We start from the raw sequence: 140,377 nt of genomic DNA on the forward strand, positions 1-140,377 counted from the left end.
CTCTCGGATTGATGTCAAATGTATGTGTTCAAAGTGTCTCAATTGCGTTTCCACACTTAGGCTTCAGATCACGAAATCATGAGCTTGAGGATATTTAGGAAATAAGATATACTTGGCAGCCTGGACAACGCGCGGGTGCGGCACAGCATGCCCGTATTGCAACAGGAGACCTACTTGCGGGAGGAAGGACGCAAGCGACCAACTCAATTTTCATCGATGATTGGCTGGTCGTCTTGAAAGCAAGGTAGACCAACTCAACGACAACATTTTGACGAAGCACCACAGCCCCTCCTTTGAAGTTGGCTCATTCTCATTCAATACTATGGTAACCCGACAACCACGGGAGATTGAATGCAGGTGAGAACTTTCTGAAGGAGATCTTCAGAGATAACGAACCTGCTTGCAATGACAACTCATTCGCTCTCCTTAATCTCTTAGCCTCGGGCACTGTGGTATATCCATTTCCGGATCAGCAATAATTTCGAAGAGAAGTTGTCCTGCGTCTGGAACAACTTCTTGGAATTTCGAACCAGAAGACACGATCCAATTGCTCGCCTAGTCTTGCTTTTGGAATATATACAAGGTATTTTTTCAAGATTTCCAATTAGATAGGAGAAGAAATGGCTTGTGGCTTTCGGGGTCACGAAGAATTCTCCCCGCAACTTTCCCCATGATGGGATTCTCTTAATCTACGGCGCGATTCTATTTTGCTATGTCTGGGGAGGTCTGCATCATGATGTAAATTAAGCTCGTGGGACCGAGTCATTTATCGGGATCTACTATCGGACCTGGAGTGTATAACCGCTAGGTTGGACTGCGCCACGCTCGGCGTCCTGGCCACCTTCCACGCAAGGCTTGCCACTAAACTGGGCATGATGGCCTATCTCACTTTTGTGTTTACTGAGCACGTCAAAGAAAGCTTTGGATTTACCCGAACAATTGGCGGCGTCATCTAAAACTCGCTGCACGGTTGTGGAGTGCTCGAAATTGTGTAAGACAAGGCTGGGAGGCCTCTTTTCCAGCGCCAAGTCATAAGTATCCTGCGCCTTGTCAACAGCCCCTCAGATTGCGAGTTTAATTGAATAGAAAGGCTGATTGCAAAATTCACCAAGCCGAGAGCGCGTATTTTGGATTCTGACGAGCGGTAAGTGTTTCGCTATCTGTGTTGTGTCGGTGATGCGGGTTGAAGAACAAACCCGGCATGTTGGTCCGCCGATCGGGGGTCTTGGCACGGAGGCCTTTCTCATGTCTTATCATCATGGCCGAGAAGATGGTGAGGAATTATCAACCTTGGCCGATTGCGCGAACTCCACCTTTTAGATGCTTGAGGAATTCCTACAAGCATTTAGAGTTTGCACTGCCTCAAAATGTTCTTTGCCAATGTTCTGTAACGGTGCATTTCGCGCCCTCACTATGTGAGAGTGAGCGATTAGATTTATTGAGTCTTGGCAAAACATACGGATAGGTCAAATGAGAATGGCGAAAGGCACATGATGATCTTCTAAGCTCCAAGTTGTGCGTCTTGGTTAGGCAGGAGGCAATAGACAAGCTGGGTGGGCAAACTGTACCGCCCTGGGCATTCTGCACAGCCACGCTCGGCAAAGGGCGGAGGCCCGAAAAAACGTCACTAAGGCAAATAAACTACTCATAGGCCTCCAAGACATGCGAGCACAGAATGAATGAATAGGCGATGGTGCATTCATTTGGGCCGGATAAGGAAGCTCTGCCTTGGGAAGTCTGAAGACGTTGTTGATGCTGGTGCAAATTCCTCAGTACCGGGCGGACAGCTCCCGATCTTGAGTCGTGCTTCAAGGATACACCAACGATATTCTCCACCACATCCGGAAGGCGCAGTCTCTGGGCGCTGATGCGGAAAAGCTGATCGGGAGACTGCTGTGTGACGACGTGGTCGAGGCGGAGTCCTGTTCAAACGCCCCATCCTCCCAACATTCACCGGTATATGAGATTCGGTCTGCTTGGGGAGCCACCTGACTTCAGACATCGTGAGGAGAGCTGCTTCTGGCGATACGGCTACATAGAGGCTTCTACTATACTAACGAGAGCTTTCTCTGCTCCCAACCGATGAAAACCACAACTCATCCAACATGGCGAACAATAGTCTAGCACCTCCCACATTATGGGTCGACACCCGTGCGAAAACACCGGGGGGAGATTCAGATGAATCTATCACACCTTCTGGACAATCAACAATATCAAATCCATTTTTAACGCCAGTCCCAACAAGTACAGCAACGAGCATTCTCAGCCAGGACCCGGAGGATGCTCTGAAACCAGATCCAGGCACAGAGGCTGATTTTGTAGTGGAGCAAAACCCTTTCGCCTTCAGCCCGGGTCAACTCAACAAGCTGCTGAATCCGAAATCTCTTCACGCATATGTGTCTCTCGGTGGAATCCGAGGAATCGAAAAAGGGTTGCAAACGGATTTGAGTGCTGGACTAAGCATAGACGAATCATCAGCAAGATCGAGAGTGACTTTCGAAGACGCCACTGGCCGTGCTGCTGTCAAGTATTCGACAGCCTCATCCAGTCAGCCTAGCTATTCACATCAAGCGGATGGCGACAGCTTTGTTGACAGAATACGAGTCTACGGCAAGAATATATTGCCCGCGAAAAAGGCAACTCCCATATGGAAGCTGATGTGGAACGCCTACAATGACAAAGTTCTCCTTCTCCTCACAGCAGCAGCCATAATATCCCTTGCGTTAGGACTTTATGAGACCTTTGGCGTCGAACATAAGCCTGGTGATCCTGCCCCTGTCGACTGGGTTGAAGGTTTGGCGATATGCGTTGCCATTATCATCGTAACGGCTGTTGGGTCTCTCAACGACTGGCAGAAAGAGCGCGCTTTCATGAAGTTGAATCAAAAGAAGGAAGATAGAGAGATCAAAGTCATACGCTCTGGCAAGTCCTACATGATCAACGTTCATGAAATTCTTGTCGGAGATGTTCTGCATCTTGAACCGGGCGATCTCGTTCCCGTTGATGGCGTTTACATCAGTGGCCACGATATGAAGTGCGACGAGTCGTCGGCAACTGGAGAATCAGATGCAATCAAGAAGACACCAGGAGAGCAGGTATCAAGGTTGTTGGAATCCGGCCATGACACCAAGAAACTCGATCCTTTCATCATCTCTGGTGCTAAGGTCTTGGAGGGTGTCGGCACATTCGTTGCTACCTCTGTCGGTACATACTCCAGCTTCGGCAAGATCATGATGTCTGTTCGAACAGAAATGGAGGCTACGCCATTGCAAAAGAAGCTTGAGCGTCTAGCAATCGCAATTGCGAAGCTGGGTGCCAGCGCTGCTGGTCTGTTATTTTTCGTTCTTCTCATTAGATTTCTAGCCAACCTCCCTGGCGACGAACGTACTGGACCAGAAAAGGGATCTGCTTTCATGGACATACTCATCGTTGCAATTACGATCATTGTTGTTGCGGTCCCTGAAGGCTTACCGCTGGCCGTGACTCTGGCATTAGCCTTCGCGACTACTCGGCTTCTCAAAGAGAACAATCTTGTCCGTGTTTTGAGGGCTTGCGAGACGATGGGAAATGCTACGACTATCTGTTCGGACAAGACCGGAACATTGACCACGAACAAAATGACAGTGGTTGCTGGAACTTTCGGCACGGCAAGCTTCTCGAAGTCTGACACCGAGAAGTCTGGTCCAACTCAGATGGTACAATCCTTTGGTCCTGCTACGAAAGAATTGATTACACAATCCGTGGCCGTGAACTCCACTGCCTTCGAAGGAGAGGAGAACGGCGTATCTACGTATATCGGATCGAAAACCGAAACTGCTTTGCTGCAATTCGCCAAGGACCACATCGGCATGCAGTCTCTTTCTGAGACGCGCGCTAACGAGGAGGTGGTGCAGATGATGCCTTTTGATTCGGGCAAGAAGTGTATGGGCGCGGTGATTAAGTTACCGTCTGGCCGAGGCTATAGGCTTCTCATTAAGGGCGCGTCGGAGATTCTTTTGGGCTTTTCGACAATGAAGGTTGATGTCGAAACTCTTACAGACAGTCCACTTTCGGAGTCTGATGCCCAGAGCCTCAAACAGACTATCAACGACTACGCGAAGCAATCCCTGAGAACCATAGCCCTTGTTTATCGAGATTATCCGTCTTGGCCGCCATCCAACGTCGAGGCAAAGGATGGTCATGTTGACCTCAGCGCTGTTCTCAATGACCTGGTCTTTCTGGGAGTCGTTGGAATTCAAGATCCCGTCCGGCCCGGTGTTCCAGAAGCTGTTGCCAAGGCAAAGCATGCTGGCGTTGTCGTACGCATGGTAACCGGCGACAATGCTGTCACTGCGCAGGCTATTGCAACCGAGTGCGGTATATATACCGATGGCATCGTCATGGAGGGACCAGCATTCCGCAAACTCTCTGACCAGGAAATGACCGAGAAATTGCCTCGCCTGCAGGTTCTAGCTCGCTCTTCACCCGAAGACAAGAGAATCCTTGTCACAAAGCTCAAAGCAATGGGAGAGACCGTCGCTGTGACTGGAGATGGAACAAACGATGCACCAGCACTGAAAGCTGCTGACGTTGGCTTCTCAATGGGAATCTCGGGCACTGAGGTTGCCAAGGAAGCCTCCGCAATTGTGCTAATGGACGACAACTTCACCTCGATAGTGACTGCTCTGAAATGGGGCAGAGCTGTCAACGATGCAGTTCAGAAGTTCCTCCAGGTAAGTACTGATCAAGGATGCTGTAGTAACTCATGGTTCTAACATAATGGTTTAGTTCCAAATCACTGTCAATATCACCGCAGTCCTTCTTGCCTTTGTCACCGCTGTATCCAATGCCGAGATGAAGTCAGTCCTCACAGCAGTCCAACTCCTGTGGGTCAATCTCATCATGGATACATTCGCTGCACTTGCATTGGCCACCGACCCTCCTACTGAGCGCATCCTCGACCGTCAACCACAACCTAAGCGTGCCTCTCTCATTACCACCAACATGTGGAAGATGATCATCGGACAAGCGATTTTCCAATTGATCGTGACTTTCGTGTTGCATTTCGCGGGACCAGCGATCTTTCATATCAAAGCGGATGACGAGACAGGGCACTTGGAGCTTGATACCATGGTGTTTAATACCTTCGTCTGGATGCAAATCTTCAACGAGTTCAATAACCGCCGACTTGATAACAAGTTTAACATATTTGAAGGTGTTCACCGCAACAAATTCTTCATTTTCATCAACTGTATCATGGTTGGCGCTCAGATTGCTATCATTTTCGTTGGTGGGCGGGCTTTCTCAATCACACACATCGATGGAACTCAATGGGCTATCTGTGTTGTACTTGCTCTTCTCTCCTTGCCAATGGCCGTTCTTGTGCGGCTGTTTCCTGACGCTTGGTTTGCGGCAATTGCAAAGACTGTTGGCGGACCTGTGGTGGTTGTCTATAAGGCCCTTGGCAGGTTTTTCTCGAAGATCGGACGAATGTTCCGTCGCAAGAAGGCAAACGGGAAGGAGGTGGATGACAATGAGCAAAATGACAACACGCCAGAGATTTTGGTCTCTTCGTCTGCACCGGAAATCAACGTACAAGATGTGGAGAAAGGGATGTGATATATTTTAGGAAGGTGTTGTGTGTTTATGCGGGACGATTCCTTCTGTCCATTGCATAGCGAAGCGAGTGCCAGGCGCAAGGGTTGCTTTGGTGCTGCTAGGCTTACGACCTTTCGTTGCCCTAAAATGATTATGAATTCAGTATAGAACGAAATACCTCAGGGATTATGAAATTTATGGCTTATATCAGTTTTCGAGGATCTTTGACCTGACCTGCAGTGACTATGGAATTTTCTTTATGATGTGTTCGAGCCCTCCAGGCTAATCCGAACTCTAGCCAACGAGATAGATCAAAAGGTCTATCAGAAGCCCCGAAGTGGTGGGGGTTAGAGTCCCATTCCTGTAGTGTCAGCAAGCAGATACACATTTGGAAGTTATGCTCGGAGTAATGACCTTAGCATGAGATAGCGCGGCCATATCCTCATGCTTCTTATTCTCACGCTCTTAATTACGAAAACACAAGAAAATACAAAACTGATACTATCAATATTTTCTCAATACTTTAGAGCCTACGTTTTACATCTTCATTGAGAATCCGCATTTGCCAGTCTTTGGGGCGCTCAGATACCAGTCCCTAATATTTGGGGTAATTGACTGTTCTGACTCCTTCTCCAGGTTTTCGCCCATGACGGTTACTGACTCTAATCAATAATCCAACTTAGACGAATATTTTTCAATAAATACAGACGAGAATAAATCACGAGAAAGCAGCGAAAGACTCCCTTCCGTTCCTTCCCAAACACCAAAATTTAGCATCCTTTCACCCTTCACCCAATATCTGCAACGCGGGGGATATACAAACCTCTCACCCTATTTCAACCCACTCTCATCCTACAATAATTCCTGTGGTATTACATTTTCATCTCGAGCAATATCGTTGTCAGATATGGCTACCTTGGAGGTTCCCGTGGAGACAGTCAAGATCGCACTGTGGGAAGGGGCTACTTCTCAGCAACGCTACAACCAAGGTGTTGATGCATGGGTCGTGCAAAGCAAGGCAGAAATTCACAAGCGCTATCGAATTTGGATGAAGTCATGGTTGCTGGATCACCTTCAGAAAAACGAGCCACGAATGCTGGAGGATGTTGATATTGTTAACATCAAGTATGGTGGATTCGTGAAGGGAAAAGCCCTAAAAGCAATTTCTTTGCCAATCAAGACGTGTGGAAGAGCCTTGCGTCCGAAAAAGCTATATCGTGCGGTCCACAAGGCAAGCGCAAACAACGGCGTCAAGCTCGGGAGCATGGACTTGTGAAAGTCAGTCCCCTCTTCTTTCAGAATCAGCTGCAGCGCCATCTAAATTGGCAATGTCGTGACCCGAGTCCTTTCATGTCAGCAACGAGCAGCCAGGAGAAGGTGTGGGATGTCTGCACCATGTACGAGGCACGTGGTTTTGAAGACATCGAGATATTGACTATTACTCTACACGGCCCACTATGGGACCATGAAAAGTCGCGACTTTGGCATCTCGAAACTCGTTTAGCCGACATTCCTCGACTGAATGAACGGTACCGGTCTTATCATGCGCATGAATATCTTATCCAGGACTCTATTCCCCTATCTTGCGTTGAGAGATCAAAGTAGGAAAGCATCAAACACCAACATGAGGGGATTCGAGCGAAACGCCAATGCGAGTGGAAGTTCATGCAGAATGCGCAGACACCTGAAAGTAAGGAGCCAAGAAAAGAATGCTATGCTCTCAAGCGAGCGTTGACTACAGCCGAAGATTCGAACGAAGGACGACTGCGCAGCGCTAAGCAATCTAAAGGACTTCGACCGGCAGTCAAATTGATCGGAAGGACCACATAGGTTTTCCAACAAGAAAGACGATATCGTCATTATTCTACCATTAATATAACCTTTGCGACTTTTTTTTTTTGGCATGAATTGCTATAAAAGAATTGATGCTAAACGAACATGGCTGATCAAATGGCGAGAGTTGGTGAATACGTGGAGAGGTCAGAGGTCTTCCAGCCAGGTTGGAAATTCAATTCCAAATCAAATAGAGCTTGATTCATACGAAATTAAAAAGGGAATTGAAGAAAAGCGCTCCCAAGTTTCATCTCCATTGATCTTCATAGTTGATAGCTTATCAGTCTAGCGATCTCATTAATTATGGAATGCTTCAGTCGTTCATATTGAGTTGTTCCCCTTAAACCAGTGATCTTATAGCATCATGCTAATACTTATCACTCATTATCCATTCCTCCAAGAACTGTGGGGATATCCTTGTCGGCCATATCCCATTCCCGGGAAATAACGTCCTGAACCAACGAGTCCCTCGGTGTAAGGATCATCTTGAAAGGACCCGGATTTATTGTAAAGCCGTGTGTTCTCATTTCCATTGTATCCACCGGTAGTTCCTTTGACATCTTTTCGATGTTGAAAGCCCACAGCAGTCGTGCAACCTGTATCCAGATCCCATCCTCTGCCACATGCCTTCCAATACACACTCTGCGACCATAACCAAATGCTGGCGTAGGGAGTTCTCGCCGAATTGATGCCTTACTCCAATTTCTGCCTTTCTCATTGACTTGATCAAATTTAAGCCATCGCTCTGGTACGAAATCTTCTACCTTCTCCCCAAAAACACTCTCGTCGCGGGCAATAGCCCAAGAATTGGCAATAACAAATGACCCAGCGGGAATCCGGAACCCATCGTAAGTGTCTTCACCTTCTGCTGTATGAGGTACACCCGTCGGCGCTACTGGCCTCCATCGGAGCAGCTCGAGCATGATAGCGTCGATATATGGTAACTTCGACCGATCCGCAAAGGTTGGGAAACGCTCCCGTCCAACCACTGCATCAAGCGACTCCTGAGCACGTTTCACAAAATCGGTTTCTTGTCCTTTTGCTGCGAGAGCCGCAATGAACAGCCACATCAGCCCTCGTGGGGTTGTTTCCAAGCCGCCTTCACTATTTCCGCCGAGTGCATATGCCACATCGAATTCACTCATCCCTTCTGCCGCAGAGCTCGCCAGAATCTTCTTCGCCATGTTCCATCCAGGAGCTGACTTTGCAGCTTCAAAGTTCCGGACATGGAGGTCCGCCTCGATGTCGAAGAACTTGTGTGCGGCACGTTTCCAAGGTGATAACCAGGAGGGTAAACTCTTGAGAGCGGGCACGATGTCGACAAGATGAGTCGCCGTGACCATATCATTTAATTCAGTGTGGATCTCGAGCGTCCTCTTCATGACAGGGTCGTCCGTTGTAGGAATTCGATATCCGTAAGAGAGACCAAGGAGTAGGCTAGCCTGGACGCGTTGCAGATGAAGCAGCATTCTCTTGTCATCAATTGCAACGCCGCTTTTGACATCTGAAAGAAGGTCTCGCATGAATTGGATGGACTCAAGTTCTTGCAATTTGTGATAGCGATGTTCGACTGTGGTGCCTTCTACAGCAGAGAGCACACGTTTGTGTAGACGGAATGTGGCGTCATAAGGTCGTAGTAGAATAAATCTGGTAGATTCTCCTTCAGGTGCCTTTGTCATCAACTCAGACATTACTGAACGTGGGCGTCCACTGTAGTTAGCGGCACGCTTGTTCAACAATTCGTGAGCGGATTGGGCGTTGTTGAGGATGACCAGCGGCTGGCCTGCGAAGTCCATGGATATGACAGGCCCCAGGGCCTTGCTCCACGAGTGCCACTGAAGGAACTCATTCTCCTTTGGGGCATTGTGAAGATTGCCAATGACCGGTAATCGCGGAGGACCAGGAGGAAGAGCTTGCTGACGCCGTGCCTGGAAGACTTTCCTGCCGATCACGACAACCACCACTAGAAAGACAAGCGATAGTGTCGTGATGGACGGCGACTTAATCTCCTGTTGGATGACTGACTTATATCCCTCCATTTTCTTGCCGCACACTGCTCATCGAAGATTCTGGGACGAGAACCCGTTTATTTGAACATCAGAAAAGCCGGAAGCCTTCCCCTCCCTGAACAAGAGCGGGGAGGACGAAGGACCCAAGCAAGCATATCAGGCCAATTCCATGGCGGTCTGCAGTCTCCACAAGACTATCTCCAAACAGGGAGACTAAACGTACCGCTAGTTATGAAATGGCACGATTGACCGCTGTACACCTTGTGTTCCCCCACGTCCCGACGAGCCGGAGTCGACATTGGAATCAATCGGCCCGTCCCGTCACAGATGATTTCTAGAACTCATATTTAACAGTCTCCATTGTCTCAATGTTGGCGCGTTGGCTTGTCTGAATGCCTTCAGCTCCCCGGTGTTGTCCCTGGCGGAATGCCTGCTCGTTACTCATTGTCCGGACTTCCCTCTTGTGTGGGGTCAACATTAACACGTGGGTGCACAGTCGTTATATGCAAGGAGCTGGCCTAAATACTCGCTAATACCCGTTTGGATGCGAATTTCTGATTAGGATGTCGATCCGATAACGTTATGCAATCATCGCTTACGCTTTGGTCATAGCGTATTCGGTATTGCTTCGTAATGCAACGTAAAGCCGGCGTTCTCGTCTGCACTTAGATAGCCGCTTTTCGCGCGCCCACGGTGAGCAATCTTGACAGAACTTCTTATCAGGTTTTCTGACCGAATCAGGTGTAGCTTTCTGCGTGCCGGCGCAATGCCTTAAATCATCTATTATCGTCACGCTCAGGACTTGAGTCGGCATTGAAAGCGAGAAATGAATTGGCTTGGTGATAAGATCTACTCGAGGGACCCAAATGATGTGTTGTTCGATATGGATCTCATCATCGGTGACTAAGAGATCCCTTGCAATGTTCTCCACTACTTTGTCGACTTTGTAGCAGGATCGCTCTCTCTTTTTTCCCCCGGTACCTATCGCTTACGGACTCTGCATTGATGTCTTACATAGTGGTACGATGCAACTTAGTAGGAGTCTAGATTTATCACTATAATATTACAATTGGAAGATAGGAAATAGGCATTGAGAGCCATTCAGCTGGCTCTCTCCATGATTCTTAAATGATGTTAAGCTTCTTTATCAATTTGTCCTGTGGAATGATTGCTAGTGCAACTCGGTTTCCTTATGTCAATATCATTAACTGTCACTGCTCAACGTTTGTCACTCACCTTACTTCTCTATTACCTTTTTCAACAGCGATTTACATCTACCATATAGCAAGTATACTTAGAGCACTAACTAGATGCCTCAAGAACCACGCACATCCGCGATTCAATCCTCACTATGTCATGGAAGTTCTGGCTGCAATAGCCTTCTAGGTGTGAAATCATCACTCCTCTGTTACAATAATCCTATTATCCTCGTCATCGTCGACAATTTCCATGCCATCGGCTGGTGGTTGATCTTGTCTGGTATTCTGATGCGTACGAACCGGATCACGGCCGGCTGGTGTCATTAAAAGGCCTCCGGCGGCAGGGGCATCCCCATCTTCGTCCTCATGGTTATTCCGGCGTCGGTGACTATGATGGCGATGATGTTGATGTTTCTGTCGATGACTAACCTTGTTAGGTATGTTAGAACTCTGGTCAGGGAAACCATCTTACCGATCACTCCTGGATTCATTATGATTGCCACGAGGTTCCGGAGTTGGAGGGCTTTGAGGCTTTGGAGGGCTTCCGACGGGACTTCTGCTCTCACTGATGTATTCTTTTGCAAATATGCCTATTGAAGGTATACTGGACGTGGGAGTCGATGCAGGCTTAGACGGCGCCTCTTCACTCTCATAATCTCGTGCGAAAAGTCCCACAGGTGCAACCTCGGACTCGTGGTTCTTCATTTTTTGGGATTTGGATTTTCTTGTTCTCTTTTTGTCAAAACTGACTTGCGCCAAATCATCAAGAAAGCTCACTGATTTCTGAGATTTAGGTCTCGAGTTTGTCTTTGAGGACGACATTGTAAGTGATAAGTGTACGACCTTATAGTGGATATCATGAGATATTGAGAGGGCACAACTGTCAAATCAGTTCTGATGCTTTTATACACGATGCTTTCACGCTCCTGGAGCTTTTAAAGAGTCATTTTAATGTAGTAATCTTGATCCATCCTGAGCACACAGTCACATTATATGGGAGGAAAGCTGCCACGAATCTTCGCCTTGAGTATATTCCCGCAGTTCTAATGAAGTATGACAAAGATCATGGGGCTCCACAACCGCCATGTCACACTGAAAAGCAGAGCTTTGGGTTGACGTCGAACAGTTTGCTGACTTTGGCATCAGTCTCGGCGACAAACAAGACGCAGGCTCCCGCCAACTATGTCCCCACATCTTACCAAAGACTTTGCCATTATGGCCAATGGCCTCTAGTGTGGAGTGATCAAGCAAGCTGGAACTCTGACACTTGGCATACAAAACGCCCGGGCCAACGATGCAACCGGACAGATAATCATCTTATCCAACTACCTCATCCACTCATGACCAAGACGAATTTTACTGGATACAACACTATGGCAATCATGGGTGAATTTACCAATCAAGGCCACAATTTTGCATCAACATTGTTTGATAATGTAGATACGTATCACTATAGCAGGTGAATTCAGTAGTAATATAGGCCCTTCCAAGTTCCGATTCCGCGTAGAAGGGGGAAAGTATTCAATCTCTAATAGATATGCCCTCGTCACACAATCTATAGAATAAGCTTGAAAGATGGATTCCTATCATCATTGAATCCAGAATACTTGTCGTACTTCCCTGCAGCCTTGTCTTTGTTGACTTTCCAACAATACAGAACATTGAGCGCGACACTGGACGAAATTAGTACCACTTGCTCCACCAATTTGGACAGAAACGTTACCTTAACCAAGCATATATGAGACAACCCATAACTACGTTATGACTCTTGTAATACGTTGGTTTCTCCTTGTTCGGGTAGAGAAATGCGCTAACAATACCTCCCAAATTTGCCAGCACTAATTGCATAGCTCCGACAGTGGCACGCTTATAATGACCAGCGGTGTTATTCAGAAGCCATACCAAAATAGGCGGCACTGATGTGTAGATTCCAACCGCCATCAGAAATGTCATTCCGTATTTGACATTATCGCTGTCGACTCTTGCTATGACAGCATAGCCAATCACACCCAATGGAAGAGTGAAGAGGGTGAGAGTGCCACGAAGTCGCACCCGGTCCGACAAAAAGGCGTATAGTGTCGCGGTTAGCGCGCCAACTGCATATGGAGGAACCGTCATGAGCTGAGCCTTGTTTCCTGAGTAGCCGAGAGACACGATGATTGAGGGTAGGAAAAGACTGAAAGAGTAAAGGCCGCAGCAAATCGTGAAGTAAGCTGTGGCCGTGAACCACAGCATCGGTGAGAGAAGTCCACGGACTACTTCAGACCAGCTAAATTGCTCCTCTCCCACTGGGGCACCTGTGATACTATGTGATCTTTCCAGTCGTTCGCGAGCGTGTCTCTTTTCAGCAGGAGTAAGAAATGAGGCAGTGTCTACAGAATTGGGCAAGACAAAAGCCACGATGATTCCGATGACAATGGTGGCGACTCCTTCAATGATCATGATCTAATTTATATGTCAGTTTGCAAACAATAGGGGATTGTACCACTCGTACCCAGCGCCAACGGCTTTCAACAACGTGCGTCGTAGGGATCTGTGAGAGGCCTGTCGCGAGCAGCCCACCGAAAGCCCCGGACATTGAGGCAGACGAGTAGAAGATGCCCACCCGCAACGCCAGTTCCTCACGAGTATACATAGTTGACAGATACAATAGTGAACCAGGATACAGGCCACCCTCGAAAAGTCCAAGCAGGCAGCGAACGGCAATGAATTCACCGTAGTTTCTCACAAAACCCACACACATGACCGAAATTCCCCAAAGGAGGGCTAAAAGTGGAAGCCAAACCCTCGGCGTTGCCTTTTTCAGAACAAGGTTGGAGGGCACATCTGCCACAACATAAAAGACGTAGAATACGGCCAAGGCTATTGCGTAATCGTGATTGCTCAAGCCCAGATCGGCTTCAAGGCCCATGATTTTGGCATTGCCTACATTGGATCGATCGAAGAAGTTGCAAAGATAGATGATTGTAAGAGGAGGGAGGACCCTGAAGACATGAGTGACTTGTTATTTCTTACACTAGAGAGACATACCTAATGTCAAGTTTCCACAAAAGCTTTCGTGTCAGAGCTGCCTCATCTAAATCAAGCTCAAACGCGCTGGGGGTGGCGCCTGGCTCTGTTGCAATATCTTCAGCCTCTTTCCTGCCCATCTTGAAGTGCAACCACTAATTCGAAGAACTCGACTTGTTCTCGCGTGTGTCGGCGAGGTGAAATCACTTGCAGCTATTATGCACGGTCTTAAATACCCTGCAGGATTCAATTGCGCAATTGTCTCCATCGAAGTCGCCAATTGACCATTCGTCAATACAGACTGCACTAAATGGATTTATTATTCAAGCGGGTCTGCTCATTGTGGATTTTAATAGCAGGAGACTAGCCGACTGCTCCACGTATATTTCTATCTCTCGAAAAGATGCTGTAATCATTGATCCATGCGACTCTGCGGCCATTAGGAGGTCTGCAAGGTACGACACAGAATGTACATGGGCTTTGCTTTTCCTTTGCCGTCGTCTTAACTGCAATGTCGAATGGCATGTAAACATTTTAGTCTTATCTTAGAGGTCATCGGAGGCGGGCAGAGGAATTGGATCTCTTCCACTTGCAATGACATCGTCTAACATCTCAAGCCGATCTTGACCCCAGAAGACCTCGCCACGGTAAACATAGAATGGACCCCCAAAGACTCTTCGCGACACGGCCTCCTCAGTCAAGGCTGCTTCCTCGTTCGCTAGATTGTTCTCTTCCAGAGCTCTTTTCAAAAGGCGTCCACCCTCGAGCCCAGCTGCTTTCGCCACATCAACTATCGTGACAGGGTCAGCGATGTCACCCTCATTAGCCCAGACTGTCTCCAAACCGAGTCGAGCGAACTCCTGTACCGGCTGGCTGTCGTGGCCCAACTCTTCTATAGCCGCGAGCAGCACCCTGTGAGCGAGGGAAGGATCCGCCGGGTAATACTTGGGATGCTTCACCAGAGGCATATTGCGCAGCCTGCGCCAACGCTCCATTTCAACCAATCGGTATGCCTGCCTTTGTAGGGGACGCTGCTTCACAGGAAGGCCGCCTGACGTGGAAAAAATGTGTATGAGGTCCATGGGCTTGTAGATGATTTTAGCATTGCGTTCTCGCGCCAGCTGTTGCAAGCGCCGGCTGCCAATGTATGACCATAGAGAAATGAACGAGAAGAAGTATTCAATTACTGGCTGGCTGGCCATCTTCTTGAGCAGTGTAGCGACACCTTCCTAGCGGGCCGTTTTATGTAGGCGTGTCTAAATCCGAGTGCGCAGCTGGCTGTTACAAATTGCTGGGTTGCGGCGATACCCAGACGGCCGGATATAAATTGCCCATGGATGTGGGTTGGCCCATAGGCCGGCACGTTTCGGCGGCTCGGCAGGGACCAACATCAGGATTCAACGCAGACGATCAAAGATACTCCCATTCTATCAATTGTGCTATTCCTGTTAGCTACCAGAAATCCACAAAGCAAAGAACGCTGCGTGCGGGCTTTCGATTAGTGACTCCTTTTAGTGGCACTCTAAAAGTCCTGGCCCACCAGAGAGACTGTCACGTCTTCCGGCGCATCAATTGCGAAAAAGCCCCTCACTGCGATCCGGCCATGGTAGCTCGGCACAAGATGTCCGATAGACACTACTGAACTGCTGCCGTGACCAGTCCGACTCGCTGCCGGTCTATTCATGCAAGTCCCAACCGTGCTACTCTGTCTATCATTAAGAAACGACAGCTTGGGTTCTTGCGTAGAGTCAATGAGTGCATTCAACACCTGTGCCATGGTGTTGCGTTAGACAATCGGCATCATTTCCAACGCCTGATGCATTGAACACCCACAGTAGCCACCCAATACCGTGGGTCAAGTAAATACAGTGCTTAGCTCTTAGCAAAGTACCTCAAGCTTGTTCTAGTCTGCTAGACTAATGTCTCGGAAGCTACTGTACAGTGAAATTAGAGGACGTCAAGATTTCTCGCAGTGTATCGTGCCGCTAAAGTCGATTCAATCAAGTGAACCGCCAAAAATGACTCTGCTCGATGTCCCAAGTCGATATTGCCCCGTTTGCAAATTTTTTTGCCTGCTCGAGATGCTTAATGACGAAGCGCTACGATACATCTGCCCGTTTCCAATTGTCATTGAGAAAGCTGCTCATGGTCGCAGTTGATCGTTCACGTTTTACCGAAGCGATCTACAAACTTTCTAAAGTCAGACTTGAGTGACCTTAGAAAAGGGAATAGAAAATGTTAGAGGTATCATAGATAGTCTAAGACTAGGTTTCAATAGCTATAGTTAGACTCTTTTAAAATAAATGGAGAAGAATGGCAAACCGTCTACTTATAAGTATGATATCATTCAACACGACTAGTTCCTGCATTATTACCCCTGAGGAGTACATATGGGGAAGATTGGGGATTGCGGGGCACCACTGGTATTTAAAAGCCTGCAAAATAACGGCCATGCCTCATTCAACGTGCGGAGAGATGCGCGCCGAGATCATCTCGGCCCTTGGTCAAGTTATCTCAAACACCCGCTTCTCGGTTTTGGATTTCGCGAACCTACTCGCACTCGTTCCGAACAGGGGGTACAGGGCCGCCCTACCGGGAAAAGGTCTTTTGCCGCATAGTAAATGGGTAGAAACCATGGAAAATCTCGCATTCTCGGTCAAGGTACTCCGATTTTCTCCAATTCAGCTTCCGCAGTCAAGCTTTTGTCAAGCTTTTCCCAAGCCTATCACTCTGTCCGAACCGGGGAACGTTCTCACAATGGAGCTAAACAGATTTAGAGCTTGGTCCGGGGTTTAATATGCTCTTTTATAAAGGCCAGGTCTCGGCCTCGTAAAGCTCCATCGTGTTTGCTATGGTGGAGTGGAACAAAGTCCAGTTCTTAGAGTCTTGATTCATACTTCTGAAAATGGGGCGAAAAGCAATCCTCACTGTTGTCACTATCTTCTCAACTCTGGCGTGCGCGCAGCAGATCGGAAAGGCCGTTTCTGAACATCATCCCAGACTGCCAACATCTGTATGTACTGTGAAGGGAGGTTGTGTCAAGCAACAGACACAAGTGGTTCTCGACGCTTTCTCGCGAAATCTTCATAAAGTTGGCGATCCTTCAGTTAGCTGTGGGAACTCGGGCTACTTGGATCCTACTCTCTGCGGCAATGCAACGTCCTGTGCGGCAAACTGCGCTCTCGAAGGAATTGACTATACGGCTCACGGACTCCAAACCAAGGGTGATGCTCTCATCCTAAATCAATTCTTGAAAGGCGCAGATGGGAACTATAGCGTTGTAAGTCCTCGGGCCTACCTCTTGGACCCTGATGGGAAGGACTATGAGAGCTACAAGATGCTAGCGAAAGAGATGAGCTTTGACGTGGATGTATCGAAGCTAGTCTGTGGAATGAACGGTGCTTTATATCTTGCCGAGATGGATGAGACCGGTGGGCGAAGCAAGCTTAATCCTGCGGGTGCGGCGTACGGCACAGGCTATTGCGATGCCCAATGTCCCAAGCTTGCCTGGATTGATGGCGTGGTCAGTCGTCTCGTCAAACAGGATCAACCTAGAAGCATGGGCTAACAACAGTGTAGGCAAATGTGAATCAAACTTACGGTGCTTGCTGCAACGAAATGGACCTTTGGGAGGCCAATGCCGCAGCACAAGCCTTCACTCCACACGCCTGCAACATCACAGGCGTATACAAATGTAGCTCCGCAGATGAGTGTGGTCAAGATCATGGAGTTTGTGACGAATGGGGTTGTGGATATAATCCGTATAGCTATGGAGTCCACGATTATTATGGTCGCAACCTCACTGTCGACACAAACCGCAAGTTTACTGTCGTAACCCAGTTTCTCACCGACAACGGAAAGCCCAGCGGTACACTCAGCGAAATCCGACGAATTTATATCCAAGATGGCAGAGTGATCAAGAATGCCGCCGTCTCGGCAGCCGGACAGACTGTCGACTCTATTACCGATAGCTATTGTAATGCTACAGCATCGTGGTTTCAAGCACGAGGCGGTCTGGCAGATATGGGCGGCGCGCTCGAAAGGGGCATGGTTCTCATATTTAGTGTCTGGGCTGATAATGGAGGCTTCATGAATTGGTTGGATAGTGGAAGCTCTGGGCCTTGCAATGATACTGAGGGAAATCCTGTCTTGATTCAGCAACAGCACCCTGATGCCGCAGTCACATTCTCAAATATAAAATATGGTGAGATCAACTCGACTTACACGGCGAAGCACAAACAGGCCTAGTCGAGTTCGGCTATTTGAATAACATGGGAATTCAATAGCAGGAGCCCCAGTATAGCTTCAGATACAAGAATACATCAGAGCATGCAAGAAGTCATGTTTCCGGCCCTTCAAGCCGATGCTTGAGGGTCCTGTAACGGGTCAAAGATCGCAATCACCATGCCCAGTAAGAAGGGAGCCCAAACTGGAGGTAATCTGCTTTGTCAGGGACTCATTCGAGATAAGAATTGAAGTTTTTGTCTTGGTCAACCGGTGGCGGATTTTGGAAGGCTCCCACAGGCAAGAAGCCAATGGCATCTCCACACTATACGAGGCACTGGAGACCAACTACCATCACGGTTCATCACGATGCCTGACTGCCAAAGATGTTTATTGTTCAACCATGTCCAGGGGTTGAATAGCTCTGCTTTGGTCAACGTAATCGGGGCGCATCAATGCCAAGCTGGCTGTATGGCAAGGTTATAACGGAAATCAGAGCCTAGCTGGGCTAGGCTTGCCCCTGATAGCATCGCAATGCACATAGCTGAGTGAGTTCCCAGATGACTAAGGTGTCCATCTGCAATTACAAAAACGAATCATCACTGTCAGCCACTTATCGACGGCTGATAATTGATTAATAGGTGATCTCGATCTCTGAGTCAAGTTTCTCATTGGAGCTAATGGGACTGACTTACCGAGCTCGTCGTATATTGAATGGATTTCTTTCGTCAGGGACTAGAAACAATTTCTGTTCGAACACATTGTGGGAGGGGTCGCTTAAAATTTCCTGGCATAGCCTCACAGGGCTGATCTGTCCAGGCGAGAAAGTCAAGCGTACCCCAGACGTCTATATTTCCTTTCTAAGCACAATTACGGCTTTAGAATTTGAGACTTAGTCTGCATGAGGAAATTTGCCGATGCAGACCAACGAAACCGCATCCTCCTCAAGGCTAGATCGTGGGATCTACATAGATAAAGCATTGGAAAAAGAACCTAGGCACATTAGTACTGATATGTATGTGTATGAGGCGACCCGCAGAGAAGCGGCTCTGTAGGCGGAATTGCCGCGCAATTTACGTTGGATAACCAGAATGAGGCTCTTTACTTGTATCAGCGCCTTTTCCAAGAGCATGTGCTGACACTGTACCTCGGTCGGAAGGCAGTTTCAGGGCATGGGCGCGCTGTTACACAGGAAATTATCTGAATTGTTCGCTTAGTGTATGTCTAGTGATTTAAGTGACTATTGAGCCGGAATGACGATCCGTTGATAAGTTCTAGTATCATCGAATATCAAATGTAGTCGTAGCAAATCCAGCAGGTATGGAGATGTTCAGGGGCTGGATGATAAATGCTTGAGTTGGTCTATTCAGTAGTTCGATTTGGGGGCTATTTTTAGCATCCCGAGGCAATTGCCGTCCCAGCGCGGAAAATGACCAAGGTTCATTCAGTTATGCCCGTAGTCAATCGACTCGACTACAGACAGAGGACATCATTTGGAATAATTACGCTCTGCGGTGCTCAGATGGAACTAAAGCAGAAATCAGCATTGGCTACTCACATGACAGAAGTACAACGTCCTTGACGGTCATGTTCAGCCTTCATTCCATCTGTTATGCGGTCAGCCGTTTAAATCCAGCACGGCCAGTATTGCAACTCGGCCGCCACAATAGCCCTACGGAGGATCGCGATCTAATAAGCACAAAAAGCGCCAAACTACTAGTCTAAAATGAGCAGCTGGTCCGTTCTAGCTTGCATATTTCGCGTGATTAGTACAGCCCTAGCCGTTCATACAGCAAGACTTCAGGGGCCGAGTGGAGTGGATCTAGCTTAGCTAACTTTTTTAGTCAGCTAAGGACTGGGCGGCGACTTCAGTGGGACGGCGAGACTTGGAAGGTCTGATGATTCAGCGCCTCTCGAGAGACTCAATGAAACAGACAAAATAGTCGACCAAAGCAATTGAAATGGACCAGTTGCCCAGAGAGGCCGAGGTAAAAAGCCACTTGCAGAGTCCTGCATCACTTTGCTGTCTTCTTATGCCGTTTCTATGACAATGGGGGTTGAGATGGGGCTTGTCAGGCGTCCTAAGCAGCAGACACAGGAAGATGAAGACAATGCTTCCACTTATAGCACGGTTGCATTCGTCGATTGTTCCAACCCAAGAGGGCACAAATCGGCGGCGACCAAGCGTTTGATTCATCAACATGCTATGAAGGAAATTGGAAAGTCGCGCCGAAAGCCGAAGCCTGTAACAAGTGTCGAGCTGAACCTAGAACCTCTGGAGCGAGCCCAGCAGACTCAGCTCTCGTGGTGGTTGGGTGTACGTTGGTCTGGCCTCGGAAGCCTTGATCCATTCGTCAAGTTTCCAGTCGAGCTAGATGCTCGAGGGAAAGAGTTGATTGCGTTTGGTGAGGCTCCCTCCATTTTGTTTCCATGGCCGATTTCGTCAACGAAAGCGGCAGTCTTCAACCACTGACTGTGTATACTCTAACACCAATTCGTAGTTTTCCGTGACGACGATGGGCAACAAAGACCACTGCGAGATGCTTGGTTTACCGTTGGATTGCAAAGTAAAGCCGCTTTCCTACAAATACTATCTAATTCTGCATTACACCTAAATTCGGCACAGAAAGGAGGCGGAAAAGCGGCTGATTCGCCAGCCTCGATTCACTACCACTCACTGGCGATTGCTTGTATTCGAGACCAAATGAAAAGCAGTGATCTGAATGTCCTTGATGCAGTAATAGGTGCTGTCACCGGCTTGATGGCACATGCAGTTAGTCGTGCCGTAGAGACTTGGCATGCAATCCTCCACTGACGTGCGGCGCAGGACATCCGCGGCGCGGGCGAAGACTGGAAGACACATCACAGGGGACTTCAGGATTTAGTTACTTTGCGGGGTGGAATTGGCCAACTAGAGACAAACGAGGCTCTCAGGATCACTGTATCTTGGTAAGTGGCTGAGCATGGCTGTGATCTTCGTTGCTTTGCAGTGTATCTTGGACTAAGACTTCTCCAGGTGTGAACTCCGAGGCGCGTACTTATTAGACATGCAGCCATGCTTTCCTCTTCCGCGTCAGTGGAAGCCTTACGGCGTGCCTCCGCCGACCTCCGCACAAACAAAGAAGTGCATCGAATGGCTTCGCTACATATGGACTCGAGAGTTGCCGGATTATATCGAATGGCTAAATTTCTATGAGGACATGGCTAGCTTCTCCTTCCACACATTCGAAAGCCTTAGCTATAGGCCTCATTCTACTGTGGTCTCTTCTGATTTTGGTGCTTGGGCTAGTAATACCATTCACCAGCTTCTCACTTGGAGGCCACTTGGCTGCATAGATTCCCGGGCAGCAATCATTCAAGAGGCATGCCGACTTGGAACACTGATTTACCTAGTTCCAGTCTGGCGATTCTTCGGCGTAGCACCGGTTGTATCTGCATATTTGGTCTCCAAGCTCAAAAACTTTCTCGAAATGAACGATGTTCAATGGGGTGGGCTTTGGCCATTGCAGGCCTGGATCTTATACATGGCGGGGCTGGAGGCGCACGAGTGTCTGGAAGAAGCATGGTTTTATGATCAATTAGCTTGGGTCTTCGAGTATAACGGTATCTTGACCTGGGACGATGGTATGGCACATATCAAGAACGTTTTGTGGTTTGACTGTATGTTCGCCAGCAAGGATGAAGCAATGAGGACTGAGGTGGCAGCAATATTAGAAGCAAACATAGACACTTGATACACGGCTTATAAATGAATAAAAATGAAGTCACGTCCATAGTTCGAGTGTGAGGTGGAATCTGCGTGGTTTAATACGCTCCTAGATATGCATCTCACACTGTTGACGAGTATTGTTACCAGCGACGGGAGCCGGCATTAGTTTGCAGCGATCCAGCGCTAAGGTCTGTCAAATGAGAACCTACGCGCAGCCACCAGTTGCCGAACTGGGAAGTTGGACTCCCTGTAACTTGCATGGAGGCGTTACTTTACCGGTTCTACTGGTATCTGCTGATTAAGCATTATTCTCTTGGTCTCTGAATCATCATTATGGTCACTGACATGCTCCATGAGCTGATGTAACTTTTCAGAATATTGTAGAATCTTGCTCTTTAGAGGGACGCTGGGTGAATGACATATATAAGTAGTCGAGAAGGGCCTTGACATCTGCCCTTTCCGTCCTACCAACTGAGCTTGAAAAGGCGTTTCAAAAGATCACATTAGGCCGTATATTTCGTATCAGCATAAATCGAACCAGCAATCCTCAAACTGAAACACACCGTTCGTCAAAATGGAGTCTTTGCCTGCCGACTTTTTCGTCACTTCTATGCAATTCACAAAGCATGTCTACCGTGATCAATACCCGGCTATTGATCCTTCCTCCTCAGAGTTATCATTGGCCGGTAAAACGGTGATCATCACCGGTGCCAGCAGAGGTCTGGGAGCCAAGGTATGATGAGTCTTTGACAATTTATCATCTTGCAATGCTGGAAGCTGACCCTCTGCAGGGCTTGGTTCCATCGTTCGCCAGAGCTGGTGTTAAAGCAATGGTACTTGTCTCTCGAAATGCCGACGCGATGAATGCAGTGGCCGCAGAAGTTTCAAAGCTGAACTCAGGTATCAAAACATCCGTAATAGCCACGGATATCTCAAACGATGCCGCAGTGAAAGCCTTGTATGACAATATAACCGCTGAGTATGGACATGCGGACATTCTGGTTAACAATGCAGGCCTTCATAAGGCTCATGGAACTATACAAGAGATTGATCCGGCCTTGTGGTGGGATGACTTCGTGAGTTCTCGGACATTCATGGATGCTGCGTCCACAATACTAATGAGATCTAGTCACTGAACTCCAAAGGAACATTTTTGATGACCACGCACTTTCTTAAACAGCTACCCTCGACAGCGCACGGAACTATCATCAGCTTGACATCGGGCATGGCATACGGTGTTTACCCTGGCAACAGTGCCTATTCTTTGGGGAAGCTTATTAATTTGCAGATGGCAACATTGGTCGCCGCTGAGAGCCCGAATGTAACATCTGTGGCTCTGCATCCTGGAGTGGTTATGACCGACATGACAGCGCCGGAATTCCGCAAGTTTGCTCTGGATACACCAGAGCTTGTGGGAGGTGTCGCTGTTTGGTTAAGCACAGAGAAGGCCAGGTTCATGAACGGTAGATATATGAATAGTAACTGGAGCGTGGACGATCTTTACGAGAAAAGAGAGGAGATACAAAGCAGCAAGCTGTTGCAAATTGACCTTCAGGGTACATTTGGCGCAGAACATTTCACGAATTAGGAACGTATATAACTGATGCTGATGGACCAAAAATATTCAACATTTTCATTGTCATGGTTTAAACAAAACTCGTCTGGGCAAAGATATGTGAAGCCCCATGAGCTACATCCTGGGGACCTTTGTAACGGCAGTCCACAACAGTTTCACTTTCCCTCCCTCAACGATCACCACATCGATGCCATGCACTAAGTCAGGCGTGTTCTCTGGTCCAAACTTCCAATGAAGCATCCCCATGTTTTGAGTAGCTACCATATCTCCATCTGCTTGAAATTTGAATCCTGGGGCCTCATTTTGGATCTCCGCTGCTCTTGCGCTTAGTGCATCGTGGCCCTTGATGACACGGTCTGGTTCGTACCAGGTTATGTCTTCTGCATAAGTTTCCTTAACTGCTTTCATTCGTGCTGTCTCGTCTCTCTCATCGAACACGGAGAATAGATTCGCGTGGAGAGCGGCTTTGACAGCATCTGCGCTCTCGGTAGGGTTCGTGGTTACGTTGACAGACATGTTGCGGGACGGTTTAGAGCGCCTGATCAGTGGAATTCCTGGGGCTGGAGATAAGAATAGAGAATATTTACAGATGTCTAGGGGATGCCATGTATCTTATAACCAACAGAAAACTACCGTCTCTTATTCCTAAAAACCAAATGTAGTGGCTTGGACCAAGAGCTCGTGAGTAAGCATACTGCTTACTTAGCTCAAGCCTCTCGTAGGTAACTATTCCAGGCTAAGACGGCGGCCGGACTTAGCTACATCCTCGCAGCTTGGTCAGCAACGCAACACTGCCCAAATTCTCTTCGATCACTCTGCATAATGCTAGCCACAGCGATTGAACAAGTTGACGAATCTTGCCTTGTCACAAGCATTGAATTGACAGTGGTTTACCGTTGAAATCCACGGTGCTGGTTGTTCTTTATCACAATCGGCACTGCCATGGGAAAATTGAAAGGGCGCAGTGTAGATGCCTACTGTGACCATTCCGTACCCGAACCGCCAGAATGAACATCATCAAATGCGGCTACAATTCGCATCGCAGCCTCAGTAAAAATGCCTGAAACAGCTTCCTTTTTCAGCTCGTGCGACAGGGGACACCAGATCCAATCATGCATGAACAGAACCCCCCTGTTTCACAGCCCTACAGCGGGGCAAATTAAGGAAGGATGGACGCTAAGCAGAGAGATGATCTCGCATGCAGGTCCGTCTAGTCTACCCCCAACAAGCCCTCCAGGTGGCTTTTTCCATCGGGAAAGCTCGTCACTTTGGGATCCTAGGACAGGTGGTTCTGACTAAGGAGACTCTTGATAGTCCTCGAGATGGCGGACTCGAGGGCATCGCTTTGGAGACCGTCCTTTCGACTACATGAGAGCTCTGAGCGACTCGTTCATCAGCGCTCTACCGATATGGGACAACCCTCGGGATGGTCACACGAGTCTGACCTCGGAGACCGAGGAGCATACAGCGGCTTGAACACCGGCAGCACATCAAAGGCAGGTATCTATGAGCCTCCTTCATACGACGCTGGGAAATATGGCGACTTTCATCAGGAATCGCATCCTATCGACCCGCCTGTAAGCCCTCCAAATGCGACGCGATGGCGACCGCACGAGCACCGCGTCCTGCGCTTCTGGCGCTGGGAGGTCGTGTCCCTCACCATCGCAATCGGTCTGCTGGCTGCCATTATTTCAATCCTTAGTCATTATCATGGACAAAAGCTTCCAGAATGGCCGTTTAGCATCAACCTCAATACGCTCATTGCCTTGCTTTCCACGATCTTTCGCGCCTCGATGTTGGTAGTCGTGGCACAGATCTTGGGTCAAGCCAAATGGTCATGGTTTACACGTCATCCACGGCCATTGCACCATTTACAAGACTTTGACGAGGCAAGCCGCAGCGTATTGGGCTCGCTGAGGCTTCTTGGTGTGGTATTCGTCCGCGGCGGGACATCGGCTGGCGCAATCGCGCTGACGGGGGCGCTCATCACAATCATGAGCTTTGCGATCGGGCCTTTCACTCAGCAGGCTATCAAGAGCAGACCGTGCACTCAGGTGGTGGCCAAGGTCAACTCAACGCTGCCTGTTGCGAACTATGTGCCCGACACGAGCAATTTCTATCGAATTGCTGCCGGCGAGTGGGAGGTTGAGGTGGACATGAAGGGCACCATGATTAATGGCCTCACCAATCCTCAAGGCAACGACACAGCGGTGATTGCGTCCTGCCCCACAGGCAACTGTACGTTTCCAGACTACGGCACTGGGGTTACGCATGCAAGTATCGGCATGTGCAGCAAGTGCATCGATACAACCAGCCTCATATCCCCACCGAACGACGTCGGGAACATCTCCCTTCCTGATGGAACCACAATCAATTTCGGCTCCGACGCACCCTGGCTTACAGTGCGAATGAGCAATCTTAGCTACGCCCAAAGCATGTTCTCAGCTGACTTTGCGGAGGCAGCTCCCTCAGCTCTCGCCAATATCAGCATACTATCTGTGTCACAGTCAACATGCACAAACTCATCCAGTGGCTTGACCTGTCCTCACGATTGGAGCAACAACACGTACGCTGGTACAGCAGATGCGGTGGCCACCAGCTGCACCATCTATCCCTGCCTTCGGTCCTACTTTGGATCAGTTACCAGCGGTATTCTCGACGAGCGTGTCGTGTCCACCAAACCAGCACCATTTAACTTCTTCGAGACAAATGAGAGCTACAGCTACATCATATACAATTACACAGCTCTACGCTCGCCGTGCGTACTTGATGGGGCTGTCTATACTGACACCAATGTGTCAAATGCCCCCCATACTGCTGACCGACGATTCGTCACCATCAACATAGACGGGAGGAACATCACTGCGCCGGACGAGTGTCTCTACAAGCTGTACGGCGTGTACGGGCAGGCACTCCAGGCATTCATGTACACGCTGTTCAACGGGCGCTGCAACTACAACGCGCGACAAGGCGGCGAGCTGTGGTGTCCCAACTGGTGGTGGTTGAGTCCCCTGTACAGCGAGAGAAATGCGAGTTTTGCCTCGCTCTCCCGTCAGATTGATGACTTCGCGACGGCTATCACGAACAAGTTCCGCAGCACCGGCAGTGGCAACTACGTGCCAAGGGCGATTGACGCGCTTGCGGTTGTGGCGCAGGGACAGGTCTTTGAGACTACGGTGTGTACCTACTTGGACTGGAGGTGGCTATTGCTTCCGGGAGGACTGGTGATTGCGTCTGCACTGCTTCTGGTGTGGATGGTGATGAGGAACTATGGGGAACCGGGCCAGCCGGTCTGGAAAGGAAACGTACTGCCTCTGTTATTTTTCGGCTTGAGGAACGGGATTGGTGGGCCAGGGCCTCAGACACAGGCGTCACAACCCCGACTTATGGAGTTGGATGAGATTCAAGATCTAGCGAGGACAATGATTGTGAAGTATCATACAGGACCGCAGCCGGGTTTCGATGTCGGCCCTGGAGATGACGGTGGACAAGTTAGGAGAGACAGGGACATTGATATGGACTCTCTATTGGGTGATCGGTAGCGTCTTTCGGCAATCACTATACAAACCATTAGCCATCACAGCGCATCAGATATGAGTACACTCGTCACGATGAGGTCTTTACATATGGGAAAAGGGGGTGAAAGGCAGGCAGCCACAATGCAATGGCCACACCTGTGGCTAGAGGGCGCTAGGGCGATAACGATAAGGCGGTGGCGGCCCGCTAAAATTTCTGGAGCGTGCGAAGAAAATTGAGGTGTCGGGCATCATCACAGGCGGGAAGAACCCACAATTTTCAGCTTCAGTATGCTTAACTCTTCTTTTCACACCCTTCGAAAAGTCTGGAAGTGCCTCAAGTAACCAGCAGCAATTCCAAGATGGCACAGAACACGCCGGCAGCCTCAACGGCTCCCCACGAGCCTCCATACGCTTTTGACCGCAACCGCGGGTACGAGAACACAGAGCCTGTGCCCGCAGAGCTGGCAGGCGCTGCCCCGCGAAATGCCCCGCCTCAGAACGATGACGACGAGGATCTCGACGACATTTTCGACGACAACGAAGAGATAATAGAGGATGACGATGGCTGGGACCCCAGCTCGAGCGATCTCACAAAGTCTTACAACAGACAACGTCAGTTCCACGACAACACCGCCGGTCCCGCCGCCGCCTTGCCCCGCTCGAATGCGCAGAAACCCAGCGCAAACACATTTGCGAGCATCGACGACCAGATCTCGGCCCTCTCCAAGCATGCAGCCAAGATCAGGCTTGACGATGTCAAGCAGAACACAGAGAGGGACAAGGACAAGGCGGATCGCGCCACGAGTGAGCTGGTCCTGGACCAGCGGACGCGGATGATCTTGCTGCAGATGATCAACCGTGGTGTAGTGAGCGAGATCCACGGCGCGATCAGCACAGGAAAGGAAGCCAACGTCTATGGCGCTGTTCTGCACCCAGAAGGTGGGGCTGCTGCGATACAGCGGGCAATCAAAGTCTACAAAACGGCCATCTTGGTCTTCAAGGACCGAGAGAGGTACATTGCTGGAGAGCATAGGTTCAAGTCTGGAACGGACAAGGGTAACAACAGGAAGATGGTGAAGCTGTGGGCCGAGAAAGAGTTCAGGAATCTACGGAGGATACACGCGGCTGGCATTCTGTGCCCGGAACCGATCGCCCTGAAGCTGCACGTCCTCGTCATGGACTTCTTAGGAGACAAGCGAGGCTGGGCATATCCGAGACTTCGTGACGCACCGGTTAACACTGACGAGGAGTGGCGGAGTCTATACATCCAACTGCTTGGCATAATGAGGCGGCTGTACCAGGTTTGCAAGCTTGTACATGCGGATTTGAGCGAGTACAACATCCTATACAACGACAAGACGCTGTTCATCATCGATGTCTCCCAGAGTGTGGAGCACGATCACCCTAGGTCACTTGAATTTCTACGGATGGATATCAAGAATGTCGGCGACTTTTTCCGGAGACAAGGTGTCGACATATTAGCTGACAGGACCATTTTTAACTTCATCACAGCCCCGGAAGGTGCTGTCGAAGAGCCGGGCCTATCCCAAGCCGTTGAACATCTCTATGAGATCCGAATACCCGTTGAGGACAATCCGCAAGCCTTGGCTGACCTAGAGGTTGATAATGAAGTCTTCAGGAATCAATACATCCCTCAGACTCTGGAGCAGGTGTATGACATCGAGAAGGATGCCAAAGCACTGGGTGAAGGCCGAGGAGATGACCTCGTGTACCGCAACCTCATTGCCGACCAGGTTGTCCTACCAAATGACGAGACCGCCGAGAAGGATGACGAGGAAGGAGGATCCTCGGATGACGAGTCGGACAGTGGTGCACCGCTAGACAGTGATGAGAGTGGCGACGAGAGCCGATTCGACAAGGGCAGGCCAAGGGGTCGCAAGCACGAGGATAAGGATGAGAAGAAGGTATGCCAAATGCATTTCATTCCTTGATGAGATGAACAGCGTGCACTAACTCCAATGAAGCAACACAAGGCGGCCGTGAAGGAAGCAAAGCGAGAGAAGCGAAAAGAGAAGATGCCCAAGAGCCTGAAGAAACGGCTCGTATCTACGACGTCTAGGAAAAAGAAATAAATAAAAACGTCCTCGATGCGGCATCATTCAAGCCGCAAGCTACATTATCCATTCCCTGGATTATTTCCCTTTCCCGGCGTGATTATTCGTACGAGGCAATATCTCTTTGAACAATATTTTTTCCTGAAAACACATCAATAGGTAAAAAATATGTCATCTCCTACTGTTGAATTGAATTTCCTATCATCTGTCGAATGATGAAGCTCAATAAATGCGGTGTCTAGACTGCCTAGAAGCGTTTGGCGATCCAGCCGTAACATTCTCCGTGGTCTAGACAACGTTGTCTGAAGCCAATTTTGGCCCCTTGATGACCAAAGAGAGCACTGACGACATTTTACTTTCTATCATTACAACTACCCTCCTTGGAAAAGGAGCTTTTCTTACGTCCATTTAGCGCTTCTGATAAGATACATTCCTTTCAACAATTTGCATAAACTCCGTCGCGAGTTTGGCTACTGACTTTCAATGGCGATCAATCTACATTTCCCCACTTCTGAGTGCTTAAATCTCCCCTATTTTCTGCTGTCGAACATGTTAGGTCAAGATGAGCCTCTGTAGGTTCAACCTAAGTGTCCGTTGATAGGGAGAATGCGGGGGAGGTTGCGGGGAAAGGTGCTGGTTTTGCCCCTGGATGGAGATTGCCAGGGCTCCCAGCGCGGGCTACCCCAATCTTACCCTCGCCATCCGGCTGCCCAGTCTGCTCCTGCTGTTGGTGGGATTCGAAAGGTTCCGCCGCGAACTCGCCTAAATGATTAGTGCTTCTCTTCGTCATTTCAAAGGACGATCGTACTATCTTGCAAATCCAGTATTAGACTTCAGTTGGGAATTCTTATCATCATCATAATCGTTATTGCCCCTACGATGTAAATCCCGACGGTTGGATGGCCAGTGCATACCAAAACTTGCCTCTGGGCATCGAGTGATACTACCTATGTAGGTCTCTGGAACTTGTGCATGCCAGCAGTGTTGATCCAGCCGTATCTGTGCTGCCGAACTGGTTCTAGAGAGGCTAATTGTTTGCATACATGCTAGATCAGCGCTTGTGTACGACGATGTGGGCAACTGGCACTCCATCATTCGGCTTCGGTGCTGCTCCTGGCGACGATCGCGAAGTCAGCGATTGCAAACCATCCTTGTCACCACACACAGCCCCTGTTATACCCTCATCCCGCCACATTGGCCAGGGTAATATCATTCAGAGCTTCCTCTATTAAGCTATTGCTACTTTGATGACTGAAGCCAGTGAACTCGAGGATATAAAACCCGAGCAGCCAGAGGGTAGTCCTTCAAGATGATGGTTTACACAATGTATGAACTTCATCCAACCCCCATTGGGGCGGCAGGTTGGTCGACAATGGCGATGACCTCGTCCCATCACCTGAACAGGCTTCTTGTGGCGGCGATACTCCTTCTGGTACCCGTCACTATTGCTGCAGCGCCGAATTCTGCATCAGTGCCGTCCCGTCTCTGGGAGTCATCTGCAGGCACCTACTTCAACGATTCATACCTCATTGGCAATGGGCGTCTCGGCGCTGCCCTACCAGGCACAGCCCAAATGGAGAAGATATGGATTAACGAAGACTCCTTTTGGTCTGGCGGCCAGTTGCACCGTGTCAACCCCGACGCGCTGGACAACATGCCTGTCATGCAGGCTCAACTTGCCGATGGTAGGATTTCAGACGCGGCTACACTCGCCTCCTTTGCCTACGCAGGTACCCCGGTGTCCACTCGGCATTTCGAGCTGTTGGGGAAACCTTGAGCTGTCCATGAATAACAGCAGTACTGTGAAAGAGTATGAACGGTGGCTAGACGTAGCCGACAGCACTGCTGGGGTCTACTATGTCGTGAATGGCGTCACCTACACCCGCGAGTACATCGCTAGTGAGCCTACTGGGCTGATCGCGATTCGCATCAAAGCGGATAAGCCTGCAGCTGTTGATTTCAACATTCATTTGCGTAAAGGTCTATCCCTTAATCGCTGGGAAGATTACAGCCAGAAAGTTGGCTCCGACACGGTCATCATGGGCGGGGGCAGCGCAAGCGTACACACAATCGAATTTGCTGCTGGTGCGAAGATCGTTGCTTCAACTGGAAAAGTGTATACTATCGGCGACTATGTCAAGTGCGAGGGTGCGGATGAGGCGGTGGTGTACTTCACCGCGTGGACTTCCTTCCGAAAACCTGATCCCAAAGCTGCTGTACTTGGCGATCTAGAGGCCGTGACTGGCAACAGTTATAAAGTGATACGCTCGGAACATATCGACGACTATCAGAGCCTTGCGGGAAGGGTGTCGCTGAACCTAGGAACTTCATCGTTAGATCAGAAACAAGGAAGTACATCCGCTCGCATAGGTGCAGCCGGCAAAGTATTTGACCCAGAGCTTGCATCTCTATATTTCCAGTTCGGGCGATACCTGTTCATTTCGTCATCGAGGAGTGGCACATTGCCGCCAAACCTGCAAGGCATCTGGAATGGAGACATAGATCCCCAGTGGGGATCGAAGTACACCATCAACATCAATACCCAGATGAACTATTGGCCGGCCCTAGTCACCAATCTTGCAGACCTGAACGCGCCGCTGTTTGACCTCATTGAAAAGGTTCGTACGATGGGGCTCGACACAGTGAAGTCTATGTATGGAGCCCGAGGTGCGGTATGCCATCACAATACCGACCTTTGGGGAGACTCTGCTCCTCACGACAACTATGTGTCATCTACATTCTGGCCATCCGGTCTTGCGTGGCTGGCGACACACATCTTCGAACATTACCAATTCACCGGTGATGTCGATGTGTTGCGTGAACATTTCGATGCTCTTAGAGACTCCGTGCTATTCTTCCTGGACTTCATGACGGACTACAAAGGCTGGAAGGTGACAAATCGTTCGATCTCGCCAGAGAACAAATATTATCTCCCGAATTCGTCGAGCGCAGCCGCCATCACACTTGGCCCGACCATCGACAACTCAATTGTCTGGGCTCTGCTCGGTATGGTTCTTGAATCTCAAAGCATCTTAGGAATTGAGGATGAAGACCTTATTTCAAGTATTGAAGAGTTGAGAGCACGGCTCCCGCCACTCAGAGTCAACTCATTTGGTGGAATCATGGAGTGGATTGAGGATTATAAGGAGACTGAAATAAGCCATCGACACTGGTCGCCTCTCTTTGGACTCTATCCAGGCAGCGAGATTACCGCATCTAACAAGACAACGTTTGAAGCAGCGAAAGTGACAATGTCGAGGCGTCTTAGCAATGGCGGTGGCGACACAGGTTGGGCTCGTGCTTGGACGATCTCGCTCGCAGCTCGTACCTTCAACGCGTCTTTAGTAGACAGCAGCTTAACTACTCTACTCACAGATTACACTTATGGCAAATCACTTCTTGACACCGGGCCACCGGCTGCCTTTCAGATAGATGGCAATCTTGGCGGACCTGCAGGCATTGCGGAGGCTTTACTACAGAGCCACGAACAAATTTTGACGAAGTGTGCGTCAAAGAACAGTACAGCCTTGCGGCCCGCTTCCCTTGGGGATGATTATGAGAGAAAAGTTCCACTTGTACGACTGTTGCCAGCGCTTCCTTCCTCATGGGCTAGCAACGGCGGAGGCTCGGTCAGTGGACTTCTTGCGAGGGGCGGTTTTGAGGTCGATATTGCGTGGAGTGAAGACGGATCACTGAAGAAAGCTACAATAATGAGCAAACTGGGCGGTTAGGTCTGGCTGACCTTGGGTGGAACTCCCATCGGCGAGAAGGGGAATCAGGAGATCAGTATTGAGAGCCAAGGGAGCGGAGACTTTGTGTTACTCAAGACGCAAAAAGGAGAGCAGTATTCGGTCATGTCAGCTTGAACAATTCACTAGATCCATTCCAAGTGTGATACCATCTCCAGAGTATATGGGGCATTTCTTTATGTCCCACAGCTCAGCAACGCGTTTTCGGGCTCGGAAATCAGTTCTCATGCTCACCGAGCCAGGTCAAATAACACCGAAATTGTCTCAAGTTTTCCTTGATCAGTTGGATGTTGTTGACCGGAGGTCCGCGGGATTAAAAGCGCTATCGAATGCTATCGATCAGTCTAAACTAGCTGGCCAAGAGCCCAGGAGCCAGCCAAGCATTCCAGGGTTTTTTTCCTGTTTTCCTCGGTTTAGCCGGGGCGTGACACCGGATCTGATAACCTTAAGGAGAGTGGTGAGAAGATTACCAATTGCGGAGTAAGATCTGATAACACAAAAACTAGGTCATGACACAAGCGGCGCTAGGGACGATCTTGACAAGTATGTCTCCACACAGCACTAATACTCTCTTTTCTATTCAGGTTTAACTAGTTATACATTATTACAGTGGGTAGGCGAAGCCGAATTAAGATAGTTTCTTGTATCCTCCACCAGGCCTGAGCTGAACTGTCTTGGAACTAATTATGGTTTCTACTTGGCTGTGACTCTTACATGAGAAGAGCGGCGGTGATGGCGGAAGCCAGAGCGCCAAAGGCAATCGCCAGACCCTGCTTGGAGGCGCCAGAAACGGTGACAAGCGTGGAGGTCGCGCTCGCGGAAGACTGCAGCAGTGATTAGTGGTTTTCATAGTCATATCGTGCAATTCGTTGACTTACAACTGCAGAGCTAGTTCCGACACTGCCAGCGCTGGTGGTGGAGGGAACCTCAGAAGCAGCAGATGAGGCAGTAGAAGAGACGACGGCAGACTCAGTAGAGGCAACAGCGGTGGTCTCCTCGGGGGTGGAAGTTGTCTCAACCGCAGTCGTAGCAGCGGCCGTGGTGGTAGTCTCCTCAGCAGCGGTCGTAGTGGCAGCCGCAGCGCTGGTGGTGGTCTCGGCAGCCGCGGTAGAGGTGGCGGCAGAGCCAGAGGGAGATGGGTTGACAGCCAGGCCACAAGCCTCTGCGGCGGATGTCACACTGGTCCCGTAGTACTGCCAGATGTCATAGGTGTAGGCACACTCCATGCAGCCCTGGAACTCATCCTGCCAGGTCGCATCATCGCAGTAACCATCAGTACGGGCACCGACAATTACGTTTCCTTTAGATTGCTATGTCAGTATTCATGATTTTACTTGACAAATAGTCTATCAAGCTTTTTGCTCTGAGAATAGAGGTCCGGTCAACTTACCACAGTCAGAGTGGCACTCGTAGGCAGGAGTGCCAGGCGCCTGACGAGAGATCAAGACAGAGAAGTCCAGGAACTCAGGAAGAACAGCGCTGGCAGCAGCGAATGGGGCCAGAGCGGCGACGGCAACGGGAACGAATGAATGCATGATTAACTATTGTGGAACTTTGTAGTTCTAGACTAGACAGAACGAGTGTGTGTGGGAAAGCAGAGTGCAGGTGAGGAGTGTTGGCACTGGGCTTTACCGAGGGAGGTTGGGGGTGCTTTATACACCTGCTCCAAGAGCTCCCGAGCGGTTGGCTGCAGAAGGTGAGCTGCCTTGGCAAACTACTATATGCAGCCACACGTGGGATCGATGAGATTCCCCTGCTAGGCCGTCAATAACGCTTTGTGATGATGGAGTGCTCGGAGATGGCAACCGCCAGCGCGACACGTAAGCATGGAGCTGTGGAAGGCCCGACCATTGAGTCTTGGCACGCTATTGAGTAGCTGTTCTTGGGTCGTGGAGCCGGTGAAGAGAGGTTCTACAGAGTTCGGCCCCTGCATCGATCAGAATAGCATGTGTCAAGACAACTCAAAAAAGACAGGATCCATCAGCGAGCACAACCCGGAGTCCGGGAGACTAGAAGAATCTGCGCATGACGGTTCATGATGGGCTGGGAAAGACGGCCGATGTCGCTTTCAGGGTAGACATGGACACGAGGGAGCGAGCGTAGCGAGCGAAAGGGGCAAGGCCTGACAAAACGAGGCTGGGCTGCTGGGCAGCATGCTTCCCATCCGTCCCCCACATGGTGTGTAAGTCCCAAACTAAGCAGGTAAATAAGGTGAGCGAGCCAGGGTGTGTGAGAAACAAAAAAAAAAGAGAGGGAAAAATATGCATCGCTTAGCCCCCCTCGGTCATGCCATGCCGAGAGCGTCGGAGCCGGCTGGCGGATGGAGATCCTGGGAACCAATCAGTAATATTAATCTTATCAAATGATCTGATAAATTGTCTTGGCATGCGCCAGCGCCAATGCGCCAACGCTAACAGTCTTTTTGACTTTTTGAGTCCTCTCGTGATGGATGGAGGGCGGCCCAGTTAACAGCCATCCTCCCCAGCCAATACGATATGCCGGTCTCTGCCTCTGGGCGGGGCGGGCACCAATCACCGCCAGACCCAGAACATGGTCAATTTCGATAGATTAGCCAGAAAACTAGCAATAGAAGAGCAGCTCAACTGGCCTTCCCAAGAAGGCGACTCCACAACACTTCGCCGTAGTCACCTGTCAATGGCGCCGTCCTCGGTCTCCGACTTTTCCCACCTTGTGTGTATCTTGTTGGTGAGAGAGTGTAGCCATGGGTGGCCGGGGGCTCTTGGCAATGGTTTGCCATGAAATGCCCTCAACTCTATATGTATGTAGGGCGTGTCGCTTCTGCAGCCTCGAGCGTTTGAGGGAAATTACCTGCACAGCTGAACATGCTCTCCTGTTGGCTTGACCCCTTTCTTTCTGGACCAAGTTCCGTCTGTCGACTCAGTGAGTCACTGTAACTCTTTTCATCAACTCTCAACCGCAGACATGGCGTCAGAAATGGGCCCCGCCGCTTTCATGTGGCCCCCAGACAGAGAGTGGTCTGCCAACATGGACAACACTGCCCCGTGCGGATCGTCCCAGGGAGTCGGCAACAGGACAGAGTTTCCCCTTAGTGAGTTCCCACTGTCGATCCGCATTTTATTGGGAATGCGAAACAAAATATCGATGTTGGAAACTAACGCAGCGTTTTCTTCTTAGCCGGAGGAAAGATCGCTCTCGTTGATCAGGACGAGAGTTATGATGTTCAAGTCGGCATTGCATACCAAAATGGTACGCAAGCGTTCTCATTCCTGCCTTTTCAATTAACAACATCACTAACGTTATTTAGATCCCCAGTCTAACGCCGACTTCAATGTCCTGATCGCATCATCCAGCCTTAAGGAGTTGGCCGAGGGTCACACATGCGTCAGCATTGCCAACCCTCCCGACACCGTGTCTGCTGGCAGCAACGCGACTCTGCAGATCATCTACACTGCCGATTTTGACTCGCCGCAGAACCAGACCTTCTATGCCTGTGCCGACATTACCTATGTCTTGAACCAGGATTTCACCACCTCCATCCCCTGCTTCAACGCCACCATCGACGATGGTGAGAGCTCCCCGACTACCACCCACGGTAGCAGCTCTGCTACAGCATCTTCTACATCAGCTGCAACGACCTCGGCTGTTTCCAGCGGTGGTGGGAGCAAGGGCATCTCCGGGGGTGCAATTGCTGGTGCGGTTGTTGGTTCGATCGCCGGTGCGGCTATTCTCGGTGTTGCAGCAATCTGGCTATACCGTCGTCACCAGAAGAAGAACCGTGCTGCTCAGATCGAGCGTTCTGCTCGTAATGTCAAGTGGGATGTCCTGCATCCAGGAAGGGACAACGCGTCGCAGAACACAGAGAACATACCAATGTAATGGGTGAACACCTAAAGGAGCGCAAGGAAAGTTCTGTGAGCTGCATATTTAAGCGCTGCTTTCCAGTAATCTGGTCATGTAATGAGTCTATGCTACAAACATTTTGGAACATGTGTCCACTTGAACAGCGCACACTGCATGCTGTCACTCTAAGCAGAAAGATTGTGACCACCGCCACAAATTTAACTTTTTAGTCAAATCCAAGATTCAAAAGGTTTTCGACTTGCTAAGCCTTGCATTGCATTGATGCGCTCGATTTGCCAACTCTTCATATCCTATGTTCGCGCAGAGAATATAAGTTGTCAATACACCCTGATGCACAAACGACATCGCCTTTTGCACTGTAGCACCTATGTACAAATTCGCTTAGTATTTGTATACTTCCAACTAGGATTTAGGTAGCTTGACCCAGGGGACCTTCGACAACTCCCTCAGAAAGGCGTAAACCTGGTCGTGAATTGTAATAGATAGACATCGAGGTGGTTTTAGCAAGACAATAAACATTTCATAGATTGTCGCAATCATAGTTTGAAGCCACAGACATATACCCTGCGCATTGATACTGGCTTGCTGGTCTTTCAAGCTTGTCGAATCGGTTGGAAGTCCTTTCAATATTCGTCTCATCTCTGCAATATATTTCCGGACTTCCGACGAATGTTCAAGCCTCAAATTTAGAGCGGACAGTGCTTGCGTTCTCAACCCCATCCAACCGCAAGGCTGATCATGATGGGATGCAACAGGTAAAAGCGACATACGTCTCACTTCTTGCTCGAAAAACAAATGGGCTATGCTAAATAGACAAAATGCTGATCCAAGACGATGTAGGCGGCTTTCATAAGCTCTTCCATGAGATGGAAGCTTGCTGCTTAGCCTCCCTGGTGAGTGTGTGAGTTTAATGCGGAAAGACATTTCGCATTTAGTTCCGTATTTAGGAACCAACACGATGTGGAGCAAAGGAACCATCTGTAACGCTTCGAAGCAAACCAGCGGACTGGCCTGCAATTCAGGCTCGAGCCCCCTTTCCATAATCTCTAATACTCGATTCCAGTCAATTCCGTCGTTTATTGAGTATTCACCGGTGGGTGGTGGAGAAGGAGTTCTGCAGGTGACCTGCGTTGTAATCTCGCGAGCCGTCAAAACACCTGATGAGATCGATCTTTGAATTTGCGGATTGCGTCGTATATACTTTTCAATACGAGCCCACTCTATCTTTCTGTTGCGAATAATCACACGGGATGGCTTTCCTACTGCATCGCGTTGTTGCTTTAAATGCACAATATGAAGCACCTCTGATTCTTTGAGCTTTTTGTCGAGGCCCCAATTTTTAATCCGTGTTCTGTACATTCTCTTTCTGCATGTCGTGAGTTTTGCTTTCTGATCATTTCGGAACATATCTGTGCCAGTATATATCCAAACTTACTTGGCAAAGAATAGGTGCTCTTCTTCCATGATGCTCATGACTTCGTCGAGAGAGCGGTTCTCATCGGAGTACAATCGCGTGATTGTGTCACGGTGCGGCTCCCAGTCCATGTCTCGCGCATAAACATCTTGCATAGTGATGCCAATATCGAAGGCCGAAGAAACATAACCCGGCAGATGCAGAGACATTGGAATTCTTAAACACGTCACTACAATTCCTTTTAATACTTTGCTTCGATTGTAATGTAATGTTGGCAAAAGACTGTCTCAAATATCAAATATCTCAGAAACGGTGAATTGATCTCAGCCTCAATTTGTTCAAGACTTACGCGCCCTAACTTCAGTCCGAGGGGTTTGATTGGCCACACCAAAAGACTTCGCATGCCCAGGTGCCCTGCCTCAGGTATCTTTGCATACCTCTGCCAATCACTTCATCGCTCTTTAGATGGTTCAGATCACAAGAATAGACTCCACATGGCAAGTTCAAGATCACTAAATAACTATCCGACCACACAGTAAAATTAATTCCAGCATCCATTATTGCAGGCTCATATGAACCGCTTTAGTTTGAGTTAGATCGTATAGCTCGTGCAAGCTGTGTTCTCTGGCCATGCCTGATTGCTTATATCCACCAAATGGAATGCCGAGAAAGTGTGTGCTGCTTGTATTAACCCAGACGTATCCTGCTTCCATTTTCTTCACAGCCTTCTGCGCTGTGACCACGTTCGTTGTGAAGACCGACCCAGTTAGTCCGTATTCAACGGATTCACATCACTCCACAATATGTCCTCATCGGTCCATTTGAGAACGCTCATGACTGGCCCAAATATCTCCTCCTGGGCAATGCGCATGCTCTGTTTAACGTCCGCGAATATAGTAGGAGACCAGAAGAAGCCTTCTGACATTGGACCTGTCAACTCTGGGGCATGGCCTCCCGTAACCAACTTTGCTCCTTCACTCTTACCAATCTCAAAGTATTTTTTGACTCGATCCACCGCCTTCTGGTCAACAAGGGCACCCATAGTGGTCGAAGAGTCTAAAGGATTTCCAGGTGTATGATCGGTTTTGATCTTCTTGAGCACCAAGTCCAGGACCTTATCAGACAGGGGCTCGATACTCGACGGCATTTGTCCATCCAAAGAGAGCCCCGGGCCGGAAGCATAGTCAGTGTCAAGGACAGTATTGGCCGAGGCTCTTCTTGCTCTGTGCCTTCAGACACTCCCGGCATCGATGTTGGGGATGTCTGCGAGTCCGGAGAGGCCAATTGGCTAGCCCGACGAGCCGTGGTAGGTGATGGGCCAGAGTTCTCTCGTCTCGTCAGGCCTCCAGCGGCTTTGAGCATCTCGACGTGGTCGGCCAGATCGTTCAATGTTCTATGAAGTGGGAGTCAGCAACTGAAGAACGAGGATGGACTTTCATGCAGGATCAATGACGATGGAGTCGCATTACGTTCTCTTGCTCACGCGTTTGTATCGTGTATCAAACACGCATGGCCGGCTGAGCTCCGAGCACCGCCGGCATGGCTGGGTTCCGCCATTGGAGCCCCCGCAACGTAGCTAGATATTCATATGTCAGACAGGTAATTTATTTGGGCAGCGGGAAATGCACGCAGATGGTCTTCGACATGCAGTTGAGATGTAATAATGCGTACCTTCGATTGTCTACAATGTTGACGTGCAACTCGAGTGCGCTTCGTTGGCCGTCTGCTACCTTGGTCCCTCTCGTTCACGGCACCACCTCCAGTCTCAATGGTATCGGCCAATGTATCAAATGGGAAGCTGCCCCCTGGCGGCCGCGGGGCCAAGGGTCGATGTCCGGATGGATTACCGGTAAATTGGTCCAATGCCTGGGCGGCCAAGGCATAGAACCGCAAGCCGGCCCTGTACAGGCCTGCGCGCGCGCCGAGTGTGTTATGTAGCGGGTGCAGTATATTAAATACAGAGATGCCTTCATTGGATGAGACCCCAAAGCAACTGTCAATGTGCATTTCCACTCATCGCCTCGCATTACCGATCCCCAACTTTTACGACATAACTAGCCCAGCCACTAACCAAGGTAGTTGCTGGACTTACTTGTGGAGTTAACGCACGTGATATCCGGGGAAATCCATCGCCGTACTTGTACGTTAAGTGTTCAATATCATTCATCGCATCGCTACTGTCTCTTGGACGAAGCAAAACAGTATTGACATCACCGCTGGCAAACGTTTCTCTCTAGATAGAATTTAGAGCTTCTTGAGTTCGAGGAAAAGCCTCGCCAATGCAGTCTCGAAATTGAAGCCTCCTGGTCGCTGAATTCGATTGAGACTGGGGCTGTGAAGCGAAGGTACCTGGTAGTGCTTCCCCATAGGGGCTGATACGCCCGGACAAGCCGCTACAGCGGAGTTTTAAGTCAGCAATGCCCCTACGGTCATTGAAGGCCGACCGTGAAAAGCCGTGACTTTCCTTGAGCGAGTTGGAGTTTGGAGTTGGGATCAATGACTCTTCAGTTGCAGTTCCTTTGTTTCTCCTTGTCTTATTGGTCAATGCAGAGCTAAGAGCTGGGGATATTCACTGCGGTCGATGACAATGTCCGAATTTGGAAGCTCGACTGAATTGCATCAAATCCTCCATGTCCATCTTAGCCAATATTCTATTCTAGCCATAACATCCCACGCATTATGTGACGTCTATCTGCCTTGCTCGGCTTTGCTGGATACCTTTAGGCTTTTGGTGGGGGGACGTTAATTAGAGCGGGCTTTCTAGGCGGGCGACTGCGCCACGGTGCTCTTCAGCATTTACGCGGCGAAGGTGAGTCACCTGGCGGTGATGCACCCAATAGGCGACAGCGCCGGGCGATCAGGAGGCCTTCCCGTCAAGGTGGCTGTCGATGACTCCCTCGCTCTGGGGATGTGGCCAATCAGCGCATCCTCGGCGAGGTAGGCAGAGATGCCTGTATAAATCGATACTTCTCCTTTGTTCGAGGCCCTTCGCAACTTGAATGCTGAAGAGCTCACCAAAAGGAACCCCCCGTCTGTCTCAAGCTAGAGTGTGACAACCAGCGCATTGGCGCACCGGCAAGCTCGATTCGTCACACTTGTCATCAATTTGGCCGCAAGAGCGCAGTAGCATTCTGCAGAACAGAATAGAACAGATCATCACATCAAACAGACAAGACACTTCATTAGATTCACCATATAAAGACGGCATAATGGGTTTAGCACTTCACGACTCAGCTTCCGAGCTTGCACACCTCGCCGAGCACCGGCACCTGCCACCGGGCCCGGCCCATGAGAAACCCAGTTCCCGGCTTGAGAAAGACAAAGCGGACTTGTGGCGTCTGCGTTATGAGTCTGCCCAGATATTGAGCTATCCCAAGCCTCGCGAGCTGCGCCCATATCAACTCGCCGCCCTCGCAGCATATCACCGCTCAGCACCGGCTGGGAAGGACGCTCTTGTCCGCCGCTCCTACCTGCACAACCAGGCCCGCCGGGGATGGGAGGGCGAGGACGAGGAGGGCCGGGACTTAGCCCACAGTAGCGTCCCGCTCCCCAGTGATGGCCACAGGCGAAGGCCTCCGTCGCTGGAGCGCCAGGAGGCGTTCCGTGATGCGAGGACTGTCAAGAGACGCGTCACCATCGATGATGCTGAACTGTACCGTCTAGGTCTCCTGTATGACGACGAGCACGAGCGCGGTTCGGGGTTCAACCTCGACGCCATCGTCCATGACGAGCCGGCATACACTCTCAACATGAGGGCCACCAAGCGAGGCAGGAAGAGGAAGTCCGACCATGCCCACGGGCAGGCTCGCGACTTGCCCCTGAACCTGTCCTTCGCTGCGCTAGGGGACGACGAGGCCCTGGCGCGCTTTCTGATTTCCCCTGACGAGGAGGAACTCTACACCGCCAACGACACCGAGACACACGCTTTTGGATTAACAGCCGCTGACACAACAGCGACGCCCCTGCAGATTGTTTACGAGCTCGAGCATTCCCTTTTCTCTCCCGCTATTTCCTTGCATGATTTACACACACTTGACAACCAGGCACCTGATTTGATTTCTGATATTTCCGACGAGGATGACGACTGGGCATTTTTGAACCAGATATGCGACGATAATGACGCTCCCGAACGAGGAGCACGCGACGCAGCTTCCACCAGCACAGACGAGGAGGAGAGTGAGGAGGAGGAGAGGGGCAGGATCAGACGGCAGAACTCCGACGCCTGGATCGTGCTGGGCTGACGGCTCGTAGCAGATCCGCATATGAGGTCCCCGCGCGCCCTTTTGGACTTCAACCCTTTGCGATGCGATGCGAACCATGGCGCATCCGGATTGGTCTTCTCTTGCCCTGGCACAGGCGTCGGGGCTGCTTCATGTACTGGATGAACTTTACGATAGAGGAGGGACAGGTGTGTGCTCGTGCGGAGAGAAGCACTTGAGCTCGCTGTCTCTTGTATTATGGACTTTGGCTATACAGTTAGTGTATGGCGTGTCTAATGTATCATTTTGCTAGCATAGATGATACAGGCGGGAGCTGCATGGTTTGGAGTTGGATAAAGCATTTCATACCCTTATTTAGTTATTAACCTTCACTTTCCCCGGGATGTATAACTATCTAGTAGCCTAAGTTGTCTCAAGGACTTGATATGCCGACTTTTCCCCTGGAGATATATCAACCCGCTCTCCACTGTAAAATCATCTCCAAATATCAATTTAAAAGTTAGATATTATGCTTTGATAGTTGCTATCTAGTATTGATTTATGCGACTGAGATGTGAAATGTGGCGACTTCCATGTTTCAGCTGTCAACGTCCATATGGTAGGCAGCAGCTTTGGGTGGAGAGTGTGGCTGTGGTGCTGCCAACGACAGCCCACGATGCTCATCCTTCCAAGGCAAAGGCAACACTGCAGAAATGCTGAACACGAGTCCTGTTCAACTCGAACATATATGAGCCCAAGATCATAGAGACATTGTTCCTTCAAATTCACAATTAGACTTTCCTTGAATCACTTCAAGATGGACGTCTTTAAATACGAACCCCTGGCACGCCAGGACAGCATCAGGCTGCTCAAGCTAACACGCTCTGATAGCGGACAACTACAGTGCCAACTAGATGAATTTGAACTAAGCAGCGAGCAGCAGCCAAAAGAAGCCCCAGCCAAGTATACTGCTTTATCCTACACATGGGGCGACAGCTTCTCAACCGTTCCGTTAACATGCAATGGGAAAGTGCTGCAGATTACGCACAACCTGGCAGAGGCGCTTGACATGAGCCTCCGTGCAAATCCAAACGAATACCTCTGGGTCGACCAGATCTGCATCAACCAGAAAGACGCCGAGGAGAAGGCCGCTCAAGTCAGCAAAATGACCCTTATATACGACCGTAGGTGCTCTTCTAACCTGATGTTGTCCACTCAAAACTAACGTGCTATACAGGAGCCCAGAGCGTGTTAGCCTGGATCGGGCCGGAGCGAGGTGACACTGCGCTAGCCGTGGATTGGATCAAACGCGTGGCCGGCCTTACTAAGGGATTCGGAGACGATGTCTTCCGCGATTACGAAAACGGCGAAGAGAGACGCAAGGTCGAGACGCTGGAGAATCTCACACAGGCAGACTCTGAGAAACTCGGTGTTCCGTTTGATAACGACGCAGCATGGACAGCCTTCTCAGCCTTCTACGATCGTTCATGGTTCGAGCGAATTTGGGTAGTGCAGGAGGTGCTTCCTGCTCGAGAAGCTTGGCTTATTTGCGGCAGTCATTCCATCGAGTGGCACCATGTCAAAGCTGCGGCGGCATGGTATAGGTACAAGTGTGGATCAATTTGCGAGAAGTACGACAGTACGAGGACTATTGATGGAATTGGCCATGCTTGTGCAATGAATTTAGCTTGGCGATCTCGGGCCGGAAGCGAGTTTCTCGCACCCCTCTTCGGGCAGGTGGTCCGACCAACATATCGGTGGGCTTTCGAGGAGCTGCTGAGCACATTCCGCCGTCGTCTTGCAGGGGATCCCCGGGATAAGGTGTTCGCCCTGCTTGGGATTAGTACTCTTGAATACAAGCTGAACTCGCCGTTGCTTCGACCGGATTATGAGAAGTCTACGCTGGAGGTCTTTCGAGATACGACTCGAGGCTTCATTGAAGCGGAGTCAGCTTATTCGGGAGCCCTGAACATCTTGCTTGGGGCGGTACCGCATAGCAACGAGTCCGGGTGCCGTCATGGGTGCCGGATTGGCGCATCACCGACACTTCAGATGTGGGCGGCCCCTTGCCGGACTCGGAAAGAGTTGCCGGATTCAAGAACACCCACGAGTATGTCGTGCCGGAGCCAGGGGAGGAACACGAACTACATGTTGAAGGTCATATCATTGGCAAAGTGGTCCATCGAAGCGAGCATCATCACATAGGCGGCTTGCTCATGGATCTTCGCGAGGAGCGAGACCTTTGTCGACGCGTATATGAGGAGAGGTTCTCGACGACGTTGTACGGGCCCACGAACGCTGATGGCGATGATATCGATACAGCCTGGGCCATGTCGCTTCAAGGAGGCAGACTTCATCACGGGTTCGAAGAAAAAGGGACGACGCCGCAGCAATTTGGTGAGATTTTGGTTGACATGGTTGATGTCATGAAGATGCCAAGGTCAACGCCCGAGGAGGAGAAAACTCGACAAACGAAGGTCATGCCGTACATGGAAAAGTACGGGTTAGATCCCTATTGGCTCGAATACACAAGACAGAGGTACTGCGAGAGAAGGTGGTTCATCACTGACACTGGCTTCATTGGCCTTGGAAACCATCACCTGGAAGAAGGAGATGTTATAACAGTCTTGTGGGGTTTAGATATAGCATGCGTCCTTCGGCCGGTGGAGCAAGACGAAGCTATTGGCAAGGCGATGAGTTACAATTTTGTGGGAGAAGCATACTGCCATGGAGCCAAAGAAGCTGTAGAGCAACTGAGTAGCAACAATGAAGAGCGAGTGGTGGGGGCCAAGATGATTCTTGTTTGATGCGAAGCGGCACAGACTTTTGTGGGTTCGATCGCCAAACGCGCTAGAAATACACGTAGACCAAAACACAGACCCCAGTCTAGCGAGGATCAGTGAGCCGACCGAGAAATAATTTGCGATCAGGACAGCACATCAATACTTGCCTGATCCGCTTCAAGGAAACAAGAAAACAATCCAAATAGCTGCTGTCCAGTCTGAGACGATAGATGCTCAGGGGTCACATACTCCCTGGACCGGTGATATGCCCTACCAATGAAGTCACCGCGAGCCAGTCAAGAAAGCGCATGATACGCGTCTCTTGGGTCGTCATGTATTTCTGGAAAGGGAAAATTGCGCCGTTTTTGGTATCCCATGTGAGCGCCTTACAAAGCATAGTGACCCAGCTCTGGATGGGGATGAACAGGCATTGTTATTGGCGAACACATCCTGGAGATTCAGCTCTCGGGCGCTCAGCCCTGAGGGTGGAGACATGAGCTCCGTGCCCAGAATCCTTCAAATTGAAACGTCGAAATCTCATTTCCTTCACTTGCGCGGCGATCATCTCTGCTTCGATTTGCTTGTCAAACTTGTCGCGCTGTCAGTTTCAATTTTCATTCTTTTGAGCGGTTGATTTTGCCATTGGAACCCTAAAATGGGAAGCATTCTCAATGAGGAGGATGGCACCGACATTGGAGGACTTTGGAATCAAGCACTAGAAGATTACGCTAGAGACAGTGGTAGTGAAAAGGAGAGAGGACCCGATCTCAGGCTTCTTGATCCTGGAAAATGGACCGTTTCCGCCATCCGAACCGAGCAGAAATATCAGCTGGATGTCTTCTCACAGTATCGCCATGACAAAACCAAGGTCGATAAGCTGCGTGCCTTGGTTTCGCACAATTCCGATATCATCGTGGGTGTTGCTGGCCATGTCGCAAATGCGGCAAGCGTGGCGTTTCCACCTGCATCCGCGATCCTGACGGCTTTCACGTACGTGATGAGCGCGTCAAAGGCAGTCAGCGATGACTATGATATGATTGAATCTTTCTTTGATATCATGAACGCTTTCCTGGAGAGATTGCAGATTCTGGAAAGCAAGTTGCCGGATAGCAAGAACTTCAAAGCTGTCTTGATGCGCGTGTTTGTATCGCTGCTTGGGATATGCGCCATTGCGAGAAAGTACAGAATTAAAGGACGGTTCGTGAGATGGGCTAAGAATCTCGTTGACAATGGTGACCCGAATCTGAAAAGCGCTTATGAGACTCTGCACAAGCACCTGCAGCGGCTAGAACAGGCGACCATGATGGCTACTCTAGCCCAGACTATTGAGACCAGCCGTGATGTGAGGGCTCTTGGCGCAGGACTCGACCAACGCTTTGAGCAGACCAACTTCTTGGTCATAGAGACCAAGGGTTTTGCCAGGGACGCTGCCCTGACCTCTCAAGAAACGCTAGCAGCTGTTCGAGATATGGGTAATAATAGCGAGGCCCTCAAGGAGTTCCTTCAAAGCAACTTTACTACACTCAACAAGCGTCTACGTGAGCGCGAAGGGGGAGGCAAGGGCGCACCAAAGGATGGGCTTGTTGACTCGGGGGCCAGGAAGTCGACTGCACTGAATGAAGTTCGACAACGGCTCAGGAACTGCCATGCCGTCAATTGGGAGAACTCATACAAGGAAAGTCGTCGTAGTTACGCTCCGGGCACTTTTGATTGGCTCCCGTCCGAAGACGGCTTTACGGCGATTGTTGAGGACAAGATCAGGCTACTATGGATCACTGGAGAAGCCGGAATGGGAAAGTCGACACTCACCGGATTCATTATCGAGACTCTGCGAAGAGAGCTGAACTACGAACCGACTTCGTCAATTGCCCACTTTTATTTCAAAGAGGCAACTCGCTGGGCCAACAACTACACTACAGTCTTGTGTGCTTGCGCCGTCCAGGCGGCTGAGCAAGATACACGATACCGTGAGGATATCTTGACTGATATGTCACGTCAGCGCGACTGGGCCAATCAAACATATTTCAATACTAACGACAACGAGAGACTTGAGGAAGTGCTCTTCTTCTCAAAATTCTCAAGTAAATCAGACCGTCGAATGATAATCGTTCTTGATGGCATAGAAGAGGCTGAAGAAGAGGAGAAAAGTGATATACGACGCTTTATTAACAAAATAGCGGAAACTGGAGCCAGAATTCAAATCATCATTACCACAACTCCCGCAGATGTCTTCACGGAAGCACCAACTGCCGAGTACAGACGCTTAGATTTGGTTAAAGAACGAATATTCAGAGACATCCGAATTATTGTCTCGTACCAAATCAAGAACTTCTCTAGACTACGCAAGCTTACCCCTAAGCTACGACAACGGATTGCCTTAAAGCTAAGACAGAAGTCGGACAGTGAGTTCCGCGATCGAGATGCTTGTGACATGCTATTGCTGACTCTTTAGACCTCCGATACATTGAGCATATGCTACGACGTTTCAATGCCATCGGACGGGAGGGACCCATTTGGAAGGAGCTGGACAATCTTCCTGAAAATACACGGTCGCTCTACGAACAAATGCTAGAAGAGTGCTGGAAACACCGTTCCGATCAAGAACGCCAAGCGCTCCGCAAGTTCTTTGCCTGGTTAGCATACAGCAAGGAGCAGCTTCTTCTGGGCATGGCCAAAAAGCTTGTATCCATTATTGCATCGGAACAGACGATCAATGTTGATGAAGAGCTGGACAACAAATCTTCTCGACTACTGCGACTTTCAACATGGTCTGAAGAAGAGGATGCGAAGTCTGACACTAGTGAGAATGAACACGATAGCCACGACGAAGTGGATGACAACAAAGATGACGAAAACGCCGACAGTGTAGACGATCTTAGCGCTTGGTTAGGGTTTCAAGAACCATTGCTCAGAGCTTACTTCCGTGAGAAGAAAGTCGATCACTCTGGATTACGAAGTAGTCCATCATCGGGCAATGCCATAATTCTTGAAGTACTAGCCCGCATTCTATGCGACGAAGGTGCGAAAGATGCCAAGAACTCCTACTTAAATCTCGTGACCTATGCTGCGCAACAATGGTTGAACCATCTAAGGGACATTGATATTGATGATCTGGATGATATTGAAGCATCGAGCGTGATCACCAGCATTCATGCCATCCTCAGCAATAAAGACAACGCCTTAGCAAACGTTGAAAACCACGGTTATTACTCCCTGGGATCTTACTCGGATAATCCAGGAGTGTTTGCGTACGGCGACGATGCGCTTCGCCAAAGCGATCTGGAGATGCTGAGAAAGTGGGCAACAAAAGCCATCAGGCTTTCTTCGGGCATTTGCCCTTCGACTGTCACAGATTGGATGCGGCCTTTCATCCAGACACCATCCCGTGTTTTCATCACTCTGGCTCGGGGTCATATCAATACTTGGTTCTTCAGTGCTGATTCTCAATTTCGCGCTGATCTATCTTTCCGCTATGCACATCAAGCGCTCTTGTCAGGAAAGGATCTACCCGAATTGGAGCAGAACAGGGACTTGCGAGATTATTTCGAGGAGTTCGAAAAGGACCATCATGTATTTTCGGCAAAATCGATTTCGATTGTCGCGAATGCTTTTTGGGATATCGCAAAAACCCCACAAGCCTATCGATCAATTGGTATGGCACTCAAATATGGTGATTTTACCAATGAAGGCTTAGAGTCCTTGGATAAAGCACTCCAATTAGCTCAAGACTATCAAGATGATCTGTCTTGTTTCCACACGTACGTCAGCATAGGAGAGGGAAAGATTTTTCAAGCAGAGCATCGTTCGGACGACGACGCAGAGTTACAAAAGACGAGACTTTCTGAGTCTAGGGAGGCTTACGAGCATGCCATTGCACTCTGGCCGAGTCTGTCGGAGAAAGACAAAGCAACCGACGACTGCAAGGCATCTATCTGTGAAACATATGGATATCTTTCGGCCGTGTTTGTACTGGAGGATAAAATCGACGAGGCTCTGAGGGTGTTCAGAGAAGCGCAAGAACAGAAAATCAGTATATGGGAAGAGCATTTACATAGGATCTTAGAGTATCTCGTCAAAAAGGAGGAGTGGGCGAAAGCGGTCGCTTTCCTCAAAGATTTGACAAGGGAACAACGACAAGAGTTCCTATTCTGGCCGAGACTTGAAGACCGACATGACTTGATTCAGAGAGCTGGGGGCGGAAATGGAGACGACGAATATGTGCTCTCTCTCTACTCGGAATTCAATGATGATAGAGATCTCACAATTAGCATGTGGGGCTCTGCCTGGCGTTTGTTCGAAGCCGAATATCGTTGGAGAGTCCTACAAAAGCCAGAGCATTGTGCGCAAGCAAAGGTCCTCCTGAATCAAGTCATTGAGAACGAGCAAAGCACTTCCGCACAACGATCAGAGGCTTGTTTCATGCTAGCAGATATCTTGACCGAAGACTTTCGCAACACGGCCGACCCTACGATGAAGACGAAAGCGTATGATGAGATGAAAACTCTTGTTGCGCATGTCTCGGAGGCCATGGGAAACGAGTTTGATGCAACACAGTCTCAGACAACCGTACCACTCGCACTGATGACGAAGAAGCTAGGCCCGAGTATCGAATTTCAGCGAGCCCTAGAGGCAACCTTCGAAGGTTGTTATAACGGGCTGGTGGACACAACTGGTTGGAATGACAGTATTAGTTTGAGAACTCTGGCCAAGGTTCTATCTTGCTTGCGCGGTCTGGGGCTTGATCGAGATGCGGAGATTGCGGCCACTTGTCAACTCTATGTCCTGGACCAGGAGATACATCGACAAGATTTAATGAATGGGGACCCTGGTTTCGAGCAACAAGATGACACAGACCGACCACCGACGCCTCCTGGAGAAGACGGGGCCAACAATTCCAGTCCTACAGAGGATAAGGAACCAGAAGGTGAGCCATGCTTCTCGCGATATCATTTGCGTTTATCATGAATCCTGGTAGAAAAGACCATACTGATGTTATTGTTCTAGAGACTATCCCTAGGCCACCTGCGCCTGAAGCCAATATTGTTACCGAAGAACCCCTAAACAATGAAGACGTCAATGGTGACACTCCGCACTCTATTGCTCCATCAGAGCCAGACGTCATCAAGTCGGATGGGGACCTTCTGTTTTCGGAGCCTCTCCGATGCAAAAGATGCCAAAAAATGGTCAACAACTTTCAGACAGACGGGCCAGTGTATCTTTGTTACTATTGCACTGAGTTGAACCTATGTGAGGAATGTTACCAACACAAGCTAGCCGTAGAAAGGGGCGACGAGGACGCGAAGCCAGATTGGAGAGTCACCTGCGCCAAAGGCCACCAGTACGTAAAAGCTCCAGTTGACGGATGGGGCGGACTCTCTTCTGGGGTCATGACAATCAACGGCGAGAAGATTGCATTCAATGACTGGTTGACTGAGCTCAAAACCAAGAGATGGAAAGAAGCGTGGGAGCAATATTGGCTGTAAAGGCCTATAAGGAGTCTGATATGAGAACAGCTGAAATGTAGATCACAATACGTTCTGAACTATACTGACTCTCATCTCGTCAGTGGACTTAGATTTATTGGTAATGCTCAAGCATAGGCAAAACAGTATGGTCACAATGCCGTTGAGCGCAATCAGAAGTCGATTACGAATGGTATAAACCTGAGGTAAACTCTAAAATTGTACCCAAAGATTCAGGAAAGGAAGCAAACAGTCACAATCTCTATAATTCATTATGTTGGTATTATGTATATTGGTGGATGAACCCTTGGTACACCAGCACACGGGTAATTACCAGGGGAACCATCACTCTCGCCCTATTTGGCTGTGATTTGCTAGCCAGAAAACAGCCCAGGCGTCTCAGATTAAGCTCTACGGTTATTCGCATCGTTCAAGGATGTTATATAATCCCGCACCAAACCTGCAGTCCTTGAGAGAGGCATCGGAGAAAACCAGGACTGATAAAAGACGTGGCGTCTGTACGTCACATACATTATATTATCACGCAGCACAACCCAAGGGCAGCTCCCTTTTGTAATGCTCTCGACCGCGCTATGTAGGATTTAGAACTCAATCTAGACCCCAATTTGGTAGGTGCCTCACTGGCAGGGGTGGGATTACATCCCTGTCCGGCATCTGACATAGACCATCTGGGGATTCTCCCGGGAGTGGGGTGGCCCTTATCGAAGAGGGCTGTCGATCTCGGCTCTTGGCTGCTGAGTTTATGCTATACCGCTTCACGTTTATTCGGCAGGCCTACGGTCGATGTTACAAAGCCCTGCTAGTTTTCGAAGTCATTGATGCAACCGCCAGCTGGCCTCATTCAAGTGCCTAATTAGGAAGGTTCCTGGGAGCATTAATGTCAGCAGAGATCTTCGCACGAGTGTGCGTTGGAGGCGTATATTAACTTGGCAGAACGTTGGATTGACAGTCTTTTCTGCGGCACACCACCTATTTGTCGCTCAATACTCACTATGAGGTTAATCGTCACCTATCTTGCGCTTGCTGCCGTAGCGTCAGCCGCGGCGGTGGAGCCACGCGCCGTATCATATGATGGCTTCAAGGTAGTACGGATACCAGTTGGCACTGACGCTTCTAAAGTCACGGAGATTGTCAACAAGCTACAATTGAAGACTTGGAAAGGTGCACCAAAGGCTGGGGCTTTTGCCGACATTATGGTGCCCCCATCCCAAATCGAGGCTTTCAACACGGAAATTGCAGGGATGGGGGCCGTAACGATGCACGAAGATTTGGGTGCATCCATTGCAGAAGAGTCTAACTATGCTGCATATGCTGGTGAGTGATGATGGGAGATTCAATTGATAGAACCGTATCTAACACGCAATAGCTGCTGCTGTAAATGCCACCTGGTTCAACTCGTACCATGCGTATGCAGATCATCTTCAATGGCTAAAAGACCTGCAAGCGGCATATCCTTCCAACTCTGAAGTCGTTACGTCTGGAAAATCCTTGAACGGGAACGCCATCACCGGTATTCACATCTATGGAAGCTCCGGGAAAGGTGTCAAGCCAGCTATCGTGTTTCACGGAACCGTACACGCTCGAGAATGGATTGGAACTATGGTCAGTCCTGCACCTGGGTTGAAGGATAGCTCATCAAACTAATGTACTTAATTATAGGTCGTTGAGTATTTTGCTTATAACCTCCTAACAAATTATGCATCGTCAACCGAGATCAAAGGATTTGTGGATAAATACGACTTTTATATATTTCCAGTGGTGAATCCAGATGGTAGGTGCAGCTTTTTATATCAGGCCACTACCCCGTTCTAACAGTCACAGGGTTCCTCTATACGCAGACCACAGATCGTATGTGGCGCAAAAATAGGCAGAGCACTTCCGGTAGCACTTGCATTGGTCACGACATCAATCGCAATTGGCCGTACATGTGGTCTGTCTCGGGAGGGGCATCTACCAACCCGTGTGCTGAAGACTTTAAAGGAACATCTCAGGGAGATGCACCAGAGACCCAGGCTCTCTCCTCTTATCTTCAAAGCATCAAAACTGCGCAAGGCCTCAAACTGTACATCGACTACCACTCATACTCACAGCTGTTCATGACTCGTAAGTCAAGGATGGGATCTGCACCAAAATAAATGACTAACCTCATTCTACAGCTTATGGATATTCTTGCACAGCAGTGGCAGCGAAGAACACTGAGCTTCAAGCGCTTGCTAAAGGAGCAGTCGCAGCTATCAAAGCTGTTCATGGTACCTCTTTCAAATATGGGCCCATTTGCTCCACAATCTATCAGGCAACTGGAAGTAGCGTTGACTATGTTAATGATGTGGTCAAGGCTGATTATACGTTTACATCCGAGCTACGCGACACCGGAAACTATGGATTTGTTCTTCCGGCTTCGCAGATTGTTCCCAGCGGAGAGGAAGCTTATGCGGGCGTGAGGTATCTGCTCCTCAACATGGTCTAAAGCGTGGAGAGTAGAGAATGTATAGGGCATCGTGAGCCTGAAATGAAGACCAGCAAATTATAATGAGATCATGATTGTTGAACTTTGAGATTGTCTATTGAATTCTAGAGAGCCTTACGCAAGTCCTCATGTTTCACCACCCAGCTCCCATCCTTGGGAAACCCCGGTGCATCGCCTGTCGACCCCTGCCATCCGGCAGCCATGTATGCCACTATTTATATCCATTAGTTTGACAAATAACATTATCAACTGTGTCTCGTCTCACCTGCATAGAGAAAGCCAGCATTTCCAGGCATGAACGGTGGCGGTGTTCCTCCTGTGGAGAGTTAGTAAGATCCCAAATAAAAACATAGTACATTGGAACTTACCATCGCCACCGCGAACGGCAAATCCTAAAAGAAAAAACGATTAGCGATCTAGTCTTTGCGAGTTGTGCTTAACTTGAACAAACCTGCGTCATCGAACTGCCAATAATCATATGCAGTCAGATGATAAATGGCTCTCTTCGGATTCCCAATTCTTGCAGAGTTTATAGCCAAGACTGGTCTGCCCCAACCGCGAATCTTATCATCGGTCCAGACCTCCCAGACTTTATCGGCGGTTTTCAAAGCAATAGCGGGATCAACGGCTGGAGTATCTGGAAGAATGCCTTGGAGCATGATCAAACTTCGCGGATCTCCATTAAGGGAAGGATTTTCCCACCACGAGCTGTTTAACCCCTCGTAAACGCAGTAAAGGCCATCAACTTGGGGTGGAGGCGCTAGGCTCCCGGCGACCGTCGTCCATTTCTCAGGTACGGGCTGACCTAGCTTTTTCTTCCACTCACGGGCCACGTCGAGGCCGTACCTCCAATACGCAATCTGTGTCCAGTGTGAGACTTCATGTTTAAGCAACTTGTCAGACAGACTCACCTCATAGGCCAAATTTAAAGACTCAGTCGGTGGTGTGTTTTCAGTCACGCCGTAGGCACTGCCCTACATATCAGCATATCCTTCATCTCTTGGGTTGATCGTTTGTTTCTTACGGTGGGCCGAGATCATAATGTCCCGAAGTGTCGTTTTTCCAGGCGTAAGAAGCCATGTAATCAGCACTGGCTGTCAATAGGGGGTCCCATCGTTCAAGGGTTTGACGTGTCGGGGATGCTTGGTAGGCAAGTCCTGCAAGATACATGATGTGGGGCTAGGAAAGTTAGCATAGTTAAGTCAAATGTTCTGTAGCAGAACTGACCTGTTGCCACATCAGCAGAGCATTGATGCCCCCAGGAGAGCTGACACCGGTGATAAGCTCTGTCATTTTCGGCCATCTGATTTGCTCCGTATTAATAACGCGTAGGCTTCAGTCGGTTTGTAGCTTGAGGTCAAAGGCTTACCTGGCTCCCTCCCATCCCATTGCCTTTGCTCTCGCAAGAGATGACGGTAACAGTCTCTCGTAGAGCTCAGGGAAGACATTATCGAAATGCTTCTGTCGACCCCAAGTCGCCCAGTGCGCATTATGCCAGATGACCATCTCCATATGAAACTTACCTGAAGGAAGCCGGGTGAGTAAGGACCGACACAGTGTTTCAAAGAACATCATGACTCACCATACCACCCATTGTTCATAAGTCCGCTCTCTTGCGGCGATTGACCCTTTGCAGCGCTATTGACGCGAACATGATATTGTGAGAGGATGATTCGTCTTTGTAGTTCCGTTGCATTTGGGTTCGTAGATGCTGTGAGATCGACAAAACCACCTTCACTCCAATAATCGTTCCAGTCAACTTTGTTTTGCTCTTGGATCGAAGCCGGTAGGTCGGGTACCCTTTTGTCTGGAGAGAAATGTGCAGTGAAGACAATAGTGGAAGATGTAGTGGTAGCCCTAGAGGATGGTGATAATGTGTACCGATGGGCAGTAATGGCAGCTGATCCTTGTGGCTCGTTTCTCGACAATGAGAGATGAGAACTACATGGCCATCTGAGATTGACGAAATACTTTGTCTCCTGTAGCTCATGGTAAATATGCGCGGTGCTAGCCCCCTTGCGGGTGCTAACAATAGTCGTTGTATGATTCAACGGGAAGTCGTAGACTCCCGCAAAGACCTCATATTTGTATTTTGTAGAGTGGATTGGTGGATACGGGAAGTCTAGCTCAACCTCTAACTCCCCTGAGGAGACTAATGAAGAGTCAATTTGGAAAGTGACTCCATCAGATCCAAAGTCGCCCTGTGTTGTCACCTTTACCTCCTGGCCATTGACTGTGAAGGTTGAAATTATGATCCCGTTCCAAAGATCAAGTTCTTGGGTGGGATCTTGTATTTGCGAGGCTGCGAGAGTCCTGTTATTATATTTGAGCCCAATACGACCTAGATTGATTCGGTTCGGATTGCCAATCAGCCATTGTGAAGCCTGTGGCAAGTTTGGATCGGGATTGTCATAAGAGACATTTCTCCCATGCGTCAACATCGGTGTGCCGTGGTAGTCGCTAATCTTCTCGCTGCATAAACTGTTAGCTTAGCGGATGCTCCGATCCTAGTATCACGAACCCATCCGTGGGTAAGGAATCGTTATGCCAGGCCCAACTCGAAAGAGTGTTGAACGGGAGGAATGTCTGGTAGAAGATGAGCCTTATTAAGCCTCAGATGCGGTTTGAACAGAGTGTGCTTTACCTGCATGCCAGTATTGTCGACATTGAAAGCAAAATTGCCATTTCCAACCTGCAATGGCGTCGTTTCGTTGTCAATCAGATTTGTGCGGACGACATTAAACTGAGATACGATGGGGCGCCTTGAAGTCCGTCAGTTTCAATCCTATTGGATGAAAGTACATCGCATGGTATAAACATGACTTGCCTATCGATAAGTCCTATTACCAGAGCTGGCAACAGTAGGGCGCAGAAAGTGGCTGAAACCCCCATGGCGCTGTAGTTATGTCGCTATCGGCAATCCCAAATCTAGATCTACCAGTTCGGAGACGACGCGCTGTGCCGGCCATTTTAAAGTCTCCTTCATCCCCAGTTAATGCCCTTAAAGCCAAGATATTATCCGGAGCAAACGTACCCCGAGTATCTGGAGAAGTGACATTGTGGGGTCGACTAGTCTCGTTGTTAACGAGTTCCATCACAGTAATTCATTCAGCGGTTTAATTGGGGATCGCCAGACACACTAACAATCCAGGACAAGCGCACCCCAAACGACCCCAAACCCCTCATAAATCCTTCAGGTAGACGCTGTCAAGTCCATGCAAAAGTACGTGTAGTGCAGTTCTGCGCACCGAATTACCCCGAGGCAGTCAAGCTACATGCTATATCCCCCACAGTCTAGCGCACCCAACCTGGTGGTCGTGACATTGGCCCTGAAATTCCATGCAGGTCATGCCCGAATACTAGCCACGGCTGCTCGGATTGGCGGAGAATATCTGCCACATCCTCGAACACTAGAAAGCACTCTAGGGATCCATGTCCGTCTGGGTAAGGGCAGGTTGGCAATGATGACAAGACGCCATCCTGTGTACCAATCGTCTTCATGGCAAGCCCAAACATCGTAGCTTATTCCGGTTCTCGGGACTTTTGTATAGTCTGCTATTCTCTGTAAGCCCTGAGCACTGTCCGTGATTCCAAAGGCAAGCATGCCGTATCCACATGTAAACTTATGGTCACGCTCTTTTTGCTACACCTCGCCATTGGTATCGAGATCACTGGCGCATAACAGAAGAGCCACACGACTTAACTCACTTTCGTGGTGCGCCTGCCTATTCGATCGATCAAGGCCTGCAATATCTTGTACGGACAGAGAGTAGTAGGGTACGATATAGAGCTTTTGAGGTTTGATCGAAGTCTACTTAAGATTCCTCCCTCGTGTCCACAAGCAACAAATGCTCGTACTGTTCCGGGACGCGGCCCCCAGCAACCTTCGCCTCTTCAAGGAACTTCCGGATCTCCTTTTCATCATCGTCACTTAGTTTGACGTCGAGTGCTCCCCAGTTTTCTTCTAAATATTTGATCTTCTTAGTTCCCGGAATGGGGATGATATCGTTCCCTTGCTTTAGAAGCCATGCTAGAGCCAGCTGCGAGCTCGTACACCCTTTCCTCTCCGCAATAGCCTTAAATTGGGCTACCAATCTGACGTTCGCATCGAAGTTCTCGCCCTGGAATCGAGGTTGTGAGACGGATCGATAATCCCCTTCTTGGGTGAGTGTTTCCTTTGTTACTGTGCCAGTGAGAAGACCACGGCCCAAAGGTGAGAAGCAAACAATGCTGATGCCAAGTTCACGACAAGTCGCAAGCAAATCAGTACCCTCTGGGCCCTCGATATGGCGAACAAATGGAGAGTATTCGACTTGGACAACATCCACTGGGGCAATCTTGACAGCTCGTCGAAGTGTGTTGGAAGTGATTTCACATAGACCTATGTATTTTGTCTTGCCCTGTCTGATATATCGTTAGCGATAGACACGATGTTTACCTAGGTTGCATACTCCTTCAGAGCTTTTAGACCTCTCATTGTATCCTCGATAGGTGTGGCAGGGTTGGAGCCATGGCAGTAGACTGTAAATGGGGTCAGCTTCTAACTTCTTCTTAGTACCGCTGGTCGGAATAACGCCAAGCATTCCATTTGTCCAAATACTTACACAGATCCACATATTCAAGTCCCAAATCTGCAAGGTCTTTGTAGCATGCATCTTTGAGGTAATCTCCAGAGCTATTAAGCGTGAAGGTGCCGTCTTTAATGACATATGCTGACTTGGTTGCAAGGAAGATCTCGTTTCGCTTGCCGGTGCGCTTGAACCATTTATTCAGTAGTGTATGGCTATCTCCGTACATACTTCACAATAATTAGTCTTCTCCTGTGTGACCAATATGGATTTAAATCCTCACTCTGCGCTGTCCCAGAAAGTTGCACCAAGCTCTACTGCACGATCGAGGACCTTGAATCGCTCTTCATCGCTAGGGGGTGTTCCGTAAGAATAGGACATTCCCATTAGCCCATATCCAAGTGCCGGGACTATAGGGCCATTCTTTCCAAGCTTGCGAACGGGTACGGATTTGGAAAGCATTTTGTTCTTGGATATCAAACGTGTGGATGGGTTAAGCAGCCTTTGCAACATTCAATGCAAGATGAGTTTTCGACAAATATCTTTTCAGAACGTATAGGTATTTAAGTACTTGTGCGCCTACACTGGCGGCCACGGAGAAAACGAAGGATATAACAAACAAGCCGTTAATATGGTACCTGTATCGATGACATGTTTAATACAGCTTTTGTATGCTTTGAACAATGTATCTCACGAGCGTTGGGGTGCAGGAGATAATCCTATCTCCGGGGAAATTGCATGGGTTGAATGCCTGATTAGCAAAGCGTAAATGTAATTCGAGTCGTGATCCATCATTCCCGCTTGACGGGTCATCCCTTTGTCTCATATCGAGAAACCCATCACTCTTCACTGGCCGGTTCGGCAATTCTGTGATATGATTGGCCAACTTTCCAGCGAGTGGGTCGCCTCTCAAATAGAGACGCCCCAAAAATGGATGCCGGCGAGGCTATTGTGGGCTAGTTAACACCGACGGCAACGGGCCACACTGGCGCCGACGTTCCGCTGCTCTTGTGACGTTCCTTTACCTGTGCACTTGACTAGAAATAGACAGAAATGTAGGTTGGAAACGGCGCATCGTCGGGGCATTTGCGATGGAATAGGTATTGATAGAACATTTCTGATGTCATGTACACAAGTGAAAGAGCCGCATGCATCTTCGTCCTCACAACCACTCCTGCTACAACATCTTAGGGTGCTTTTCAACCTCCAACATCAATACAAATAATAACCAAGACTACTTTCCAATTCTAGCCCTTTTAATCCAGTCTCCAAAGCTCCAAGTTCAGGCGAAAGATTGACGAAATCGTTGGCTGTACATCCATGCATTTCAAAGTGGTTGTGTAAGGTTCCAGGCTCCGGCGATGTAACAGGTGTTGGATCCGGCGTTGGCAGAGCATTCGGATTCTTTCTTTTTCTCGACTGTTCCCTCGGGTTGGGTGTTGGTGACCATGGCCGCGGTTGAGACACCCATGACTTGGACTGCACTTCGTGGATGGCCTGGTTGATGCTTGCAAGACCGACACCGACAAATGGCCGTGACGGCTGAGGCCAGGCGAGATTCCTTCTATGGAGCGTTTTGATCAACTCGCCCAGCAAGAACGAATCACAGCCTGAGGGGCATGCAGCTTTGCCATCACGGAGATCCTCGAGCGCATTATTGACCACTGATAATGCTTGACCAACCAAGTCCTGTCTTTGGTCCTCTATTGATTCTAGTGCATATGTCAGACGCTGATGTTCGAAGCTTTGCTAAAGCATTGACTTACTAATAATCTTCCCGCGTATAGGTAGACCCAAAGTCTTGATCGGACCATCGCTCTGTGAGATCGCTATGCGCGTGGCTGTCTCAAACACGTCTGATCGATGGAATACATAAGCAACAAATATCCAGAGAACGAGGTCCCTGTTGTATTCCGTGGGGAGTGACTTCTCCAGTTGCCCAAGCCAGTTATCGATATATATGTCTACTGCCTCGTGAAATTGGAATTTCTCCACAAAGACAGCCACTTTGGCAAGAGTTTCGATATCAATGATTTTAGGCACCCTACGCGACCGTCCGTGGATAATGTTCATCACGATGGTGACTGCCGTTGGGTCGAAGCCATCGAGCTGTATGTGAACTCTTCCATCGGGCTGTGCAGCATCGGGATCTGTCCACTTCCATTTGAATTGGTTTTTGAAGTGTGATGATGCTAAGCTTAAGTGTTTAGAAGACACTTTGAGACGGAATTCTGACGATAAATCTCTCGTATCAGGTGTGAAGGTTTTTCTGGGAGTGGCCGTCAAGCCATTGCGCGACGCCGTTGTCGCAACTTCACTCCATGGCGCAAATGCGGTGCTTGGCGTTGACAGAACGATAAGTGTGTCCGCATCCGCATCAACCTCGTATAACCTAGGCATCCTTGCGTCTCCAGTCAACGACGGCGATTATCCAGATCGTACGGGAGGATCGAATTTTCAATTGCTCGACTTCTGGGCGTGAAAAGTGAGGCCCTCCCTACTGTGGTCAGCTTTTTCGGTCGACTTTTGATGGGCTGGATTTCTAGGCGCGATTGCGTGAGGGGTTGGTCAATCACGCAATTTCACGCGTTTATCACTTTGGGATCAAGTGGCGGCGACTAGCCAAATATTACTTCGGAATTCCATGCGACATTTAGAACACAGAGCCAATTGAAGCAGACACTCTGTAATCTCGCCCTCTCAATTTGTGATTTACAACTTCTATGCTTGCACACGAGAGATAGAAGCAGCGTCGCCAAAGCGTATGTGCAGTGACGATATAACGTTCGTTTAGGACATCTACCTATGTAGGCTGCTAATTACCACCATCAGTGGATCCGACTGTTCCCGCCCCCTAAATTTCATGAATGCCAGGCAGCTAGTTGCTGACAGCTCAGGCTTTTCACCCGCTGTCCATGTTTAGTGATCGTACAAAAGTAGATGTGGGAAAGGAGATTCACAAATGTCGCCCTATCACGGGTATGGTGCATTTAAATTTAGCTTAGTATCTATTTTGAACAAGGAATTAGACGTTTAGCTTAAGCTGACCCCGAGTCCGCCCCCTTTTGTGCAAAACTGAGGATACCCGCAGTTTCCATCATGCTCTCCATTCTAGCTATCCCACGTCGGACAAACGAGATGCTGTCCCAAGGCTGAATGATGTTCATGGCGTCGGTGATGCCTTTCTCATCTTGGGTCTCCGGTATAAACGATAATGCTGGAGATCTATATGTGATGATCAGAGTGCACACTAATACGAAGCAGCTGAGAGCATGTTAACAATACGCCATCTTGATCAAAGCAGTGGTGCGCAGCTTACCTCCAGACTGATACATGTGTGCCGAGCTTCCGGCCAGCAAGTTGCTCTTCGGCAACACCAAGATAGAGGCAGCAATACTTGATGCACTCTGCTGCCTCATATCTCGTGCTATCTGGCAACTCGCCCTGAGGATATGCAGGGTCTTGGTGTCTGTCGTGAAATTCAAGCACTCTCAGCACAGACGCCCAATCAAGAACGATGAACATAATCAGGTACTGCAATCGAAGAAACGACTTGCGAGGGTCGAATAACGGTGTGTCATCAATAGGGAAGCTAATAGCAGCCGGCAAGTGACTATACCACTCATGTGCTTGCTGTCTCAGTTCGGTCGTAATGATAGGAGCGTAGATGACCTTTCCCGCTGTTCCAGCTGTCAGTAACAACTTAGTATCAGACACGGGAGGGTGAACTCGCCTTTATATCCAACAACATCCAGAGTATCCGTCAAAAGCTTTCTCAAGCTAATTTGTGCTAGAAAATAATAGAATCCAAGATCTTCATTGTCAAATCGCGGTAGACGAATAACATCATGGAAGACTCTGTGGCCGATTGGATGCATCTTCATTGCCGGTTCGAGTTCACTTTTCACAATTGGTTTCAGCATTGAAGGTTAAAGATGGGAAGATAGATATCCTCACTCAACAATGACAGAGCATGCCCAAAATGACCGGATCCACTCCTCCCCGATGGTCTCATTAAGAGAGGATGACGGAGCTGCGCGAAGCACATGCATACAATCTTGCATGGCCTGAGCGACTGCATTCCACGCTTGTAGTGGTCGCATAGCAAGTTTTAGGTATGTAGCTTGAAGGATGCGGCAATGAAATACGGTAATATCACCACTTAGCATGGAGAATCGTTCAAGAAATCTGCTAGCATGGGCGTAATAGTCAAGTCCAGCCGGAATAGAGGGAGTGTGCCAAGCGGTGTCAAGAGTGACCGCTCCAAGAGCGAAGATGAACATGGTAAGGCATGTGGAGGTTTCGTCAGCTGGAAAGGCTTGCTGACATGCCCTCGTTACTGCTGCGACCATAGTAGCAGGCTCAAATATCGGCGTCCACCCAAGAAAGTTCTCTACAAAGCTTTGCTGTAATCGACGGATGGTGCGCTGGCTAGTATCCGGGATCAACTCAAGTAGTCGATTCGTGTCCTGGTGAAGATCTTGTCCGCAGTCGATTTGCTCCCGATAGAATTCTGCGGAGTCGTCCCAGCTGTTGGTATGTATATACGGCGGCGAAATGAACGATATCAAACTAGGGAGCGCTGTGAAGGCTTCTTCTACGCCTTTTCGAAAGCCAGCTAGGCCGGGAGGCCCTCGCCAGTCCAGTGTCCGCGGATTCCACTCATGTCGCTCGACACTACTTGAAAGCGGGCGTCCATGATCGCCGTGCAATATTGTGTGGCTGACGTCTGTCGCCGCCAGTGATGACGATGAGGCTGGCTGCCCAGCTGGACTTTCAGAAGCTTTCGGTAGCCCCTGGCCTTCCAGTGTCAGCACTCGCTGTTCTAACTGGAACAATCGATCTGCGAGGTCTGAGCTGCCATTATCAGGCTCGGTTTCGACAATTGCATCATGTTTCCCGGCCCGCTTGCGTGAAGTTCTTTGAGATGCCCGTGGCGGGTCTCGATATTTGCATTGAACACGCAAGTCTGAGCAAAATCCGCACGATGGTCGAGCGGCGTCACATTTCTAAACATATTATGAGTGCGTGGAGGCACCGACCAGCAGGAGTAGCATACTGTTTTCCGGTATCGACATAGTTCACACTGGCAACCGTTAGATGGCCGAAGCAGAGCCGCACTTTGTGCCACAGTCAAGCCTCTCAGCGGGACTCACAGCGACAGATATCCGTTTCCGAGGGTAGCTTTCTACACTGGCCAGGGAGGCCGGTTCTTCCGTATCGGGAGGCTCCTGCTCGTCGTCGTTCTTTCGCCTCTTCGGGCTGGTCATGGAGTCGGCTCCTCGGAGTCCCGGACGCATTGCCGTCCTATAGATGTACGCAATCCAACCAAAGCCGGCAGCGAAGAGGAAGACGGAACGTGCCAAGTTGCGTGAGCCCCGCCGCTCTTCGAGGTCCGTCTCCGAGCAGCCGATTGTCCGGTAGCGGCCATACTAATCGGGTCTAATACTCCTATCCATACCCCGCAAGCAGTTCCTGTGAGCGGTGCCACTGCTACAAAGATACTTCTCTTCAGAATTCAGGAGCGAAGATTACTAAGGATCTCGCGGTGCACCATTGGCTAAACAGCCCCTGGAAATCGTTTCCCGCTGCTGGAAAGCTGCCGCCCCTCAGCCCTACGCGGGGTACAGCTCACAGGACGGTTTTAGTACGGTTTTGAGATGCTCACAGGATGCTCAAAGCCCCACTATTAAACTGTCTCCGGATACCGCAGGCCTCAAGCAACGGCACATCGGGGTTTCGGGCGCACTAGAAGATATTCAGACGCTTAATGACTTCCTCCTGCGATGGATACATATAAGGAGAGCCTCACCCTCTAGGTGGGAGAGCGGGAGCCTCTTGGCCAGCTTCTTGGACAAATCTACTTTGAGATATCGTTGTCGAAGAAGTATCTCTAGCATCGCCGCAATGCCTTCCGTCAAGCGTCCTATCCGCATCGCCGGCTCGTCCGGCGGTTTCTCAGATCGCCAGCGAGCCATTGGCGATCTGGCCAAGAACTGCGAGATCGACTGCATCATCGGTGACTGGCTGTCCGAGTGCACCATGACTCTCCACGGCGCACAGAAAACTGAGAACGACCGTCTTCGGGCTGAGGGCAAGCTCCAGGAGAATGTCGCCGGACTCTTCGACCCTACCTTTATGGAGAATCTGGCCCCGGCGCTACCGCACATGCAGGCAAAGAACATCAAGCTGGCTGTCAATGCCGGTGCGAGTGACACGGAAATGCTTGCCAGGATTGTCCAGGACGAGGTGAAGAAGCAGGGACTCGACCTGAAGGTCGGCTGGGTTAGCGGAGACGAAGTCACAGAAACCGTCAAGAGGCTCTATGCCAACGGAGAGGAGTTTGTTAGCTTGATGACAGGCAAACCGTTGAAGGAGTGGGGCCACGACATCATCTGCGCACAGTAAGTTTCGGTCAGAAAGCCCATGATGTTGGCTTTAAATACTGATTGAACCTTAGATGCTATCTCGGTGGAGCTGGAATTGCGGAAGCCCTTCGCCAAGGTTGTGACATTGTCATTGCAGGAAGAGTTGCCGATGCTGCCCCTACCATTGGTGCTTCGATGTGGTGGCACGGATGGGATCGGGAAACCGACCTTGACCAGATCGCTGGCTCGCTTGTATGCGGCCATCTGATCGAGTGCTCTGCCTACGTCTGCGGTGGCTACTACTCTGGGTTCAAGTCATTGATGGATGGCTGCGAGAACATCGGCTTTCCTATTGCAGAGGTGAATGCCGATGGCTCTTGCATTATTACAAAGGAGGAAGGGACAGGCGGTCAGGTATGTAGCATAATTATCAATCAGAGAGGCTGCGACTTACATTCAGGTAGATCTCCGTCGGAACTGTTTCATCTCAGCTTCTTTACGAGATCCAAGGACCGCTGTACTATGGCTCTGATGTCACTGCCAACCTAGAGGGTGTTGTCATGACACAGCAGGGTAAGGACCGCGTGCTCGTAACGGGAGTCAAGGGTCAGCCTGCTCCCTCCACAACAAAGGTCGGCATCACGGCATTCGGCGGTTACCAAGCAGAATTCCATTACTATCTCTGCGGTCTCGACCTCGAGGACAAGGCGGAATGGACCGAGAGGCAAATTCGTTACTCAATCGGCGATGCTATCAAGGATCTCACCTGTCTGAAATTTTCGCTCAACGGCTATTCGCCAGAAAACCCGAGGAACCAAGAGGTCTCAACTGTCGATTTTAGAATCTTCGTACAGACCAAGAGGAAAGAGCTCGTGGACAAGTTCACACTCGACGTACCAGGATTCAACCGATGGTGCATGGAAAACTTCCTACAAAGTTGCCCGGGAGCCAGTCTGGGCAACGATCAGAGGCAGAGTGAGGGCAAGCCGTTCTACGAGTATTACGTGACACTGCTACCTCAAGCTGAGGTCAAGCACTCTGTGGTCCTTCCCTGGCAAGACAAGGCTCTGGATATTCCTGTCCAGAAGAACGTACGGACCGACTATCCCCGGGATCAGAAGAGTTACGAGACCGAGAACCCTGTCGACCTTTCCACATTTGGGCCAACCACCAGGGGCCCTCTCGGCTGGGTTGTTGGCGGCCGCTCTGGTGACAAGGCTAGTGACGCCAACTGCGGTCTATACGTCCGTCACGACGACGAATGGGATTGGCTGAGGAGCATCTTGACCATTGAGAAGATCAACCAGCTTCTCGAAGGCAGCAACAAGGGCAAGAAGGTTGAGCGATTTGAGATTCCCGGCATTCGAGCCGTCCACTTCCTCTTCCGAGACCATCTCGATCGGGGCTTCAATTCCACAAGCGAGTACGATACACTAGGTAAAAATATCTGCGAGTACCTCCGTGCGAAGCATGTCGACATCCCCAACAAGTTCCTCCGAAGAGGGAGGATCTAAACATGTGTGAAAAGGTATGTCTAGGTAGTCATATGTATATATAATGAACATATCAAATTCAAGATGACGTATCATTCAACAGCGCGCTCGTATTATGTCTATACAACTCTCCTGACTCCTATTATAGATGCTTAATCACCCGTCCCATTCTACATAATAAGCATTATATGCGTGTAAGAAACATTATGACGCGACTATTATATGGCATGTTTTTACTTCAATATATACTTATGAACAACGAGACATTAGAGTAGTGCAACTGCCAACGCGGCAGGCTGCTCTAATATTATTCCTGGACCTGCAACTACAGTTTCCTTTGTAGGAGCTCCAGGAGTATCTGCGACAACAGCGATGACAACACCCTTGTCCTTCTCGAACTCTGCCGGAATAGTGACGTTTATGGCTTTCTCAGGCCAGCAGGATGTGTCAATCGGCACACTGATATTTGAGACAGCGTGGAAGAAGACAGCATAATATTGCTTGTCGGCGCAGAAGCTCGGTTGGTTCGTCGCATCGGTGAAGTTCAGCGAGATCGTTGCGCCAGGCTCGAGCGACTTTGTGCCTTCCGCAGCACTGAGTGCTGGTAGATGCTGTCGTGGCGAGGGATACTCGAGATTCTCTGGTGGGCAACTTCCCGGAACGATGAAGGAGTTGGTTGTGTCCAAGATCTCGTTTGCATAGGGGAAGACGGTATCTGATGGCCCCGCGAATGGATTGGTCTTCCAGATCTCAAGCAGAGTCCAGACCTCATGGCGAGTTTCTGTCTCCGCAATCGCCAACATCGAACCCTTGGCCATGTCAATCTTGGCCTGCTGCACTAGGCCAGTGAGGAACGACATGCTCGACACCTCCAAGACAGTAGTGAGAGCCAGGAAGGAAGTTGGGTCATAGAATGGAAATTGGTATTTGCAGGCGCCTGGCTTGACCGAGGTCGAGGAGATTTGATTTTGAAAAATGCGGAGATGGCCATTCTCGTTGTTGCGAATCTCCATAATACGCTGATAGGTGTTGTTTGGATAGCCGGCTGCAACAAATGAGGAGGCGTTGAATGCCTCCACACCTTGCTGGTAGAAAGAGTAGATAATCCATTCTGCTGAAAGGAGATTTTGCCAAGTCACATCATCCACACCCGGAGGCCCTTTCTTAGTAGGCAGTATCGGATCGGTAATATTTCCCGGAAATACTGGTGGCACCTCGTAGTAGGTGCTGTAGAGAGAAGATTGACCAGGAATTGGGCCATAACTGGGGTCTGCCAACTTCTGTGCCTCAGATACAGGCGCAGCGTTGATCTCGGCAGCAAAGAGCGCGAGCGCAATAGATACGAAGCTTGCCCAGATCGCCATCTTTAGGAATAATAGGTTGTTGATGCAAGACCTCCACACGTCTCCCAACCAGAACCGGGTGCCTAGCACATAGTATATAAACGCATTGCGATTCGTATTTCTATGATCATGTCTGGGTCAGAGAGAGCGCTCTGACATCACCAAGTGCAAACTATTGAGTCCTTCAGACCCGCAACACAGCTTCACTGCACGGTCTGTCTATCTCAATACCATGTTCTTAGTTAGATCCCACTTACTGTGCAGTAGCTGTGCAGCAAGATCCACTGGAACAAAAGCAACAATGGATATCACGACGCACTACATGTGTCTAATGGCAACGGCGAGGACTGGCCCACGGATAGGGATGCTGATCAAAAAGTTCAAGCGTTTCCCAGGACTGCACGGGAGTCGATCATCGTAGATCGGTGGATACGACCAGGCAAGGGCCGCAGGTTCCAATTACACGTTAAGCCGTTAGTGGCTGCAGGTCCCCCCACAGCGCCAGAGGGTTGGGGCTCAACCACGATAGCGGCTCGATGATGGCGGGTCTTAGCGCGCTCTGTTACTCTTTCCAGCGGTCTCAGCTCCCAGTTGCCAGGGGCTAATGCACTGCTTCCTTGTTCACCTGTGGGCAATCAACCAGCCAAGATGACGCTAGCCTCGGCCGCCAGATCCGGCATCAAATAATCCGAGTGCTATCTTTGCAAACTCCGGCTTGATCATTGTTAGACCAGACTTCTTCCCAGAGTGCTTCGATTCTCGGTCATTTTCCAGGCCGTAGCCATTCACTCATGCACGAGAAGCAAGGGATTTCGGTGAGAGGTAATGAGAGTAATGGCTCTACGCATCAAATTCGCGAATCACCAGTGAGACAATGTCACGCCGAACCAGCTTACACGATTCTGACTATTTGTTTTAAGCGAGAGACATAAGGCCGGTGCGCTGACAACAGGTCCTCGTCTCTGAGATGGGCACAATTTCGATCACTAGGTATCCTCCCAGTGATATGCAGGCAACCTTCGTTAATTAGGCAAGCTCGGTTTCAGTGTCACTTAAAGTCACAACAGACATGAATGTAGTAGTCCTATTGAGGGTGTGAAGCTTCCGACGAGCGGATAGAATTGTTATTATTAATCTATGGGAACGAATTATATGTACCATTTCCATAGCAAGGTCCATCAATGTCATAACCACTTGCATTTTGCACAGCAACACCACCAGCACCAAATCGAATAACATTGCCACCATATGTATACGGCAGCCAGCCCATCGCCGGAGGTCCATCTACTGGATCTTTCATGAAAGCCATTAGATAGTCTTGCATTGCTTCGCTAGTCTCGACTTCGAGTGCCGATGGCCCCTCGGTCGAGTTTGTCACACTATAGCCATAAGTTCCAAAGTTCATAACCAAGTCCGCAGCATGATACGCGCCAAGCCAGCTGTATGGATTCTGATTAGGCCAGGCACCAGCATATTGGTAGCGATAGGTGGTTAGGTTCGCAGCAGCGCGTAAGAGACTGGTGTTAGCAGTCGGACACACCCATCCGGATAGGTTGCCAGCGTCGACCGCTGCTTGGTATGGTCCTTCAGTCACATTCGATGTAGGCCAGGCTGTCAGACTGGCGCCATTGTTCGCACAATCCGAAAAGATGGCTGGATTTGGTGATATTTTTCCGGCTGCAGCTCTCGCAGAGTAATTAGAGAATATGTAGACCTCGTCGGCAATCGGGCCGAAATTGATACTTGGTTTGCTCTTATACTGCCCTACAAAGTTCTCAATCTCAGCCATTGGAACCTGCTGCATGCACTCGAGCTCTGCGTCGGGCTCGCTCGGAAAGTCGCAGCCTAAGCTCTTAGCAACAAAGGTAAAGTTTGTGTGCGTGTAGTCTTTTGACGGAAGCGACTTCAGGGCAGTTCCCGACTGCGAAAATGAGCCCTTTACGATAGGGTTGTCCCAGAAAGCATAGTTGTGATAGTCAACACTTTGAGAACCTGCGGACTGGCCCCAGAGTGTTATCGAATCTGGATCGCCCCCAAATGATGCAATGTTTTCGGCAACCCATTCAAGAGCCAGTCTCTGATCTAGAAGAGCAACATTCGGTACATCTAAGGCAGCAGCATTTGGAAAGCCGAAGATATTGACTCGATAGTTGATAGTTACAACAATGTGGCCCTGGGTGCGGTTGACCCATGAGGCTGGGATCTGACCTGGTATTTCAATGCCGCCGGTTGAGAAGCCCCCTCCTGTCATGAAAAAGGCAACAGGTAGCTTTGCATTCTTTGCCACTCTACTTGGCGTCCAAATTGCTAGGCTAAGACAATCTTCAGATCCGGTTTGGAGACTCAGTCCGGTAGTGTGATTCTGACTACCATTATCAACCAACAAGTAAGGTGTATACAGATTCCAGAAACTGACGCCACTTGCCACAAACTGGGGACAAGAAGGAGGATATCGTGTAGAGTAATGATGCTTTGTGGAAGGTGGTAGAGGCTGGGGCGGGAGGAATCGAAGCTTGCCAACGGGGGGTTGAGCATAAGGGATGTTGCGAAATTCTCGGACTGCACTGTAATCGGGATTTACGGCGCCTGTATAGGTGCCGGTTTTCGTTCGGACGGTCAAGTTCGGACCCTTGGCCGGCCCGCACAACCCCTCCCCGAGGGCAGCGAGCAGGGTTCCTATGACGATTGCGGACTTCATAACTACGATGATTCGCGCGGCGAGTTTTTCGTCAATCTCACCTATCTTCCTACGAGCCAGATCATCCAATGTCCATTCAATTGGCAGATTTGAGCACCTATATACTCACTCACACTCGGATATAAATCGTGCAACCGACTTAGTGTCGGCGTTGTTTACACAAGCTCCTAGGTATAATGGTTGAGATAATCGATCAGGCCCCATCACATGATGCTTGCGGGGTTTGATACCCCACGATTTGGTCATTCGCGCTTGTTGACATCGAACAGTTGCGCCACATCTGGGGATCGCTTAACCTGGTTCGGAAATAAGTCTAACATCTAGCATCGTAGTCCTCGGTTCTACGATACATCGGCCCGATATGAGTCTTTGGTGTTGACAAACCTAGACTGCGGCTGCTTGCATCCGCAACCGACCGATCCTAAGCTATCTTTTGCGGCATGGGATGCTGATTAGGACTTGGAATACTGTACTGTACCATATGTAAGCTTTGCACCGACTTTTCCTCACGGCTCATCGCGGAGACCTTGTCCGTTACCACAATTTCTTCGCTGGCGGCTTAGCTAGCGCTCAGAATTGGTAACGCGCGGTAAAATTGTTGAGGCTAGATTCTTGTTGTCATAGACAGTGCCGAAAGAATGACCGAAGAAAGACTACCATGACATCATCATAATTAGGTTGATTGTTGTGTTTTGACTGAATGTAGGGCCGACTGTTGGGAAGCGGCGAACTGAATGCTTCTAACCGACTGTGACAAGATCTACAGCCCATCGGTGAATCTGCCTCTGAGCAAGAAAAATATAATTGGGGGTGCCTTTCCTCGCCGAGTAAATATGGATATGAAGGCATAGGACTATTGCCTAATAGGCTTTGCATTTGACCCTCTTGTAGGTCGTGGCAACTTTTTGCGCCTTTCAACAGTGCAGGGCAAGTGAAGCCCAGAATTGTGATCTTGACTCGATGGTGACAAAAGACTCATAAACAGATACATGCAATAAAGGATCCAGAGGTTCGACAAGAACTGGCATCTTAGAAATCTGACAGAGTCTTATCTATTATCTCGACCAAAGGTCGCTCTACGCTTTTCTTATAATGCGCTTAATTGACATGGTGCTCGTTAATTTACCTAGAAACCTAGTTAGGTAGTGAGGCGGTTTCCGAGGTGGCATGTGCCCTGTAGGGCTAATGGTACCTCATGTATAAATAGATCATCTCAGACACCTCCGAAGACCTTTTGAGTCCAAAACTTATTAGATACAATGGCGCCATAATCCGAGAAAAGTGAAACAGATTGAAGATTAGTGCAAACTGGAGAGCGGTGTGCGACAAGGTTATGTTGTCCGCAAAGCTGGGAGGTTTAGATCGTCCAGGATGCCCGCCCAAGGCATAGAGGCTGGCTGGGGTGCCAGCTTCAACGGTGGAGCTTAGCCTAATTAGGTTGATTTTACGATTGAGATGATAGCCTACTGCGCGTGCTGGTAGGGTACATGCAGCAAGATGTAAAAGCCGACGACTCGTCATTCAAAGGAAGATATTTCCAGGGAGTCCAGCATCTATACGAAGAGTACGTTCGTTTCGTGTTTGACGTGGGAAACCGGGGTTTGAGCGATATTGGGAGATGTCACTTCACTTCTTTTCAATTATGAGCATGAATTTCAGTTATCATTGTTGTAACATTGCAGTGCTTATTGAAAGCCTCCTCACATTTTCAAGTTATCTTTAAATATCTCCTTTGTCAAGGCCGGCTATAATGTATGTCAATCTGCACCCTGATCCGTATATCCATGTAGTTCGCGGATTATCTAGAAGCACATAGAAGTGGTCCAGAGTTAATAGACACGTGGAATTTCGTTGCAGATTGTGCTGCTGGAAGGATAGCCCTCTCCTTGTACAACTAAGTCTCTGAAATCTCGCGATGTTATTTACAAATGTTCATTGACGTTTCGTGACATCCGGCATCGACTGTTCGGCATGCGATTCGGTACTTCCCGGCACCTTATGTGTACTAAGGTATAATAATGGCCAAAATCCCAAGCTGCTGTAAGCAATGCCTCTTATAATATTAGCTCTCCACTACAGTGATCCTTCCCGCGATTACTCGTTTACTGTACCTTGATCCTATCATGGTGGAACCGTTGTGCGGCAAATCATGCTGCAATGAGGTGGAACCCTGCTATGCTTCCTGGTCTCTTCCTGCAGGACCTGTCGCCATGATTCACCGGCTGTGCCGGGAGTAAGCAAATTATTGCCCTTATAAGGCATACATTTCGTCGAAGTATAAAGTGGCAATCGCTGTGATCAATCCTTAAAGTTTTGACAATCATCGAGCTTTTCTCACATTTCAATAGGTTTTCTAACGTGGCCATCTCCAAAGAGGCCGACAATTTCAACAACCCTGTACAGAGGCTTCTCATCAGGCCATCACTCTACAAATCAAACCAATTGTCTACTCCAAAGTCGTCGTTCTCACTCACTGGATGATTGGTCCGCAATGGGTTCCTATGAATATGATTTCATTATCATTGGCGGCGGCACAGCAGGGCTGGTGCTTGCCAACCGTCTAACAGAAGATCCGGCACTCAAAGTGCTAGTTATTGAGGCCGGCGCAGATCAGAAAGATGACCCGCGAGTCAACGTTCCTGGAATGTGGTCTGCTTTGGCCAAGACGTCTTCAGACTGGGCTTTTACCACAACACCCCAGGTAAGATCCCACAACCTGAACAAGGCAATCGGCCTCATTATTTCACTCATCTTTCAATGAGCATTACTACCTGCTGATAATTTCAACCTAGGATGCTCTCGCCGGCCGTATTATGCATGCATCACAGGGCCGGGTTCTTGGTGGCAGCAGTGCTATCAATGGACTCATCTTCACGCCGCCGCCGGAATCAAATATTACAGGTTGGGCCAAGCTGGGAAACCCAGGCTGGGAGTGGCCGAGCTTTTCCAAATCGATGATGAAGTCCTTTTCATTGACAGACAAGACGAAGCAAGTGTCAGATGGTGCACTCCAGATTTCCTATCCTGACCAGTCTGATAACCAATGGTTTGAAATTTGGAAAAATACCCTCAATGGCCTCGGCATCTCCGTTACGGGTGATCTTTTCACTGGGAAAGCAAACGGCTTGATCATCAACCCTGAAAACATCCACCCAGCGACCAAGTTGCGAAGCTACGCCTTGAACGCGTATCTAACGCCTATAAATGATCGTGCTAATCTAACTGTTATAACGCAAGCGGCAGTGGAAAGGATCAATTTCAAACAGTCAGATTCCGGTAAAGCTATAGCCGAGAGCGTTCAATTTGTCAAGGACAGCGAGGTGATAACCGTCACCGCTGGGAAGGAGGTCATTCTAGCCGCAGGCGGTATCAATTCGCCGATGTTGCTTGAGAAGTCTGGTATTGGATCGGCAAAGCTTCTGAAAAACTTGGGTATTGACGTCGTTGTTGCCAACCCAAATGTTGGCGAGAATCTGCAGAATCATGTCATGGTCACGGTGAGCTTTGAAGTCAAAGAGGGTCTCAACACGATAGATCCCCTGATACGTCAGGAGCCTGCCGCTCTCGCCGCGGCAGCCGCCGCCTACGAGAAGCAATCTGGTCCACTCGCCACGAGTAATACGTCGGTGACTGCGCAACTTCCGTTCCCGGGGATTCAAACAGAAGAAGGCAAGAGGGACCTCGATGAGTTGATCGGCCAGACCCTGGATGCGAACATTCGCGATGGATCGTTGACTACGCCTTTCGACAAGGCACACAAAGACTTCATCCGCTCCGTTTTATATTCTACAGATGAAGCATCGGGTTGCTATATTACGGCTCCTGGATGGGCAGGACTGGCCCCCGACGGCTCGAGAGCACCTCCGCCTGGCGGTAATGGCAACTATTTCTCCGTTGCCCTTTTGAGTACACATTCGCTGTCTCGAGGCTCGACACACATCACGTCCAAGTCAGCCTCCTCACCAGATGGTGTGATTATCAATCCTAAATATCTGTCGCATCCGCTTGACGTGGAGGTGTTCGCTCGTAATCTGCGCCAGGTGGAAACACTGTTCGCATCTGAGCCGCTTGTGAGCCAACTCAAACCAGGTGGAAACCGCAATCCTCCAGCCGCTTCAACAGGGTTTTTTGCGGATCTCGAAAATGGCAGAGAGTATGTGCGAAATGCCGCAGTGGGTGCTCAGCATTACGTGGGCACCTGTTCTATGATGCCTCGAGAGATGGGCGGCGTTGTCGACCCCCAGCTCCTCGTCTATGGCACGGAGAACCTTCGCGTCTGCGATTCTAGCATAATCCCATTGATACCGCGGGCGAATGTTCAAGCGGCTGTGTACGGTGTTGCAGAACATGGGGCCACGATCATCAAATCCAGTATGAATTAGGTATTGATTGAAAGTCCAGTTTCCTGAGCAAGTCTGGAGGCCATAATCATCTTGTACTGTGGCATGTTGCTTGAGATTCAATCAGAAAAAAGCGCTACTCCCCGTAGCTCGATCTATCTGGCAAGATGTATCAATATCCATGGTTTCCCGGATGGTCTAAGAAGGTGTCCATTTGCATGTCCCGAGAACAAGAGGTCCCGAGCGCTGTCCCGAAAGTTCCAATTAAATCCTATCGTAGATATACACTCAGCAATTCAATGCCTCACGGCGGAACTAGTAGTTAGCCGCCAAGTTAATAAGGCTTCGACTCATCATCATCCCTGCGTAATAAACTCAACCTACCAAGGTCGCCCAGCCGGCTTCGATACTGCAAATCGTAAATCTAGCAATCAGAGAAGATACATCTCCCTCCTGATTCATTGCTTAATTTCCATTGCCGTCGTCAAACGCTTTTGACACTCTCGATCAACATACTCCCCCCCCCCCTTGCCAAGAAACCTTCTTCTCCAAAGGCAATCGTTGAGTGCGTTCTTTCACCTCCACTCCTCTCCTTCTTCCGCACACGGATCTGACATCTCTAGGAATTACCACCTTCTCCACTGCTTTTCCCTCACATGGAAGACGCCATCTCCGTAGAGAGGCAGCTACACTCGAGCATGGGAAGCTTCGACCTATCAGGATAATCATAAAGGTCTAATACCAGCCCTCTTTGATCGCCATCTCGTGTCCATTTTGAGAACCTTCTTTCTTGTCCTCAATTTCCCTTCCCTCGCCTCGACATTATCAAAGTTCTAGAAACCCGAAGGCACGAAAGCCTCAGACTGGAGCAACCGAGTCCAAGCAACCTGTCCTCTCCGACCAGGATTACAGATGTGATGGAACCAGTCGCAGGGGACGTACCTACCGTCCCAGTCTCTCCGACCACTTCCTTCCAAGCCCTCCCAAATGAGATCCAAATCATGATCTGGAAGTTGATCATATCCGGGTATGAGGACAGATTCCTACAAGTTAAATACCAGGGAAGGAAAGGCGGCCGCAGGTGTCGCCTCTGGGGTAATCCAGGTCAGCTAAGCTTTACAAGAGTCTGCATACTCTCTAGATCAAGTGCTATCGACACTTGCACATTCATATTCAAAGATGCCACAGGTGGAGGCTTTTGGTGGAATTGCAGCTCTGATATCTTGCTTTATTGATAAAGCCTTTGATAAGAACATGGGCAACGCTCTTCGAGAAGCAAAAGGGCTAAGGAGCGTCCGGCGAGTAGCTGTTGAGCTTGAGCTCCTAGATGAGCGGGGCTCGTTTCGATATATTATGACGTTGGGATTTCTTGGGGAAGTTTTTAGGCACTTTCCACGTGCAGTGGAAGTCATCTTTCTCCAGAGCCGGGACGCAGATATCTACACAAAACCTGGCTACAAGGCGCTTCCTATCATCAAACTCTACCCAAGTAGCAATGGCTGTGTTTGGCCTCATATCATCCAGCCAACGCTTGAGCAGCTTGAATGTGCTCGCCAATTCGCCATCAAAGTCTCTCTCTGTACCGAGATCAGAGAACAAGACCTTGAGACCAAATTGAAAGCGCTTATACCTCTAAAGATTCAGCACATGAATTATATACGACTTGGCGCTGGAGATCTGAGGAGAGAGGCCGCCTCTCGCAGTGATGGTGAGTCTCTAGCATGAATTCTGGATTGCAAATGAAGTCCGATTGTACTAACTTCTGAAAGATGAGAATCGCGAATACCATGCCAATCTAGTCCGAATCATCCTCAAAGCCTTAGGTTGCCGTCGAAGAGAACAGAATTGAATACATCACGCGACTGTTGGTATTTCCATGCCAACCGGCGCGTATTACAAAATCTGCCATGGGAATAGCGACGAACGTGGAGTGAAGGATTTACAAAGCTGGCTTTCTCATCATCACCTTGCTTTCAGTTCAAGGTTATTCCGAATTAGAGCGGAACATATCATTCTCATTCACCTTACACAGTTCGAGAACACTCTTGATAGATAGTTTCTATAGTTCTCGGCTTCTGCCTCCCACATACCGGAGCCAGGGTGTGTGCCATGCCGGTCGAGGTTGGAAGGAGAGGGCCAATCAGGCTTGGTGTGAATGTCATGATGGCTCGTGCACCAGTGGTGCTGGTGGTGGCACTCCAAACTTTTAGTGGGGTGGATTAGCGGGGAGATGCCGTGGACAGCAGTGCTAAGTAGAGCTAAGGCAGGGCGTATAGCGGGGCCGGAGCCTCCTCTCCGCGTGGTTGACGTTGACGGGAGAGATTACATCAAGATTCCGTCGCCTCCATCCACATTCGACCTCATCATCGATTTCTCCAAGACGCCGCTTGATGCTGACTTTTCTTTTGTGCTACCGGTAGTCTAGCTGGGAGACGCCTCTCTTCCCCCCTTTGCCAATTGCCGGGTGATTTGCGCTTACCTGCGTAATCCACTAAAAGCTTTGCCTGATTCGTGAGGGGATGCCGTTCCTGGAGTCCAGCTCCCAAAAGCTTCCCGGAGGTCCAATGGCGGGTGGCGCCTCCCTTCAATGGGCTGCGATGCCCCTCAATGCCCCTCATCCGCGGCGTGATGTCAAACAATCGTTGACGTCAGTGACAGTAGCAGTAGCAGCACCCCTGACCGACCCATGAACGAATATCCTTTCCTTCACACACTAGACTAGAGAACAGAGCTCCGAGCTATCGCCGTCTCCCTCGACCAACTATATGAGCTGCTATTCCACCTGCCCACCTCCCGTTGCAGCCGCATATCGTCCTGCCCTACATAACCCACTTCGATCCTCCGCCCATCCCATATCGAGTCGCGACGTTGACGTTGATGGCCTCTATCATTCCCGATACTGTGAAGAAAGCACAGCAGATCATCATGGGTTCCCAAGGCGACAAGCTCGCCGACCTTCAGGCCAGCACCAAGGAGCCGACCAAGGACACACGCATCACATCCGACTATGGCGTCAAGCAGGAGAATACTGATCACTGGCTGAGCATCACCAACGAGGACCACACCGGTCCGTCGCTGCTGGAGGACCCGTTCGGTCGGGAGAAGGTACATTGATCCACATGACATACAACTTGTTTGGTCGCCAATATGCTAACGCCTACTTGTCAAGATTCACCGCTTTGACCATGAGCGAATCCCCGAGCGTGTCGTCCATGCCCGAGGAGCAGGTGCCTTCGGTCGCTTCACGCTATTTGAGAGCGCCGAGGACGTCACCTTTGCCCCCGTTCTCACCGATACGTCCCGCGAAACTCCCATCTTCGTCCGCTTCTCGACCGTCCTCGGCAGCCGTGGTAGCGCTGATACTGTAAGAGATGTCCGCGGGTTTGCTGTCAAGTTCTACACGCAAGAAGGCAATTGGGATATTGTGGGCAACAACATTCCAATCTTCTTCATCCAGGATGCTATGAAGTTTCCAGATCTCATCCATGCCGGAAAGCCAGAGCCGAACAACGAGGTCCCCCAGGCACAGACTGCACACAACAACTTCTGGGACTTCGTATTCAATCATTCCGAGGCTACACATATGTACATGTGGGCCATGTCGGACCGTGGCATTCCTCGCTCATACCGCATGATTCAGGGGTTCGGCGTCAACACCTTTACCCTAGTCAATGCAAAGGGAGAACGCTCCTTTGTCAAGTTTGTCTGGACTCCTGTGCTAGGAGTTCATTCGCTCGTCTGGGACGAGGCTCTGAAGCTTGCTGGGCAGGACCCAGACTTCCACCGAAAGGATCTTGGCGAGGCAATTGACAATGGTGCATTCCCGAAATGGAAATTTGGCATCCAAGTTATCCCTGAGGCCCGGGAGCATGATTTCGACTTCGACATTCTCGACGCTACCAAGGTGTGGCCCGAGGACCTTGTACCTACTCGGTACATCGGTGAGCTAGAGCTCAACAGGAACGTCGACGAGTACTTCACACAGACTGAGCAGGTCGCGTTCTGCACTAGCCATGTCGTTCCTGGCATTGGGTTCTCCGATGACCCTCTGCTGCAGGGCCGAAACTTCTCCTATCACGACACCCAGCTGTCACGACTTGGAACGAACTGGCAGGAGCTGCCCATCAACAGACCTGTGTGCCCTGTCATGAACTTCAACCGCGACGGCGCTATGCGACACACAATTCACAAGGGAACAGTCAACTACTGGCCCAACCGCTACTCCGTGAACCCGCCCGCTACTCGTGAAGAGGGTGCATATCTTGACTACGCGCAGAAGATTGCTGGCATCAAGCAACGCACCAAGAGCAAGAAGTTCAAGGAGCATTTCGCACAGGCACAGCTTTTCTTCAACAGCTTGTCACCTATCGAGCAAAAGCATGTCGCCGATGCATTGAGCTTCGAGCTCGACCACTGCGAGGACCCTGTTGTCTACGAGCGAATGACACAGCGCTTGACGGATATTGACCTGGGTCTAGCACAGACTGTCGCAGATATGGTTGGCGGTGAGGCTCCACAGAAGGCTAGTCGACAAAATGCCGGCCAAAAGGCCAAGGCCCTATCACAATTTGACTTCCCACCCGAAAAGCCCAGTATCATCTCTCGCCGTGTTGCCATTATCATTGCCGATGGATATGACCCTGTCTCCTTCGGTGCAGTAAAGACCGCGCTCGCGGCTGCCCAAGCTACTCCTATTGTTATTGGACCCAAACGTAATGAGATCTTTGCTGCAGGCCAGTCGTCGCAAAAGGGCAAGGGCGTCATTCCTGATCATCACCTTGAGGGCTTCCGGTCCACAATGGTTGATGCGATATTTGTTCCTGGCGGGAAGCAGTCGATTGACACATTGTCCAAGAATGGTCGTGCGCTACACTGGATTCGAGAAGCATTCGGTCATCTCAAGGCCATCGGTGGTACAGGCGAGGCTGTACAGCTATTGAACACGGCTTTTGCTCTACCTGCTGTACAAATCTCCAGTGGATCCAATGCCGTTGAGAGTTATGGTGTTGTCACACTGCAAAGCGTCTCCCCTTCAAGCTTTGGCGAGGCCATCAGCATTGCCAAAGGCGCAACAGGCTTCTTGGAGCAGTTCTTCTTCTCCATTGCTCAGCATAGGAATTGGGATCGCGAGTTGGACGGTTTGAGCACTATGGTAGCCTACTAAGAAGCTTCTGCTGCTTTAGTCTGAGGGTATATGGTATCATTCGGCGTTCGCAAGTTCGAATGCGCAGGGAAATTGTAATGCTATCCGCAATGATATTGCCAAAAGCCAGTCTGCATTGCTCTATCATGACAGAAATTGATTTGCTTGACAAATAACTCTTTGGTGCTCAGGAATCGTGCATTATTTCAATTAGAGCGTGTCATCATTACGCCAATTTCTTAATCCAGGCATCTATATGCTTCATGAAATCCAGAGTTATGTTCTCCCTTCTTATCTCTGCGACCCGCGCCTTGTATTTATGGTCAGTTAGCAGTTTCTCAACGCCTTCTCGCACAGCATTTTCTGTCGGTGTGGCCGTTCTCAAATTGACTGCCACGCCTGCCCACTCCGCTCTCATCGCCACTTCTGCCTTGTCCTCCGAGATCCCAGCCATGACCATCGGTATGCCGTTCATGATGCCGTGCATATATCCACCAAACCCTCCGTTGAATACGAAGACGTCCGTGTGCGGTAGGATCGCATCATATGGCAGGTAGTCTATCACCCGAGCATTTGAAGGTACGTCAAAGTCTTCTGGAAGAGATGCGTCTCGCTTCCCGAGTGTAGCCACGATGATGGCTTCCTGATTGTCCGCTAGACCGCGAATAGCCGGCTGGATGAGTTGGTCTGGCTTGTTGTTAACCGTTCCCTGCGTTACGAAGATAATTCGCTTTCTTTCACTTGATTCACGAGGTAGCTCGGCGTTCGCCAAAATCTCGCTCCACCAGGCTGGATATTTGAAAGTCGGATCGATTGCCTTGAGAGGCATGCCGCCGCTGAATTCAAACTTTTCGGACATGTTCGTGCGCGGATACTCCAGACTCGGGCTGTACGGCAGAAGCGTGACTTCGCCGGTCGTGATACAGACCATGAAGAATTCACCGCCTATATCTCTCGTGGCTCCAAGAGACTTGACGACCTTGTTCGCGTGCGCCTCGATCTCCCGATGGCCCGGCTCTTGCTCCTCGTATATCAGTCGATTCCGCTCGTGCCCCTCAGGGCTGGGGTCATATTCCAGATTTGACAAAAATGGCGGGACCTCCAAGCTGCCCGTGACAATGATTGACGTATGGAAGTTAATCACCCTCGGAAACCGATCATATCCTCTCGGCGGTGGCGCGCCGAGCTGATACGGCAACGTCCCAAGGAACATGATCTCATTGAAAATCACCACGCTGCGATTAGGATACCGTGCCCGCACGTTCTCAAGACAGCGCGTCAGCGCAGCCATGCGCACGGGCATCGAGTCGACAAAGACGTGCTTCACCGCAAAGGTGTGCCGCGCCTTGGGATCCCCGACGGCGCGCAGCTTCAGCCCCAGCTCGCGTGTCACGAAGTTTGGACACTCGTAGTAAGTCGCGCCAGTTGCGCGGATCTGCGCCTCGAATTGAGGCCCGCCGACGAAGAAGACTTGCAAAGAGCGCGAGACGAGGTGTGAGGCGATTTGGAGCAGGGGCAAGGTGTGGCCGACTTCAGGCATTGCGGCCATCACGATCAGGGGCTGGGAGTCGGGCCCATCTGAGGTGGTTGCTGGCTGGGCGGCCATAGTGTCCAATGCTCCCTTTCAGTGGCAATTACTCTTGGTCTTAAGAGACAATGTTTGAAGTCATCATGCTGGCTAAGTAAAGCGTTGTAAATGCAAGTCATGGAAGTGTGGTTTGTTTAATGTGCGGCGTATTTGCGCCTAAATCGTTTCCACAATTCCTAGGCGATCTTGCTGTGCCAAGAAAGGATTCTTGACTATCTAGGTACTCCCCTTCAAACCCTAGTTTATCTTATGAGGTGAAAGCGATTGGCTAGGGCCTGTTTAGTCCGCAGCTCTAGCATCATCCTTCCAGTTTTATCCCGGCTTACATGAGATAGGTCTGACGGGCAGGCAGATTCAGTCTTATCAGGCAGTAAGATTACATCCTACCGACAGTCTAGTCCATCAAGCTTGGAAATTGAATTGCTAGACCGCCATGCACAGGACTTAGGATTGGCGAGCCCATTCCTGGTTAGGTGACCAACATTAATAGACTGATCACTATGCTGCTATCAGAACTAACTTGAGATGGCAAGCCTCCATAAGTTCGGCGTCCCTATGGCTCGTGAGTACGAACATTGCATAACATGTCTACCACTGACATTCTATCTGCTTTGTAGTGATTGCTTCCGGCTCCTTTTCCCTTTCTTCACATTGTGGTGTCATATAATGCCATAATTTAACAAGATATAGTGATTATCATCAGTAGTGCCGAGATGAATGCTGGTTTTCTAGGCTGTATCGATGTCAGTTTGAACCAACAATGAATGAGAATGTATTGGATCCTATTTCGGTGGTTCGCGTTCGAGCACACGAATCCACATTTCATCTTGAAGAAACAATCCGTAGTTTCTACTTCGCCAGGGGTTTTCAGGATCTAAGATCTCGAGGTCAAACTTTCGAAGAAGCTAGAGGACAGAGATCAGTTGCTTGTATGACATGGCAATTTCAAGGCAGCCAGTTGCTAAGCAGCACGTACCTCGACATAGACCTTGTTCAACTCCATAAAGGCAATCGTCTTCCCTGCGCAACCCCATCTTCCGTACCCAAACACCAACTCAGTCTGCTTCTGCATTTTGCTTCTAGCAGAGGAGTCCGCTTCAATCCATCTTTCTGGGCGAAAAACATCGGCATCGATGCCGAACACGGTTTTGTCGTGGGTTGTAGCCCATGTATTGTGAGCAACTCGGGTCCCAGGAGGAATATATCTCCCTTCGAATGTGTCTCCTTTCGGACCAGCCTCTTTCATCAGTAAGCCAGTGAACGGAGGGTGGACTCGAAGACCTTCCCATATGACAGCCTTTCTCTTGTAAGCATTGAACAATGTGTCAAACGCATAAAGCTTACTTGGAGATATGGAAGTCTTAGAGCCTCCTGGTTAGCGATAGGACTAGAGATCTTTTGATCTGCGATTCCATCTTCAATCTCCTTTTTCAATGTCGAATACACTCTAGGTGATGTTACGATGTGGAGCATTGTTGATCGGATGGCGGTGGCTGTAGTATCTGAACCAGCAATGATCTGAAGGAGGGCCTCGGTTTGTGCTTCACGCTGATTCAGGCCATGGCGAACAAATGACCCCTAGAGATTCATATAAGTATGTCTTTGGTGGGTGCTGTCGGTGGGCTCAACTAACAAGCATGTCCTTGTGATCTTTTGCATCGGGTCCAAATCGCTCGGTCACCATAACCTTCGCCACCCTACGCAGGTGATTAGTGCCAAGAAGAAGTTTATAAGAATATAGCGTTGCATACCCCATTAACTTCCCAACACCTTTATCATCTGTCTCCTTTGGCCCAATCAAGCGCAGCATCCAATCAGATAGAAAGATTCTCTGCAGCCATGGGATCTCGGCAAAGGTTGGGATCAAGTTGACCAAGTCCTCGGTCGTCTTGATATACTGGTGGACGTCTCCATCTTTAGTGAGAAATCCAAATGGTTCACCAAACGCCACAGATGTGAGGGTGTCAAGCGTAAAGTACTGGCCAATCTTGCCAAAATCAGCTGGCCGCAATTTTTCGCTGCTAGACAGGTATTTTTTCTTCAACAAATTGACGAGGGCCTTTACTTGCGAGTCGATACCAGACTCCAAGGCTGGGTTCTCTTTCCCAGCATAGCCAGCAGCTGTCTTGGTTTTCAAAGCATCGTGGATATCGACATCTCGGACACTGCCCATTGTGTCATGGTAGGGATCGAGGCGCATAGCACGGTACCAGGTGCTGCGAGCATACGTAGAGCGTGCTGCTGACATTCGGCGGATAAGCTCTGGATTAGAAGTCAAAAGATCGTTGGGTCCAATCCTGACTATGGAACCATATCTCTTGGTTATATCATGATATTCGATGTGGGCTCGTCCAGAGCGTGAGCGTCTAAGCATCGGGAAGTATGATATTGCTGCCAGTAACGGTCCGGGGAACTCGCGGAGTCGGTACCATGCTACAACACTGGCGATGATGTGATATGCACAGACCAATGGAATGGCAGCAATGAATATTTGGTAGACCGAAATCATGTCGGGGACGGCTTAAAACTGAATGGATATAAAGAACTGGCATTGCGAGATCTGAAGGCTGCAGCATTCCTCTCCTTTGTATTAAGTCGAACGTACCACCATTAGTAACAGGCTTCGACACCACTTGCTCAAAGTCTCACCCAAAGCGACAGAGGTTGATCCCATCGACTCTTGGTGATCGTAATATTTGCGGGATAACGCCGGTATATCCACGCCCGGAATGCCGAGTCTCTAATTGGACAAACTTATTCTGAGACTGGAAATATTACTGGAAGAAGCAAGGTCATCCATAGAATTCACCGGAACTCCGCCGTCATTACAATTCCACTTGTATACATAGGTTGGTCAACCACCAGGTTCAATGCATGCAAGTTTGTGAATTCAACACCACCGTTTGCGGGTTTACTTGACAGCCGTGTAACAAGACTAGATTTCACCAACAACAACCCTTAAGATGACCGGGGTCGGATTCTCGTCCTCACACTTGACAATCATACGTATAGATAATAGCTATGATTTTGTCGACATGAAAAAGTAACAGAAGTCCCTCCGGGAGACTTCTCACGTGATTTAGGGATTCGTTCAGTCCTTATTAAGCTCAAGTACTGGGATAAGAACCTTGTTGAACAACAACTCTATTGGTGACACAATGTGTACATCTACAGTAATAGCTTCTATGGACCGCGAACACCGGTTGGACTCTTACCAGAAAAGATTGGTATCTTTACCTTCAAGCCACTGCTGCATACAGTCATACATCTTCTGATAATAATCGTTTCTCCATGTTGGTAGCTTCTTCTCAATCGGATGACCAATATTATGTTGTGCAACAGCTAGGTATTGATAACCCTCTGGATACTTAGCCAATTCCTCTTTCGAGAATAGTCTGGCAAGTTTCTCGACCGCGTCAGGAGTAGGAGGACCGACCATGACTAACTTGTCCCTGGCATAAAATACTTTGAAGAACCGCGCCTTCCAGCCATGTTCGGTCCGCAGGCAGAAGAAGACAAACTCGTTGTCACAGTCCACATCGAAAGGCACTCCTTCATGCTGGAAGCGCTGTGTGATCGTGGTCTTCATCTTGCCGACAGCTCGGTTGGTAGCTGGATTGAGGTCGACAAGAGTACCGCATTCGCGGTGCATGATAAAGTCTCCTCTCGCTTTCCCAGCTTTGCTGGCCTTGATGAAGTCATCAATATGCAAACCACCGGTCCATGCTGTGGAATTACTTGTTATTGCTTGAAGCTTGTTTGGGTGGGTGTATCGGCTGGCACTTACTTGTCCATACATGGGCATCTTCAGTGAATAAGTCTCTGTAGTTGCTCCACTCCGACGCGTCGCGATACACCGACCAGCCTTTACAGATTTCCGAGACAGCAAATCTATCAAAGAGCTCCTGTTGGGGGCCGTTGATATGAGAGTACACGGTAGGTTGTGGATCCAAAGGAGAAGTCATATTGTAGGGGCTGTGATGCGAAAGATGCTTGCTCGAAATGTCAGGAGATCCATGTTGACTAAGATGAGCATCATTGTATTTATATCTCACGCCCTGAATATTTCCCCCTTGGTATCCGTGAGTTGATGCCGTACACACGTAAGATCACTCGATTCACATCCAACGGATTTACGGATGCACGGTGACTAGTACGGCACGGGATCATGACATGCATGATTCGGGGGCCGGCTTTAGCCTTGGAACCAACTGCGCCTAGGCATCCAGTGGATTCTGTACCACTCCTCTCTGCACAATACCGTAAGCCGCTCACCGGGGCACTCTGCATGCGGGACTTCGGGCCCGACCTACCCATGGTTGTTGTGTTGGTCGACATCTTACTGTTAATAACGGCTAGCGCTGCGACAAGCCGATGCATAATCAATGTTGGCGGTGAGAGCCTCTTATGTTCTCAACTGTGAATGAAGGCGACTGAGGTCAAGCGCCTTGAAGCGGCTTATCCGGCCGGGTTGTACTTTCAGCCGCAGGGGCAATAAAGAAAATTGCGGTGGTGATATCCAGAACTACAAATTTCGGCGCATCGGACCCGCTACATGTGCCGCTCATAACGGTTGGGTCCCCCACGAACTGCATCCAGAACGCGATCTTTGGCGCAAGAGGCTATGTTCAAACCGTCACTTATTGATCAAAGACCTGTAAGGGGGTTCACGTAATTTGAAAGCAATGAGTTATCACCCGAAGCAATAGGTCAAATCCTCATCGAAAGCTTCGTAAAACATCAAAAGTCAAATGATTTAGCACGTCAAGACCGTTATGTATACAGAGCCCGACTGCATAACTGCATGTGTCTTCAAATTTGATCTCGATTGCTCCAATCCCTCGTCTAATTTAAATCGCTAGGATACAGTCTTATCTCCATGTGCAGCAAGCCACACATTTGTCCGAATATCATGTTAAAGGTCAATATGCATGTGAATACCTAATGTCCTCATTTCTAAAACCGCGATCTCCGATGTCACCATATTTGAAGTCGTCCTCGGCAAATGGTCTCGCTGTGTACGCCACCTCCTCTGGTCCATACTGTGGGGCAACCTTGACCTTCCGGAGCCCTCCGTTCACGGGAGCAGCTGGACCCATATAGGGTTGATCCACGTAGCCAACTTTTGCATTTGGTGGACCTGTCGTGTCTCCGTTACCTGGACCATTTGAGGAAGCCGTGTTCATCTTATTCGTGAATCGTGGATCAACTTCCCGATCGACATAGTAGACTTTCACATTGGGTTGAGCCCTCGGGAGACGTTGATCTCTGCCGATTGAAGTACTCAAGTCATTTTCGTCCCCTGCAACTCGTGGAACATCATCCTTTGAATAAACCCCTGGCTTATTGAACATGTTTCCGGCCGTTGGATTCACAAAATGCTGCTTTGCTTCTTTGCTACCAGAACTATCTCGGCTGTATTTAGGCCCAATGTTGAAATCATCTTTATCGACATAGTAGACCTTCACATTAGGTTGCGCAGTGGATTTGTCCTTATGATGACCATTATTTTCTTGAAGCGCCTTGTCGATATCACTCTCTGGGTAAGGAGCGTAAGTGTTTCTTCGAGGGTATGGATCTGCATGTTCTCTAAGGTTTGGTCTCCAAGCTGTAACTTGCGGGCCCTTGTCACGGCTATAACCTGGCCACATTGTCGATGATCGACCTAACGAGCTATATGGCGACGCGACGCGAGGTCCCGGCACTGTTTTGCCGGGTGAAGCGTATGATTTCCGGAATGAAGGTATGAGAGGTGGTGAGAATGGTGCTGTACGTTGAATTCCAGTAGCTTCATAGTGAGGATTTTGAGATTTAGATCGGGTTTTCCGCTTCGGATAGGCTTCTGTTTCGCTCAAGGCTTCTGGTGTCGAAGTGCCGGTGTGTTCGAAGGAGGAGGGTGGATCATTTATGACATGTTCATCTTCCGTAGCATTCGACTCGATGAGTTTTGCATGCTCGCTAAGTCGTTTTTCCCAAGGGGTGACTGGTATGTTACTGATTCTGGTTGTTTGAATCTCGATGGGTTTCAAGTATGTCCACAAGGAAAGAAGTTTGTCCATGACAATCGGTTTAGGAGTTTGGCTACTTGTGGTGAGCACATCTGAAATCGAAAGCGTGCTTAGCGAGCGCTGCTCTTGATCGTTCCCGAAGACGAGATCATATAGCCAACGTGCGGTATCATCCACCGAACTATCCCACTTCTCGACTTTATTATTGGGTCTTGTCTTGCTGCAGGTCTCTGTTTCCTTCCTCCCATTGACAATTATATCCGAGCTCTCCTCAGTCTGAGTTCCTATGTCTTCGGTTGTCTTGTGAGGTAGCAGACCTTGAATAGTCTGTTCTGTGACCAACACTAGAGTTTCGGCTTCTTTTCGAAGCATACGTCGCTCTTCTTTGGCATCGCTGTCGTCTTTCTCACCTGGTGGGCTTCTAATACCAGTCTGTCAGCTCTTGCCATAAGGGAAAGTAGTAGCTTGAGTCATTGCCTTGAATTCTTTCGTTCTTCGACAGCTAGTAGCATTGTGGTGGCAAATAACTGTACTGTTGGCTTATGACTTTCAATCTTTGCAAGTAGGTTTGCTGCTTTAGATTTCCTAAATAGCCATTTAATCTTTGCCAGACTTCTACCACTGTGGACAAGCAATGTTTCCACCTCTTCATGGACATCTTGTATCCTATTGAGTGTAGATCGAATTGATTTCAAGAGTCTTTGCCGAAAGAAATCCTTTCCCCGCTTGAGGGTACGACGAAGTTCTTTGAGAATGAACGAGAGTTCGCGAACACCCCGTGCAATATCAACCATTTCTCGTGGAGCGTCGCGTATATTGTGAATGATGTCATACAAGACTGAGGCCAGCGTCGTGCCCGCCGTGGTTATCCCTACAATTCCACTGATGATTGATAATGGATCCATTGTTCGATTTGACCCAAAGCCATGGGTCTGAAAGAAATGGGATTGACAGCAAGGCTCGGGGAATGGGAAGTGCCTTCTATAATATGCGCAACTTGCATGCCTCTTGCTGCTGAGAGACAGTGGCAGTGCAAATACAGGTGCCCTGCGCCTCTTTTGGGCATCCCTCATTTGTCGAATTTGTTCCAGCGACATTTGGCGGTCCTCTTCCTCACACATCGACTTTCGCGACTCCTGGCTGGCAAAATGGAATTACTTAGACTAAGTGGCATCCTAATTTTCGATCTTAACGACAAATATCTACCGATAGATGTCAACAACTGTCAAGCTCGGCCTTGGAAAGGTGTATATCACTAGGAAAGTAATGCAATTACATCTTTTTGGTTGAGAGTAGAAGCATTCTAATTGCCTCGTTCATGGTCACATCTAATTTTCAGACCTATGAATGCTACCGTTATGTCATTAGCATTATGTAACTGAGCAATGGCAATCTTGAGCATCTTCCTCAGATCTTAATCTGTACATCTCTCGTGTTAAATTTACAACTTATCTCTACCTAACTTCTCACGTATGTTATAACTTCCTATAATAGCTGCTCTCTTACCATAGATAGCATAGATATAACAGTACATTTTTGCGAGGTTTCATGCGAACAATCTGTGATAGCAAATTAGTGTAAAATAATTGAATGTGTTGAACAGCGTTTGCGATGAGGGGTTATGTCTACAAGAACTTTGCTTATTGCCAATGCTGAGCAACACATGGAAGGTGGTTGACACTTGCTCATTGGCTCGTTTATCAACTGGAACTGGACCTCGGGAGGTGCATTCCAGACAAGATGCAGCGGGGAACTCGGAAAGCAGGGTATGCCGCCAGATGCGCGCGGGCCGTGACGTCCTGACAGGTGAAGGGTGATCCAGAAGCAAGAAGCAGGAGCAAGCGCCGAGGAGAGCTCCTCATGCAGGTCGGACCATAATTACTGTCTGGCACACACGCGAGAGAAGCGGAGGGAAGCGCAACTGTTGTCTGGCTTGCAACATATTTCGTACAAAGCAAAGATGCTAATCAGGATCTCCCCCACCTCAGGATAGCCTGCCCTCATGTTGCTTGAGTTTCACCATCAAACCAACAATAGCAGCAATATTGCTCGTTCTTGTGATTGTTGAGCCGCATAAGCATTGGAGTGAATGATGATGGATTTTGGGAAGTTTGTCATCAATTTGGAGGCTACTACGGGTAATATAACAGTGGCCGGTGTCGTTTGCATCGTCTCATTGCTCGCCGTATGGGAGTATCGGTCCTGGTGTCGTTTGAGACATGTGCCCGGACCGTTCTGGCACTCACTGTCCATTTACCCAATGAATAAGCTTGCCGGCAGCGACCGGATGAGCTTTATTCTTAAAGACTACGGAGATAAGTACGGTATGTGAGTCAGAGTTGCGATAGGACGACCCATCTATTGCTAACTGAAGGGGTTTTTGTTGCTTTTAGGCCCTCTCATCCGGGTTGGGCCGAATGAGGTCATGTTCGGCGATGCGGACACCTACCGAAGGATCAACGGCGTCCGTTCGGAGTTTATAAAGGGTCCATGGTACGAGCCGTCCCGGATCCTGCCCGATCAAGATAGCCTCTTTTCTATGCGCGATGATGATTTGCGGAAGGACTTAAAGGCTAAGCTCGCCCCTGGTGTTCGTATTTGATTATGACTGTCACAAACCTACCTTCTCTCTTCATCTCATCGCTCTGCTGTTTCTAACTATTGCGTGCGCAATGAACAGTATTCTGGCAAAGAAGGCGCTGGCTTCGAGCCAGTCGTTGACCGTCATGTCACTGAATTTGTAGACCTCATCGAGCGCAAATACCTTTCGACGCCGTCCGAGTTCCGACCTATCGAATTCTCCCATCGTTCGCAATACTTTGCGCTCGATGTCATTAGCGATGTTGGCTTTGGCGAGGCCATTGGGTTTCTTGCTAACGATAAGGATATGTACAAATACGTTGAGACGAACGATGCCTTCTTTCCCGTGCTAGCTATAATATTAAACATGCCGTGGCTCAGTCGGGTAATGCGCACTTGGCCGCTGAGCAAGGCAATGCCTAAAGTGGGCGATGAGTATGGGCTTGGTCCACTGATGGGGTACGATAGACTGGTCCGCCCTCGTGTCATGCGAGGAACCGTGGCTGACAACAGGCATGATAGCTTCGCGAGAAAACTTGTCGATCAGCGTTTTGAGCCGGATGCCGAACCCGGGAATGACATGATGCAGGCGCATATCCGGAATGGGCTTACACGTAAGGAGTTAATGGCCGAGGTACTTCTGGAGATGATCGCGGGCTCCGACTCGACGGCGACCGCCATTCGGATGATCATGCTTTGCCTGATGACAACCCCGGCGGCACTGCGGAGTTTGCAGCGCGAGATCGACAGCGCGGTTACAGCAGGTCGCATAAGCTCGCCTGTCACTGACGCCGAGGCGTACCAGCTCCCATATCTGCAGGCCGTCATTAAGGAAGGCTTGCGGATGTTTCCGCCATCGACGGGTCATAACTACAAGGAAGTCCCAGAGGGCGGATCAGAGATTCATGGGTATCACCTACCGGGGGGCACCCAGATGGGCATTAACATTCAGCAAATGATGAGAGACAAGGGAAATTTTGGTCCAGACGCCGATGTTTTCCGGCCGGATCGGTGGATTGAGGCGGCCAAGGATGAAGCGATGTACAAGGAAATGGCAGCGACAATCGACCTAGCCTTTGGCCATGGCAAGTTCCAGTGCCTAGGAAAGGTAATTGCGGCGATGGAGTTGAATAAGATATTTGTTGAGGTAGGTCCGTTTGATGCCATCTTGTCATTGACTTGTGCCTGTCATTGTTTTGATTCCAACAGTCTCTCAGCTTCTCAGGCGATATGACTTCGCAGTTGTCAACCCTGTCAAACCCATGAAACTGTTCGACGCGGCGTTTTGGGTGGCAAACGATTTTTACTTGCGAGTGACCAAAAGGCCACCATGAAAAAGGCTGGCAAGCTGGGTTAGTCACCAGCTATTATCAGGAATAACAAGGCGATTTAGGATCTTAGTCACATAGCTTGTCGAGATTGCTGTGACTTAACAAGTAGATTATGCAATGGCGTTTCTACTTGGATGACGTGAGATTACCCCTGATAGACGATGAAGATAACAAGCTGTTTCGTTCGAATTCTGTGCCTGAAAATATTGCGACACACAAGTCCACTGGGGGCTCGCCTTAATGCCAAATAGCATGCCGCCGCTAGCTAAGGTCTGAGCTGACCGAGCCGAGCATGGAGAGCGGCTATGCTTTTGTCATTTATTGAGCCGTTCCTTCGCATGAACACAAGACCTTGCTGAGATATCCTAATGACACTTTCCGGAGAATTGCACTTACTTGGGGCCACAAAAATAGAAGGAGAAGAGGCCGAGTATTGTTGGTGGATTCGATATGCATCCAGGCGAACAGATCGAAGACATTGAAGCAAGACAGTGATCTGGACAAAGCCGCCAATCGCTATCTCATCCAATCCCACTGAACATCGACCTTCCTAACACAGTAGGCGGTGCTCCACGGCCCAGGTGCATGATGTACTAACCCAGCGCTACGGTGCGCCACACTCACACAAGCTTCCAGGCCTGTTCCGGGGCAATGCTTCTTTATGCACCATGCGTCGTTGTGACTGGCCATCCCAAAGACAAGCACACCAAGCTTTCCCCAAGGCGGCCTGGGCGACCGCCTTGCGTGCAACGGGGGAAGGTGGAACGGTGCGATGACGGCTCGACCAGTGCAAAAACCCTATACACAAGGACCTTGCTGTGCCCTGTGGGTTCCCCGGTCGCCTGGTGCCTTACCCTAATATCTGCCATCCCGGCCAGCAGCGTTGGAGCTTTGCCTGGTAGGGAAGCTCAGCGGGCTATCGTGATCTAATGAGCCACCCCAGAATCCTCGAGGTTGCCATGGACCACCCAACCTCTGTGCGTTGTGCCTGGATGTCTAATTATGGCCCTCCAGGACCTCCCTCGTCCGTGCATACAGGAGATGTACGCCGAGAGGTCGCATTGGTATATAGCTCCGCGTCCAGGGAGCTATTGTTGTTCTACTCTTCTTGGCTTTCTTGCTCAAGTCAGGTAGCTCTTTGGGTTGTCGTGCTTGTGATTGCGAGCTGTTGCAGTGTTGTCGTCCAATTTTAAAAAGCTCAATCGCAGCTCCAAAAATGCTGTTTCGTAGCTTGACGGCCCTTCTGGCCGGAGGGCTTGCAATTGATGCTGCATTGGCGCTTGAAACGCCCGGACAGAGCGGTTCTGCTGTGACCAGGCGCGAAGTGCCAGCTTCCCACATCCTGCACGAACGCCAGATGCCTCACTGGTCGCGAGCATGGACCCGCACGAAGCGAATGGTCAGCACTGCCGTGCTGCCCATGCGGATTGGACTCAAACAGCCAAACCTGGCTCTTGGGCACGATCTCCTCATGGACCGGCAAGTCACGATTAACGGATCTCTCCCAGGTATCACCGCTGACCTCCTGCTTTCTCTAACAGGTCCGACCCAAAGTCCACCAATTTCGGCAAGCGAATGACGTCCCGTGAAGTCATTGACTTCTTTGCGCCACCGAAGGAAAGCGTTGAGGTTGTTAGAGACTGGCTTGTAGCTGCCGGCATCGACTCCAAGCGCATCACGCAGTCTGTGAACAAACAGGTACGTGAATGTGCAGAGGAGCTTGACAACGTCGTCTAATTTCTTCAGTGGATTCAATTCGATGCTACCGTCTCTGAGGCAGAAAACCTTCTATACACCGAGTACTTTGTATGGGAGCATGTAAGCACTGGCACAGAGAACATTGCCGCCGAAGACTATCACATTCCGAATGACGTCCAAAAGCATATTGACTACATCACTCCTGGAATCAGACTTCGCGCAGACCCCGGCAAGGTTGCAAAGCTCAAGCGCCGTCAAGAAGCTGCCGCTTTGGAGAAGCGTGGTGTGACGTCCATGAATACAGGCATGGTCCCAATCTCGGAAGCCGGCACCTTACCACCATTGAACATCACCAATTGCGATACATATGTCACTAACCAGTGCATTCGCAACCAGTATCGCATCCCTAAGGGCGATAAGGCCGCTCCTGGTAACGAGCTGGGTGTTTTTGAGAGTCTGAATGATCACTACTCCCAGAACGATCTCGATGTATACTGGAGCACACTCTACCCTGAGATTCCGAACGGCACATACCCCATCGACAAGCTCATCGATGGAGCCATTGGAGCATCTCCGACCGTCGAAGATGCAGGTATCGAGTCAGATCTCGATTTTGAAGCCGCTTGGCCACTCATCTGGCCACAGAAAACGATCCTATTCCAAACTGACGACCAATACTATGAAATCAATCAGACGGATCTGCTGACTCCTTACCTTGGCTTCTGGAACACATTCTACGATGCGCTTGATGGATCGTACTGCACTTACTCGGCGTATGGCGAGACTGGCAACTGCGTGGAGCCTGAGTGTCTAGACCCGAGTTACCCCGACCCGAACCCAGGCGGCTACAAAGGCGAGCTGCAATGCGGCGTGTATGAGCCAACAAACGTCATTTCCATTTCGTACGGCGGTGGAGAGGCCGATCTTCCAGACTATTATCAGAAGCGTCAATGCAGTGAGATCATGAAGCTTGGCCTTCAGGGTGTCACCGTCGTCATCTCGTCCGGCGACTACGGCGTTGGCTCCTACCCCGGAGACTTTGGTTACGAGAATGGCTGTGCTGGGCCGGATAGTAAAGTTTTCTACCCAGCTTCAGACGCCTCGTGCCCGTATGTGCTCTCGGTTGGCTCGACTCAATTCGATGACCCGACACCCACTGGTCCCAAGTGCAAGCTGAACGAAGTCGCCACGACTCGGTTTGCCTCCGGTGGTGGATTTTCCAATTATTTTGACACTCCAGAGTACCAGAAGGATGCCGTGGACAAGTACTTTGACAGTGTCACTTTGACTTTCACTGGTTACACGGATCCCGGCACTAACTTCAGCACTGTTGGTGATGGTGTCTATAAGATCGGCGGCCGAGGATACCCGGATGTCGGCGCTATTGGAGATCGCTTTGTCATTCGCGGCGGTGGTGCTTGGGGACGCGTCGGCGGAACCTCACTGTCGGCGCCTGTGTGGGCAGCTATTCTGACGAGAATCAACGAAGAGCGCATTGCTATTGGCAAAGGCTCACTTGGCTTTGTCAATCCGACACTGGTAGGTCTAGGCTCCTATCTAAGATGGCCGCATTACTAATCTCAATCTATTTGCAGTATGCCCATCCAGAGGTATTCCACGACATTACAGAAGGATCCAACCCTGCTTGCGATTCTACAGGCTTCCTAGCTGCACCAGGTTGGGACCCCGTCACTGGTCTGGGGTAAGTTAATCTTCACTTTATCTACAATCCCCAATACTAAGCCACTTGTGAATAGATCACCCATATACCCGAAACTTCTAGCCCTGCTGCTGGACTTGCCATAGTTCTATATAGCATAGCTCGTGGTAGAAATCAATTCGGACGTGACTAAAATTTGCTTCAGTCTGACTGTGACCATATCTAATGCCCTGGATATTCACCCAGTCCAATTCGAAAGAGCAACAACTCGAAGTTTTGAACAAGGCCGCCATCATCTGTGAATGTAGGACGCAGTCTATGAAGACTATGTTCGTGAATCGATGCTCTACGTGTCGCAGGCCATTGTCGCTGAGAGCCACGCTCCCAGAATTCGATATTGTGTGTAGTATCACTCCATCCCTTTCCAAATTGGAACATATCATAGTCCTCATGCAGAATCTCGGCCGGCTCGAGTGGCACATCCGCATCCAAATTATACCATATTCGATTATCGTGCAGGCCAAAGACAAAAGCCAGGCTTGCTGCTTTCATGGATTTGTCATACGTATGGTCAAATGTTAAGGTAACATACTCGTCGGGACCAAAGCGTGCATATGTATGGTAATCTTTATCATGCCATAAACCTCGTGGATACAAATCGCATGCAGCTTGAAGCTTTCTCGGCGTTGTCATAGAGTCCAGAGAGTGGATGCGTGATACGATAAGGAGATTGATCAAGCGACATGGAGGGGTGGCGTTGGGGGGAGGCTTCAAATCAAGTTTGTGTGATATGCCCCCGTCGGAAATCCATACAAGCCTTGAAGAAAGACGAGAAGGGTACTGCGCCTTGGGGGTTGGGCGATGGATAATGGAATTTCCACTAAAGCAAACCCGACGAAGATGATTTTTCGGCCTGCCTTCTCTGTGTTTCAAAAATATCATCGTCGATTCCTCATTGTCCCCATAACTGCAGGCAAGGAATGCAAGATAGTAGTCTTGAAACTTGGACGGCAACCTTACTAAAGGGAGGGATATCTGGAGCCCGAAATTGGTCATGGAGTATAGCATATCAGTACCCCCAATCAAGTCGTCTTCCAAGGGCTCGGCGGCAGTGGAATTGCGCAAATGGAACCGCTCAGAATAATCATTGAACTTCATTGGATGATAGTTTGCCGATCCTTTGAAGTTGTGAGGAGATGTCGCCAACATCCCAAAGGCACTGCTCTCGTCTGACCATGCAAAGATTGTCTGATCGGTAGAGGTTCGCATTATTTCCTCTTGGAGTCTCATGAAAGCCTTTCTACCTTCGCCATATATTGTTGCCATGTTGACATCGAAGATTCCCATGAGTGAGTAAGCCTCGTCTTCTAATCTGGTAGTTCGACGTCGTGACGCCCAGGACATCCTTTCAGCAATGCTGGCTAAACTCATCAGAGATCGGTTTCGTAAGATTTCCTTCCGTATCCCTGTTATTGAAGTTATGATGTCTGCTAGAGAGTTCTTGTCGCCTAAAGATCGCGGCCCCCATTGTTCAGGGAAGAAGATGACGTCGTGCGGTGCGATCAACTCTTGCAATGTCCAACCTCTATCGAACCATGCACTTCGACGAAAAGGAGAACCCAGCTCTGGCAATGCGCGAACGCTGTCATAGGGAACATCATTTAGATATGCAAAACAGATCCTCGCATCTCGATACCATGACCGAATCTATTGATAGCTTCTGAAAGCTCAGCACTGCTCGACTTGTCTATACAGCAGGTATCAATCCACGCAAAGTTCAAGCCATACTCTAGCGTCTGCATGCAACAACTTTCAACCTTCTTATAACCTTTCTTCTGTTTTGCGGACTCAATATTGCCCATCATGTCTTGGAATGTTACTTCGTCTACTGGCAGGCCCCATCGATGCGAGAGGATAGCGTAAGGCGGTATTTCGCCAATGTAATCCTCCAACCGAATGGTGAGCGCAAGAGCGTCATCCTCAGGCTCTTATATATGAAGTAGGAACATGTTTCTATTTGAGTACTATAAAAAATTGATCCCCAAGATAGAGTGCTTTTGCAAAATAAAGTCAACAATGCTTAATATCGCGAGGCTGGCCAGAAGTCCTAGGCAGCTAATCGTCCTATGTAAGTGGCGCGCTGTGCGGGGTGTCAGCAAACTGATTTGGTCAGAACACCTAGAGAAGTCCTAGCGTAGGGCTGTCTACGGTACCCATGCAACCCGTGATCAGTGATCATTTGAGGCCAATGATGCATATGTATCCCTCCCGTCAAGAACTTAAAAGGGAGCACGAAGCAAAAACAGGATTCGCTTAATATGAACCAGAGTGGTTTTTAGCCCGTCTTAACGGATGTCGTGATTCTTGTTCTTCTAGTCTCTAGCACAAATACCTGGGTCTCCCTGGCTCTCCCCGTATGTTGACAGTGATCCCCTGCAACCTCCAATCAGATGCCAAACATGAACGACTTCACAGTCTTTTGGTAGACTTCCAAATCGAAAGTGCCATCCTCCAACTCATTATCGCCATGAATCCCAGACCAGCTGAAAGTTTTGCCGTCGACAACTTCGCCTCCCTCGAGTTGAATCTTGCAGGTGGTGATCTTGTACGCGCTCGTTTCGTAGTGTTGGAGGTTGTTGATTTGGCTCTCTGCAGTTGCTTTCCAGGCTTTGCCCGTTATCCTGTCAGTGCTCTCTCCGGTTGTCTGAGGAAGAAGTGTCGGGTAAGTGCCGCCCCTAATCAAGTCAGTGTTTGTCTCGATAAGTCCCTTCAAAGTTGGAAACAACAAGTGATATTGTTGGTGCTCACCACATCTTCATCTTGAAGCCCTCGATCGAGGCGTCTTGCAAGACAGGGGTAGCTTCCAATCCCGCGACCATTCTGAGCACATCTGTGTCCATCAAGGAGCCGTAGAAGAACAGCAAACAAGGCTGAAATTCGTCATCGCCGTGGATATCGGCCATGGTTTCTTGCGCGGGTTGAGTCATGGCCAGTGATAGTTTGGGCTTTATCGAGCTAGAAGTGGTGAGGGGAAGGCTCGCTCTCATGCCACGCAGAAAGCGTATGCTGTGTGAGTTGAAAGTGTGCCTCAGGCTTGAGTGACGCATCAAATTCTCGCGCCAATTAATATTTGGTGGCGAAGCAGTCGGGTTGGAGAGACGTCGTACGAGAATTGCGAGGTATCCGGTGCAGAGAAGACTCATGTGGTAGTAGACCTGGATATGAATGACACCTGATGGGTTGAATAAGCTCGTGAGATATGCGTTCCCAATGAAGGAAGTGAGGATAGAGAAACCTGTGCGGAACGTGAGTTACGAAGCGATACTTTTACCAGAGGCAGGCACGACTGGTTCACCTATTGAGCTACCTGTTCCGGGAGGACAACCATGGTAGAAGAGCCACGTGATGGCAGCTGTGAAATTCTGTCCGATTTTGAAATTTTACGCCTCCACCGTTGATCAAGAACAGCAAATCTCCTTTTTTCCAATACCTACAGAGAAGAAATCGAATCAACGGTTTTGTTCAGGATATATCACGAGTAACCCCTCCCAGAAAGGCTTTCAACAAACGGATAGATTAGAGAATTTCTGAGCCATTCTGGACATCTCTAAGCTACGGTTCTAGTTATATAAAACTCCACGTTAACGAAACGCTGTCATTAGCTCTAAACACAAAAACACAATTCAAGTCTCAAGCTAAGTGAGGCTGTGGTGACTGATTCTCGTAAGTTCTGGTGTAAAATAAATGGCAAAACGGCTTTGATGGATAGTCGCAGAGATAAGGGAGGGCATTACCGGGTGAGCCATCCTAAGACTTCATTATTTAAGTACATACTGTAGCCTTGTTGTTGATGAAAATCCATGTATATTCGTGTCGAGCTGGCCCTAGTCATTTACCATGAGTCACACTAAAAACCCGCGCAACAGATGGCGCATTGAACCTCGGTATTAAATTCCCAAAAATCCCCAACGCGGGATAAAGTAAACCCCCACTCATTAGTAAAAGCACTTTTGCTCGCAATTCGATTTGTAAGGATACAGTGGAGCGATGGTCTCCCCAGATAAAGCAACTTGAAGCCATTTAAAGGTCAATCTCGAGATACGGTGTTGAGTCGAGCCTAACAAATCATTGTCAGCACCTTAAAACGGCACGATCCAACGACGCCGCACGACCCCTGCAAACAACATTGACCATCGTCAAGCCGTACAGTACATTACAATTGGAGACTTTAGGGAGTCCTCCCGTGTCATTCACTTGCAGTAATGGCAACAGAACACAAGGGAACTGAGGCTAGTCACGCACATCATTCGGTGCCAATGAAGAAGCAGCAATTGAAAGATGGTGGGATCCTTGGCCTTGAGAACAAAGCTGCACCAGATGCCCCCTATTTCACACCCATACAGGATCCTCCAGCGGGCACGGCCCTGAATCCTCAACCGAGTGGAAAGCCTCTCCCAAAGCTTTTCACGCCGCTGAAGATTCGTGGGGTGGAATTTCAAAACCGCATCATGGTCAGCCCGATGTGTCAGTATAGTGCTCTCGACGGCTTCCATACCCCGTGGCATACCACGCATTATGGCGGGATCATCCAGAGAGGGCCAGGTTTGACGATAGTGGAGGCAACTGCTGTACAAGCCAATGGCCGAATCACACCCGAAGACTCGGGAATCTACCTCGACTCTCACGTCTTCTCGCTCAAGCCACATGTAGAGTTTGCCCACTCGCAAGGCCAAAAGATTGGAATCCAATTGGCACATGCCGGACGAAAGGCCAGCACAGTCGCACCGTTTCTATCTTCCAGCGCATTAGCTACCAAAGATGTGAGGGGATGGCCTGACGATGTCGTGGGCCCGTCAGCAATTCCTTTTAGTGATGCGCTTGCCACTCCCAGAGAACTAACTCTGGCTGAGATCGAGGAGCTGAAAGCCGACTTCATTCGCGGCGCCCAACGCGCTGTACAAGCAGGCTTCGACGTTATTGAGATTCATAATGCCCACGGATATCTCCTTTACGAATTCCTCTCGCCGATCAGCAATAAGCGCACTGATCAATACGGAGGCAGCTTCGAGAACCGCGTGAGGCTTACCTTAGAAGTTGCTGAGGGCATTCGACAGGCAATACCAGAAGACATGCCCCTGTTCGTTCGAATAAGCGCGACGGATTGGCTCGAGGAAGTCGAAGGCTTCGATAGTGGGAGCTGGACAGTCAAGGATGCCGCGAAGCTGGCGCCACTGCTGGCAGAACGAGGGGTGGACCTTCTGGATGTGTCCAGTGGTGGCAATTCCCCTTTGCAGAAGGTTAAAGGTGGACCGGGCTATCAGGCACCGTTTGCAAAGGAAATCAAGAAAGCTGTGGGCGATAAAATGTTTATCAGTGCCGTTGGAAATATTAACGATGGAAAGCAAGCGGAGAACCTCCTCACGGAAGACACACCCATAGATGTGATTATGGCTGGGAGGCCCTTCCAGAAAAACCCTGGACTTGTTTGGTACTGGGCAGATGACCTAGATACCAGTATCTATGTTGCTAGCCAAATTGGCTGGGGATTTGGGGGACGAGGTACAAGGAAATCGAGGATCTGATTATAACGAAAGACTATTAGAGAACCATGATAATTAGATATCATTTCACTTATAGACATGATCTTCAGATTGAATTCACCTATCTGATTTAATTAGGCCAGGACAGCAATGTCACAGAATACTATTTCACTCATTTGGTAGAATGTTGGAACGTTTCTCTTTGTCTCAAGTCACACTAATCTTGCTATGAGTTGGCAGATATTATTACATAGTCTGAAAACAGCATCCCTTATCGTTTGCCTTTCCACAGCTTGTTGTCACCGATATTAGACCTCCGAAACATGTCAACGAATTCGGCGCGTACGATGGAATCATTTTACACAACGAACAGGAGGGTCTACTTGAGAGCTATGTCACACCATTTCTCACCAAATATTACCTGTCTGTTAATACTCTTGTCGAAAGTCGTGGCGAACATATCTATCTCATTTTGTTCCAAGTCTCATGTAACGGCGAATCCGCTAATGCCGTCAGATGCCGCTGTAAGATGAACTTTCCGTAGATAGTCGCTTATACTGGTACGGCTAAATCCGTACAGCCTGGGAACATTCCCTTTGTTAATCTTATCAACACATCCATATCATCCAAATTACCTAGCATGGATCCGACTAGGCTCAAATTCCGAGATATGATCCTGATCTGTTATCCGAGCTCTCAGTGACCATAGAAGAGGCTCCCTTGGCTGCCGTAATCGATGCCGCTCTATTTGATGAGATACACCCGGGCCAGTCACTTAGCAGTCCTCAGCCACAATTGCAGCGAGATACACACATTAAGATGCTCGTCGAGAGTTGTCTTTCTGCACCTGGTGTATGGAAAGGTCCAGGCTCACCATGCACCGTGCTAGTTTCCGGGGAAGGGTAGCCATTCTGTGGTACACGTCAAATGCTTTGCAGTTGACCACAGCAATATTCTTAGCCCATACATGATGAAGCCACACATCCTGCAATATTACTGTATTGTTTAATGAATACGGCTTTTCACGTCCGTTGTCCCAAGTTACTGGTTCCCCCATCCACGGTCTGGGGTCTTGCGGTAAGGTGTACTTCTGCGACTTCACCAAGACTATAAATCCCTGGCCAAGAATGTAGCCAAGATCCGATCATATACCCTTCTGAGGCCGGAATATACACCAGCATAATATTGCTGTTGATCACTTGGGGTTTCACAGGCTGTACAAGAGCCTGCTAAAACTTGATCAATATGAGACAATTGGCTGCTACAACAGCCTTCTTCTTGGCAAGCTGGGCATCTGCGAATTCAATCGCAGACTTACAGAAGAGGGCCGCATTGGATGACTGTCTGAAGTCGGCAGCAGTGCCCACAGACACCAAAGGCTCAAATGATTGGAACGCTGATGCTGCCCCATTCAATCAGAGATTACCATATACCCCTGCAGCAATTGCGGTCCCAACCAGCGTTGCGCAGGTTCAAGCTGCAGTATCATGCGCGGTCAAAGCAGGAATCAAGGTGAGCCCCAAGGGCGGAGGGCACAGTTATGCGTCATACGGTCTCGGCGGCGAAGACGGTCACCTAGTGCTAGAGATGGACCGCATGTACCAAGTCACACTTGACACAGCCACCAACGTAGCGACCGTGCAGGCAGGGGCACGCCTAGGACATGTTTTGACAGGCCTGTGGACACAAGGAAAGCGAGCATTTAGTCATGGTACCTGTGCAGGGTATGTAATACTCCTCTCGGAAAGGCTTGTGAAAATGGCTAATCGTAAATACCAGAGTTGGGGTTGCTGGTCATTCTTTACATGGAGGCTTTGGCTTCAGCTCCCACAAATATGGCCTCGCCCTTGATTGGATGACGGGCGCAACCGTTGTCCTTGCTAATTCAACTGTTGCAGATTGCTCAGCAACTCAGAATGCCGACTTATTTTGGGCACTAAGGGGTGCAGGGTCGTCTTTTGGTGCAGTAACATCCTTTAAATTCAACACATTTGCGCCACCTTCAAGTATTACTGTATTCAGCATCAATCTTCCCTGGAATAGTATTGCGGGTACTGTGAGTGGCTGGACCGCTTTGCAGAAATATGTTCAAGACACGATGCCCGCCGACATGAACATGCGAATATTCATTAATAGTTACACTGCACAAATCCAGGGGCTTTGGTACGGCGACTCCTCCACACTGCAAACAGCAGCTGCACCACTTCTCGCGGCCATCGGCAATGGAGCATCTTTGTCGGGCCTGCAAACTACTGATTGGATGGGTGGCTTCAATGCGTATGCCAACGGGGAGACGATCGACGTTTCCGTGCCATATAATCACGTAAGGCCTAGCAACCCTGTAAATTTGAACTTGAGCTTATTGAGATGTAGCAAGAAAACTTCTTTTCCAAGTCGCTCGCAACCACGGCTCTTCCAGCTACGGCTATGACCGGCTTTGCGAATTATTGGTTCAACACTGCGAAGTCTAATAGTCGTTCGTGGTATGTCATTATCGATATGCATGGCGGCAAAAACGCGTACATCGCGAACCAAGCAGGCGACTCAACCGCATACGCGCATCGTGACAAGCTATTCCTTTACGAATTCTACGATCGTTCCTATTTCGGAGGATATCCGGCAAATGGACTAAGCTTCCTAAATGGCTGGGTCGATGCCATGACGAACACCCTCAACTCGAGCCAGTGGGGCATGTATATCAACTATGCGGACCCGACAATGAACAGGACTTATGCCCAAGATGTCTACTGGAGACAGAACGTACCAAGACTGCAAACCATTAAGGCTGCGTTAGACCCGAATGAAGTTTTCTACTTTCCGCAGGCGATTCAGCCAAAGAAGTAGTGCATGAATTGGTTTGCGGTGCAACAGTGGGGTTTGAGACTTGGAATAGTATGCGTCACAAAGTATATATCAGATCTGAGTATAATCACCGGACTTACATGCATCATAAGTAAGATATTTGCGCAAAGTCGAGTAACTGTCTTAAGGTTATTGCAAGTGATAGCTCAGCCTATGAACACGCAATTTGTCTTTGTAGCTTATGTACGGCAGCGAATGACCCTATCCGGGCAATGAACATGCTCGGAAGCTGCACGTGGGCAAAAAGTTCGACATATACCCACATTCATGCACATGAAAGTTGCGCCGTCCACGGGTGCGCAACAGTCGGTTTGTAGGATGATAATACAGAACTTTAAGTATTCCTGGTTGCGCCTGTCTCGTTCCCCCATTAGTCCTTTTCCGGCACCAAATTTTGCAGCTTGCCACTACTCTCCCAAGAGTCATAATATCAAACTTGCCCAGTTGCGCAGCATTCAGTGATTTTCGTATCCACTTTCAGTGATTCACTACTAGGTAGCTATGAGATCATAGAGCAATTGCCACGATTCCCCGCATATCGCCCTCAATTACAAATTGCCGGATTGGCAACGCGCATACGGCGATGCATTACCGGTATATCACGATCGTGGCTGTTTCCCTGATATCAAGGGTCACAGGCCTAAACATCTTAATAACGGTATGTCCGCAAGGAAACGCAACGACCTGGCAGAACTAAACTAGTCATGACTAGTAGAATGATGATGGTTTTGGGACATCCAATATTCGGGAGCTTTACAAACAGATGGTTGCCCGAGGCCATGACTGCTTTATCGTCGCATCAGCCACCGATAAGTCTGGTATGGGCGGTCGTGTGGTCTTTACCAGCAATTCAATACTCCCATCGGGCTCGGAATTTGGTGGGTTGCACGGTATACCCATAGACACGCTAGCAAAGTTTGCTTACTAGCAGTGTAGGTCTAATCAAACCTGGATCGCCATCACTTGGTCAGGATCCCTTCGACAATCATATCTGGTACTATGATGGTACTCCTGCTGCACAGGTGTTTGTTGCTTTAGACTATGTCTTTCCGAATTATGCAAACTTCAGTGAGCCTGATCTCGTTCTCTCTGGCCCTAATTACGGCTTGAACCTTGGGCCGTTCTTCTACAGCCTTTCCGGCACAATTGGTGCAACTTATGCAGCCATAGAACGCGGTATTCCGGCTATTGCATACTCAGCGGCGTATCCTGTCCAGACTTCTTATCAATGGACCAACATTACGACGGCGGCGGGTTTTCAGGATCCGGCCACTATCACAGCGCGCTTAGCAGCTAATCTGGCACAAGAAATGATAGACAAAGCGAAGGGACAACGTATTCTACCACTTGGTTATGGATTATCTGTGAACATCCCATACATTACTTCTTTTAAGGATGACTCCTGCGTCAATCCACCATTTATCCTGACACGCATGACAACCGGAGCCGTTATCAACAAAGCGACGTATAACGCAGCATCAGGGCTATTCTCTACGCAGAACATCATTGCCGACGGACTGAGTGAATGTATCAATGGAGATTGCAAACTTCCAGGAGAGACAGATGTGCTTAGCAGCGGTTGCTACGCTTCCGTGTCGACATTTACAGTCGACTATGACGCCCCGTATGCTTCACAATGCAAGAACGTCTTGAGCCCGTACGATCTCATGCCGAGCATGGTGCAGTCCATAAACTCAAAAAATCTTACTGGAGGTCTAGGAGAGAATTCAACGGTAATTGGAGGCAAGGGAAGCTCAACTACAATCGCGACCACGGCGACGTCGACGTCGACAGTCAAAAGGAGTCCAGCAGCGACTAACTCAGGCATTAAGGTTCGACGGCCATTACCTGATGTTCTAGTAACTATTATGGTAGCTGTATTCATGTGAAAAGCGATAATAAAGAGCTTAGCTTGGAGAGAACCGGTTGAATGAGGAAAGCTACCGAGTTTATGAGCCCGGCTGATCTGCTCGTCATGGCCAGTGGTCCGGCAATTCGCTAACTTCAGCATAATAATTACGAAAGCAATATTGGACATTAAATTATTCTGCCCCACCACAGTGCTCTTGGACGTGTCTTCAAAGAAGGTACAAACAGCCCATGATAAGATTGAGAGTCTGGGCTTCTGTTGCTTGCCATCCATCTTAGTGTATATTGACGATGAATACCTTCACTATCATTACGGTCATGTTTAGCCTCCTCAGGACTACTGCAAGTGCCGAATGTAGCAGGTCAGAACTCCAAGAGACAGCAGATCGTTATCTGGCGTCTCAAAGCACTGGGAAACCGGGCTGGCTGCAGACAGTCCTCGCCGACAATGCAACGTACACGGAGAACAACCAAGTCGGACAATTCCACGACGGCATACTCAGTCAATCTCTACACGTTGACCACCAACGCATCACACTTGACACTATCGCCTGCGCCTCTTACACCGAGTTAATCGTGACGAACCCGGTTGAGCCTTACATTATTGGCACACAGATCCGGCACATTTTCAGTAGTAACGGAACACTCAAAGTCAGCGAGATAGACTCAATAGTCAGCGGAGCGGATGCGTGGCTGTTTAACGCATCTCACAGTCTACATTATGTTCTCTCTGAGAACTGGAGCCGTATCGAGCCAGCAAAACAAGACACTCGCCAAATCATCCAAGCCGCTGCGGACGCATATCTGGATGTCTGGAGCAACAAGTCCGTCACTATTCCTTGGGGTATTCCATGCGATCGAATGGAAGGCAGTATGTATACAGGTCAGGGGCTGGCAAACGACACTTGTAATGTTGGGGTACCGGAAGGTGGGACCTACCCACCGAACTCAAATAGGAGATATGTTATTGACGAGACTGTTGGCTCGGTCAATGTCCTGCTAACCTTCGAGACGATGAGCAATGAACCTGATAGCCATGAATTCCGTGTGGAAGGAGGCAAGATACGATACGTGCATACGATGACTGTCTGCCCCAAGCCTAATTGCGGTCTCGATAGACCAGCGATTCTATTTCAGGACATCGGATTTTGAATAAAATACAAAATAGAAATAAATTTAATTAGAATGTGATTTCCACACTCACGACCACGAAATTTCAAAATGAAGATCCTGATTTGAATCGTCTCATCTTAGAAGGTTCAGTCCTACTTTTGTCCCCCCCCCCGCGCCGGGCTCGTCTTCTATTTACTTGATATGAGGTTCGCTTCCGTGGTTCAAATAGTACGGACTTGCAGCGAGAAGTGTACACTTGAGACATAATCAATAGTGACAAATGCCTGACTTGAAGCAGCCGGTATTGAATCGGACGAGAACCTCGTTCCGGTCCCCACCAATTCGAGATCTAGGTCCGTCATCTAGCATTCCCCAAGAGTTAGACCTGTTTGTATCTAGTTGAGTCGTATGCCAATTACTCACAATGAACGCAGCGCCACGACTGCCTGATTGGTTGCAGAGTAGAACGCCATTTGAATTCACGCAGGGTGCGAGGCCGGTCACAGTTTGTGGACCATCCGGATTTGAACCGATAGCCTTTGACGTGAATGTATAGCACGATGCAGTGTTTGTTATGAAGTAGCCATTGCCATCCAAGCAGCCTAGAATTTGTCCACTCTGCGAGACCCGGAGCTGGAAGGTTGCTGGGAGGCTAGCGAGAGCAAGGGGGGCTAGCGTTGCTATGAGTGTAGCAAAGGCAGGCTTCATGATTCAAGTAATGGTAATAGGTGCGCTCTAGGACTTGAGGCAGTCGCCATAATGAGATTTACGGGGCCTCAGCGTATTATAATCCATTTGGAAGATCAGCCATGCTCAAAACCCTCAATATCACGTCTTGGCATAAGCCCGCAAAAAACTTTGCCAATCCGAGAATGACTCGGACTTCAAGATCCCGGAAATTGTTACCTGATCAGGATCAATGTGACCTCAAATGCGAACCTTGATCTAGACACACATTGGCTTCATGAGTCGGATTTGCGTAGTCATAAAACGTAGACCTGATTACTATTTTAGTTGTAGATAAATGGATCAGAAATTTAAGATGTCGCCATATCGACTATATACCATAGCATGTGGGATATAAGAAGCTATATCAGGATGACCATTTCACTTCTTAGATCTACAGGAGGAAGAGAATTTGGTTGTTGTCATGTCTGCAAGGCTAATGGAGGAGGAGGCCAACATATATGTAATGCTATGGCCCATCCTGGGGCCTCTTCGTTAAACTCAAGGATCCCTGGCGATTGAGTCAATAGCAAGTAAAGGTAGAAATATGCCTCGTCAGTACAATCAAGAGCGTCGTTGAAGTATATGTTATTTGGAGTCCTTCGGTTTAACTTGTTTATGCACTCGTTGAATTCTACTTGATCCAATTCGCATTATTCAAATCGTGGGAAATACCTAACTTTGAACAGAGACTCGAACTGAGCAGTAAGATAGAAGCAGAAAAGCTAATTCGACTATCTAGAGTACAACAAAGAACATCAAGGTTAATACGTGACTATACAAATGGGTTGGAGTGGGGCAGTATAACGGATGTAACACGTCCAACGACATAGGCAGAACAAAAACTGGGCAGCACGAGATACTAGCAAAATAACACTGATAACCACGCTTGGTTTTGAGGACAGGGTCGACTGAATCTAGACATCAACCTTGGTTAAGATTGCCGTCACCCTCAGAAGTGGCGATACGATTTTCCATGGACGAGAAAGCGTTTTTCAGGTTTGCCAGACTTGTCTAATTGTACACACACACACAATCACGCAGACGGGGAAGTGCGAGCCCCATGTATTGATCTCTAACACTGTAGTCTTCAAGTCTGGTGGTTCCGGAGTTCCACGGATTCTGCTTACGTCGCCACATGTCTGCGCCGTAGACCATCTTTGCCTGCGCCGTGCTGACCGCCTTGTGCGAGAATCCTTTTTTACCAAGATCCAATCAAACAGCGAAGACTATTTCTCTAGCAAGGAGAGCCTTAACTCGTAGCTCCTTTTGCTCTTATTGATAGAATGGGACCCACGGAGGAACGATCTGGCGGCTTCGGAAATACTTGCCATTACTTAATCAGCGGCAAATGCGCCTTAAAGGACATGGGCCATGAGTAAGAAAACTTGAGGAGGCAAGAATATTTCTGCCGAAACCTCCCTCGGGGCTGAACCTCGGTCCTCTATGTTGGCGGCCAAAGCCATACATATACACACATTGATTACCAGTCGTTATACAAGTCTGGAGCACCTTGATTCAGAAGCTTTTCAATATTATTTAGTGCCACAATGTCTTCTCTCCGTGAGCAAATGCTCAAGACCCTGACGGGTTATATCGATGCCTTCAACACCAACACACCAGAGGGTACCATAGCCTACCGCAGCGCTGGCTGTCAACACCGCGCCATTCCAGCATCCCCGATGATGCCTGTGCGTAATAATGAGGAATACAAGGCGTTTATGGCTCCAGCCTTTGCAATAATGAAGAATTTCCAGCTCAAGCTGGTGGAGGGCATGGACCCCATCATCGACGAGGAGGCCCGTACGGGTGTACTTCATCTGAAGTCGACGGCAGAGACACCTCTCGGAAATTACAAAAATCAGTACATCTTCACCTTTAGACTGAACTCAGACGGCACCGAGATTGATGAGATCATCGAGTGGGTTGACCTAGTTGTTCTTAACGACTTCATGCCTAAGCTCCTTGCATATGCCAAGGAACACGCAGACCAAGCAGCGCAGTGATTGCGATGCGAAAGTCAGATGACGCCTTGGCATGAAGGATACGTCCAGATACAGACATTTTTGTACTTAATTGATGGCGGTCATAAGTATTGTCACGGAAGTCATAATTATGAAGAGCATAAATCCTCTCTACGTTTGATTGCCTTACCTCCCCCTGCCTTAGCTAAGCCAAGCCGACCTAAACAGCCACGGATGATGTACATACCTGATTCAGGTCCAAGTACAGGTATCTTTCAACTAAGCCGATAGGAAGTACGACTTCTTTTCAAGGTTGTAGCCTTGTGATTTGCATGACGTTCAGCAGTCATTTGACCACTCACTCAGCGACAATTGGCGCGTGTGCTGGTTCTGGTGCCAGTAGAAGCACAGACAGTGTATCATTTGTGCAGGCTTTCCACCTACTGTGCCGCAATGTCGGCCCTAGCTTCCAGGAAGTTCCAGTGGGCATGGAATCACCCGACGGGTGTTGGGCGTAACACCAAGTTTATGTCCGTTGGATGACCATAGCTTATGCAACGGTAGTCTCTCCGGGTCAACATCGGCAAGCGTAGTGAGCGCAAGCATCCGTCCGTCGGTGCAATTCTCTCCTTGAGCAGCATCAAGCTTCCCCCACTTCGCGCGCTCGTGTCGTGGGGCAATCAATCACCAGTGAAGCAAAGCTACGATGTCACGAGGAGTTCATAAGCCCAAGATGCAGCGACAGCAGCAGTAGCTCTAATGATGATATCTTCCCACTCGTAAGTGCACAGAGTCTTTTCGAGTCTTAATCCGTGCCCCATCATTGTTCCATCTGTTCCATGTTATTGTCGTAGCCATCTCGTATTGTTAGGAGCATCCGCAGTCAGAAACCAGACTGAAGAGACGAAACCACCCGAGACAGCTCAGCTAACCATCGACATGTCTTCCTCTTACTCAGTCGCCGACTTCGATCCTTCCCTTAAGGGCTCCCTGCCCGCCGACTTCCATTGGGGCTTTGCGACCGCTGCCGCCCAGATCGAAGGCGCTTGGAATAAAGATGGCAAAGGTGTATCTATTTGGGACACTTTTGGTCATACGCCAGGCAAGGTCAAGGATGCTAGCACCTGCGACGATGCTTGCCGCTCCTACGACTTCTACAAGGAAGATGTCGCTCGCTTGAAGAGCTACGGCGTCACCGGCTATCGCTTCTCCCTCGCCTGGTCCCGTATCATCCCGCTCGGCGGCAAAGACGACCCAGTCAACGAGGCCGGCATCGCCTTCTACAATAGACTCATAGACGAGCTACTCGCAAACGGTATCACGCCTTTCGTCACCCTGTTCCACTGGGATACCCCCCAAGCTCTGGAAGATAGATACGGTGGCATGCTGGACAAGGAAAAATATACACCCGACTTCGTTCGGTATGCGCGTGTCTGCTTCGAGCGATTTGGGGACCGTGTCAAGAATTGGATTACATACAATGAACCCGGCGTCTATACTCTGGCTGGTTATGCCGCTGGTGTGCATGCGCCCGGCCGCTCTAGCTATCGGGATCGAAACGAGGAAGGTGACTCTAGCACAGAGCCCTTCATTGTGGCACACACCGAGTTAGTCTCTCACGGCTACGTGTGCGACATGTATAAGAGAGAATTCCAGCCGACACAAAATGGCAAGATCATGATCACGCTTCATGGCAACTGGAACGAGCCATGGGACGAGAACGACCCAAAGGATGTGGAGGCGGCACAACGTGCACAAGAATTCGAGATTGCCTGGTTCGCTGACCCTCTCTATGGAAAAGGAGAGGTCGACTATCCCGCGTCGATGCGGGCACAACTTGGCGATCGCCTCCCGCGCTTCACGGAGGAGGAAAAGAAGCTCGTAAGAGGCAGCTCGGAGTTCTATGGCATGAACTCGTATACGTCATTCTACGTCAAGCACCGCGACGGCCCTGCAGACATCAATGACCATAAGGGCAACGTAGAGATCTTCGACACCAACAAGGCGGGTCAAGAGCGCGGCATTGAGAGCGATACTCCATGGCTGCGGACGGCGCCCTGGGGCTGGGCAAAGCTACTTCGGTGGATATGGGGTAGATACGAGACTCCCATCTTCATCACAGAAAACGGAACTACGGCTAAGGGTGAGAACGACTGGAAGCCGCAGACTGATGATGATATTCTAGAGGACCCGCACCGGATTGACTTCTTCAAGAGCTATCTCACAGAGATCGCAAAAGCGTCTCAGGAGGGCGTCATCGTCAAGTCATACTTTGGCTGGACCTTTACAGATAATTGGGAGTGGGCTGCAGGATACACGGATCGCTTCGGAGCCACGTGGGTGGACTTCAACTCGCCTGAGAAGAAGAGGTATGCCAAGCGGTCGGCTTACTTCCTCAACGACTTCTTCGGCCATCTCATACAGAAATGAACAGCACTGGCCCTAAGCTTTGTGGCTGTAGTGGTATGAGGTAAAAGCTTGTCACGTCTTCCTATCTAAGAGCGGAGTACAGCTAATCCTCGAGTTCGTCCGCTTCCGTAGAAGAATTTGCACTCTCCATTCTCGTGTAGAATATCGTAGAAGACAAATCTTGAAACTACCTAGGATATCTCTACTTGTGTTCAATTGGTTATATCAAGTGATACTCTTAGAGACCTTAGAGAAACTACTACAGACCGGTATATGTCTCCATCACTCAATTGTAGAATGATCTATTGGATGATCCCATATATTTAGTCCATCCGTCGCCAACTTCGTCAGCACGTCTTTTTCTAGAATGTGAAAACTGTCGTTCATGTCGGAAAGCCAAAACACCTGCCCATTTTGAGGCCAATCATCTATAGCTGGACCAGCGGTATTGTCAGGGCTGACTACGTGGGCTTGAATCCGTCGAGAATCGTGGGTTTCCCCGGTCGGGATGTCATTTTCAAACATAAGACTGTCCTGTAGATCAGTGTCAGCTTTTATCTCGCCAAATTCATTAGAGATCTCTCTTTAAAGACGGCGGGTAGTAAGGAACTTAGGTTAGCTTACTCTGCGATGACTTAACTGTTGACTGTAGTTTGAAAGAGAAGTGTTATCATCTACTTGTCCTGCTTGTTCATGTGTATCGTCGTTCGAGAAATCATTTGTGAGAGGCTCTGAAACATTTCCGCTTGAGGCCCACACCTACCATAGCTTATGCTCTTCAGCTCGATTTTGTGGACTATTGAAGTCTCTCATGAGCGAGGTTTGCGAGTTACTCTTGACTACTTCCTGGAAACCAGCAATGATGAAGCCTCAGCAAGAAGTTGCCGTCTTGCTTCCTTCAGCTAGCTGTCTCAGGATGAGTATCCCCTCCCACATTGTTTGCTTCGTCTTCTCTGTTGGGTTTTCAAGCCTTGAACCAAGCAATAAGACGTGCAAAGCTGTACTACAGTACAAAGGATCTTGGTAAGAGAATTTGCATAAGAGCTGTCGTTGTTGAAGAGGCTTAATAGTTTTGAGGGCTGCAGTGACGCAATACTTTGCTGCTTCTCTAAGAAACTCTGCCCTGGGTGTTGACTTGAGCCTGAGACATCAGGGTCTGCAATTACTGTAGTTTGGCTGAGAGCAATTCGACTGAGCAACATGGCAGCTTGTTCGTAAGTAAGATTGAGGTGGATTGTTCCCCTTGTGCAGGTAGGTGATACGTGAAAACTCTCTGGAAGCTTAAACTTCCATTGCTCCAACGCGTCTGGAGCGCCAAAAAGGTATTCATGTCGAGGACTTGTCCAGCCTTCATCTTCGTCGGCCTGGAGTAAAGAATCTTGACAATGCGACCCATTATCTGCGTGAGCTCGACCAAAGCTTTTTCACCTGGAATGGCGTTTGCGTATTGTGGGGTACATAAATCCGGCATATCTACCGGAAAAGGCGTGTCTATCTTGTCATCTTCATCCATTAATGGACGGCCATTTTGAAAAGTAAACTGGCGCTCGTAAATATAGAGATTCCACCACAGTCGGTTACGAAGCTCTCGAATGTGCACGTGCAATTTCTCGGCTTTAACCTCAAGGTGCAATCCCATCGCTACGGCCATGCGTCCCGCTAACCCGAAGACATTGTATGCTACATCATGTGCGCTTGTAGCCATGCGAAAGACGCCCTGAAGCGCATGCCTGAATACTTGTCATAGAGCAAGAACATACGATATCAAAAAGGAGACGCCGCGAGACTTTATATAGCTGCCAACCGGGATTCGGTTACGCTTGTGGGGTCGAAATCTCTGAGAAGTCGAGATTCAAGCGATTGTCAAATATCTGCGTGTTGTCATGTCGGCTTGAGTCTGATTTAGCCTCTAGATCTGCGAATTGACTTCCAATGGCAAGGACCATAAACAAGGTGCACACTAATTCTATTGGCCGGCGAGTATTCTGCTCTATCTCAACATTGAATTTGTGAGTTCCTTCAAGAAAAAGGCATCAAGCTTCCTAGTGAAGATAGCCGGGTGAACAACGAAGTAATTTGACTGCGAGTATCTGAAGAACGTCGACGTGAGAAAATCTAGAACACGTCGAGGGGGCAGAGCTCCTAATAAGCCAAGTCAAACGTCTCTGAATCGATAAGTGGGCGAATCGAGCGCAAAGTTCCGATGGGCCTACAACAGTCAGTACCAATCTTTAAGCGGATTATTCAAATCAAGCTCACAGGTTTCTTGTCGCCGTTAGACGAACTTGAAGGCGTCTCAACTGTTTGGCGGACAGTCCCAAAAAAGCCCAAGCTGACGATCCACCATCGAAATCTGCACCTGCGGTCAGAATTCTTACGTATAACGTCGTTTAAGCTTCTCCATGGAAATACACCTACAAGTACGTCCTTGATCATGTACATAAGTTTGGGGATTGCCATTGACAATCATGTATACGTCCTCTTTATCAGGCTTGAGATTTCTTGGTATTGACATTGCCTCGGCGTGGATAATTGATCTATCGCCCTGGAGTTGTTTGGCAAAGTCTCGCAAACCGTCTAGATCTGATGGAACCTGAATATTCTGCGACGATAGGATGCCTCGCAATAAGTGTTCCTTCTCAAGCTGTCCTCCAGGGTCTTTCTCCTGGTCATTATCTGTGACATAACACGTCGAATTGTGGGTGACACATCGTGAGCACGGAGTAGATCTGTCACATTTGACCTTGTTGCTTCGGCAAGGAACACATGCTCTTCTAACCCGCCTTCGCTGATCATCTGATATGGTGGATCTCCTCCGTCGGCGTCCCCGTATGACATCCAGACCGGACATTGATCCGCTGTTGGTAAGATATTGTACAGGACATGCCTAGGCTCGAAGTTCAATATACGTTCATGCTGGCTATCTAAAGCGGCTTCCAATCATCGCTCCGGTGGTCTAGGATACAGCAATGTCGTAATATCAGATGGCCATGCCATCAATTCTCTAATTTCATAGACTGTGAGTGCGATACACTATTCCGAGGCGGATTTTCCCTGCTTAACAGCCACCGCCACCGTAAGTCGCTGTTTGTGCCGCTGAAACGGCTATGATGCCGTTCTTTCTTCGGCGCCGCTTCTTCCTTGCCTTCTCGCGGGCCTTTTCTTCGGCATACCAATCGACAGGGCGGGGAGCGTAGTAGTATTGCTCATCCCTTGAGGCTTTCTTGCGAGACTATTGCCGGCCCGGCTTCGTTAATGCATCGATACATCAGCATGGAAAGTGCTCACGTACCCCGAAACACATATTTAGTGGGTTTGTTTAGTAGTGAACCAGAGGATGGGGTGAAATAGCTCTCTATTCCCGTAAACCGGTACGCCTACCGACATATTTATAATTGGCGCGCCTTTTTTTTTTCTTCTAAAAAGGAAACCATACTGGTGCCTTGAGCGGCCGTTACGTATTCTATGGCGATCGTCCGTGTAGGTGAGGCGGAGTCGGGGCTGGCTTGCGTCACGGCGGGGTGCAGNNNNCACCGCCCGCCAAGCCCCGCAAAGTCCGAGCCGGCCTGTGGCTGCGCCGGACCGGCACCCAGAGACACCCGTCAAGCCACCTCCGATGCGTGAACGTCGTCGATGAACCATAGCATGCTGTATGTGTCATTCTAAATACAGTTGCCGTGGGATCCTTAGATAGTTCAATGTCCCCGAGGCATAAACCACATTGGAATGCATGGTCGCGTGAGCTAGATACGTTAGTGGCTTTGCCTGCCTCGGGCTACAGATGGCGATGCAATTCAGGCTTGCGAATCTCTGAACTGTACAGTACAGCACTGAATGGTACGCGGCCACGATTGAGGAAGAGTGCTTGCTTCTAGACAGATGTGCCTCGAACGACAGCTAGTAACGGCTCTTGGTCGTACATTCCTGACCGGAACCGTAAACGCACAATGGACTGCCGTGCCAAGGACATCTCGGTCGAGATTATTATGCCGACGCTTTACCGCCGAGATGGTTGACTTTGTTATCCTCCATGGCACCACCATCTGGACAGTCCGCGGTCTTCAAACGAGCTGCCACGCCGCATTTGTCTCGAATCATATTGCGAACCCAAGGATGGAGCGTGACTTGAAGCTCTAGAAACGGGTTAGTGCTGCACACTAAACCCTCTAGCTCGCTCGCGATGTCGGAGATTTGCACGCTATCGCACCTTGCTATCTAATCAGATCATCAGATAAAATCTGTGTCGTGATTCCATCCCCACCCCTTCCCTCCGTCCTCAACAATCCCTCGGTCCAGATGCGCAGCTCTCGCCAAGCTGCTGCCCGCTCATCGTGCCGTCCATGGACGCTGCACGATACGATACGCAGTGGCTTCGCGATGCTTTCCGGGATGCATTGCTGAAGGGCAAGACAGATGTCCTGTCAGCCGCTAATGTCGATGTCCAGGGCCTCCGGGAGCGCCCTACCGACCCGAAGAAGCTCGCTTACCTCCGCGAGCTGATCGCCGGCATCTTGGACAGTCGCGATATTGTTGCTACATACAACTTCGTTCTTCTCGGCGTCCTTTTCCTTCTAGCAGCGCTACATTTTCGTCAAACTGTGCGCGACGCACAACGGTGGGAATCGAGAAAGGCTGCACAGCACGAAGCGGTTGACGAGGCTGACAAGCCCCGAGAGAACGATCCAAAATATGATGGAGTCGTTGTCGCTGTCTCTTCCTCATCAAGTAGCATTAGTGAACCAACAAGTCAAAATGATGCTCAAAAGCAGAGTGAGGTAGATGTCGAACGCATGCCTCTGCTAGGTTCTCGCACCATCAAGACAGCCCCCCGCAACACTAGAGCAACCCTCACAAATTTGCTGGCATCGTGGCTTGCATACCAGCCTCAGCCACTTCCCTTCATCAACAGAGTGCTTCCTTCAAACGGCACTTCACTGTTTATTCTTAGCTGGATTAGTTTCAACGTCTTTTACTCTTTCTATCTACTTCCCCTGGAATGGAGGTTTTTCTTTGTCTTTGCGGACAGAGCCGGCTTTGTGTTCATTGTCAACCTTCCCCTCCTGTACCTCCTTGCAGCTAAGAACCAACCCATCAAGCTGCTCACAGGACTCTCGTATGAATCTCTCAATATTTTTCACCGCCGCGTTGGCGAATTCATGTGCTTCGTGGCAATGGTACATCTCATCGGCATGTTTATATGGCGGGTCGTCTTGGAACCAGAATGGTTGGCCAAGGGGCCCTTTATGGAATGGCTATTCCATCCTCTTATTCTTTGGGGATTTGGTGCGTTATTCGCTTACGAACTCATCTACTTCGCATCACTTGGGAGCTTCCGTCAGCGATGGTACGAGCTGTTTCTCGCCTCGCATATAGTACTGCAAGTCCTTGCACTAGCATTCCTGTGGATGCATTTCTTCACCTGCAGACCATACATCAATGCGTCGCTTTTGATCTTCTGTGTTGACCGGCTGGTATGGCGTCTGGGACTCAAGAGTACCACGGTCTCTGCAGATCTCACAGTCCTGCCAGATGGCGAGACTTTTGTAATGTCAGCAAACTGGGACATGCCCACAATCTTGAAACGGCAAGCCTTCTCTCCTGCAGACTGGTTCAGACATAACATCAAGTACGGCTGGCGTCCTACCGACCATGTCTTCATTACAGTGCTTGCCCTGGGCCGAACACACGCATTGCAAGCTCATCCTTTCACCATTGCGTCCGCTGCGCCAGGTCGCTACTACGATGCTCAACCAGACAGACATGCGTGGTTCAGTCTCTTGATTCGTGCACATTCAGGTTTCACCTCCGACCTGTTGTCTTATGCACATCGCCACCAGAGTGTTTCTGTCCGCTTTGACGGCCCATATGGCTCGTCACATGCTCTGGAGATGCTTCGAGCCGCAGACACCGCTATACTCGTAGCTGGTGGATCGGGCATCGCTGTCACTTTCCCTCTGGTGTGGGCATTATTGATGGATGAGGAAAGCCGCGCCAGTCAGAAAGTGCATCTGTTGTGGGTGATACACTCACCGGAGCACATTAGCTGGATGCCTCGAGAGCGCCTCGATGAGCTTGTAGACGCGGGGCTTGAGCTGGTCATTCCGCAACCCACTGCATTGGCCGGCCGGCCAGATGTTGTTGGCTGTGTCAATAAGTGGGTCAGCAAGTCCAATGCGGCTCGAGGCCAAGCTGCAGTCGTGGTTTCCGGCCCGGATGGCTTGAATAGAATGGTACGGAACACATGTGCCGAAGCCATCCGGAAGGGGGCAGATGTCAGGATCGCTGTTGAGAAGTTTGGTTGGTGATGTCTTGTCCTCTTTGCGGCAAGACTTATTTCGGTACAACCCTTTTTCTTTTCTTAGGATGAGACACATATACGTAGAATGACACCAAGATTCGGATGATCTTTCATTGTTGGAAATGCATATTGGTCGGCAGGCGTTTTGGGATAAAGGAGCATTGTTTGAGGATAGATGAAAGAGTTGCAAAGAGATGGCTCCACGACAACAAAAGCCTTATTCCACGGGACAAAGGTTGATAGACAGATTCAACAATGAGCCCAAGTAGGTGTTTAGACGAATAGATTTGGAAATATAAATATTTCAATGTCATCCGTTTTGTGTGATGTCTTGGGATTCATACTTGCGCACGTTTGCGAAACACTACAAGCCAGTGACAGGTAAGTCCAAATCAAACGATACAACTACAAACTTCGAATATGACGATGGTCCCCACGCCGGTCACCCTCATCGGCACAGATGCTGTTGCAGCCCTGGAACCGAGGGCATATCGTCGGCCAGGAGGAAAGTCGACCATCAAATTTGCCTGCCGTGTGGGATCCGAAATTGTTGTGCGAGTCTGCCGAGAAGATTTTCTTTTTCGAGCAGATGTTGAACACACAGAGCTACGCTCTCTAGGCTTTTTCGCCGAAGCCCGTAAGCTACTACTCTACTGCGATGCTGCGCAGACTAGCGCTGCGCCTTGGAATGAAAAAGCCCTGGTCAACCAAGAGTGCGAGAACCGAGACAAGGCAGTTGACTTTGCTGACTACAGAGACTTCACGAAGTTCAATCCCCTGACCGCCGCCGAAGTCTGCAGGACTTTTGACCCCAAGTCTTCATTAGCCCCAAAAGACATCACTTACTTTCTCAGGTGGGCCCCAGAACGCCATGGCTTGATTCATTCATTGGAACGTACTTGGTCCTGGGAGTCTGGGAAAGAGGATATCTTGTGAATATTTTCGCAAGATACCATACATAGCTCAACGTCCATTGTGTTTTGATAACCGTGGACACTTCGATGCGAGTAGACGTATCCCGAATGCTTAGTACAGTTTCTCGGAAACTGCCATTAGATTGAATAAAGAGTTTCAATGTTGCATCTACAACTTGCTAAAGACATAAAACATTGGTTTCCTTCTCTGAAACTAATTTTCCCTGTGACTATGCTTTGATACTTTGCTTTCCCCTTTACAGCTCTTATCCTTTCACAAAAGATCAGACTTGTCAATTTCTTTTGGAGAGACAATTCTTGTCTCTTTTCCTTGAATCAGATAGAGGCTCTCTCGTGTTCAATGGTGATTGGTCTCACAACGATGATTGTTCACCGCTGATATGGGTTTTCAAAGACATGCAAATTTTTCGTCCGTCAACTTGCATGATACGAAGTTCTTTGTCACACTTAGTCTGCCCATTTGCAATAATAGTACTTCAAACTGTAAGCTTACAATATATTTGATCTACTGCGTCATTTAATTACATTCTGAGGCAAGAAGTTTCTTCCCACTCAATTCAACATTTCACTCTCATCAAAGTTGTGTTTTTGACCATTGCTCCACATTCTCAAAGATGCATCCGAACGATCGATTCTTACCACCGAGACCTGATGCGCCATATCCTCCGGCTCAAGTTCATTCCGCCGACCTGTCATCTGGGATGGCATCTTCGCAAACACCCAAGAAGCCGAATCCGAGACCGCCGTTGATCTATGTCATATCACTGGTTGTGCTTTCTTTTGCCTTACTTACGGTAGCAATCGTGTACGGTGTCCGTCGCGAGAAAGCATTATCACCCATCGCGGCTTGGATTTTAATCATCATGCTTTGCTGTGCGATCGCATTCCTCGCAGGCATGGCTGGAAGACATTCAGGACTACCGTCGACACATAGCATCGCTTATCAACGTAACGAGGATGAAGAAATGGGGTCAGTTAGCGCCAGGCTACAACCTGAGCCATATATTTCTCCAGTATCATCATTGCAGAACGATTACTCGGCAAGCTATCCAGCTCACACTACTCGACCCAAGTCCCAGTCTAGGACTCGGCGTCAGGCAAGTCTTTTAACTCAAACTTCTCTTGTCGCCTTTCGACTCTAATCACAATTCTAGGTCCCGCAGATCGATGCACCCAGGGCTCCTTTGACTGGTGTGGAATCGTCACTAACGGGAATGCCCTCACTTGAGAAGACTCCACACCACTACCAGCCAGATTTGGAGGATGGAAGCCAGGGTGCTTTACCTGAGTACCATCTACCATTCTGTCAGAACAACAATTACAACAAGACTTATCATCGCATTGAATATCCTGGTCGTCGGTAATCTGAACAGTCCTTATCTGACAGTGACGAATCCAGGATACATCAAATGGCAGGTTGACAAAAGGGATCAGATCGGCGTTCATGTAGAGTGTTGTTCTTTGTACTCCCATGCATAATTCTTAGAAACGCGTCTGTGTTTACAATCCATGTTATCACTTGCTTCGATCATTGTTACTCTATCAATCGTGACCTTTCTCCTGTTGCGTTACCATCCACAAGACTGATATAGCTAAGCAATGCAATCATGCATCGGAAACATTAACATCACCTTTACTCTTCCCGTGGCTAGATTCTATATCGGCCAGCTTCCCTTCATTAGATATCATACCATTTAATATCAAATCATCGTCTAAAATCTCTCCCCACTGCTTCCTCAAACCACCCGGAGGAGGGCTCAAATGGCACAGCCCAGCGTATGCCAAGGCTGCAACGATGATACCAACCGGCATAGCGAACACATAAAGGCGCTGGGCACCAAGAGGGATGCTCTTCACGCCGACCTGGTAGAGAAATCCAGGCAGGCAGGGGATGATACCGATGACGTACGCAGCATACCCCCTCCAGTTAACTCCCGCAGTATACCAATACAACCCTTGATGGTCGCGAGAGAAGAGATCAGGGACCACGAGACGGCCTCGACGGACATAGAAGTAATCTGCGAGAACTACACCGATGATGCTTGACAGAAAGATTTGGTATGATCCAAGGTAGCTCGTGAAGGTGAAGGATGTTTTCAAGAGATTCCAAGGCGTGATGGCGAAGGACAAGACCAAGCAAATGATAGCACCTCGCCTGATGTTGACATAGCGGGGCAGAAGGGCAGCAGTGTCGTTTCCGGCCGCAATCAAGTTCGCGAAGATCTGAGTCGTAACCTGAGCAAAAGAGAAACCAGCGCCAATGAAGAAAACAGCAGCGCGGCGACCTGGAGAGTAATCGGTTGTAAGAAATTTATCCAGGAGGGCGTTAGGATCCCACATGACTTCTCCAAAGATGACCTGGCTGCTAGAGGTAACGAAGATGCCAAAGAAGCCAACAACTCCAAAGGCTACAGGCATGCCAATGATCTGTGTCCAAAGGGCGTCATTCGGCCTGCGAGCATAACGTGTAAGGTCGGAGTTATTGGTGGCGAACGTGACAAAGTTTGCGGCTTGGATGAACAGTTGCCCGAGGAAGATCCAGGCATGTGAACCTCCTTTGGGAATTTTGGCGCCTTGATGAACGACTGGACCAACGCCCTTGGCTTCGACAATTGCCCTGTAAGAGAAAGCTGTTAGTGGCTAGTCACTGTGTGATGATGATAACGGAGACTTACCAAATGAAGAACGCTAAAAGACACACGATCATAATGCCTGACTTGGCAATGATCAAGTTTCGAAACTTATGCACTTGGAAGAAGGCACAAAACAGTGTGAGAAGCCAGCCGATGGTGTACCCGATGAGACGTCCTCCAGTCATAGTCACATCTGATGGGAAAGGGTTCGGCACGTTTGCGATGGTCGGAAAAATGGCATGCAACATGACATAAATGGAATTGCCAGCAGTAACGCCTTGCACACCAGTCCAGATAATTGTCATGGCATCTCTGTTGAAGATGGGCCATAGACTACCGAAGATACCGAAACTGGAACGGGCGACCGTTGGAAAGCCAAGATGGTAGACGGCCCCGGCGCGACCGACAGCGACCATGAAGGTAGCGACGATGAGATGACCGAGAATAACACAAATCCTTTACAGCAAGTGTCAGTAAGGAGATGTTGTAATTCAAACATTGCAGGCAGCTTACCATGCCTCCCACCAAGATAGACCCGCCTTCACACCAGTTGAAGCTACTGTCCAGCTGGTAACACTGGCGCACTCGCCAAACCAGAATAGACTGTAAGTCCATTTCCCCCAAGTTCGGTTCTCCTTGGGAATGGGCAGCAGATCGTGGTTGCTCAAGTAAACATCGCCATTGCTGCCCTCTTCATTTGCCTGGCGAACCTCAAGTCGCTTGAGATAATGACGAATAGTGCCAGACATGATTTAAAGCTGTCCAACGAAATTCGTTCAAAAGGGGGAACTTGACCACCTATCGCTGATCGTTGTTGAATGTGCTCGAGGAAAATGATCCTCTGCAGGATCATTGACTACATTTGTATCTCGCGATTTACACTTGCAATTGCAGTAATCGTCCCATGCTCAGTATGGTCTCTCATGATAATCGATGTTGTCCTTATCATGGCTCAAACTTTTTCTGGGTCTGATAAGGAATTACAGGTACTAGTCAGCATCCAGACTGCTCCACTAGACCGGCGCGGCGGCGAAACGAGTGAAAGAGACACTCTATGACCAGCATCATGTGACGCTGTTTCGGCGAAAGAGCGACTCATGGATCGCGGATCGCGCGACCGCCGCCGTCGCACTAAACACGGTCGCTAAAAGGCACGCACGAGTCGTGTATAAGGCGTTCTCGATCCTAATATTGTGGTTTAGTTGCCAGTCCAAACCGCATCGCGTCCGACTCAAGAAGTCAATGGTAATTGAGCGTTGTCATCCCTCGGGAGAAGGGCGATCTTATAACGGCGTTGAGACGAAGATGCGTCTGGCCAGCAATGCTAAAAACGACCTGACACGATTAATTAAGCTTCTTTCTCGCGAGATGAGGTGAACAAGAGTTGACGAAGGATCTAAGCAATCCGAACTGCGCTACACCTTTCTTCAGATCCAATATGGCAACACTTACAGCAGCATCCGATGCCAACAAGGCCAAGGTGACAGCCGAGAAGGTTGCTGAAGTCGTTTCGGACATTGGCTTGAACTTACCGCACCTGGATCAATGGCACGAGATCATCGCATCAGTACAGGAGTCCATTGATATTGTGGAGTCAATGCCTGACTACTTTCCAGTGGTGGACTTGGAGAAATATCCTCGCCGGAATGTTCATCGACCGTCGCAAGAAAAGAACGAAGGCAATGCCTGGGCCTGGAAGGCGACAATTGAAGGCGAAAAGGGAGGGCCTCTGTCCGGCGTCACTATTTGTCTGAAAGACAACATTGCAGTGAAAGATGTTCCGATGCTGCTAGGCACGGACATTTTCACCGACTACACACCCAAGACTGATGCAAGTATGTGCCCAACCTACACCCTAAGAATAGCATGATGCTGACGTTCTTTACCCCAGCTTTGGTAACAAGAATACTCGAAGCCGGCGGAACAATAATGGGCAAAGCTGTTTGTGAAAACATGTCTCTGTGCGCATCTTCATTTTCAGCGGCGACCGGCCCCGTCGAAAATCCCTATGCGGTCGGTTATACTACAGGTGGATCATCTAGTGGCTGTGGTCACTTGGTTGGGGCTGGAAAAGTAGATGCTGGCATTGGTGGCGACCAAGGAGGTTCGATTAGATTTCCCGCTAGCTATTGCGGAATAGTTGGCATGAAGCCAACCTGGGGATTAGTTCCTTGGACTGGTGTTGCTACGCATGATCCGGTTCACGATACGGCGGGACCAATGACTAAGACCGTAGCCTTGAATGCGAATGTACTTCAAGTCATTGCTGGACGAGATGACATTGACGATAGACAATACGCGGCACCTCTGCCAGCCCAATTGCCTGACTACTCGGCATCCCTTGGCAAAGGCGTCAAGGGACTGAAGGTTGGAATCCTTAGGGAAGGGTTCGACTTCGCGGTCATTGATCCCCGTGTGAAGGCCAAAGTTCTTGAGGCAGCAGAGCGTTTTAAGTCCCTCGGCGCGGAAGTGAAGGAAGTTAGCGTGCCACTTCACACTCTTGCCGGCCATATCGTCAACTGTGCGTTAAGACCAACCGCCTCTCAACAAGGATATCTCGGCAAAGCTTGCGGTAGACGCGCGTTGTATATGACGGACTTGGCCGAGAAACTCACGCCAATGGATCAAACAAAATTCGACAAGATGTTCTCTACGTCTAAATTCTCCCTGATATCGGGACTTTACGTCTGGAAAAATCATCCAACACTGTATGGGAAAGCGATGAATTTGTACCGCCGTCTTCGAGATGAGTACGATGCTGTTCTCAAGGATGTCGACGTTCTCATTACTCCCACAAATCCTTACGTTGCAAACAAGCACGCTGCACCTAATGCCGGACCTCTCGAGCAGATGAACAAGAGCAGGGGTGTAGCAGTAAACACTGTATGTTTCAATGCTAGCGGACACCCAGCTATGTCTCTCCCTGTTGGATTCTTGCCAGCAGAAGATGACGAGACAATCAAGTTGCCTGTAGGTATGCAAATAGTTGGAGGGATGTTCCAGGAAGAAATGATTTACCGCGTTGGCGCAGCTTGGGAAGGAGCATTTGACTGGGAAGAACTATAAACCTGAGCATTAACCAATTACTTTTGTCCATACAAAATGACTTCATCTATGAATTGCCGGGTTTCACTTCCGCAACTGTATCTACAAGCCAAATCCGTCCTCCTCACAGCTTCGACTTCCACGACAAACTTGAAAAGGCTGGATTTTAGAAGCTGTAATCAGCTGCCAGTCTCTGATTGATGTCACATTTCACTATGTAATGCATCAAGCTTCATTGCATGCCTGTCAGAGCCTCGTAGATGACTGTGCACAATGACTAAGGCCAATAAATACCGAGTCATGGTTGGCGCTTGGCCCCAGGCCCAACCGCGCCGATGGGTCCTCTAGCGTGTGGCGACTGATTATTGTGAGCTCATACCGCCCTGTAGCCCACTAAACTCGCTCCCACAGCGTTGGCGAAAACGCGATCCCGTTTGATGAATACAATATGCAACAGGAGAATCTAATCGTTGCGTCGCCGCGGGAGCACCGCGGTTATTGCCGAGAGCTCGGCATATGCTGCAAGGATCACCTACGAATTCCGAGAATTTTTCTTGATGTGAAATCTTAAGATGGACCAGAACTTGTACGACTAAATAAAACAATTGACGGTTTCTTATGTCTTATCTCGAACCACTAGTAGTTCTTTAAATTATGTTACATCTGCCTGTTATGGAGAAGCGAGTAGTTGTGGAAGATGTGGCGGAATCTACAGGTGGTGCCTCCTCTGATGAAGGGAGCGGCGATTCAATAATACAGGAAAGTGGTACTGAGCAAAAGCAAGAGGAGCACAACGGTCTATCAACAGCACGGCACATGATCCTAGTTGGCAGTATTTTCATGACTCTCTTTCTCCCGGCTTTAGACCAGACCATTGTTTCCACAGCGTTACCCAAAATCATGTCAAGCTTGAACGCTGGCTCCTCAGATTCTGGATACACGTGGATCGGCTCAGCATTCGCCTTGGCTCAAGCTGTGGTCTTGCCTTTCTTTGGGCAACTTTCCGAAGCCGTCGGCCGTAAATGGACATTTCTATCTGCGATTACAATCTTCATGATTGGAAGCGCTCTATGCGGCGCATCTCAGAGTATCGGAATGCTAATTGCTGCCCGAACAATACAAGGCGTTGGCGGAGGAGGGATCACAAGCCTCGTCTTCATCCTTATTGGAGATCTAGTTGGAACAAGGTTCGTTGTCCTCGTCATTTGATTACTGTTACCTCATAGCTAAATTTAGCTGCAGAAAGCGAGGCAAGTATCAAGGTTTCATTGGTGCTACCTGGGCTGTTGCTTCGGCTTTGGGACCAATCCTGGGCGGTGTATTCGCAGAGAAGGCAGACTGGCGATGGGTTTGTTCTCCTTCAGCTTTTCGGGGAATGCTACTAACTAATCATCAGTGTTTCTTCATCAATTTACCGATATGTGCTGTTTGCATCATCATAATTTTTGTGTTTCTCCAAATTTCACGACCAACTAAGTCACTAAGAGATGCAATCCAAGCCCTGGACTTTGCTGGCATATTTGCGATGGGCGTGACGACAGTGCTCTTGCTGCTTTCTTTCGAATGGGCTTCACAAGGCATCAAATGGTCCTCAGACCAAGTCATAGCATGTTTGGTCGTAGGATCCGCGGCTTTCATATGCTTTCTCTTCGCCGAATGGAAGGCATCCAGACCGGTCATCCCTTTACGGTTCTTCACTCATAGAACTCGCATCGGAGCCTATGCGTCCTGTTTCCTACACGCAATTGCCTATTCAGGAATGAATTACTATACGCCGCTTTTCTTTCAGGGAGTCAAAGGACAGACTGCCACTCGAAGTGGTGTAAGTCTGCTTCCTTTGGTGCTAGCGTTCGCAATTGTCAGCACTGGAAGTGGTTATTTGATTACAGCCACCAGAAGGTTAGTAGACTCAGATAGTCCTGGTTACCCTGCTAATTTAAAATAGATACCGAGAACTGATCTGGGCCGGATTCATCATTGCAAGCCTTGGGTGTGGTTTGCTAGTGTTGTTGGATGAAGTGAGCGAAACCCCTTAATTTCCCAGCATTCTTTCTAACAAATCCTAGAACACAAGTACAGGCGTGACAGCTGCCATATTGATCGTTGCTGGTATTGGTTTCGGACCAAATTTCAATTCCTTGCTGATTCCAATTCATGCTTCTTTTGATGACCGCTCTGCAAACGTAGACATAGCGCTTTCAGCATCAGCATATGCATTTATCAGAGCAATTGGATCTAGTGTAGGCATCAGCATAAGTGGGCTTGTCTGCTTTACAGAGCTACGAAGGCTTCCCTTAGAGAGCATCGCTCACATGAGCGTATCGCAAGCCATAGAGGCTTTACATACTATGACTGGAGCGGAGAAGACGGAGACAGTACATGGATTTCAGAAAGCCATGAATAGTGTTTTCATTGAGGTCACTGTCGCAATGGGTATGGGCATGTTGTTAAGTTCTATCATTGGAAAGCATCAACTTGGCGAAACAATTAGGTCAGATCATAAAGTGGGTGGCCGGCGTCAAACGGAAAAGGTTTAATGGGCCTCAAAAGTCGTTAGCATCAGCATTCATAGCGGTGTCAAAAGTCTCAGGTCCGAGTAGTTAATTTCTCTCACATCATACATTTCTAGAGGCTATAGCCGCCTAAGGCCCGCTTCTGCGATTCTTCCGCAAATCTTGATAATGAAGTCCATCTATAATTGCGCTGAGAAAAAGTAGGTGCGTTTCGCGTAGGTCCTGTCAATCGGCAACTATTTAAAAAGCTGTATAGTCCATTGATTCCACATCCAGCCAGAACTGCATATCCGAGTCAAAAGCCATTTCATTTAGATTTGTCAGATGAGGTTGATGGCTGTGGCTATGCAGCCGTTGAATGACTGTGTCGACTGCGGGTGATGAGGTTGCCTCCGAGAGGGAAATAACCGCATACCTATTCAGCGTTCCTTTCGAGAGTTTACGATAGATGCTCAACATCTTGCGACCGGACTTCCATCTCTCCGTCATAGCGGATAAAACCATGCTGGCAGCACGAATATCTTCATTGACCTGTGACCAATCCGCCGACATGCGAAGATGTTCTCCTGTCCACAAACAGAAGAGGTGTGTCACGGCAGCGAGGAAAAGCCAATGAACAGCCATCCAGGTCGAGTCGACACTCCCACGCAATTGAAGCCTCGAATATATCCTCAAAACGTGTGATGCTGCATCAAAGCACCTCTCAAGATGCTGTGTAGATGGTTGTGGATTGGCCGGAGATGGTCGGTGGATGAACATCGTAAGATTATGGTACGAGTGCTCGAACCAGTCAAGTGTATGGGGTGTGCATATAGATACTGGGATGTCTGATCGCCACACGTCCAATCTCTGTTGCACATTTGCTAAATAATCAGGGGGAGCTGGTGAGATTCTCTGGTAAAGGTAATCAGCGACTTCACTTTGCAATTGTCGGATACGAAAGCAATGACGAGATATCTCCACCGAATTTTCTGAAGCCTGATATCTGTTCCCTGTAAGAGGCAGATTGGCAGTTATGAACCTGTCTTGTAGCGCCGTGGGACGCCCAAGAGTGTTGCCAACTGCACGATCCATGCTATAAAGCGACCAGAAAAGGCGGCGTGGCAGATCGCTCGTGTCCTCGAAAGCCTCAAGAGCTGGCTGTTGACATATGGTCTCTGTATGAATGCCCAGCTCAGATGCCAAGCGAAGAGCGCTGCCCAGTAAGTGCCACACAATTGGCTTTTGAGGATTTACAATAGAGAAGAGTAGAATGAGCAAAATCGCTTGTAAACTATCAATTGTTTTGTGTCGAAGGAGGTCTCCTAGAAATGTAAGAGCCTGCTCATGGTAAGAATCGGCCATGTTCGAAGCCGTGACGTCTCCTCGAATCCGGCCCGCGAAGTGAACAGATATTGCAAATACCATGTTGACTACGACGATTGACGCGGGGTTATGATGCCGATCAGGCCCAAAGAAATGATCCAGATGGTGTTCAAATTCACTCCTCTCAAGTATCTGATACTGCCATTGTACCTGAACGAAATCTGCAAACAATTCTTCCATTTTCTCTCGTCCAGGAATTGAGGGTGCTGGTGTAGGAGCAAAGAGGCCATCTAGAGCGGATGTGAGTACGCCGGATGATAAAAAGCTGTCATCATCCACATCCTCATCTTCATGACCTGAATCAAGAATCCCGCGGCTTTGAGCAAGTCTGACAGCTGATTCAACAAACGCAAGTCCGCTAGATGCGCCCAGATATCTGCTTGCCGCCGAAACAGAGACAGATGGCGCAATAGAAATACTGGGTATGCCGGTTGTAGATGGTGTTGATGGTGGCCTGTCATCGTGCAGCTTCTTCTGGAGTAGATGTAAATGCTCCTCTAGCTGAGTTACATATGTCCGCGGTATTGACCTTTGTCGTTCAGGGTCAAATATCATGCACTCGACTTTTGCGTCGACACAACCAGAACAAGGTTTCAACTCTTGATCACATTTCTGCTTTCTTCGCCGGCACCTATCGCACACAGGCACCATAGATGGGCGCTGGTGACTTGTTAGGGTGTTCATGGGTTCATATAAAGGCCATGGGAAGACTGCTGTGTTGTTTCGTTGCTGTGGTTTCTCTGTGCTGGGAGAGGAATGGCGAAAGCGCAACGTGAGCAGTCGAAGTTTGTGATATGTAATTAGACAGTATGATTCGGAAGGCCGAACGGGTTATGTACATAGTGTCTTGTGGCGTCTAGAGCATGCATTGGGAATGGAATGTGTGCGAGTGGGTCCGTCTCGCAACCTCAATTTCATCCTCCGAGGTTTTACTCCTTATGTGCATTTCCTGCTGCAGCTCTTCTTGAAGCCTGTTGTCACATCTCAGAACATACACTCATAGACGTAAGCTTGAGAGCCCCGCGCCGCTCATGTCGAGCGATATCGGGACCCTGGCTCCTGCATGCACGAAATGTAGATCTCACCGAGTCAAATGTGACAGAGCCCGGCCAGTTTGCAGTCGCTGCGCGAGACTTGGGCATCGCTGCGAATATCCAGTCAGGAATCCCGCTACGGCATATGTCAATTATGTTGAAGACCTGGAGTCCCAGATTGCTGCGCTGGAACAGCAGCTGCAAGGCCCAAGAGAACAGGAGTCTGAAATCAGCCCTCGAGGTGGAGAATCAGGGATATCTGTAATCCAGGCAGAAGGGCTCTCCATGTCATCTCCAGCCTACTCAGAACACCTCATCAGCGATCTGTTCGCGCACACTACCAATGCGCGCGACTGGGACTCCAAAGTAAAGACTCTGGTTGACGATCTCGCGCAGGTGTCCCTTTCAGCAATGACAGCTCAAGGCACTTTTCCTTCACATGATCTGGTCTTGAGAACTTTGATACTCAGTGCAGCCTTGCCAGCGGGGCAGACCTACAGAGACAGCGCAGCCAACTCTCTTATACTACCTCATATGGATATTGCAGAGAAGGTCTGTGTGAGATATTGCAAGGATGTGTTACCAGAATCTCCTTTCCTTGCAATATCAGATGTCCAACAGCATATGAGAAGGGCCTATCACAATCATGATCACTACTCGATATTCATTGTGGCAACTATGCTCGCTACTACGGCCATCTTCCTGTCTCCTGGGTCTGCCGAGAGTGCTGTTGGCCTGTACATGACTGGTGTACAATTTCTTGAAGGAGCATTTGCGTCAAGCCATCAGCGAGATCCATTACAGGAGCTCGAGGCAGTGGTTGCTCTTGGCCAATTTGCTCTACTTGCAGGTGACAAGTATGCGGACTCATGGGCCTTGAGCGGATTGGCTGTTCGTATTGCAGTGGACTTGGGACTCCACAAAATCTGTGACACCGAAAGAAAGCGCCGACTGTTCTGGACTGCGTACTCACTTGATCGCAAGTGCGCCATCTCCAACCAGAGACCCGTTGGGATCCCTGATGGGGCAATTGATATTCCTCCATTACCTACACCGAACGTGTTTGAACTCTACCGAATAATGTCGGCCGCCTACGATTTGGGAAAGACTTCAAGTCGATCAGAATTTGAAGGCCTGCATCGCAGGTTGGATATCTGGAGCCAACAATTTCAAAATCAGCGACCACCTTCGAGGGTCTTAGAACGGGACATTATCCGTGTAAAAGCACTTCTGGACTCTAGTTGGACGCGGTGATACAGATATCAGTGGTCTTCTCAAAAATCAACCAATACCTCACTAAGAGCTTACCAGCATGACGTGAAGCTTCTGGCTGAAGTAAGGCAATGCCGCATGGCATTTCAACGCTGGTTGTTTAACAGGTGCAAATCAGATGGAGCAGCAAGTCGTGTGCTAACACAATCAGGTTGCTTCGCGCAGGAGACGTATCTGCCCTTCGTGTGACATTCGAGGTCAAGACCTGCGTAAGACGGCGCAACGTTCGGACCGTATAGTAGGATGGCCTGTCGAGCTGAACGGTCGCCAAGTGACTAGGGATTCAATTATAGCACTCAGGCGACCGTTGAAGAGGGTCGCCCAATTGTGTCAGTGCATTATGCATCGCACAAACGCCATCGAACAAAGCCCAATCATTAACGAAGATTGTCGTCTAGAGCGCCACGAAGTTTGAAAATTAGCCCCATCTCGCCTAGACGTTCGAGTACTTAAGGGGCTGCGTCCCGCACCCACAACTCGATCATATTCACCTTACGCATGCCCAAGTAAACGACCCTATACGAATTGACTTGGGCAATAATTCGTGTCCAGTCTACATTGAACGGCCGACAGTGTATCAATCAAGACAAGACTCAAAGAGCCGCCGGTCGGGAGATTCTATGTGCCAGTTACTTAGACTCTTGGTCGAATTCTAATAAAATGGGACTAAAAGATGAAAGCCACGAAACAGAGGGTCGAGCGCCTGGCTTAAGAGTGTCACTGCTTCGAGGTGAGCATGCGGCATCTCAACGCGATCCCGTCTCTGAAGTGTCCCGCGAGAAGATCATGTACAAGTTAGTCACAGTTTCTTGCCCAAATGAACCAACAATCATCGAATTCTACATGTGCGGACTAACACAACCCAAGGTACGAATGGCCCATTGGTCAAGTCCTGCTCTGGGTGTTTCTTGAGGCGTTGTGCACCGCAGGAGTTTTCGGTGTTTCCATTACACTTATACGCTTTAAAGTAGCTATACACGAAGCTGTACCATGGTATCCTCTCTCCTGCCCAAACATTCTACTGCCGTTGCCTGACATGTCACTATAAGGTACATATCATACTGGGTGGCCTGTAGTTCCATCACCTTACTATTCATATTATACGTCGTCTACATGATATCATATCGAAGGCTCCTTCCAATTCTGGTTGGTGTTGGTTGTGTAGTTCTCACCGCTCTCTGGTTCGCGGGTGTGATAATCACTATACGGGCATATTTTCGGGGTTATCATGGCTATCCGTTCAGTGTGAAAACGCAATGCGATACCTACACTGGCAAAAAGCCTAAAGCATCTGAATACATGGACACACTAGCGTGGCTAGAATGGGTTCACATCTGTAAGTTAGCCTTAGCAGGAGCTCCCTAAACTAGATTCACAGAATCTCTGACAACGAGGCGATAGGCGAGGCTTGGGTAGCAACCATTTGCTTTCAGGTAATTGGACTTGTCTTGATATGGCGCATGGCCGGTATTAGCATTATAACTCAAAAGAAGGCCAGGCGAGTCACAGGTTGAATGATGATCTGAGTACGTATTACCAATATCACAGCGCAGAGCAATTAGTTCCAGTCTTCCCTGGTTGGCCTTCGGCATGGCAGCCGATTCTTCGTCGTACGGGGTGGTTGGCACGTATATAGTAATTAGGTTTAGGCTTATTAGTGTAATCTTGCCTTGTCAGTTCGTACTTCCAATTCTAGCAAACGTCCGACAACCGACAAATAGTCGATTTAATTGGTTTCATCAATTAATATGATTGAATGACTCATTTGTCATTCCTGGATTTTTACGAAGTTCTATTCAGCAGCGCTATGGCAGACTTTGTTTACTTCGCCAATGTTTTGGTTCAGGCCTGCATGACGTCAATGACGTGATCCACACGTGGTCAGGTCTCCGAACATCGTCTCTAAAATTGGGCAAGCTTCGAACCTAGAGAAGTTCAATACTACCAACAAAATCAACCATGAAACCCTTAAGAAGATTTATCGTGACCCCTACCTACCAAACGAGTTTACCAAAGATCTTGTCCTCGCATGTCTCATCAAATTCCAAGCCAAAACAATCACCTGACATACCATCGTCCGCTGCTGAGGGCAGCTCTCAAGAGCCTCCACCACTTGTGTCAGAGGAAGCGAGAAATAAACCCCATGTCGTAAGAAAGAAGTCAATGGCCGAACTAGACGAAGAAATGAGGTTGAAAATGGAAGGTATATCGGGAGAAGGCGGTGCATCAGGTGTAGAGTACGAGAACGGGAAAGCCGAGGGGTTGAAGAGAGGAGTCAAGTCTAATATGTTCAGAGTCATCTAATCACAATATTCCAGAGGGACATAGACCATAAACATTGGCATGATCGATTGGGACCAAGCTGGCTTGCAAGAACGTCGGCTCCCAAGACATAGCAGCAAACAACTTTAGGCAATCAAGCTTAGAATACATTATGATTTCGGCAGAAAATGTTGGATTATTTTCATCTATCACTGTGACCTTGCTGCTGATCTGGCGCTGCATCTTTCTCTATCTGGCACTAAAAGGTGGCCATGACCTTGCCGAGCTAAGGCAGAGTCTTTGAAGATGCTTCGACCTTAGATTAGGCTTCATCAACATTGCACCGCCTTGATATGGCCGAATTAATATCCAACGTCGAATCGTGTACTTCGACAACAGAAGTGGTATCAGTACACCATCACAGCGCAGGCCGAAACTCAACACCCAAAGGCAATCAACTCCAAGCCCATCAGTATGCGAGGCTAGTCATCGTGACCAAAGCCGACGGGATGACGCGCCGCTCCTCTACTGACCTGCGCTTACATCGTCAAGCAGAAGTTGTCTGCGCCGGTACGGACGTTGCAGGAGATGTAGGACTTGCAGTCGTCGCCGTCGTGCCGCTGGTAGCTGTTGATGTGCTCTTCACCACAGTAGCTTGCACCACCTGCCCAAGCGCGTTGAAGATGATGTCCACTAAGCTGCCGAGTGGGCTGTATTCGTATGTTTTCTTCACCAATCCTCCTGATAAAGTCTCTGCTTCGCCCGTGAAAGTCATATTCTGCTGGTAGTTGCCCACAATTGAGCTGAGAACACTGCCGGCTGTGCCAACAACCTCCTGGACGATATTGCCGAGATTATCGATGATGAAGTTGAGCTTAGAATCTCCCTGTACGATAGAGCCTAGCAAGCCGTCCACAGCACCAATGACTTCCGTCACCACGTCCGTAAGATCGTTGAGTAGATTGATCAGCAGGGGGTTGAGATCCAGAGACTGGAGAGTGCGGTTCACAATATCCACCAGGTGGCCCAGGCGGATGATCAGCTCCAACTGTGCCTCGACATCTGCTATGGTGATGTTCACCTTCTGGATACCAATTTGGACGCCAGCATTGATAGATACAAGGCCAGCAACGTCAGCCGCCAAGTTGATCTCGGCTTGCAGATTGTCGACATCCAATTCAATGCGCTTGACTGATAGGTTGGGCACGCGCAGTAATACATCTGGTGGCGTGGAGGATGAGCTGCTGGCAGATGTGGTTCCAGTGCCGCCTCCGCTTCCACCTGAACTATTAGGTGCTGTTGTGGTGGGTGACGATGAATCAGGAGCCGTTGCCGAATCAGAGGCGCTCCCAGATCCAGTCGGCGCTGCCGTTGCGCTCTCTGTCGCTGCAGGACTAGTCTCCGACGGTGTTGCTTCAGTCGGAGAAGGTGCAGCATCGGTAGACGAAGCTGTCTGTGCCGTAGCAAAGGCAAGCAAAAAGCCTAGTAGAAAAAGGACAAAGCTATTGTTCCTCATGTTTGCGATTTGAAGTTCTAACGATAGAGAGAAAGAAACGAGTGTGGGGAGTGAGGGCTCAACCGGACCAGGAGAAGGTCTTTCGGCCTAGGATCGTGGGAGGAGGCGAGCAAGATCCAGGTGAGGCGCGAAGAGGACGAGAAGAAGACCACCTACATTTGGATCACGAGCCGTGGGTGTCAATGTTGGATATAAGGGGAGGAGGACTCCTGGCGCATTGGATGTCCAATGCACCCCAACACGGGCTCTAGTTGGGATGGTCATGCTTGTCCCTCACGCCTTGGAAGCGCATTGGGGCTTGTTTTGGTACAATATGCAGGGCTAGCAAGTTTCCAGATGGCCTAGAAATTGCCATGGGAAAAAGGAAATCCGTCCGACCAACATGCGAATTGCTGACCGCAAGTCACGTAATGTCACCTATTTTACACGACATATAGGACGGTCATTTCCCAAACATTCAATCAGAGTGGTGAGAAATCTTCCATGTTACAGGGAAATTGCTCATCATGCATGGGAGCTCAGCGGCGTCACTTCGCGCCATTGCATTGACGCACGTTAAACTTGCTTGAAAAGCCCCGGCATCCCGGTCCAGCCCAGTCGGATCTTTCCCCCCCTGTCGGGGGATGCGCCGCCGTTTCGGAGGTCTGCTATGGGATGCCCCAAAGGGGAAGAGTGGATGACCTGTCAATGGTGGGAACTTTGCAACCCTGACCCCGGATATTGTCATGGTGTAAGTGATAAGGTAGGACCGCGCGCCTGAATTTGCATGGCTATGCCGTCCTTGCAAAATAGCATCGACTAACATACATCGACTTACATGTCTGATGTGCTAGCACCTTGCCGATTGCAACCCCACCTCGGTGTAGGTTGATGGGTAGACGACGCAGGGAGACGGTCTTTGGTGGTTTGGCGGCGCCCATACTTTACTCATTCCCATCCCATTCCTTCTCACACACACTCGCTTTCTCTCGTCATCGTCGTCTGTCGCTGCCCTGGCCGCCACACCTACTCGACACGTCGACCTTCATCCATTCGTTTTCCCTTCGACACTTTCTTTCTACCTGGATTCGCAGCAGAGGCCTATTATTGCACACACACATCACAATGGGTTTGACTCTTCCCAAAGCCTTGGCTTTGATACTTGTGGCCTTGACGAGCTCTGTGCTGGCTGCCCATCAGCGAAATGAGAGGAGACAAGATGACGGATACATTGGCTACAATCTCGAGCACCGAGGTGATCCAGAATCTGCTATATACGAGACAGAAGATACCTCATCTGGAGTAGACCTACTCGTTGCAGAACCAGATGTCTACCTGAATGCCTCTGTCTATGTCGGCGAGATCAACATTGAGGTGGACAATATCACAGCCAAAGTCAACCTTGATGCTCAGGTTCTGAAGCTGCTGCACTTCAGCGCCGGTGTCGATGCATCAATCGACAGGGTTCGACTGAATATCCAAAATGTGTCGGCCAAGGTCGAGCTGGAAGCAAGACTGGAGAATGTCCTTCAAATGGTCGACGATGTGCTTCACAGCATTGATCTTAATCCTATCATTGCAACTCTGGGTCAGGATGTCGGCAAGATTGTAAACAGCACGGTTGGCATCCTAGGACAGACTGTTGACGAGAATGGAAATCCGGTATCAGGTAGCGAGAAGCGTGACCTTGGAATCCCAGGCCTGTCGTCGAGCTTAGACTACAACATCCACCACAACGTGCTCTACAGCGTCAATAACTACGAAGGCAAGGCGCACACGAATCGCGTTCTCGGCCAAAATGGTTCATTGTTCGACGTATACCTTGACAACGATGGCAACGAGAAGGGCCGAGCTGTGGTTGGCTACTACAGTCGCGACATGACATTCACCGGTCACAACAAGACAATCAGCATCGATGGCCAAGTCAAAGAGTACGAATTACAATACGAGTACAGGCCGTTCCATGGCATTGAAGTGATCAGCTGGATTTACCTTAATACGGTTGGCAAGGTGACCCGGACGCAGGTCATTAGCGAAGCGTGGGGAGGCGGCACCAGCACTATCAGCAATGATGACGAGGACGAGCTGAAAAAGTGATGAGAGCATCGTAGAGGTGAATCCATCGAGAGTTTTGAAAGGGGCCCGGCCCAATTTTCCGCGAATGCGGCTTCAATGCATGGAATTGCGATGCAATAGAGGCAAGCGAGCGAGCAGATTAGCGTTAGCATGTGGCCAGCACACAAAGGGCCCATGGAATGGTGTGATGGGGGGCTTGAAAGGGGAGGAACGCTTACCCCTTCCCTGCATTGGTCGGCAGTTAGAGCGCCGGCCAGTGTGCTAATTCAGTGTACATATTCGCTTAGAACAGCGTATATCATAGCCATAGCGAAACTAAACCATATGATAAAAGACTGTACGAAAACATTTGAACCATACCTCTGACAAGTCACAAGGCCAAGGAGTGAGTGCAGCCGCCGAAACCTGCTTTCCCCGCATGATTCCATCATGAAGAAACGAAAGGGATTGGGGGAATTCGCTTCCCCTATCTTCTCCTCACGGCAATTTGGGCACAACAGTCGCTAATCTGCACGCTAATGCCCTTCTGTTGTCCTGCCATGGAAGTGGAGATTCTGTACCTTACATCTGCAATTAAGCGTTGACAGGACAGGGGTCGTCTACAGAACAGGTCATTAACAGGAGGCATTGTCTTTTGAGCCGTGAGTGGTTGTTTCGTACAAAGTAGGCTCTCCGTGGCTCAAAATCTGAGCAGACAAATGTCAAGGGATACTTACAGAGCTAATAGCCTCAAAGGCTCGTCGTTCACCGAGATGGGGCCATAGCATCCGCTTTGAAAGAAACTGTGGTATTCGTGGGGGAGGTGGATTAGTCCCACTGGATGCTGCTGTAGTATTCGCACTATCAAGCGAGGTTCTCGGCCAAAGCTCGGTCCCGCTCTCAGACAATTCCATCTTATGATTCCCATCAGCGCATTGCCCATGATGCTTGACATGCAAATTGACTTGAGCCATAGCCCCAGCATATCCCAGTGATTCTCGCTCGCGGGAGAGTTGTACACACAGCCACTTAATGTCGGCCGCCATGCACTCTGATCGCAGGATAAGCCGATCGATGGTCTCTCCCACTCGTCCTTGTTGTAACTTCCGCACTTGATAAATGACAGCGCAATCAGGCATTTTGAGAATGCTCAGCGAATTCATTGCCACTCTCGGAGTGAAGCTATTCCTCGTACTAGACAATGCAAAGTCTGGTTCTTGTCGCTAATCCCTGCCGTTTCATGAACGAAGCTAAGGATATTGTGCTATGATTGCAGGGTTTCATCGCCATGGTACTTGACGTCATTGCTGGATCGCTAACACCACCATCACAGATACTGACACTCGCGCTAAAACGGTGCCATGCCATATCTAAATTGTTAACTGGCTGTGAAGTGACTGAAAGTCAGTCAAATAACAGGATGAGTTTATGACTGTCCTCACTCCGCAGAAATTTAGAACAGAAATTTGCAGCAGTGGACCCAGGTTTATATATCAGATCAGAGCACCACCTCTATTCGCTAAATGCAATTGAGAGGAGCGTGTCGTTGAAGTGCACGGCTCACCCGCTCACGATGTCAAGGATAGATATCGGAGGATTCACACCAGGAGTATCAACACTCTGTGCTCTCACAAATACGGATCAGCAGCCTACTGATGTAGTCACTTTAGCTATTAGAACTTATCAACTCTAACCACACAATACGTCCTGTCTTTGATTGTCACTAAGCACTTTCGCAGGCATAACGATCTAACGAATCAGTACTGCAAGCATATCCGGGCCAAGCTGTTTCCCAACGGCCATGTGCAGTCTCATAGTTATGCCACTGCGGCACCGCATTCCACTGAAAGAGATCCTCCATCGCCGAAGCCACTCTAACGAGCTTCGCCTCACCGAACTCACGCCCATAAATGCAGAAGCCGCATGGAACAGAATAGCCACTCTGGCCGATAGGCACAGAGGCAATGGGATAGCCCGCATAAGACGGAACAGAAGAGCAGGCGTTGTCGAATCCACCCGAGTAGTCACTTGGCAGAACAAGTCCGTCCAGCTCAATAACCGTGCCATTCTCAAGAGTGTATGCATATCCAGCGTCGATGGCTGCTTGGGCGGTCCTCCTCCCCCAGCCGAAAGCCTTCCAAAAGGCATCGCCGAGAGTGCCATTTGTGGCAATTGCGTTGTCGTAGAAGTCCTGTCCTGATATCGTGTTGTACCACCAAGTGCCGTTTCCGAGCGCTCCTGTTGTATCATTATGTGCGTCGTTCCAAGCTGCCATCTCCGTAAGGCTACTCATGTTATATCGTTCGTCATTCTCGGGAAATGTCCAATTTTGTAGCCACTCTCCATATGCCACAGCAAGCAGTGTGTTGTAGGCAATAAGTTGACCATACTCATCTGGAGTATCGGAGGGCTGTCCAAAGCCATAAGGATTGGCAATCGTGTCGAGATAGGGGACATGCTGTTGCGAGTCAGTCTAAGTGTGATCTACAATGAAAGTTGATACAGACAGTCAGATTATATATCTCCGCACCGGCAGCTTGCAGTTGTTTCACGCGACGTTCGTACTGCTCCCGCTGGCCAGGAGAATTGATAGCCTTGATCGCACGTCAGCACAAGGCTCTCATATGAGTAGACATTGGATTCACTTACACCCCAGGTAGACCAGTAGGGATTCCAAGGTAGGCCCAGCTTCATCCCTTTAAGTGCGTCTTTGTCCACCACTTCAGCTGCGTACCCATTGCTAGGGTGGCGCCCGAGCGATTGGAATGTCAAGTTGTCATATCGATCTGGGCCGGCTATGATGTCGAGCATGATGGCAACATCCTTGATCGACCGTGCAACGGCGCCAGGGGTATCATGATAGAAACTTCCGGGAACAACTCCATGGCGGGAGATGAGTCCGGGCGTTGACTTGATAGTATATAACCCGAGATTGGCGGATGGATGTACAAGAGAACTAGTGATTCTGTCAAAAGTGCTTTACCAAATTCTAAACTCAGGTGTACTAACCCATGAGTCTCACTTCCTAGGGCAATGGCTGCCTGATTGCTTCTGACTGCTACGACTGACCCTCCACTACTACCAGATGTGGCCTGAGTCAGGTTGAACGGGTTTCTTGTCTGCCCAACTCTAGTTGAGTAGCCGTCGGAAAAGTTGCTGAGTGCCCTGTGATCGGCTGCTTCAGAAAGTGCCGCATGTCCAAGCAATACACCACCAGCTGCGCGGATCTTAGCAACTACGGTAGCTTCTGATGAGTAGCGGCCTCCCAGGAGAACAAGGCCTCCTTCACTTGTATTGTGCTTATCATCTGTGTAGAAATTGTCCTTCACCATAAATGGTATGCCGTGCATAGGGCTTCTAATACCCTGTTTGGTTCGCTCTTCATCCAGGGCAGCGGCGATGGATAAAGCATCCGGATTCACCTCGCTGACTGACCGCAGGTAACTTACGATGACGATAAGCGTGAGTTCCCACGGCACCCCAGGGCAGAGTTTGACTCACCCATTGGTCTGCTCAATTCGCGCAATATAGCACTTCACTAGATCTTGACTCGTGAGATTGCCCAATATCATCCACCGTTGGAGAGTATCCACTGTGGCATCTTCAATTTTTATGCCATTGCACAGCGGCATCTTGAATGGCGTAGAGCTGTTGTGGCATGTCGCATTGGCGACAGTGGCCATGCTCACGATTGTGATTGCAAGCAAACGCATGGTGACTTGTCAGGACCGGCACTTGTGTCTCAACGCCAAAAGACTAGGCGGACAAGGTACGTCACATTGATAACTACTGGGTATATCTATCTTTTATGGCCGAGTATCATGACTCGATCATGAGCGACTTTCTGCCTCACACTCATGCCATCGTTCTTATCTGCCCGCGAGCTAGAGAGACTATTTACTCTTTAAGAGCCCGGCAGTCACGAGCCATTTTCCAAGATCCACAATATCGTGGAGAAGTCCGTATGGTGTTTAAGCTCGGTGTGATGTTTTATCGATAAACATCGGGTATTGCCGAGCACGATAGCTCGTTTAACTACTGCGAACAGCCGACACATTGCACGCTACGGGGCATCCGCTGGACTTTTGTTCAATACCGGTCTATGGAGCTCCACCTGGAAAGTACACCGATCTTTGATCGGGCCCAGGGCAGTTTACGTTACTCAATTACCACGCTGATTGACAATTCTTTGGATTTAGGTTTAGGACATCCCCGCCAAACCTGTACGAACCAGTTTCGCGGATGACATTTGACAATAAAAGTCTCTCTGTTTTGCTATGAGCAAATACATCGCGATTAACTTACATAAATGTATCTAGCCGAAGTGGTGTACTCTTATTGGATAATAAGCGCGCATCTGCAGCCGTTCCATCTCCTTCCAGCAGCTCCCCTGCTGCTCTCCAGTTGTCTACCTTGTATCTAGATTCAAAAGCAAGTTCCCTTGTGACATAAATCTACGACAGGAGTAGATAGGCCCGCACTCATACGGAACGTACTAACAGCCACAAGATAACCGCTATCAATCCAATCGCTTACAGCACAGACGGCAAAGGGGTCTACACCTCTCATAGCTCATCGCTACCTAGGGCGGAGATGAGCTCCTGGTAAGCACATTACCAAGTCTCGCTCATAACGATTCTCCGCGGGCGATAGTGATACTTGCAGCCGTTTTATTCGGCGATCCCCAATGTGTGAGCCAAGATGTACAGCTACATCCCATCATCAATACGCGTGTTCGTTGTTAGGTGCATGTCTCAGGTGACGTGTAGGAAAGCTTCACGAATTGCTTGTAAATACGAATGCTCATATCTAGGTCATGGGAGCTTACAGACATGCTGTAACCGCTAATTTTTCAAAATAGCGTGCTGCAGGGCCTACAAAGAGTCGTCTCACAGGCTTGGAAAGCCAAATCTCTCGTTGCTTTTGTATCGACGAATAGCGATAGCTCGGAGAATTCTCTAAACCAGTCAGCGCTCAAAGCTTAGAGGCCTAGGCTTCAATCTGATCCAGCAACAGGAATTAAACTACTCGCAAGTGTTCAAGTAACAACTGTGGTTGTTAGTTAGAGCCCTGAATCGTTCAATCGGGTGGCAAGCGACAGTCCTATCATAACCTCCACTGTGCAAAGGAAAATGAAGCTCAGTTATCGCGACAGCGTCAATTCATATGACTACCTTGACTTACCAGAGTGCCTCATTGATTGTTGAGATCTCTATCCAGATTAGGCATACTTGGCGGGCATGTGGAGCATTGTAGGATGTTAGCGACAGTGTCTTCGCCCGCAGTGCCGCACGTTACAGCCAAGCAGTCGCAGGCGGTGTGGCTCAGGGCATCGGTTCAACGGCGATCCGAGAACCCGCAAGGACAAGAAGTCCACAAGACAAGAAAACTGTGCTGACGGATTCGTCCGTAGCGATCAGCTGACGACGACGATGACTTGTTGAGTCACTAAGACTTATAATGGAGGAAAAACGCATCCCGAGAAAGGGCTTTCTGACATCC

At 49.2% G+C, this 140,377-nt stretch overlaps 26 protein-coding genes across 26 annotated transcripts; 19 read left to right on the forward strand and 7 right to left on the reverse strand.

Annotated features, from left to right (window-relative positions):
- Positions 1–2,105: 2,105 nt before the first annotated feature.
- Positions 2,106–5,598, forward strand: UCRPA7_6219 (putative plasma membrane calcium-transporting atpase 2 protein; the record flags this gene model as incomplete). Its single annotated transcript, XM_007918758.1, has 2 exons — positions 2,106–4,712; positions 4,768–5,598. 2 exons carry the CDS (start codon positions 2,106–2,108, stop codon positions 5,596–5,598), a joined length of 3,438 nt encoding a protein of 1,145 aa, XP_007916949.1.
- Positions 5,599–25,130: 19,532 nt separating this feature from the next.
- UCRPA7_6220 (hypothetical protein) lies at positions 25,131–26,678 on the forward strand (the record flags this gene model as incomplete). The annotated part of the gene is made up of 1 exon (XM_007918759.1): positions 25,131–26,678. One exon carries the CDS (start codon positions 25,131–25,133, stop codon positions 26,676–26,678), a length of 1,548 nt encoding a protein of 515 aa, XP_007916950.1.
- A 335-nt stretch (positions 26,679–27,013) lies between these two features.
- Positions 27,014–28,747, forward strand: UCRPA7_6221 (putative serine threonine-protein kinase rio1 protein; the record flags this gene model as incomplete). The annotated part of the gene is made up of 2 exons (XM_007918760.1): positions 27,014–28,579; positions 28,640–28,747. The coding sequence occupies 2 exons, from the start codon at positions 27,014–27,016 to the stop codon at positions 28,745–28,747; spliced, it is 1,674 nt and encodes a 557-aa protein (XP_007916951.1).
- Positions 28,748–30,302: 1,555 nt separating this feature from the next.
- Positions 30,303–31,807, forward strand: UCRPA7_6222 (putative alpha-l-fucosidase protein; the record flags this gene model as incomplete). The annotated part of the gene is made up of 3 exons (XM_007918761.1): positions 30,303–30,414; positions 30,563–31,735; positions 31,794–31,807. The coding sequence occupies 3 exons, from the start codon at positions 30,303–30,305 to the stop codon at positions 31,805–31,807; spliced, it is 1,299 nt and encodes a 432-aa protein (XP_007916952.1).
- Positions 31,808–33,188: 1,381 nt separating this feature from the next.
- UCRPA7_6223 (hypothetical protein) lies at positions 33,189–34,013 on the reverse strand (the record flags this gene model as incomplete). The annotated part of the gene is made up of 3 exons (XM_007918762.1): positions 33,189–33,302; positions 33,357–33,778; positions 33,869–34,013. 3 exons carry the CDS (start codon positions 34,011–34,013, stop codon positions 33,189–33,191), a joined length of 681 nt encoding a protein of 226 aa, XP_007916953.1.
- A 1,420-nt stretch (positions 34,014–35,433) lies between these two features.
- UCRPA7_6224 (putative gpi-anchored protein) lies at positions 35,434–36,336 on the forward strand (the record flags this gene model as incomplete). The annotated part of the gene is made up of 3 exons (XM_007918763.1): positions 35,434–35,548; positions 35,635–35,706; positions 35,765–36,336. 3 exons carry the CDS (start codon positions 35,434–35,436, stop codon positions 36,334–36,336), a joined length of 759 nt encoding a protein of 252 aa, XP_007916954.1.
- A 4,608-nt stretch (positions 36,337–40,944) lies between these two features.
- On the forward strand, positions 40,945–41,976 carry UCRPA7_6225 (hypothetical protein; the record flags this gene model as incomplete). Its single annotated transcript, XM_007918764.1, has 1 exon — positions 40,945–41,976. The coding sequence occupies one exon, from the start codon at positions 40,945–40,947 to the stop codon at positions 41,974–41,976; it is 1,032 nt and encodes a 343-aa protein (XP_007916955.1).
- Positions 41,977–45,372: 3,396 nt separating this feature from the next.
- Positions 45,373–49,778, forward strand: UCRPA7_6226 (hypothetical protein; the record flags this gene model as incomplete). The annotated part of the gene is made up of 4 exons (XM_007918765.1): positions 45,373–46,798; positions 46,895–47,119; positions 47,170–49,641; positions 49,735–49,778. The coding sequence occupies 4 exons, from the start codon at positions 45,373–45,375 to the stop codon at positions 49,776–49,778; spliced, it is 4,167 nt and encodes a 1,388-aa protein (XP_007916956.1).
- Positions 49,779–51,441: 1,663 nt separating this feature from the next.
- On the forward strand, positions 51,442–52,667 carry UCRPA7_6227 (putative carboxypeptidase a2 protein; the record flags this gene model as incomplete). Its single annotated transcript, XM_007918766.1, has 5 exons — positions 51,442–51,514; positions 51,567–51,802; positions 51,860–51,971; positions 52,022–52,303; positions 52,357–52,667. 5 exons carry the CDS (start codon positions 51,442–51,444, stop codon positions 52,665–52,667), a joined length of 1,014 nt encoding a protein of 337 aa, XP_007916957.1.
- Positions 52,668–56,482: 3,815 nt separating this feature from the next.
- Positions 56,483–57,464, reverse strand: UCRPA7_6228 (putative aldo-keto reductase protein; the record flags this gene model as incomplete). The annotated part of the gene is made up of 3 exons (XM_007918767.1): positions 56,483–57,071; positions 57,119–57,188; positions 57,272–57,464. The coding sequence occupies 3 exons, from the start codon at positions 57,462–57,464 to the stop codon at positions 56,483–56,485; spliced, it is 852 nt and encodes a 283-aa protein (XP_007916958.1).
- Positions 57,465–63,142: 5,678 nt separating this feature from the next.
- On the forward strand, positions 63,143–65,117 carry UCRPA7_6229 (putative duf1446 domain protein; the record flags this gene model as incomplete). The annotated part of the gene is made up of 3 exons (XM_007918768.1): positions 63,143–63,639; positions 63,696–64,017; positions 64,068–65,117. The coding sequence occupies 3 exons, from the start codon at positions 63,143–63,145 to the stop codon at positions 65,115–65,117; spliced, it is 1,869 nt and encodes a 622-aa protein (XP_007916959.1).
- A 245-nt stretch (positions 65,118–65,362) lies between these two features.
- Positions 65,363–66,460, reverse strand: UCRPA7_6230 (putative stress response protein rds1p-like protein; the record flags this gene model as incomplete). Its single annotated transcript, XM_007918769.1, has 1 exon — positions 65,363–66,460. The coding sequence occupies one exon, from the start codon at positions 66,458–66,460 to the stop codon at positions 65,363–65,365; it is 1,098 nt and encodes a 365-aa protein (XP_007916960.1).
- Positions 66,461–71,628: 5,168 nt separating this feature from the next.
- On the forward strand, positions 71,629–73,519 carry UCRPA7_6231 (putative choline dehydrogenase protein; the record flags this gene model as incomplete). The annotated part of the gene is made up of 2 exons (XM_007918770.1): positions 71,629–71,838; positions 71,930–73,519. 2 exons carry the CDS (start codon positions 71,629–71,631, stop codon positions 73,517–73,519), a joined length of 1,800 nt encoding a protein of 599 aa, XP_007916961.1.
- Positions 73,520–76,354: 2,835 nt separating this feature from the next.
- UCRPA7_6232 (putative catalase 1 protein) lies at positions 76,355–78,641 on the forward strand (the record flags this gene model as incomplete). Its single annotated transcript, XM_007918771.1, has 2 exons — positions 76,355–76,582; positions 76,647–78,641. The coding sequence occupies 2 exons, from the start codon at positions 76,355–76,357 to the stop codon at positions 78,639–78,641; spliced, it is 2,223 nt and encodes a 740-aa protein (XP_007916962.1).
- A 205-nt stretch (positions 78,642–78,846) lies between these two features.
- Positions 78,847–80,169, reverse strand: UCRPA7_6233 (putative udp-glucuronosyl udp-glucosyltransferase protein; the record flags this gene model as incomplete). The annotated part of the gene is made up of 1 exon (XM_007918772.1): positions 78,847–80,169. One exon carries the CDS (start codon positions 80,167–80,169, stop codon positions 78,847–78,849), a length of 1,323 nt encoding a protein of 440 aa, XP_007916963.1.
- A 1,663-nt stretch (positions 80,170–81,832) lies between these two features.
- On the reverse strand, positions 81,833–82,456 carry UCRPA7_6234 (putative cytochrome p450 protein; the record flags this gene model as incomplete). The annotated part of the gene is made up of 2 exons (XM_007918773.1): positions 81,833–81,905; positions 81,960–82,456. The coding sequence occupies 2 exons, from the start codon at positions 82,454–82,456 to the stop codon at positions 81,833–81,835; spliced, it is 570 nt and encodes a 189-aa protein (XP_007916964.1).
- A 6,047-nt stretch (positions 82,457–88,503) lies between these two features.
- On the forward strand, positions 88,504–88,818 carry UCRPA7_6235 (putative cytochrome p450 protein; the record flags this gene model as incomplete). The annotated part of the gene is made up of 2 exons (XM_007918774.1): positions 88,504–88,540; positions 88,610–88,818. The coding sequence occupies 2 exons, from the start codon at positions 88,504–88,506 to the stop codon at positions 88,816–88,818; spliced, it is 246 nt and encodes an 81-aa protein (XP_007916965.1).
- A 2,884-nt stretch (positions 88,819–91,702) lies between these two features.
- On the forward strand, positions 91,703–93,531 carry UCRPA7_6236 (putative alkaline serine protease protein; the record flags this gene model as incomplete). The annotated part of the gene is made up of 3 exons (XM_007918775.1): positions 91,703–91,825; positions 91,874–93,364; positions 93,421–93,531. The coding sequence occupies 3 exons, from the start codon at positions 91,703–91,705 to the stop codon at positions 93,529–93,531; spliced, it is 1,725 nt and encodes a 574-aa protein (XP_007916966.1).
- Positions 93,532–97,801: 4,270 nt separating this feature from the next.
- UCRPA7_6237 (putative nadph dehydrogenase protein) lies at positions 97,802–99,067 on the forward strand (the record flags this gene model as incomplete). Its single annotated transcript, XM_007918776.1, has 1 exon — positions 97,802–99,067. One exon carries the CDS (start codon positions 97,802–97,804, stop codon positions 99,065–99,067), a length of 1,266 nt encoding a protein of 421 aa, XP_007916967.1.
- Positions 99,068–101,452: 2,385 nt separating this feature from the next.
- UCRPA7_6238 (putative glucooligosaccharide oxidase protein) lies at positions 101,453–101,869 on the forward strand (the record flags this gene model as incomplete). Its single annotated transcript, XM_007918777.1, has 1 exon — positions 101,453–101,869. One exon carries the CDS (start codon positions 101,453–101,455, stop codon positions 101,867–101,869), a length of 417 nt encoding a protein of 138 aa, XP_007916968.1.
- Positions 101,870–107,166: 5,297 nt separating this feature from the next.
- On the forward strand, positions 107,167–107,601 carry UCRPA7_6239 (hypothetical protein; the record flags this gene model as incomplete). The annotated part of the gene is made up of 1 exon (XM_007918778.1): positions 107,167–107,601. One exon carries the CDS (start codon positions 107,167–107,169, stop codon positions 107,599–107,601), a length of 435 nt encoding a protein of 144 aa, XP_007916969.1.
- Positions 107,602–108,498: 897 nt separating this feature from the next.
- UCRPA7_6240 (putative beta-glucosidase protein) lies at positions 108,499–109,989 on the forward strand (the record flags this gene model as incomplete). Its single annotated transcript, XM_007918779.1, has 1 exon — positions 108,499–109,989. The coding sequence occupies one exon, from the start codon at positions 108,499–108,501 to the stop codon at positions 109,987–109,989; it is 1,491 nt and encodes a 496-aa protein (XP_007916970.1).
- An 8,754-nt stretch (positions 109,990–118,743) lies between these two features.
- UCRPA7_6241 (putative uracil permease protein) lies at positions 118,744–120,583 on the reverse strand (the record flags this gene model as incomplete). Its single annotated transcript, XM_007918780.1, has 4 exons — positions 118,744–118,784; positions 118,893–119,818; positions 119,877–120,290; positions 120,348–120,583. The coding sequence occupies 4 exons, from the start codon at positions 120,581–120,583 to the stop codon at positions 118,744–118,746; spliced, it is 1,617 nt and encodes a 538-aa protein (XP_007916971.1).
- Positions 120,584–121,272: 689 nt separating this feature from the next.
- On the forward strand, positions 121,273–122,900 carry UCRPA7_6242 (putative amidase protein; the record flags this gene model as incomplete). Its single annotated transcript, XM_007918781.1, has 3 exons — positions 121,273–121,669; positions 122,071–122,355; positions 122,554–122,900. 3 exons carry the CDS (start codon positions 121,273–121,275, stop codon positions 122,898–122,900), a joined length of 1,029 nt encoding a protein of 342 aa, XP_007916972.1.
- An 8,972-nt stretch (positions 122,901–131,872) lies between these two features.
- On the reverse strand, positions 131,873–132,762 carry UCRPA7_6243 (hypothetical protein; the record flags this gene model as incomplete). The annotated part of the gene is made up of 2 exons (XM_007918782.1): positions 131,873–132,516; positions 132,732–132,762. The coding sequence occupies 2 exons, from the start codon at positions 132,760–132,762 to the stop codon at positions 131,873–131,875; spliced, it is 675 nt and encodes a 224-aa protein (XP_007916973.1).
- A 1,183-nt stretch (positions 132,763–133,945) lies between these two features.
- UCRPA7_6244 (hypothetical protein) lies at positions 133,946–134,917 on the forward strand (the record flags this gene model as incomplete). Its single annotated transcript, XM_007918783.1, has 1 exon — positions 133,946–134,917. One exon carries the CDS (start codon positions 133,946–133,948, stop codon positions 134,915–134,917), a length of 972 nt encoding a protein of 323 aa, XP_007916974.1.
- Between the last annotated feature and the right edge of the window lie 5,460 nt (positions 134,918–140,377).

Source organism: Phaeoacremonium minimum (assembly GCF_000392275.1).
Source record: "Phaeoacremonium minimum UCRPA7 unplaced genomic scaffold PA7_03_scaffold_455, whole genome shotgun sequence".
NCBI lineage: Eukaryota > Fungi > Ascomycota > Sordariomycetes > Togniniales > Togniniaceae > Phaeoacremonium > Phaeoacremonium minimum.